We start from the raw sequence: 144,179 nt of genomic DNA on the forward strand, positions 1-144,179 counted from the left end.
CAAGATACGGATGCTGAAGAAAGCGCTTCACCGAACCTTCTCAATGAAGGACCTGGGTCCGGCGAGACAAATACTAGGGATGCACATCATCCGGGACCGGAGCAAGAAGCAATTGTGGCTTCACCGGTTCAACATGTCGGAAGCAAGACCGGTCGGGTCAACCCTCCCGGCAAACTGCAAGTTGTCTAGCAAGCAAAGCCCCAAGACAAAGGCTGAGAAGGAGGACATGATGAAAGTACCATATGCCTCTGCCGTCGGAAGCTTGATGTACGCAATGGTGTGTACAAGACCAGACATAGGATATGCAGTCGGAGTGGTGAGCCGGTAGATGAGCAATCCTGACAAAGAGCACTAGAACGCGGCCAAGTGGATACTCCGATACCTGAAGGGCACGGCAAACGTGTGCCTCCGATTCAGCTCCGGTAAGCCCGAACTCGACGGCTTTACCGATTCGGATATGTCGGCTGATGCAGATACCAGCCGGTCCACATCAGGGTATGTGATGACGTATGCAGGGGGAGCTGTTTCGTGGCAGTCGAGGCTGCAAAAGACGGTTGCGTTGTCAACCACGGAGGCGGAGTATATGGCGGCTGTTGAAGCCGGCAAGGAAATAATATGGATGAAGGACTTCATTAGAGAGCTCGGTATCCGGCAGGAGGAGTACCGACTCTACTGCGACAGTCAGAGTGCAATCCACCTTGCGAAGAACGCGGCCTATCACTCACGGACGAAGCACATCCAGCAAAGATATCACTGGATCCAGGAAAGGATAGAAGACCAGGAGTTCGTGCTGACGAAGATCCACACGGACGAGAACGGGTCAAATATGCTGACCAAAGTGCTCACACCCGACAAGCTGGAAGCGTGCCGGAAGAGGGTCGGACTGGAATGACATCCCATGCCGAAGTGAAGGGGGAGTTTGTTGGGATTACGGTCCCTTCGAATGGGATGGTCAGATGTCCGGGAATCGGGAATGAAGACCCGAACGAGGAGTACCCGGTATTGGTTCCGGATGATGAAGACCCCGGCTACGGAGCCGGATGACGAAGACCCGGTTTCGGATCCGGATGATGAAGACCCCGGCTACGGAGCCGGATGACGAATGTACCCGGAGAGAGATCCGGATGCGGGGACATATCTGTGAATATGTTTACCAAGGGCCCTCGAGGCTATATTTGTAAATAGCCCCAAAGTCATATGTATATAAATATGACTTAGGGCAAACAGTTTTTTGTTGTTGCTCATTTTTCTGTTTTCCACTTAGAGGGAGCGAAGTGAGAGCAGCCGAGAGAGAGAGAAAGGAAGAGGTCGACGCCTCTGTGTAATACCGCCGCCTGTGGCGAGGACAACGAGGTCAAGGTCGTCGCCTTGCAGCTCGCCATTGTACATTCTCTGCGTATAGTGATAGTTGGAGCCTTGCACTCCCGTGGTTTTTCCCGTCCAGGGTTTTCCACGCTAAACCCTGTGCATTCGAGTCTCTCTCTGTGTTTTGATTTACTTCTGCATTGATTCGTGTTTCCTCGATTGTGGCCGAGAGGTGAAGGGTTTGTTTTAGAAGCGTCCATTCCCTAACACTTCCCATTCGCCTCCGGATTGTACGCAGTGGTAAGCGAGAGCTTGACTCCTAGCCGGCCGAACAACTCCTCGGCCTCTTCAGCGTCCAACTCCCCGCGATCAGCCACGATCTTCCCGACGCACCCGTACCGGCATATCACGTCCTCGATCAGGAACCGACATACGGCCGTGGTCGTTTTGCCCTGAAGGGCTCGGCCTTCCACCTGGTTCGTCAGATCTTCCCGAGCCAGGACCAAATACCGCATCTATCCTACTCCCATCGGCATTGTCACCAGATCTACCATCCATTTGAAGTGGATGGTCGAAGGGTACGTAGGGTGAAGCTCGTCCCGATGTCGGACTATGGAGTGCATCTGACAACTCTCGCAAGTTGTCACGAACCGATGCACGTCCCGGTACAGTCCCGGCCACCAGTACTTCCCCTTTATCTCCTCGAACGTGGCCCACGTTCCACGGTGTCCAGCCCAGGGGCTGTCGTGGTAGGCCGTCAGCAGCTCCTCCTGTTCTTCCTTCATCGCCACCACCCGGAGCGGGACACCCTGTTGGGATTACGGTCCCTTCGGATGGGATGGTCGGATGTCGGAGATGAATGACGACAAGCCCGGTTGCGGTTTCGGAACCGGATGATGAAGATCCCGGTTACGGAGCCGGATGACGAATGTACCCGGAGAGAGATCCGGATGCGGGGACATATTTGTGAATATGTTTTCCAAGGGCCCTTGAGGCTATAGTTGTAAATAGCCCGAAAGTCATATGTGTATAAATATGACTTAGGGCAAACAGTTTTACTGTTGCTACTCATTTTTCTGTTTTTCCACTCAAGAGGAGTGAAGAGAGAGCAGCCGTGAGAGAGATAGAGCGTGAGAGAGGAAGAGGTCGACGCCTCTGTGTATTTCCGCCGCCTGTGGCGAGGACAGCGAGCTCAAGGTCGTCGCCTTGCAGCTCGCCATTGTATATTTCTCTGTGCATAGTTTTGGTTCGGAGTCTTGTACTCCCGTGGTTTTTCCTGAACAGGGTTTTCCACGTTAAATCGTGTGTCCACTTATTTACTACTGCATTTCCCATTTTCTGCAACAACGATTCGTGTGTTTCCTTGGTTGTGGCCGAGAGGTGAAGTTTGGAAAGTGTCGATTAATTTCCATCAATTTGGTATCAGAGCGAGTTGCTGGAGAAAATGGAAGGCGGCGGAAGCGGGCAGCCGGGGATGATGGTGCTGAATGCGCAGAATTACGCCGACTGGAAGATCAAGATGGAGGATCTTCTGATTGTTCGGGACCTGTACGAACCGATTGACAGGTCGGAAATACCGAAGGGGGTACTTGAGTCGGAATGGAGGCTTCTGAACCGCAAAGCCGTTGCAACCATTCGGCAATACGTAGACGTGAGCGTTCTACAACATGTGGCGAACGACACCAACGCATATGAGATGTGGCGGAAGCTGTCGGGCCTCTATGAGAGGAAGAATACGTTGAACTGGACCTCCCTGATGAGGAAGATAGTGAACCTCAAGTACCGGGACGGCGAGAGTATGGTGGAACACGTAAGCACGTTCATGGGACTCGTGAACCAGCTTGCGGCGATCAAGTTCCCGCTGGAGGATGCAATGCAAGCCATCATTCTGATGTGTACATTGCCGGAAAGCTGGGAGAACTTGGTGGTGACTCTCAGCACCCCCTGCACCGAAGATAACTTGTCCCTACAAACGGTAAAGACAAGTATTTTGAACGAAGAAGCACGTCGGAGAGATAAAGAACCGGCCTCCGACTCGAAGGCGCTGCTTACCGAATAGGAACGGGGAAGACAATGGAACCGGAGTCCGCAAAGACGGGAGAAGTCGGGGACCCGGTCGCAGTCAAGAGGAAGACCCACATGCTTCCACTGTGGGAAGCCGGGGCACTTCCGAAAGAATTGTCGGCATTACCGAAAAGACAACGGAGCCGACGACACCGATTCGAAGAAGTCTTCGGAACGGAACGGTGCTTACCGGGGAGCCACGGACCGGAATGGTTTGGATCGGCGAGGGCAGGACCGGAAAGGAACGACGGCACTCGCGGCAAGTGAAGAGGAGATCATGCTCATCACTGAAGAAGGTGAACTAAACATTGCCGGCGATGAGACTACCTGGGTGGTCGATTCCGGAGCGTCGTTCCACCTGACCCCGGAAAGAAGATACTTCTCATCCTACACAGCTGGTGAGCATGGCTGTGTTCGGATGGGAAATGAAGGTACGTGCCGGATTGCCAGCATAGGAGACGTGTGGTTGACAACCCCGACCGGATGCAAAATGCTGCTGAAGGATGTCCGACACGTTCCGGAGGTTCGATTGAACCTGATTTCGGCCGGGAGGCTAGACGATGAAGGCTACACAGGTAGCATCCGGAACGGCGTAATGAAATTCAGCAAGGGGAGCCTGATAGTGGCTCGGGCCCGGAAAGTCAACACACTGTACCTTATGAATGCCTGGTTGTGTCCGGAAGAGTTGAACGTGGCAGCCGACACTGCCGGTGAGCTGTGGCACAAGAGACTGTGCCACATGAGTGAGAAGGGGATGAAGAGGCTTGCAGAAGACAACCTTATTCCAGTCAAGCACGTGCACCTAGAGAAGTGCACCGATTGCCTGGCCGGTAAGCAGAACCGAACCTCCTTCCATTCAAGGCCACCGACGAGACGTAGCGCACCATTGGAGTTGGTGCACACTGATGTGTGTCAGGTAGAAACGAAGTCACATGGCGGAGCCCAGTACTTCGTAACATTCATTGATGATCACAGCCGGAAGCTGTGGACGGCACCGTTGAAGACAAAGGGCCAAGTGTTGTGCGTCTTCAAAGAACTCCACGCGAGAGTGGAAAGGGAATCCGGCAAGAAGCTGAAAGCGATACGAGCGGATAACGGAGGGGAATACCGGGTGCAGTTCGCGGAGTACTGTCGCTCGAAGGGAATCCGGCTCGAGTTTACTGTGCCGAAGACGCCGGAACTGAACGGGCTGGCCGAGAGGATGAACCGGACCATAATGGAGAGGGTCCGGAGTATGCTGGCGCATGCGAAATTACCCAAGGGGTTTTGGGCTGAGGCAATGTCGACGGCGACATACGTGATAAACAGATCACCCTCAATACCTTTGGACGGAGACACGCCGCAGAGAGTGTGGACCGGTAGGGAAGTATCCTACCGGCATCTGAAGGTGTTCGGGTGTCTCGCATATGTGCATGTGGCTAAGGACCGGAGAGGAAAGCTAGATCCAAAGACCCAGCCATGCATATTCCTCGGTTACGGCGATGACGAGTTCGGCTACCGAGTATGGGACCCGGTCGACAAGAAGATATTCCGGAGTCGTGATATCATCTTCATGGAGAACAAGACACTCGCCGACTGGGAGTCGGAGAAGAAGATGAAGAGCTCCAAGTCGACCGGTGAGGATCAACTCTACGAGGAGCAGTCCCGACCGGCAAGGGACCGATTAGCACTCGAGGAGAAACAGAACCGGCCGAAGAAGATGAAAATGATACCGGAACCGGCCCCGACCCCGAAATGGATTCGGATGAAGAAGAATCGGAAGAACCGGTTACCGAAGCTCCGGAACGGAGATATCCTCTAAGAGAGAGAAGGGCCCCCCGGAGATTTCCGGAACCAGAGCACGTGCTGCTAACCGACGAGGGGGAGCCGGAGAGCTTTGAAGAAGCAAAGCATGACACCCAGAGCCGCAGGTGGTTGAGTGCCATGCAGGACGAGATGGATTCCCTGCATGAGAACCACACATATGAACTTGTGGAGTTGCCGAAAGGAAAGCGGGCACTTCGAAACAAGTGGGTGTTCAAGCTGAAACCGGGAGATGCCGGAAACCCCCCGAGATACAAAGCCAGGATCGTGGTGAAGGGGTTTCAGCAGAAGAAGGGCGTCGACTTCGACGAGATATTTGCCCCGGTAGTGAAGATGACCTCCATCCGGACGGTGCTGAGCATAGCGGCAAGCATGGACCTCGAGGTAGAACAGATGGACGTGAAGACGGCATTCCTTCACGGCGACCTCGAAGAAGAGATCTACATGTAGCAACTGGAAGGATTCGAGAAGAAAGGGAAGGAGCACCTGGTATGCCGGTTGAAGAAGAGCCTTTACGGACTGAAGCAGGCACCCCGGCAATGGGACCGGAAGTTCGACTCTTTCATGACCGACGAAGGGTACCTCAAAACGCAGTCCGACCACTGCGTGTTTGTGAAGAAGTTCGAAGGAGGAGACTTTCTAATACTCCTCCTGTACGTGGACGACATGTTGATCGTCGGACGGGACCAGGTCAAGATACGGATGCTGAAGAAGGCTCTTCACCGAACCTTCTCAATGAAGGACTTGGGTCCGGCGAGACAAATACTAGGGATGCACATCATCCGGGACCGGAGCAAGAAGCAGTTGTGGCTGTCACAGGAGAAGTACGTGACAAAGGTGCTTAAACGGTTCAACATGTCGGAAGCAAGACTGGTCGGATCGACCCTTCCGGCAAACTGCAAGCTGTCCAGCAAGCAAAGCCCCAAGACAAAGGCTGAGAAGGAGGACATGATGAAAGTGCCATATGCCTCTGCCGTCGGAAGCTTGATGTACGCAATGGTGTGTACAAGACCGGACATTGGATACGCAGTCGGAGTGGTTAGCCGGTACATGAGCAATCCCGGCAAAAAGCACTAGAACGCGGCCAAGTGGATACTCCGATACCTGAAGGGCACGGCAAACATGTGCCTCTGATTCGGCTCCGGTAAGCCCGAACTCGACGGCTTTACCGATTCGGATATGTCGGCTGATGCAGATACCAGCCGGTCCACATCAGGGTATGTGATGACGTATGCAGGGGGAGCTGTTTCATGGCAGTCGAGACTGCAGAAGACGGTTGCGTTGTCAACCACGGAGGCGGAGTACATGGCGGCTGTTGAAGCCGGCAAGGAAATAATATGGATGAAGGACTTCATTAGAGAGCTTGGTATCCGGCAGGAGGAGTACCGACTCTACTGCGACAGTCAGAGTGCAATCCACCTTGCGAAGAACGCGGCCTATCACTCCCGGACGAAGCACATCCAGCGAAGATATCACTGGATCCGGGAAAGGATAGAAGACAAGGAGTTCGTGCTGACGAAGGTCCACACGGACGAGAACGGGTCGGATATGCTGACCAAGGTGCTCACACCCGACAAGCTGGAAGCATGCCGGAAGAGGATCGGATTGGAGAGACATCCCATGCCGAAGTGAAGGGGGAGTTTGTTGGGATTACGGTCCCTTCGGATGGGATGGTCGGATGTCGGAGATGAATGACGACAAGCCCGGTTGCGGTTTCGGAACCGGATGATGAAGATCCCGGTTACGGAGCCGGATGACGAATGTACCCGGAGAGAGATCCGGATGCGGGGACATATTTGTGAATATGTTTGCCAAGGGCCCTTGAGGCTATAGTTGTAAATAGCCCGAAAGTCATATGTGTATAAATATAACTTAGGGCAAACAATTTTACTGTTGCTACTCATTTTTCTGTTTTTCCACTCAAGAGGAGTGAAGAGAGAGCAGCCGTGAGAGAGATAGAGCGTGAGAGAGGAAGAGGTCGACGCCTCTGTGTATTTCCGCCGCCTGTGGCGAGGACAGCGAGCTCAAGGTCGTCGCCTTGCAGCTCGCCATTGTATATTTCTCTGTGCATAGTTTTGGTTCGGAGTCTTGTACTCCCGTGGTTTTTCCCGAACAGGGTTTTCCACGTTAAATCGTGTGTCCACTTATTTACTACTGCATTTCCCATTTTCTGCAACAACGATTCGTGTGTTTCCTTGGTTGTGGCCGAGAGGTGAAGTTTGGAAAGTGTCGATTAATTTCCATCACACCCTTCCTCTTCTTCGGGTGCTTCCATAAGTATCCGTCCCGGAGAAAGAATCGGTATGCTTTCTTCCGGATCCGGTTGGCCTCGTCCCTCGTCCATGACGTATCCGGCGTCATTGTCCTCAAAAACCCACCGATCTATAGCCACTCGCCGTCGTACTTGCTCTCGTCAAAGTCGTTAAGTGTCGGAGTGCTCGTCCCATCGGTCGTCACGTACGCTGCTCCGAAGAAGACCACGCCGACTTCTTCGTCCTCCAAAACCATGCCGCCCTCGTCATGAAACCTCGCCCTCGAAAGCATGTCGGCCATGGCGTTGTCTTTTCCGGAAATGTGTCGTATTTCCGGGTCCAGGGACTTGATGTACGCTATCCACCTGAGCATCGCCAGGTCCGGTGTCGCGCATCCGGAAACCATGCCGAGAATTGGCAGGCAATCCGTCTCGATAATCACTTCTGTCCCGATCAGGTAGTCTTTGTCGGACTTTACTGCCGAAACAATACCCCAGAGTTCGCGTTTAACCTGGGCGTACCCTCGCTGTCGCTCACTGAGGACCTTTGCGCCGAATCGGATCGGGAACCGGGTGCCGTCCTCGTCTTCTTGGTTGACGACCCATCCGATCCCGGTCGGGCTCGTATCCACCGTTATGTATACCGGGGTACTCTTCTCGTAGACAGCCTTCCGGAGCGCTGGTGCTACCGCAAGAGCTTCCTTTAGCTTCCGGACCGACTCCGTGTGCTCGTCTCGCCACTCGAATTTTTCAGCAACTCGTATAGCGGCTCCGCAACGTGGGCGTAATGCGGGATCCATATGTGGTAGAAAGCGCATGCCCCCAGGAACCTCCGAACTTCCGTAACCGAGCTACAGTCGGTCTTCATCGCGGAGATGGCTTCTACCTTTGCCGGAGACGGCTTCCGGCCATATGGTCCACATAGGTGTCCGACCACCAGGATTTCTGATTGCCCGAAGGCCGATTTCTCCCCGGAGAAGGTGAGCCTCGCGTCCTCTAGCCTTTGTAGCACCTTCTCGCAGTCATGGATGTCTGTTGCCACGAATCGCCGGCATCCGTCCGGCCCGAGTGTCTCGTCCTTCTCTTCCACCGGGCACCCTTTGATCGGGATGTCGTCTAGAAATGGCATGGTGATGTCCGGGATGCAATCCCTCAGTACCTTGTTCATTGCATTCACCATGTGGGCCACCGAGTTGGTCCCTCCTTGTGGCAGGGTACACATTCGCACTAGGCCGAGGGGAGTTCGCATCGTCGTAATGTCTCTGCTCTCCACGGCTAGCTGGAACTGGTCGTACCCCGAGTACAGATCACCGACCGAGTAAATCGACCTTCCGGCGAAGGCCTCCGCGAACTCGTCTATGGTCGGTCCGATTCATGCGTTCCGAATGGTCACTTTGTTGACCGGCTGCAGGTCTTGAATGAAGCGCAATGTTCTGTTTTTCTTTGGTACGGTAAACCATCGGTTCGAGTATGGGGCACTTGACGGTTCGAGAATGCCCATATCGACTTTCTGCCTCAATAGCTCCATCAATTTCGGATGTGAGCTCTCGGTACCGGAATTGGCTTGAGATTCCACGGCACATGCGGTACCGTGAATATCACCATCGGCTCCACGATTGTCGGGTCTACGCACCCGATCTCTTCCGGCGAGAATGCGAAGGCTTTCCCGTGCCTTCCGAGCATTCTCCGAAACCGGTCTTCCTCCGCCGGCAGTAGGAACCCGCCCCCACCGATTTTGAGCTCCCGGAGCGTCCCGTCGGTGAAGGTGTGTTCTATGAAGACCGGATCTCGCAAACTGGGGTCCGACGCAACCCCTCTGATTCGGGACTCGCTGCCCTCCGGCAAGGGTGCCGCGACGGGCCTTACCTTCTGGTCCACAGTCTTGTACTTCGTGCTAACTCGGGCCGTCCGGTCCGACCTGAGCCCTTGACTGAAGCTCGCGATGACTTCGTACATCTCTTCGGAACATACTGGTATCGTCCGGTCTTCGTTAAGGTCTTCTCCGGCTACCTTCCTCAGCATCCCCAAGGTGTCGTCGAAGGAGACCGCCTCCACGGCTCCGCTAATTTCCTCGTCCGGGCCGAGAACTCCGCACGCTCGAAGTCGCTCCTCCGCCCTTGCCTTTTCTCGGCCAACGATGCCGACTATCATACACCCTCTGTTGTTGGAGAAGCAAAATTTTCTTCCCACTGTACAGGGTTTCTTCGGTTTCGGTTCTATCGTACAGCTGTGGGGTCTTTCCCGAGTGTCCGGACTGTCTCGGCCCCACGCCTTGGCAGCCCTCTCTAAAAATCCTCCTGGTTCTCGCCACCGAGGGATTTGCGGTTTTGCTCGTGGTTCGGCCGCACCGTCAGAAATTGGACCGAATGGTGCCCATCCTGGCTTTTGACCCTCGCGTAGGCCGAACTGTTGTCCAGCACTTTGGTCTCCATTCTCGCCGCCATTATGTATGGTTCCCCTAAAATGACCGGATGCGAGGACGTCTCCTGTACGAAGAAGTATTGGTCAATCTCGATGTCGCCGATCTTGACTCGCACATTCGGGCAGGCCCCGTGCAGTTCCTCGGTGGCGCGCGTCGCCGCCCGTATCTTCCACCCGTGCTTGGTGTTGATCGGCCATTTTCCCTTCTTATAGAAGTCCATGGACATCAGGTTTATTTCCGAACCGTGGTCCACCAGTGCTACCACCGGTTCCTGAACATCTCTGATCTTTACCGGGGTCTCCGTGGTCGCTCGGGCCCAGTGTGGCCTCGAATAGTGGCTCTCCGCCCACCCATCTTCCAGTGCTAAGTCGTCGATGTGCGTCGTCCGCACCTCCACCGGTCTTTCCGGTTCCGTCTCCGTCGACAGCCTCTTCCATTTCACCAAGTCTACAATGGAGTCATGGAACTCCTTCTTGGCGATCCCTAGCACCTCCCGCGATGACAACTCCACTTTGCTGTCGAGGATCCGTTCTTCTAGGACCTTTCATAGGTCCGTGGTCCTTTCTATTTCCGTCCCCAGTCGGTATCCGCCCTTCCTGGGGTTATCTTGCGAGCTGGACCCACCGGCATTGTTCCGTCGTTGCCCTAATCGGGTCTCGTATCGTTGTGAGGGCCCGGCCGCTCCGGCTTTCCCCACTCGTTTGTCTTCTACCAGAGCCTCGTAGTTCCAGCAGGCGGCTTCTACGAAGCCCGTCTTCTCCTCGACCGGATCGCTCCACCCGGTTATTTCCCGGACCCGTCTCTCAGCGCGGTCCATTTCATCTTTCCTCAGCCGTGCACCGGCGAGGCCTTCCAGCATTGCTGACCAGAATCCGTCTTTGCTCTCCTTTCGGGCCTCGCTGCCCCCGACCCGAATACCGGCCGACGCCGAGTCCGGGCCTTCCCACATGTACACCACCTGGTTCCTCAACGCCTCTACGAAATCGCCGCAGTCCTTCCGAATGTGGCCGACCTCGTCGCACCACATGCACTTGTTCCCTGCTGCCGGCCGTCGGTCACGAGCCGGTTCGCCGCCTTCCCTTCGAGTCTGGGTGATCTGGAGATCCTTTATCGCCGGTGTCAACTCCTCCAGCGCTGCTCCTCCGGACGAGCCACTGACCATGTCGGTCGAAGCCGGACCGGTTTTTGAGCCATTCCCGGGTTTCTTCCCTTCGCCCTTGCGGTGCCGGTTCAAGCCTCCTTGCTGTGACAGAGCCCGCACCAGCCGCCCCGTTGTCAGCCCATTCTCGCCGTTTGTTGAAACGGCCACAGACTCTCTTAACCGCAGCCCAGTCGGTCGTCAGCCCGTCTTCGGTTTCCAGCAAGGAGCCGACTTGATCCCGGTCCCGCTCGTCCACCGACTTGACGAACAGTAGGACCCGGCTCATATCCAGAACGGTTCGGTCAAGCGCCGAAATGCGCGCAAAGCGTTCTTCGAACTCCCGGAGGAGTGCCGACGCGTTTCTTCCCTTGCCGGGGGACTCCACCCATTCCATGAAGTCTCGTTTCGAAAGCCGGAGCGCGTCGTCCAGCCCGTATTTTTCTAGGAGTCGGCCTTCGAACTCCTCCCAGGTACGGCTCTCTGCCCGCACCTCGAGCACCTCCGCATGGATGCTCGGCATCGCCACTCGAGGAAACCCGACAAGACGCCTCTCTTCCGGAATGTCCCACTGTCGTGCCTTTCGGCTCCGGATCGTTGCGTGAGTCGGGTGGGAACCACAGAGGTCTTGGACTAGGAGAAAGAAGTTCGTGAGATAGAGATTAATTATGAGTAAATAGCAAAGAGAAAGATAAGAAACTCGTGAATCACACGAGTATACTATATTAATTGGTACTTAGGGTGTTAAGAGAGACGTAGATGTATAAATCGTGAATCCCACGAATAAATTTCGTATTGATTAATACTTAATCCAAATAATCAACAACCCTTTACATATTTCTCTCCTCCTTATATAAGGAAGGAAGAGCTAAGCATGGCTTCATGTTTTTTTTTTACAAAAAGTGTTCATGTCCACTAAATGTGCATGTGATGCTTTTTTTATTTCCTAAGTATAGGGCTCATGCACGCTAGATGTGCATGAGTTATTTTTTAGTGTCTCGTCTTTTTCATATATTAAAAAATACACGATTTACCTTTTAATAAAGGTATGCATAAATAAAGGTCTTATACATATTAAATCTATATTTAAAGCACTTAAGATAAGTTAATGTAATGGTAAGGTTGGGGTTTGTCAACGTGGAGGTGCAGAGTTCAAATCACGCCCTGCGCAGTAGTGAGTATTTCCTTTCTTTTTACTTTTATGTCTCTTTATCCGGCTCTTCCTTGCCGGTATGCCGTTTTCTTCCTTGCCGGTATGCCGTTTTTCCTCCTTGCCGGTATGCCGTTTTCTTCCTTGCCGGTATGCCGTTTTCTTCCGGTTCTCACCGAGCACTCCATTCTCTATCCGGAGGGACAAAAATATAATTTCCACATAGTGTGCAACCTACACTACGACACTCGCCCCCTCCAAACCCGCACATCCTCCGGTATGTGCCGAAGTTCTTGATTCTTCGTATCCGTCTTCATCCGAAGCTTCCTCCGATTCTCCCCTTATGTCGACTATGAGTTGTAATCCACTTTCTTTGCTTCCCGCATCATTGTGGTCTTCGTCCGATTGCTCCTCGTTGTCGGCCTCGACTTGGATCACATAAGGTTTGTCGTCGGTCCGCTTCTTGAAAATCTTCACCCGCTTCCCGGCTATAGGCACTCGTAGTATTGTTCCATCCAACTCGGACAGTCGGTACGTCCCGTTGTCGAAGACCTTCCGAACCTCGTACGGCCCGAACCACCTTTTCGCGAATTTCCGCATCGTTGTATGTTGATGGTCCAAGCTACTATCATAGACGATCACCCAATCTCCTTCTTCAATCCTCCTCGGTCGTAGTCGGTGCTTTGTGTCGAACCGGCTTTTGTTCCGGAACCGTGCTTCTTGTTGTCGGCGTGACGCTTCCGCTACATCTTTCGGTCTTCCCTCCAGTTGTCGTATCCGGACTGCTAGTAGTTCTTCCCGGCTCATCTCTTCCTTCCACGGTAGTATTGTCCATGTCGCGATTGCGGTTTCCGTTGGCATTACCGGTGCTTGTCCGGTCATGAGTTCTGCCGGCATGTAACCGGTCACGGAGCTATGCGTCGTCCGATCCGCCCATAGTGCATACGGAAGCATTTGTGGCCAATCCTTCACCCTTCCGTCGCATGCCTTCGCAAGTGCTTTCACGATCGGACTATGTCCTCGTTCGATCTTCCCGTTGGCCTCCGGATTGTAGGCCGTTGTCAACGTTAACCGAACTCCATGTTTGGCGAAGAATCCCCTTTGTCCGAGTCGAGTTCTCCCCGGTCCGCAATCACTTGTCCTACGCAGCCGTACCTACAAAACACTTCTTCCAAAAGAAATTGGCACACCGCGGCACACGTTTTCCTCCGAAGCGCTCGACCTTCAACTTGGTTTGTGAGATCTTCTCGAGCTAACACCAAGTATTTCTTTTGTCCAATCCCGGTCGGCATAGCTACAATGTCGACCATCCACTTAAAGTTGATTGTCGGTGAGAATGTCGGATGCAGCTCATCTCGGTGTCGGACCCCGGAGTAGACTTGACATTTCTCGCAGCTTTCTGTGAACTCCGCGACATCTTTATACATGTTCTTCCACCAATATCTTTGCTTGATTTTCACAAAAGTTGCCCATGTTCCTCGATGTCCAGCCCAATCGGATTCGTGGAACTCGGACATTATCCGGTTTCGTTGCTCTTTCGTCCCGACTACTCGAAGTGGTATCCCATCCGGTCTTTTCGGCGTCCTCCATATTAAACCGTTTTCCAAGAAGAACTTTTGGACTTGCCTCTTCTTCCTTCGGATCTCGGCTCTCCTTTCTTTATTATTGGTTGAATCCTCGACCTCTTGTAGCATCTTCCCGATCATCAAGGTTTCCCCTTCGTATTCTTCTTCCCGGAATTCTCGGATCACGTTCACTCGGCATATGTGTTCTGACGTGAAGTAGTCTTCGGAAACTTCTTCATTATCTGATTCGGTTATGTCGTCTTCAAACCGCGCCCTCGATAACATGTCCGCTACCGCGTTGTCCTTCCCCGAGATGTGTCGAACCTCCGGATTAAGTGACTTGACATATGCAATCCACCTTAGCATAGCCACATCCGGTATCGTACAACACCGCATCATCCCGAGTATCGGAAGACAATCCGTCTCGATCACCACTTCAGCTCCGATCAAATAATCCCGATCCGATTTTATCGCCGACATGACTCCCCACAATTCTCTTTTGACTTGTGCATATCCGCGTTGCCTTTCATTGAGGACCTTTGCTCCAAATCGGATCGGATACCGCGAACCATCCGAGTCGGCTTGATTGATGACCCACCCGATACCGGTTGGACTTGTATCAACCGTTACTATGATTGGCCGCTCATAGCTTGGCTTCTTAAGTGATTCTGCCCTCCATAGTGTCTTCTTGAGCTTCCTCATGGCTTTAGTGTGTTCCGATTTCCACTCGAATTTCTTACCTTTCCGCAACAAGTGATAGAGCGGGTCCGCTATATGTGCATAGTGCGGAATCCATATGTGATAGAATGCACACGCACCCAGAAACCTTCGGACTTCCGATGTTGACTCACATACTTCCTTCATAGCTTGAATCGCATCGATCTTTGTTGGTGACGGTCTTCGGCCGTAGGGTCCACATAGATGTCCGACCACCAATATTTCTTCTTGCCCGAATGCCGATTTCTCCCCGGAAAGTGTTAGGTGCACATCTTCTAGCTTTCGCAACACTTTCTCGCAATCATGAATATGGTCGACCACGAACTTTCGGCATCCCTGATCATCCATAGTCTCATCTTTTTCTTCCACCGCGCATCCTTTCATCGGAATGTCATCTAGAAACGGCATCGTTATCTCCGGAATGCAATCTCGAAGCACCTTGTTCATCGCGTTCATCATATGTGCAACCGAGTTTGTCGCTCCTTGTGGTAGTGTGCACATTCGAACTAGTCCTATCGGTGTCCGCATGGTAGTGATGTCTCGGCTCTCCACGGCTAGTTGGAATTGATCATACCCCGAGTATAGGTCCCCGATGGAGTATATCGCACGTCTGGCAAAAGCTTCCGCGAATTCGTCCACTATCGGACCGACTCCCGAGTTCCGGATCGTGACCTTGTTCACCGGTTGCAAGTCTTGGATGAATCGGAGTGACCCATTCTTCTTCGGAACCGTAAACCATCGATTTGAGTACGGAGCACTTGATGGCTCTAGAATCCCCATCGCCACCTTCTCCTTGAGCAAGTCGATGACTTTCGGAATATGCGCCCGTGGCACCGGAATCGGCTTCAGGTTCCACGGTACATGATCAATCGTGAAGATCACCATCGGCTCCACTATCTTTGGATCAATGCATCCGATCTCCCTCGATGTGAACGCGAATGCTTTGCCGTGTTGCTCCAACATCTCTCGAAACCGTTTTTCTTCTTCTTGTAAGAGGAACCCACCTCCACCGATCCGAAGTTTCTTCCGGGTCTCATCTGTGAAGGCATGTCCGATATGCACGGTCTTCCGAAGTGTCGGATCTCCCGAGACTTCTTTCCTCTTTTGTTCGCTATCGGCGGGTAGTGGTCCCGCGGCCGGTTTCACCTTCTTCTCCACGGTCTTGTATTTCGTACTTACCATTGCTTCTTCTTTGCGGAGCGCATCCGGCCCCATTTTCGCAACGATCTCGTACATCTCGACCGATTCCACCGGGACTACCCGGTTCCCTTGGCTTTTATCTTCCGCAAGCTCTTCAAGCCGTTGTAGTGTATTCCCATAGAACACTTCCTCGATCACTCCCACGATTTCTTCGTCTTCTTTTATTATTGATGCCGACCGTAACTTATCCTCCACTTGTCGGTATTGTTTTTTCATTCCTTCGGTTACGGCCGTGTACGTAGATGCCCCATCCGGGCCGATTCGTACTTGTTTTGCTCCGAGAGTTTTCTTCCTGTGTGGGGTATCAGGGTTTCTCGGACTATCACTTCCCCACTCCGCAATAGTCCGCTTTAAAAATCCATTCTCACTTGGGACAAGAGTTCCTTTCGTGATTTGCCGGCACCGTTAGGAATTGGACGGATTTCCCTCCGTTTTGGCTCCGAATTCGCGCAAAAGCCGCACCACTATCGAGCACCTTCGTCTCCATCCGTCTTTCCGGAAGTTCGGTCGGAGTGGCTTCCGAGAGTCCATCGAATGAATCCGGTTTCCCTCGTAGTAGATGAGATCCCGTCGTAGCGCCTCCTTATGGTCGTCGCAATCCCTCCGATCGTGTTCGGCGCTACGCACCATATGCACCGTCGATCCGTATATTTGGAGCTTGTGGGGCGGTCATCCGACTTCTTCACCATCGCGATCTTTAGATTCTCCATCTCCTTCAGCAGCTGCTCCACCGTAGACGCGTCGACTCCCTTCTCGGCCGTAATCTCCCGAGCCCTCGGTTGATGGTCTTCCAATCCCGTTCTCGGTTTCGGAATCGGTTCCGAAACCCTCTTTTCTTCGTTGGCAAGCCATTGCCCCCTCTTCGTGTACCGCGCGACGATATCCCGCACGCTTTCCCATGTTTCGGTGAGGCCGCTTTCGGTGGTCGTGTCCTCAAGAAGCACTCCGAGATCTTTCCGGTCCCGGACGTCCACAGCTCGCAAAAACATGATGACTTTGTCCGGTGCAAGAATAGTTTGATCTCTCGCGGACAACCTCCCGAACCGACTTTCGAATGTCGAAAACACTTCGAGGACCTTCAACCCCTTACCTGACGTTTCCACCCAATCCTCGAATCCCCTCCGCGTTGCCTTGGAGGAGTCCTCGATGGCAAACGTGGTCTTTAACGCCTCTTCGAATGCTTCCCACGTCGGATTTTGTTGTTGCAACCCGTGGATACTCCCTTGAAGCGCGTCGGTCGCCACCCGGTTAAAGGATGTCACTTGCAGTCCTTCCGAAGCCCGGCACCGGAGCATCTCCGCCTTGTAGTCCTGCAAATATCGCGACACATCCTTACCATTAAATTGCCCGTTGCGTTGCACGAGCCGCTCTACTGATGCCGAAATCTCCGACATCGTGCGTTGTTCTTGAAGCATCCGTTCGAACATCGCCATCATATTGTTAGCTTGTTGAGCCTCCATCTCCTTGCCACCCGTTTTCACGTCGGGTTCACCAACTGTGTCGTGCCTTTCGGCTCCGGATCGTTGCGTGAGTCGGGTGGGAACCACAGAGGTCTTGGACTAGGAGAAAGAAGTTCGTGAGATAGAGATTAATTATGAGTAAATAGCAAAGAGAAAGATAAGAAACTCGTGAATCACACGAGTATACTATATTAATTGGTACTTAGGGTGTTAAGAGAGACGTAGATGTATAAATCGTGAATCCCACGAATAAATTTCGTATTGATTAATACTTAATCCAAATAATCAACAACCCTTTACATATTTCTCTCCTCCTTATATAAGGAAGGAAGAGCTAAGCATGGCTTCATGTTTTTTTTTTACAAAAAGTGTTCATGTCCACTAAATGTGCATGTGATGCTTTTTTTATTTCCTAAGTATAGGGCTCATGCACGCTAGATGTGCATGAGTTATTTTTTAGTGTCTCGTCTTTTTCATATATTAAAAAATACACGATTTACCTTGTAATAAAGGTATGCATAAATAAAGGTCTTATACATATTAAATCTATATTTAAAGCACTTAAGATAAGTTAATGTAATGGTAAGGTTGGGGTTTGTCAACGTGGAGGTGCAGAGTTCAAATCACGCCCTGCGCAGTAGTGAGTATTTCCTTTCTTTTTACTTTTATGTCTCTTTATCCGGCTCTTCCTTGCCGGTATGCCGTTTTCTTCCTTGCCGGTATGCCGTTTTTCCTCCTTGCCGGTATGCCGTTTTCTTCCGGTTCTCACCGAGCACTCCATTCTCTATCCGGAGGGACAAAAATATAATTTCCACATAGTGTGCAACCTACACTACGACACCGCATCAGCATTTCTGCCCCGTAGGACGCCAAATACTTCGTGGCATCCTTTCCGCTGAACCGGCCGATCGTACCGACGACCACCTCAATGGCTCTGTCGAGGGCGTCGGTGCCCTCGCGTGCGCTCAATATCCGATCCACGGCCGAAGCCATGGGCTCCGCAAGATCCGACCCCTTCATCTTCTGCTCTTCTGCCGCCTCCTTCACGTCGGGTTCACCAAGATGTCGAGGTATTCCTCGCGGATGCGTGGAATGAGGCGGGACCTCGGGGTCTTGTACCGAAGAGCAAGAGAGAAAGGAGAAGGGAAGAGACCCACTAGGTGCGAGCGTAGATCCACAGGGACACGGCCCTTCGACACGAAGACGCGAGCGGGAAACCAACACAGAGAGACACGAAGGTATGTATGTATATATTAACAGAGACAAACAACAAGAAGCACGAAGTTGGTTACAACCGAATAGGCCGGCGAACAGATGCTGATGCCTGTTCGTAAACGCACAGAAAGGAAAGAGTAGGTTGGAGGTGCTGCCGGAAGCACTCGGGCATTCCTCAGAGCAGCGCGAGCCGCCCGAAACCTGCACAGCAAGAAGCTACGGAGTTTGCGAGCGAGAGAGAGAGAGAAGCCTCCGACCCACAAACCGACAGCACTTCGTCCTCGACTCTCCGCGATCCCCTTCCTCCTCCTCGTCTCCCTCCTTTTATAGGCAAGAAGGGAGCCGTTTCCTATTAACTTCCTACCTACCGAATCTACCTACCTAGGATCTTCCATGTCCCTAATTCTCTCTTATGTATATCACAAGGCGTACGTGCATGAAGAGCCGGTTCCTATGCTCCGGCGCACCGATTCTGCTCGTGGACGGTTTTCTTCACGACATCGTGTGAGAGCCAAGTATTCTAACGAAATAGACGAAAATGGCTCACATCTTGTGCACTATTTTTTTTTGCAATCATTGATTAGAAAAATATAATATTTATCTTTTGTGCAAGCAACAACGAAAAACTGAAGATTATTCTAACACACTCTCGTTTTTAAGATTTAATAATTTCAAGGGTTTTTATCTATGCCACATTAACTCATGATATATCATATATCTACTTGATTACAATGGAATTCATTTAGTAAATGAATTAGTTTGTTACAAATAAAAAAACATGGTGCAATGCTCATAGACTGTTAACCATTATTCTGAAATTTATGCGTATTGTTTAAAATTGTATCGAGTTATCCAAACTATAATTGTTGGTGTACCAATTTGTCGTACCAATGTTGACGAAAAACCACAACTAAATATACTGCTTCTTCTTGGCCCAAACAACGTAATGTTTTGTGAAATTTCATTTCAAAACTTGTACTATTAATTGAATAATGGGATTAAATTTAGAAATTGATGTTAGGAGAAAAAAATCAAAGAAAAGTTCTTTATCAATCCTCCATACATAATATTGATTATTTTATTAATTGTACATTATTGTAACAACTACTTTAGGTCTTGAGTTTTTGAGTTATCGAATAGTTAAGAAATGACATGCGTCACAAAATTTGATATATGATATTGTCTTTTCCATTGGTGGGAGTTGAACCCAGGTCTCTCGGGTGAGAGCCGAGTATCCTAACCAACTAGACTACAATGGATCACATCTTGTGTGCTTTTTAATATTGCAATCATTGGTTATTAATAAATAATATTTATATATTGCGTAAGCATTAACGAAAAACTGAGGATTATTGTAACACATTGTCATTTTTAAGATTTAATAATTTCAAGGGTTTTTATCTGACCCACATGAACTTATGATCTATGATGTATCTAGTGTTGTCATTGCCTGTAGTTGTACCCGGGCGTGTCGGGTAAAAAAGCAATGATCCGAACCAACTAGACTACAATGGAATTCATTTAGTAAATAAATTAGTTAATGTAATATTCTAGTCGTCTCCTTAGGACACACCAACTGTGTACTTGTGTTTCCAGTTTTGAAAATTAGAATTGCGTTCTATTTACATAATTGTATTATTAGTCCATCTACAGTTGCTTGTCCAATTGATAATAGGTGTTTAGCTAGTCCTAGTACATAATAGACATTTGGGACTGTAATCACGTGATTGTCTGACAATCTGAGTTCAATAGTTCCTTTTCCAATTGTTGTTTTTCGTTTGTTGTCTCCAAAAGTAACTGATAGTGGATTGGAAAGAATCTTATAGCAATTCAACTAGTCCTTTCGATATGTGAGGTGATGTGTAGTACTAGTGTCTAGGTACCATGTATCATGTTCGGTTTTTGTCTCTTCTGTAGTGACATGGTATGCTTGCAAAATATTGTCATCTTCTGGTATTTCATCCAAATTCTATTTATTCTTTTGACTTCAAGTTTGATTTGTCTTCTAATGTTGCATTATTTTCTTGTGATCGTCTTTTGTTCTCTGCAACTTGCTTCAATCGACATGCCCTTTCTGTATGCCCTTCTTTCTTACAATATCTGCAAATCAGTTTGAAACCACCATTGGATTGTTTTGTTGAAGCTTTCCAAGCATCATTTACCTTGTTGGTACTTGATATTTCTGCATTTCTGTAAGCATCCAATTTAGCTCTATATCTATTATTATAAGATGATTTTTGTGTTCTGCTAAATGTTACAGTCATTGCCAAAGATGGAGTGGATTCTTTTAATTGCCGCCGAAGTTTTTCATGGCGGATCTTGGTAATCAAATCAGACAAAGAATTACCTTGGCTATTCATTGTGACAAACGTGCTCCAGGATTCTAGAAGTTTACTCAATAGGAGCTCAATCTTCATTTCTTTTGAGATTTCATTTCCCGCAATGATAGCTTCTTCGAGATATATCTCCCAGGTATCCAAGAAGGTAAGAACATTTTCTTCTTCCTGCAAAACCCACATGTGAAACAAGGTAGGAAGAGTATGGATTCTAGTAGTACCATCTTGTGGTTCAAACATCTATTTTACTTTGGACCACATTTCTGTTGTAGTTGTGAGTTTTCGAATGCCATCAGCTTGCTTGTCTTCTACATGTAGCAGTGTTTCAAGCTTTGCCCTTTTGTCTTTGTTTTTCCAATCTTTCCATGCTTTTGATTGTGTATTTTTTTGTGCTTGACAAGTTTCGGTGATGACTTCAAGTAGCTCCTCCAAATCAAGTAGTAGCTCCATCCTTGGTTTCCAAATTCTGTAGTTTTTTGCGGTAAGTCTATCTACCGAGTATTTTCTTGTTTAAGTGGAGCTTGCCATAATGTTGAGGCTATTATCTTTTTTTTATTATATGTTTATATTGATCAACAAAAGTAGAGTATGGTGCGGGTAATATATTTTCAGGCTTCATACTATTGATTCTCTGATACCATGTTTTTTTACTATTAATAACTTGTGGTGTGGGGTTATATTTAGTAATTAACGAAGTAGTTGCTCACTATCAGCTAATTAGTTATTTATAACTTCTAACAATTGTGACCAAACAAGTAACTTATAATTACAATGCTCAATTATATATGTGTTTATAAGAATGGGACAAGTGCACTCACTCACTCACTAAATGCATAGCGTTTCAAGCTAATGTTAAGGCATATTGTGCATGGGATAGCTTGACGAAAGCCAAAGCCAAAGACAAAGCCAAAACGCGAAGGATCCTCATCTCATCTACGTCATCCATCAACTGGAGAGCTAACTCCACATAACACACTATGCATGCATGCATGCATGTACGTATGTATGTATGTATACCAAGATAGAGGGTTTGGAGGTCGGTGGGTACCTGCCTAGAAGAGTGAGCGATATAATTTAATTAATTAGGAGAAAGCAACAAGGAGAGAAGCCAAGAGAATCCGGAGTGAAAATATCCGAAGATGAAGCAAATCACCAAATGCCCGTGACATTGTGGAGGAAGAAAACAATTACACAACCAACAAGTGATGATGAACCAAGAAAGTCAGAAAAGATCTAGAGCTAACTAACCAGATAGATAGGTAGATAGATAGATGCAGAGCAAAAGGCCCAGATCGATCGATCTCACCAAATGCCCCCCCAATAGAGATTATACATCTATTTACCATCCATGCATATACGTGAATACTGGGTTAAACATTTCTATATATATAATATCCATGCTTTTAGGAGGGCCATACTTTTAAATGGCACAATTGAAATGTAGTTGGTAGTGGAATGTAATTAAATTGCATAGAGATTGAATATAAAGGAAATGGAGCCAACAATTTGGAACATGTAATATTATTATGCTTCATGGCTTTGAGGATGACAAGGGGGATGAATAACATCATAACCATTGCACGGTTATCCCACTATTTGATGCGTATTTAAGCCTGTGGACGAAATGAAAAATATCTCAAGAATAGGCATAATGGTTACAATGCCCATTTCTTTCTAATTTGGCATTCATTCATGTTCTTATTTAGTTATGGGTTTTGAAAACTACACAGCATTAAGATTCAAACTACTATGCCGTTCCACACCTTCCATTAAGTGTCCAATGCTTTCACGACTACTAGCATTCATACATATACAAGAAGCTTATACAGCAACTACAAACTAAGCTATCACATGCCTGAACTGAGACAAAAGAATCCTAACATAGCAATAAGAGTTGTGCAAGTCCACTAAATAGTGAAAAGATAAAGAGTGGCAAGGATAATAAAACATACTGAATTCCTCTATGAGTGTCTCCACAGCTTGGCTTCTACAAGCAGTAGCTTTTTCACAATTCAAACTAGGCAACAGAAATTGTGATATTCACCCTTGAAAAAGTCCTGAATTTTCAACACAATTCATAACTTGCTACGCAAATGCTCACACAGAATATAATGGCTGAACATATAGGTATTAATCTTCTAAGCACAGGGAAGTCACACAAACCAGGAGCACACAAATTTATACTGAGTGGCACTTAATCTATATATGTTTTTGGCGTATGAACTTAGTCACAAAAGTCCAACAAAACCCAATCAGTCGATGTATACTTTGCAGGTGGATAATGAATAATAAATAAAGGTGAAATGCAAGAGTATTACAAAAAGAAATTTCAGACTTCGAAATACTACAAAACTTGGCAATTGTTACTCATGTGCGAGCTTCACCACTACCAAATGTTATGGTTAATATCTCCCAATGAAAATTGCTCAGCTTTCTGTCACCAGCAAAATTGTTAACTTACACAAATTTGTATTACTTGCTATGAAAATTCAATACTCAGAATACAAGTGACCCCTTAGAATTTTGGTGAAAACTAATTTGGAAAATGTTTTTTTTCTAATTAGAACGAAACTGTTGAGGACGTATATCTCGACTCAGATGTCATGTTCAAAAAAGAAAAAGAAACACTTTTCCAGCTTAATCCCATGCACTGACAGCACTTGCACCATAATTCTTGGACCCACCTTCATGGCTACCTCCATAACCACCACCAAGCCCATAGCTAGCACCTCCATATCCACTGCCACTTCCACCTCTGTTACCTTCTCTTCGGTAGTCTCTTCCGCCAAACTTAGAACCCCCAGATCCGCGACCTCTACCACCACCCCCTCCATAGCTGGCTCTAGTAGCAAAGTTCATTAACCAATCTGGAACTGTTTGGTTGGCTTCCTGCATCAATTCTGCCAAAGGCTTTGCAAGCGAAATATTGTTGTCAGTAAAGAAAGTAGTTGCCAATCCTGATTTTCCAGCACGCCATGTCCGTCCGATTCGATGAACATAATCATCGATATCATTTGGAAGATCAAAGTTGATGACATGTGCAACATGAGGAATATCTAGTCCACGAGCAGCTACATCCGTTGCAACAAGAACTGGGGTGACACCAGTCCGGAAAGACCGTAAAGCATGCTCACGTTCCTACATCCAATGCATAAAACATGGTTATAATATGGAATTCCCTTCTAATCCATTACTGCAAACTTACAGTTCCTTAAGGTCACAATTAAAATTTGTACAGATCCTACATCTTCATTTATGGATGTCGTGTCTCTGCAAACCAATTATTGACTATAGGACCAAAAAATGTGTGCAAGATTCCTCAACAACCTTTAGCAAATGTGAACATTAAAAGAGAGCATATATCCAATGTTTGATTCAAAAACTATTATTTTCAAATCAATCTACAACAACATACATGTTGTGTACGATCACCATGTATTGTCGTAGCCGGAAATCCCATACGACACAACCAATCCTCCAAAGCATCTGTCCCCTGCTTTGTTTCCACAAACACAAGGGTCAATGGTAGTTGTTTCAAATCCACGTAAATTAAGAACAAGAGTAAAAACATTAAATAAAGAATGAAGATAATAAAAACATCAATAAGAAATGAGAATCTCTAGTATAAGAGAAAGAGAGAATATCAAAATGTTCAGACTACAAATATTTATGTATCAGCAATCCATAACTCACATTCACGCATGTTACCTTTCCTTGCCCTTGACTCCCATTTGCCTTCTGAGAATGAATGAGATCCATCAACATGCTTCGTTTCTCTTGATCCAGAACATATTCAACCCTTTGGGCAAATAGATCAGTGCTCGAACCCACTCTTCCAACAGCCAAGAAGATATAATTAGACAAGAAATCTGCAGCCAGCCTCTGCCAAAACAAATCACTTAATCTCTCACTCCATGATGTTGGTGATTTTTTATTGCAAACATGTAAAGATTAGTGTGCGGAAGTTAAATAGACACAACCGGCTCAGCCGGACAGTAACAGAGAACGGTAAACACTGAGAACAACGGAGAGAGAGAGAGTACACAGGAGAGACAGAGAGAGTAGAACAATAAAACTCAAATTCAAATAACACTCTATACATACAAATGTGCTCCGAGAGCACTTTTATACAAGTCCTCAAAAGGACTGACAGAAGTACTAACATGTACTTCAATGCTCATAACTGAGCGACAGACACTAACTCCCAAAAAATATGCCTATCTACTAGGCTAGGATTGTAGGCCTCTAATGGCTTACTAGCTCTCATGGATCCGACTCACCGATCCGATCTAGGCCTAGCCGATTCAGTCTTCGCCCAATCTAGCTCTCGGCTTGTTCAGCCGATTCGGCCCATCGGCCCATGTTGAGCTTGCTTCTCAACACTCCCCCTCAAGCTCAAACTGAGATTCCATCTGATCTGCCAGTTCCTTGCCTCGGCTTCTCCTAGCGTCTTTTCGCCTTGCTCGCACCCCTCATCCGGTTCGGTCCTGCGTTCCACAACCCCTCCAGTCCAACGCTTCTTGACCCATCCAGCTCCATGCATCTTGACCCATCCAACCGCCGCATCTCGACCCCTACAGTCGGCTTGTCTACTCATTAAGCCCATCTCAGCTCCATCGTTGTCGCGGTATTGGCGCTTCTCGACCCGTCGAATCCTTCGTTTCGGTGTCGGCTTCGGCTGCCTTCCTGTCCGCTTGGCTTTCACTTTATTCGGCTCCTCCGAATCGAACCACTCGACTGACGCAGCTGTCTCCAATTTGTCATCCGTCTGCAAGCCCTTGACCACATCCGAACATTTTCTGGTCCCAGCCTCTTTCCTTTGGTCGGCTCTGTCCTTCTTGACTCTACCGCCTTTGCTGCTTGTTCCAACTCTATCGGATGTGTTGACTTCTTCAATCGATTCGGCATCTTGTTCAGTTTCAACTTTCTCTCGTTGCTCTCTCCATTTTTCTCTACCTGTGCGGCACATTGAGATGTTATAGCCCAAGCATCTCCAAGAAGTGTTGCAACTTGTCCGATCCGAGCGCTTTGGTGAAGATGTCGGCAACCTGCCGATCGGTTCGAACATATCGGAGTTAAAATTCACCGCTCAAGACCCGCTCGCGCACAAAGTGATCATGAACTTCTATGTGCTTTGTGCGAGCATGGAACACGGGGTTCTTGGCTAGCTGTATGTTGCTAATGTTGTCGCAGTAGATTGGGATTGAAGTGGGAACTTCGATCCGTAAGTCCTGCAACAACCGCCGAAGCCATATAGCTTCACAAGTCGCGACGGTGGCTCCTCAATATTTAGCTTCGGTGCTTCCGGCCCAGTCGGCATCCATATAGCCGACTAACTATTCGGCTATACCGTGTCGATACAATATTCCCCGATCCTCTGTGCCACTAATATATTGCTCGGTTGTCAGTCGCTGCATCAACTAACTCATCACTCCGACCAAATAGCGAAGGTCAAGTCGGGTGATAGTTAAATATATAAGGCTTCCAACAATTTGTCAGAACCATTGATCATTGTAGGCTGCTCCTAACTCGGGACGTAGCTTCCGGTTTTTGTTGAAGGGAGCAGAGACGCATCGACAATCCGTCATACCGAATTTCTACAGCATATTCAATACATAATGTCGTTGAGACAATAATATGTCATCGGGGGTGTGGATCACTTCGATCCCGAGAAAGTAGTGAAGGTCCCCCAAGTCCTTCATCTCGAATGCGTCTGACAGCTGGGACTTTACTTGGCCGATTTCAGCAAAGTCGGGTCCGGTGACGACCAAGTCGTCGACGTACAGTAGAATGCATACCGGACCTTTCAGAATTTTCTGAAATGAACAATGAAGAGTCAGACTTGGAGGCTGCAAACCCCATCTTACGCAATCAATGCGTGATCTTCGAGTTCCAAGCACAGGGGGCTTGCTTACGGCTGTAAAGCGACTTCTTCAGTCTACATACTGCCGACTTGTTCTTTAAGATCACCTTGAAGAAACATGTTCATGTCCATCTAGTGGAGATGCCACCCCCTTGCCGTTGCGATTGCCAGCACCACATGAACCGATGACATCGTCATCTTCGCTGCCGGTGCGAAGGTCTCATCGTAGTCAATTCTGTCGGTCTGTGCATATCCCTTGGCCACCAGTTGGGCCTTGTACTGGTTGACTGAACCGTCGACATTGTATTTCACCTTATACACCCACTTACATCCAATCGGTTTGCAGTTTCGAGGAGGGTCAACTAAGTCCCATGTCTCGTTGGAATCAAGTGCCCGCATTTCTTCCTCCATGGGCAAACGCCATTTAGCATCCTGTGATGCCTCCGCTTAGCTCTCTGACTCGCGTACTTCCACCACCTTCGTCATGTACGCATAATGGTGCACCATGTCCTCGTTATAACCATACTAGATCAACTACTTCTTGTGGCGAGTCGATCGGCGGAGCTTCTCATTTGCCGATTATAGGGCCCTCTTGGCTGCATCCGACCTCAACTCTTGAGGTCGGTCTTCGCTGTAGTTGGTGTCAGATTCTCCCATATCGATCCGATTCTAGATGTAGACCGTTGTTCAAACCGCTTCGGCCCAGTAAAACTTGGGCATGGTCTTCTCCTCAAGCATTGCCCGTGTTGCTTCGACAATCGACCAATTTTTTCGTTTAGCTACGTCATTCTGCTCCGGCGTTTATGTCTACAGCTGAATTCTCGCCGAATTCCCATTTGTTGTAGATAACAATTGAACTGGCGGAAAAGTATTCTTTTGCATCGTCTGACCGTAGGCACTTGATCTTTCTTTCTATTTCCTTTTCTACCAGACTTTTTAGGTTCTAGAAACAGTTGAAGTCTTCACTCTTCTTTTCGATCAAGTAGATCCAAGTGTGCCGGCTATATAGTCGTCGATGAAAGAGACGAAGTATTGACTCCCGCCTAGGCTCACATTATTTGTCGGTCCCCATATTTCCCAATGTATTAAGTCGAGCTTATTCCGGCTCCGATTTCACTCGTTGGGGAAGCCTTCTGACCACTAAATTTCAGCAATCCGAAAATTGCTTGATCGTTTGCAGCTCTTGAAGCCTTTGATAGTTGACATGGCCGATCCGCTTATGCCGTAAGTCAACGTCCGACTCGACTCTTTGTCTTTTGGCGAACAGTGCAGTGCCTGCGCCATTTGGGTCGAGGATGAACATCCTCCCTTCCCGGCACCCTTGCGCGATGATTTGGCCTTCCTCTTCGATGAAGCACCCTAGGTGGGTGAACCGGATTTACATCCCTTGATCAACGATCTGCCCGACCGACAACAAGTTTTTCGTTATTGTCAGAACGTGCAGTAAGTTCATAAGTCTCCGCTTCTGTCAGACATGTTCGATCGGATGCAAGGTGTCATCTCTGATTTCGACGACTCCCGGTTGTTCTATTTCTCCAGGTAGGAGAACCACTGTGTGGCTCGTCATATGATTTGACACTCCAGAGTCGACATACCACACCTCATTCAGTTTCAAGGTGCTCTTCTTCATCAAACTTGCCTTGTGCTTCATCAAAAAAGTTGGGCCCTTTTTAGTTTTGGCTCCTTCCGACACTTCGGCATATTGTGGACGCTGTCAATTTCCATGTTCGGCTTTGCCGGATCCGGATTTGTCCAACTCGGCGCACTTCTTCCACCACTCACTCTCGCTATGGCCCTTCCAACAACAATACTAGCATTCCGTTTCGGCCTTTGCTTGCCGGTTCTGACGCCCCTTTGACCCCCCCCTGCTTGTGGACAGTCCATAACTGTTGTCGGAACCACCTATATGCCTTCTTTCCTGCTCTTGTTGGCCGCCACCATTGCGTGCAAATCCACCTCGTCCTCCACGTCCACCGGGCCTATCTACCTAATGACATTACATAATGATCTATGATGTATCTAGTTTTTCCAATGCCTATTGTTGTACCCCGGAGTCTCGTGTAAAAAACAAGGATCCGAACCAACTAGACTACAATAGAATTGATTTAGTGCATGAATTAGTTAATATAATATTCTAGTGCTTTGCTTCAAATAAAGAACTATGACGCAATGTTGATCGAGAGTTCACCATTATTCTACAATCTATGCGTATTTCGGGAAACTCTATGAAGTTATCCAAACTATAATTGTCGGTGTACTAATTTGTAGCAACCATGTTGACAAATAACCACGACTAAATATATTGTTTCTTCTTGTCCCGAACAACCTAATGTTTTGTCAAATTTCATTTGAAACCTCTCCTATTAATTGAATAATGGGATTAAGTTTGCAAGCATCCACAAAAAAACTGAGGATTATTCTAACGCACTTTCATTTTTAACATTTAATAATGTCAAGGGCTTTTATAGATGCCACATTAACTCATGATATATGATAGACCTGCTTGTACCCGGGCGTCTCAGGTAAAAAGCAAGGATCCGGGGCAACTTGATTACAATGGAATTCATTTAGTAAATGAAATAGTGGATGTACCACTCTAGCCTTTGTTACAAATAAAGAAACATGGTGCAATGCTCATCGTACCAATGTCCATTATTCTGCAATCTATGCGTATTTTTTGAAATTGTATCCAGTTATCCAAACTATAATTGTTGGTGTACCAATTTGTCGTACCAATGTTGACGAATAACCACAGCCAAAGATGGTGCTTCTTGTTGTCCCGAACGACATAATGTTTTGTCCAATTTCATTTGAAACCTCTACCATGAATCGAATAATGGGATTAAGTTTAGAAATTGATGTTAGGAGAGAAAAATCAAAGTAATGTTCGTCATCAATCCTTCAAACATAATATTGATTATTTTGTTAATTGCACATTATCGTAACATCTACTTTAGGTCTTGAGTTTTTGAGTTGTCAAACAGTTAACACATGATATGCGTCCGAAATTTAATATATGATATTGTCGTTTCCATTGCCGGGAGTTGAACCCGGGTCTCTCGGGTGAGAGCCGAGTATCCTAACCAACTAGACTACAATGGATCACATGTTGGGTGCTTTTTATCGTAACGATCATTGATTCGTAATAAATAATATTTATATATTGCGCAAACAAGGATCCGAACCAGCTAGACTACAATGGAATTCATTTAGTAAATGATTTAGTTAATGCAATATTCCAGTGGTTCACTTAAAATATAGAAACATGGTGCAATGCTCATCGACAGTTGACCAATAGTCTGCGATCTATGCGTATTGCTTGAAATTGTATTGTGATATCCAAACTATAATTGTTGGTGTACTAATTTGTCGTACCAATGTTGACGACTAACCAAAACCAAATATACTGCTTCTTGTTGTCCCGAACAACATAATGTTGTCCCTAACCAACTAGATTACAATGGCTCCTATCTTGTGTATAGATATATTGCAATCATAGATTAGTAACAAATAATATTTACATATTGCGCAAGCATCAACAAGAAACTGAGGATTACTCTCACACGCTCTCGTTTTTAACATTTAATCATTTCAAGGGGTTTTATCGATGCGACATTACATAATGATCTATGATGTATCTAGTTTTCCCAATGCCTATTGTTGTACCCCGGAGTCTCGTGTAGAAAACAAGGATCCGAACCAACTAGACTACAATAGAATTGATTTAGTGCATGAATTAGTTAATATAATATTCTAGTGCTTTGCTTCAAATAAAGAACTATGACGCAATGTTGATCGAGAGTTCACCATTATTCTACAATCTATGCGTAGTTCGGGAAACTCTATGAGGTTATCCAAACTATAATTGTCGGTGTACTAATTTGTCGCAACCATGTTGACAAATAACCACGACTAAATATATTGCTTCTTCTTGTCCCGAACAACCTAATGTTTTGTCAAATTTCATTTGAAACCTCTCCTATTAATTGAATAATGGGATTAAGTTTGCAAGCATCCACAAAAAAACTGAGGATTATTCTAACGCACTTTCATTTTTAACATTTAATAATGTCAAGGGCTTTTATCGATGCCACATTAACTCATGATATATGATAGACCTGCTTGTACCCGGGCGTCTCAGGTAAAAAGCAAGGATCCGGGGCAACTTGATTACAATGGAATTCATTTAGTAAATGAAATAGTTGATGTACCACTCTAGCCCTTTGTTACAAATAAAGAAACATGGTGCAATGCTCATCGTACCAATGTCCATTATTCTGCAATCTATGCGTATTTTTTGAAATTGTATCCAGTTATCCAAACTATAATTGTTGGTGTACCAATTTGTCGTACCAATGTTGACGAATAACCACAGCCAAAGATGCTGCTTCTTGTTGTCCCGAACGACATAATGTTTTGTCCAATTTCATTTGAAACCTCTACCATGAATCGAATAATGGGATTAAGTTTAGAAATTGATGTTAGGAGAGAAAAATCAAAGTAATGTTCGTCATCAATCCTTCAAACATAATATTGATTATTTTGTTAATTGCACATTATCGTAACATCTACTTTAGGTCTTGAGTTTTTGAGTTGTCAAACAGTTAACACATGATATGCGTCCGAAATTTAATATATGATATTGTCGTTTCCATTGCCGGGAGTTGAACCCGGGTCTCTCGGGTGAGAGCCGAGTATCCTAACCAACTAGACTACAATGGATCACATGTTGGGTGCTTTTTATCGTAACGATCATTGATTCGTAATAAATAATATTTATATATTGCGCAAACAAGGATCCGAACCAGCTAGACTACAATGGAATTCATTTAGTAAATGATTTAGTTAATGCAATATTCCAGTGGTTCACTTAAAATATAGAAACATGGTGCAATGCTCATCGACAGTTGACCAATAGTCTGCGATCTATGCGTATTGCTTGAAATTGTATTGTGATATCCAAACTATAATTGTTGGTGTACTAATTTGTCGTACCAATGTTGACGACTAACCAAAACCAAATATACTGCTTCTTGTTGTCCCGAACAACATAATGTTGTCCCTAACCAACTAGATTACAATGGCTCCTATCTTGTGTATAGATATATTGCAATCATAGATTAGTAACAAATAATATTTACATATTGCGCAAGCATCAACAAGAAACTGAGGATTACTCTCACACGCTCTCGTTTTTAACATTTAATCATTTCAAGGGGTTTTATCGATGCGACATTACATAATGATCTATGATGTATCTAGTTTTCCCAATGCCTATTGTTGTACCCCGGAGTCTCGTGTACAAAACAAGGATCCGAACCAACTAGACTACAATAGAATTGATTTAGTGCATGAATTAGTTAATATAATATTCTAGTGCTTTGCTTCAAATAAAGAACCATGACGCAATGTTGATCGAGAGTTCACCATTATTCTACAATCTATGCGTAGTTCGGGAAACTCTATGAGGTTATCCAAACTATAATTGTCGGTGTACTAATTTGTCGCAACCATGTTGACAAATAACCACGACTAAATATATTGTTTCTTCTTGTCCCGAACAACCTAATGTTTTGTCAAATTTCATTTGAAACCTCTCCTATTAATTGAATAATGGGATTAAGTTTGCAAGCATCCACAAAAAAACTGAGGATTATTCTAACGCACTTTCATTTTTAACATTTAATAATGTCAAGGGCTTTTATCGATGCCACATTAACTCATGATATATGATAGACCTGCTTGTACCCGGGCGTCTCAGGTAAAAAGCAAGGATCCGGGGCAACTTGATTACAATGGAATTCATTTAGTAAATGAAATAGTGGATGTACCACTCTAGCCCTTTGTTACAAATAAAGAAACATGGTGCAATGCTCATCGTACCAATGTCCATTATTCTGCAATCTATGCGTATTTTTTGAAATTGTATCCAGTTATCCAAACTATAATTGTTGGTGTACCAATTTGTCGTACCAATGTTGACGAATAACCACAGCCAAAGATGCTGCTTCTTGTTGTCCCGAACGACATAATGTTTTGTCCAATTTCATTTGAAACCTCTACCATGAATCGAATAATGGGATTAAGTTTAGAAATTGATGTTAGGAGAGAAAAATCAAACTAATGTTCGTCATCAATCCTTCAAACATAATATTGATTATTTTGTTAATTGCACATTATCGTAACATCTACTTTAGGTCTTGAGTTTTTGAGTTGTCAAACAGTTAACACATGATATGCGTCCGAAATTTAATATATGATATTGTCGTTTCCATTGCCGGGAGTTGAACCCGGGTCTCTCGGGTGAGAGCCGAGTATCCTAACCAACTAGACTACAATGGATCACATGTTGGGTGCTTTTTATCGTAACGATCGTTGATTCGTAATAAATAATATTTATATATTGCGCAAACAAGGATCCGAACCAGCTAGACTACAATGGAATTCATTTAGTAAATGATTTAGTTAATGTAATATTCCAGTGGTTCACTTCAAATATAGAAACATGGTGCAATGCTCATCGACAGTTGACCAATAGTCTGCGATCTATGCGTATTGCTTGAAATTGTATTGTGATATCCAAACTATAATTGTTGGTGTACTAATTTGTCGTACCAATGTTGACGACTAACCAAAACCAAATATACTGCTTCTTGTTGTCCCGAACAACATAATGTTGTCCCTAACCAACTAGATTACAATGGCTCCTATCTTGTGTATAGATATATTGCAATCATAGATTAGTAACAAATAATATTTACATATTGCGCAAGCATCAACAAGAAACTGAGGATTACTCTCACACGCTCTCGTTTTTAACATTTAATCATTTCAAGGGGTTTTATCGATGCGACATTACATAATGATCTATGATGTATCTAGTTTTCCCAATGCCTATTGTTGTACCCCGGAGTCTCGTGTACAAAACAAGGATCCGAACCAACTAGACTACAATAGAATTGATTTAGTGCATGAATTAGTTAATATAATATTCTAGTGCTTTGCTTCAAATAAAGAACCATGACGCAATGTTGATCGAGAGTTCACCATTATTCTACAATCTATGCGTAGTTCGGGAAACTCTATGAGGTTATCCAAACTATAATTGTCGGTGTACTAATTTGTCGCAACCATGTTGACAAATAACCACGACTAAATATATTGTTTCTTCTTGTCCCGAACAACCTAATGTTTTGTCAAATTTCATTTGAAACCTCTCCTATTAATTGAATAATGGGATTAAGTTTGCAAGCATCCACAAAAAAACTGAGGATTATTCTAACGCACTTTCATTTTTAACATTTAATAATGTCAAGGGCTTTTATCGATGCCACATTAACTCATGATATATGATAGACCTGCTTGTACCCGGGCGTCTCAGGTAAAAAGCAAGGATCCGGGGCAACTTGATTACAATGGAATTCATTTAGTAAATGAAATAGTGGATGTACCACTCTAGCCCTTTGTTACAAATAAAGAAACATGGTGCAATGCTCATCGTACCAATGTCCATTATTCTGCAATCTATGCGTATTTTTTGAAATTGTATCCAGTTATCCAAACTATAATTGTTGGTGTACCAATTTGTCGTACCAATGTTGACGAATAACCACAGCCAAAGATGCTGCTTCTTGTTGTCCCGAACGACATAATGTTTTGTCCAATTTCATTTGAAACCTCTACCATGAATCGAATAATGGGATTAAGTTTAGAAATTGATGTTAGGAGAGAAAAATCAAACTAATGTTCGTCATCAATCCTTCAAACATAATATTGATTATTTTGTTAATTGCACATTATCGTAACATCTACTTTAGGTCTTGAGTTTTTGAGTTGTCAAACAGTTAACACATGATATGCGTCCGAAATTTAATATATGATATTGTCGTTTCCATTGCCGGGAGTTGAACCCGGGTCTCTCGGGTGAGAGCCGAGTATCCTAACCAACTAGACTACAATGGATCACATGTTGGGTGCTTTTTATCGTAACGATCATTGATTCGTAATAAATAATATTTATATATTGCGCAAACAAGGATCCGAACCAGCTAGACTACAATGGAATTCATTTAGTAAATGATTTAGTTAATGTAATATTCCAGTGGTTCACTTCAAATATAGAAACATGGTGCAATGCTCATCGACAGTTGACCAATAGTCTGCGATCTATGCGTATTGCTTGAAATTGTATTGTGATATCCAAACTATAATTGTTGGTGTACTAATTTGTCGTACCAATGTTGACGACTAACCAAAACCAAATATACTGCTTCTTGTTGTCCCGAACAACATAATGTTGTCCCTAACCAACTAGATTACAATGGCTCCTATCTTGTGTATAGATATATTGCAATCATAGATTAGTAACAAATAATATTTACATATTGCGCAAGCATCAACAAGAAACTGAGGATTACTCTCACACGCTCTCGTTTTTAACATTTAATCATTTCAAGGGGTTTTATCGATGCGACATTACATAATGATCTATGATGTATCTAGTTTTCCCAATGCCTATTGTTGTACCCCGGAGTCTCGTGTACAAAACAAGGATCCGAACCAACTAGACTACAATAGAATTGATTTAGTGCATGAATTAGTTAATATAATATTCTAGTGCTTTGCTTCAAATAAAGAACCATGACGCAATGTTGATCGAGAGTTCACCATTATTCTACAATCTATGCGTAGTTCGGGAAACTCTATGAGGTTATCCAAACTATAATTGTCGGTGTACTAATTTGTCGCAACCATGTTGACAAATAACCACGACTAAATATATTGTTTCTTCTTGTCCCGAACAACCTAATGTTTTGTCAAATTTCATTTGAAACCTCTCCTATTAATTGAATAATGGGATTAAGTTTGCAAGCATCCACAAAAAAACTGAGGATTATTCTAACGCACTTTCATTTTTAACATTTAATAATGTCAAGGGCTTTTATCGATGCCACATTAACTCATGATATATGATAGACCTGCTTGTACCCGGGCGTCTCAGGTAAAAAGCAAGGATCCGGGGCAACTTGATTACAATGGAATTCATTTAGTAAATGAAATAGTGGATGTACCACTCTAGCCCTTTGTTACAAATAAAGAAACATGGTGCAATGCTCATCGTACCAATGTCCATTATTCTGCAATCTATGCGTATTTTTTGAAATTGTATCCAGTTATCCAAACTATAATTGTTGGTGTACCAATTTGTCGTACCAATGTTGACGAATAACCACAGCCAAAGATGCTGCTTCTTGTTGTCCCGAACGACATAATGTTTTGTCCAATTTCATTTGAAACCTCTACCATGAATCGAATAATGGGATTAAGTTTAGAAATTGATGTTAGGAGAGAAAAATCAAACTAATGTTCGTCATCAATCCTTCAAACATAATATTGATTATTTTGTTAATTGCACATTATCGTAACATCTACTTTAGGTCTTGAGTTTTTGAGTTGTCAAACAGTTAACACATGATATGCGTCCGAAATTTAATATATGATATTGTCGTTTCCATTGCCGGGAGTTGAACCCGGGTCTCTCGGGTGAGAGCCGAGTATCCTAACCAACTAGACTACAATGGATCACATGTTGGGTGCTTTTTATCGTAACGATCATTGATTCGTAATAAATAATATTTATATATTGCGCAAACAAGGATCCGAACCAGCTAGACTACAATGGAATTCATTTAGTAAATGATTTAGTTAATGTAATATTCCAGTGGTTCACTTCAAATATAGAAACATGGTGCAATGCTCATCGACAGTTGACCAATAGTCTGCGATCTATGCGTATTGCTTGAAATTGTATTGTGATATCCAAACTATAATTGTTGGTGTACTAATTTGTCGTACCAATGTTGACGACTAACCAAAACCAAATATACTGCTTCTTGTTGTCCCGAACAACATAATGTTGTCCCTAACCAACTAGATTACAATGGCTCCTATCTTGTGTATAGATATATTGCAATCATAGATTAGTAACAAATAATATTTACATATTGCGCAAGCATCAACAAGAAACTGAGGATTACTCTCACACGCTCTCGTTTTTAACATTTAATCATTTCAAGGGGTTTTATCGATGCGACATTACATAATGATCTATGATGTATCTAGTTTTCCCAATGCCTATTGTTGTACCCCGGAGTCTCGTGTACAAAACAAGGATCCGAACCAACTAGACTACAATAGAATTGATTTAGTGCATGAATTAGTTAATATAATATTCTAGTGCTTTGCTTCAAATAAAGAACCATGACGCAATGTTGATCGAGAGTTCACCATTATTCTACAATCTATGCGTAGTTCGGGAAACTCTATGAGGTTATCCAAACTATAATTGTCGGTGTACTAATTTGTCGCAACCATGTTGACAAATAACCACGACTAAATATATTGTTTCTTCTTGTCCCGAACAACCTAATGTTTTGTCAAATTTCATTTGAAACCTCTCCTATTAATTGAATAATGGGATTAAGTTTGCAAGCATCCACAAAAAAACTGAGGATTATTCTAACGCACTTTCATTTTTAACATTTAATAATGTCAAGGGCTTTTATCGATGCCACATTAACTCATGATATATGATAGACCTGCTTGTACCCGGGCGTCTCAGGTAAAAAGCAAGGATCCGGGGCAACTTGATTACAATGGAATTCATTTAGTAAATGAAATAGTGGATGTACCACTCTAGCCCTTTGTTACAAATAAAGAAACATGGTGCAATGCTCATCGTACCAATGTCCATTATTCTGCAATCTATGCGTATTTTTTGAAATTGTATCCAGTTATCCAAACTATAATTGTTGGTGTACCAATTTGTCGTACCAATGTTGACGAATAACCACAGCCAAAGATGCTGCTTCTTGTTGTCCCGAACGACATAATGTTTTGTCCAATTTCATTTGAAACCTCTACCATGAATCGAATAATGGGATTAAGTTTAGAAATTGATGTTAGGAGAGAAAAATCAAACTAATGTTCGTCATCAATCCTTCAAACATAATATTGATTATTTTGTTAATTGCACATTATCGTAACATCTACTTTAGGTCTTGAGTTTTTGAGTTGTCAAACAGTTAACACATGATATGCGTCCGAAATTTAATATATGATATTGTCGTTTCCATTGCCGGGAGTTGAACCCGGGTCTCTCGGGTGAGAGCCGAGTATCCTAACCAACTAGACTACAATGGATCACATGTTGGGTGCTTTTTATCGTAACGATCATTGATTCGTAATAAATAATATTTATATATTGCGCAAACAAGGATCCGAACCAGCTAGACTACAATGGAATTCATTTAGTAAATGATTTAGTTAATGTAATATTCCAGTGGTTCACTTCAAATATAGAAACATGGTGCAATGCTCATCGACAGTTGACCAATAGTCTGCGATCTATGCGTATTGCTTGAAATTGTATTGTGATATCCAAACTATAATTGTTGGTGTACTAATTTGTCGTACCAATGTTGACGACTAACCAAAACCAAATATACTGCTTCTTGTTGTCCCGAACAACATAATGTTGTCCCTAACCAACTAGATTACAATGGCTCCTATCTTGTGTATAGATATATTGCAATCATAGATTAGTAACAAATAATATTTACATATTGCGCAAGCATCAACAAGAAACTGAGGATTACTCTCACACGCTCTCGTTTTTAACATTTAATCATTTCAAGGGGTTTTATCGATGCGACATTACATAATGATCTATGATGTATCTAGTTTTCCCAATGCCTATTGTTGTACCCCGGAGTCTCGTGTACAAAACAAGGATCCGAACCAACTAGACTACAATAGAATTGATTTAGTGCATGAATTAGTTAATATAATATTCTAGTGCTTTGCTTCAAATAAAGAACCATGACGCAATGTTGATCGAGAGTTCACCATTATTCTACAATCTATGCGTAGTTCGGGAAACTCTATGAGGTTATCCAAACTATAATTGTCGGTGTACTAATTTGTCGCAACCATGTTGACAAATAACCACGACTAAATATATTGTTTCTTCTTGTCCCGAACAACCTAATGTTTTGTCAAATTTCATTTGAAACCTCTCCTATTAATTGAATAATGGGATTAAGTTTGCAAGCATCCACAAAAAAACTGAGGATTATTCTAACGCACTTTCATTTTTAACATTTAATAATGTCAAGGGCTTTTATCGATGCCACATTAACTCATGATATATGATAGACCTGCTTGTACCCGGGCGTCTCAGGTAAAAAGCAAGGATCCGGGGCAACTTGATTACAATGGAATTCATTTAGTAAATGAAATAGTGGATGTACCACTCTAGCCCTTTGTTACAAATAAAGAAACATGGTGCAATGCTCATCGTACCAATGTCCATTATTCTGCAATCTATGCGTATTTTTTGAAATTGTATCCAGTTATCCAAACTATAATTGTTGGTGTACCAATTTGTCGTACCAATGTTGACGAATAACCACAGCCAAAGATGCTGCTTCTTGTTGTCCCGAACGACATAATGTTTTGTCCAATTTCATTTGAAACCTCTACCATGAATCGAATAATGGGATTAAGTTTAGAAATTGATGTTAGGAGAGAAAAATCAAACTAATGTTCGTCATCAATCCTTCAAACATAATATTGATTATTTTGTTAATTGCACATTATCGTAACATCTACTTTAGGTCTTGAGTTTTTGAGTTGTCAAACAGTTAACACATGATATGCGTCCGAAATTTAATATATGATATTGTCGTTTCCATTGCCGGGAGTTGAACCCGGGTCTCTCGGGTGAGAGCCGAGTATCCTAACCAACTAGACTACAATGGATCACATGTTGGGTGCTTTTTATCGTAACGATCATTGATTCGTAATAAATAATATTTATATATTGCGCAAACAAGGATCCGAACCAGCTAGACTACAATGGAATTCATTTAGTAAATGATTTAGTTAATGTAATATTCCAGTGGTTCACTTCAAATATAGAAACATGGTGCAATGCTCATCGACAGTTGACCAATAGTCTGCGATCTATGCGTATTGCTTGAAATTGTATTGTGATATCCAAACTATAATTGTTGGTGTACTAATTTGTCGTACCAATGTTGACGACTAACCAAAACCAAATATACTGCTTCTTGTTGTCCCGAACAACATAATGTTGTCCCTAACCAACTAGATTACAATGGCTCCTATCTTGTGTATAGATATATTGCAATCATAGATTAGTAACAAATAATATTTACATATTGCGCAAGCATCAACAAGAAACTGAGGATTACTCTCACACGCTCTCGTTTTTAACATTTAATCATTTCAAGGGGTTTTATCGATGCGACATTACATAATGATCTATGATGTATCTAGTTTTCCCAATGCCTATTGTTGTACCCCGGAGTCTCGTGTACAAAACAAGGATCCGAACCAACTAGACTACAATAGAATTGATTTAGTGCATGAATTAGTTAATATAATATTCTAGTGCTTTGCTTCAAATAAAGAACCATGACGCAATGTTGATCGAGAGTTCACCATTATTCTACAATCTATGCGTAGTTCGGGAAACTCTATGAGGTTATCCAAACTATAATTGTCGGTGTACTAATTTGTCGCAACCATGTTGACAAATAACCACGACTAAATATATTGTTTCTTCTTGTCCCGAACAACCTAATGTTTTGTCAAATTTCATTTGAAACCTCTCCTATTAATTGAATAATGGGATTAAGTTTGCAAGCATCCACAAAAAAACTGAGGATTATTCTAACGCACTTTCATTTTTAACATTTAATAATGTCAAGGGCTTTTATCGATGCCACATTAACTCATGATATATGATAGACCTGCTTGTACCCGGGCGTCTCAGGTAAAAAGCAAGGATCCGGGGCAACTTGATTACAATGGAATTCATTTAGTAAATGAAATAGTGGATGTACCACTCTAGCCCTTTGTTACAAATAAAGAAACATGGTGCAATGCTCATCGTACCAATGTCCATTATTCTGCAATCTATGCGTATTTTTTGAAATTGTATCCAGTTATCCAAACTATAATTGTTGGTGTACCAATTTGTCGTACCAATGTTGACGAATAACCACAGCCAAAGATGCTGCTTCTTGTTGTCCCGAACGACATAATGTTTTGTCCAATTTCATTTGAAACCTCTACCATGAATCGAATAATGGGATTAAGTTTAGAAATTGATGTTAGGAGAGAAAAATCAAACTAATGTTCGTCATCAATCCTTCAAACATAATATTGATTATTTTGTTAATTGCACATTATCGTAACATCTACTTTAGGTCTTGAGTTTTTGAGTTGTCAAACAGTTAACACATGATATGCGTCCGAAATTTAATATATGATATTGTCGTTTCCATTGCCGGGAGTTGAACCCGGGTCTCTCGGGTGAGAGCCGAGTATCCTAACCAACTAGACTACAATGGATCACATGTTGGGTGCTTTTTATCGTAACGATCATTGATTCGTAATAAATAATATTTATATATTGCGCAAACAAGGATCCGAACCAGCTAGACTACAATGGAATTCATTTAGTAAATGATTTAGTTAATGTAATATTCCAGTGGTTCACTTCAAATATAGAAACATGGTGCAATGCTCATCGACAGTTGACCAATAGTCTGCGATCTATGCGTATTGCTTGAAATTGTATTGTGATATCCAAACTATAATTGTTGGTGTACTAATTTGTCGTACCAATGTTGACGACTAACCAAAACCAAATATACTGCTTCTTGTTGTCCCGAACAACATAATGTTGTCCCTAACCAACTAGATTACAATGGCTCCTATCTTGTGTATAGATATATTGCAATCATAGATTAGTAACAAATAATATTTACATATTGCGCAAGCATCAACAAGAAACTGAGGATTACTCTCACACGCTCTCGTTTTTAACATTTAATCATTTCAAGGGGTTTTATCGATGCGACATTACATAATGATCTATGATGTATCTAGTTTTCCCAATGCCTATTGTTGTACCCCGGAGTCTCGTGTACAAAACAAGGATCCGAACCAACTAGACTACAATAGAATTGATTTAGTGCATGAATTAGTTAATATAATATTCTAGTGCTTTGCTTCAAATAAAGAACCATGACGCAATGTTGATCGAGAGTTCACCATTATTCTACAATCTATGCGTAGTTCGGGAAACTCTATGAGGTTATCCAAACTATAATTGTCGGTGTACTAATTTGTCGCAACCATGTTGACAAATAACCACGACTAAATATATTGTTTCTTCTTGTCCCGAACAACCTAATGTTTTGTCAAATTTCATTTGAAACCTCTCCTATTAATTGAATAATGGGATTAAGTTTGCAAGCATCCACAAAAAAACTGAGGATTATTCTAACGCACTTTCATTTTTAACATTTAATAATGTCAAGGGCTTTTATCGATGCCACATTAACTCATGATATATGATAGACCTGCTTGTACCCGGGCGTCTCAGGTAAAAAGCAAGGATCCGGGGCAACTTGATTACAATGGAATTCATTTAGTAAATGAAATAGTGGATGTACCACTCTAGCCCTTTGTTACAAATAAAGAAACATGGTGCAATGCTCATCGTACCAATGTCCATTATTCTGCAATCTATGCGTATTTTTTGAAATTGTATCCAGTTATCCAAACTATAATTGTTGGTGTACCAATTTGTCGTACCAATGTTGACGAATAACCACAGCCAAAGATGCTGCTTCTTGTTGTCCCGAACGACATAATGTTTTGTCCAATTTCATTTGAAACCTCTACCATGAATCGAATAATGGGATTAAGTTTAGAAATTGATGTTAGGAGAGAAAAATCAAACTAATGTTCGTCATCAATCCTTCAAACATAATATTGATTATTTTGTTAATTGCACATTATCGTAACATCTACTTTAGGTCTTGAGTTTTTGAGTTGTCAAACAGTTAACACATGATATGCGTCCGAAATTTAATATATGATATTGTCGTTTCCATTGCCGGGAGTTGAACCCGGGTCTCTCGGGTGAGAGCCGAGTATCCTAACCAACTAGACTACAATGGATCACATGTTGGGTGCTTTTTATCGTAACGATCATTGATTCGTAATAAATAATATTTATATATTGCGCAAACAAGGATCCGAACCAGCTAGACTACAATGGAATTCATTTAGTAAATGATTTAGTTAATGTAATATTCCAGTGGTTCACTTCAAATATAGAAACATGGTGCAATGCTCATCGACAGTTGACCAATAGTCTGCGATCTATGCGTATTGCTTGAAATTGTATTGTGATATCCAAACTATAATTGTTGGTGTACTAATTTGTCGTACCAATGTTGACGACTAACCAAAACCAAATATACTGCTTCTTGTTGTCCCGAACAACATAATGTTGTCCCTAACCAACTAGATTACAATGGCTCCTATCTTGTGTATAGATATATTGCAATCATAGATTAGTAACAAATAATATTTACATATTGCGCAAGCATCAACAAGAAACTGAGGATTACTCTCACACGCTCTCGTTTTTAACATTTAATCATTTCAAGGGGTTTTATCGATGCGACATTACATAATGATCTATGATGTATCTAGTTTTCCCAATGCCTATTGTTGTACCCCGGAGTCTCGTGTACAAAACAAGGATCCGAACCAACTAGACTACAATAGAATTGATTTAGTGCATGAATTAGTTAATATAATATTCTAGTGCTTTGCTTCAAATAAAGAACCATGACGCAATGTTGATCGAGAGTTCACCATTATTCTACAATCTATGCGTAGTTCGGGAAACTCTATGAGGTTATCCAAACTATAATTGTCGGTGTACTAATTTGTCGCAACCATGTTGACAAATAACCACGACTAAATATATTGTTTCTTCTTGTCCCGAACAACCTAATGTTTTGTCAAATTTCATTTGAAACCTCTCCTATTAATTGAATAATGGGATTAAGTTTGCAAGCATCCACAAAAAAACTGAGGATTATTCTAACGCACTTTCATTTTTAACATTTAATAATGTCAAGGGCTTTTATCGATGCCACATTAACTCATGATATATGATAGACCTGCTTGTACCCGGGCGTCTCAGGTAAAAAGCAAGGATCCGGGGCAACTTGATTACAATGGAATTCATTTAGTAAATGAAATAGTGGATGTACCACTCTAGCCCTTTGTTACAAATAAAGAAACATGGTGCAATGCTCATCGTACCAATGTCCATTATTCTGCAATCTATGCGTATTTTTTGAAATTGTATCCAGTTATCCAAACTATAATTGTTGGTGTACCAATTTGTCGTACCAATGTTGACGAATAACCACAGCCAAAGATGCTGCTTCTTGTTGTCCCGAACGACATAATGTTTTGTCCAATTTCATTTGAAACCTCTACCATGAATCGAATAATGGGATTAAGTTTAGAAATTGATGTTAGGAGAGAAAAATCAAACTAATGTTCGTCATCAATCCTTCAAACATAATATTGATTATTTTGTTAATTGCACATTATCGTAACATCTACTTTAGGTCTTGAGTTTTTGAGTTGTCAAACAGTTAACACATGATATGCGTCCGAAATTTAATATATGATATTGTCGTTTCCATTGCCGGGAGTTGAACCCGGGTCTCTCGGGTGAGAGCCGAGTATCCTAACCAACTAGACTACAATGGATCACATGTTGGGTGCTTTTTATCGTAACGATCATTGATTCGTAATAAATAATATTTATATATTGCGCAAACAAGGATCCGAACCAGCTAGACTACAATGGAATTCATTTAGTAAATGATTTAGTTAATGTAATATTCCAGTGGTTCACTTCAAATATAGAAACATGGTGCAATGCTCATCGACAGTTGACCAATAGTCTGCGATCTATGCGTATTGCTTGAAATTGTATTGTGATATCCAAACTATAATTGTTGGTGTACTAATTTGTCGTACCAATGTTGACGACTAACCAAAACCAAATATACTGCTTCTTGTTGTCCCGAACAACATAATGTTGTCCCTAACCAACTAGATTACAATGGCTCCTATCTTGTGTATAGATATATTGCAATCATAGATTAGTAACAAATAATATTTACATATTGCGCAAGCATCAACAAGAAACTGAGGATTACTCTCACACGCTCTCGTTTTTAACATTTAATCATTTCAAGGGGTTTTATCGATGCGACATTACATAATGATCTATGATGTATCTAGTTTTCCCAATGCCTATTGTTGTACCCCGGAGTCTCGTGTACAAAACAAGGATCCGAACCAACTAGACTACAATAGAATTGATTTAGTGCATGAATTAGTTAATATAATATTCTAGTGCTTTGCTTCAAATAAAGAACCATGACGCAATGTTGATCGAGAGTTCACCATTATTCTACAATCTATGCGTAGTTCGGGAAACTCTATGAGGTTATCCAAACTATAATTGTCGGTGTACTAATTTGTCGCAACCATGTTGACAAATAACCACGACTAAATATATTGTTTCTTCTTGTCCCGAACAACCTAATGTTTTGTCAAATTTCATTTGAAACCTCTCCTATTAATTGAATAATGGGATTAAGTTTGCAAGCATCCACAAAAAAACTGAGGATTATTCTAACGCACTTTCATTTTTAACATTTAATAATGTCAAGGGCTTTTATCGATGCCACATTAACTCATGATATATGATAGACCTGCTTGTACCCGGGCGTCTCAGGTAAAAAGCAAGGATCCGGGGCAACTTGATTACAATGGAATTCATTTAGTAAATGAAATAGTGGATGTACCACTCTAGCCCTTTGTTACAAATAAAGAAACATGGTGCAATGCTCATCGTACCAATGTCCATTATTCTGCAATCTATGCGTATTTTTTGAAATTGTATCCAGTTATCCAAACTATAATTGTTGGTGTACCAATTTGTCGTACCAATGTTGACGAATAACCACAGCCAAAGATGCTGCTTCTTGTTGTCCCGAACGACATAATGTTTTGTCCAATTTCATTTGAAACCTCTACCATGAATCGAATAATGGGATTAAGTTTAGAAATTGATGTTAGGAGAGAAAAATCAAACTAATGTTCGTCATCAATCCTTCAAACATAATATTGATTATTTTGTTAATTGCACATTATCGTAACATCTACTTTAGGTCTTGAGTTTTTGAGTTGTCAAACAGTTAACACATGATATGCGTCCGAAATTTAATATATGATATTGTCGTTTCCATTGCCGGGAGTTGAACCCGGGTCTCTCGGGTGAGAGCCGAGTATCCTAACCAACTAGACTACAATGGATCACATGTTGGGTGCTTTTTATCGTAACGATCATTGATTCGTAATAAATAATATTTATATATTGCGCAAACAAGGATCCGAACCAGCTAGACTACAATGGAATTCATTTAGTAAATGATTTAGTTAATGCAATATTCCAGTGGTTCACTTCAAATATAGAAACATGGTGCAATGCTCATCGACAGTTGACCAATAGTCTGCGATCTATGCGTATTGCTTGAAATTGTATTGTGATATCCAAACTATAATTGTTGGTGTACTAATTTGTCGTACCAATGTTGACGACTAACCAAAACCAAATATACTGCTTCTTGTTGTCCCGAACAACATAATGTTGTCCCTAACCAACTAGATTACAATGGCTCCTATCTTGTGTATAGATATATTGCAATCATAGATTAGTAACAAATAATATTTACATATTGCGCAAGCATCAACAAGAAACTGAGGATTACTCTCACACGCTCTCGTTTTTAACATTTAATCATTTCAAGGGGTTTTATCGATGCGACATTACATAATGATCTATGATGTATCTAGTTTTCCCAATGCCTATTGTTGTACCCCGGAGTCTCGTGTACAAAACAAGGATCCGAACCAACTAGACTACAATAGAATTGATTTAGTGCATGAATTAGTTAATATAATATTCTAGTGCTTTGCTTCAAATAAAGAACTATGACGCAATGTTGATCGAGAGTTCACCATTATTCTACAATCTATGCGTAGTTCGGGAAACTCTATGAGGTTATCCAAACTATAATTGTCGGTGTACTAATTTGTCGCAACCATGTTGACAAATAACCACGACTAAATATATTGTTTCTTCTTGTCCCGAACAACCTAATGTTTTGTCAAATTTCATTTGAAACCTCTCCTATTAATTGAATAATGGGATTAAGTTTGCAAGCATCCACAAAAAAACTGAGGATTATTCTAACGCACTTTCATTTTTAACATTTAATAATGTCAAGGGCTTTTATCGATGCCACATTAACTCATGATATATGATAGACCTGCTTGTACCCGGGCGTCTCAGGTAAAAAGCAAGGATCCGGGGCAACTTGATTACAATGGAATTCATTTAGTAAATGAAATAGTGGATGTACCACTCTAGCCCTTTGTTACAAATAAAGAAACATGGTGCAATGCTCATCGTACCACTGTCCATTATTCTGCAATCTATGCGTATTTTTTGAAATTGTATCCAGTTATCCAAACTATAATTGTTGGTGTACCAATTTGTCGTACCAATGTTGACGAATAACCACAGCCAAAGATGCTGCTTCTTGTTGTCCCGAACGACATAATGTTTTGTCCAATTTCATTTGAAACCTCTACCATGAATCGAATAATGGGATTAAGTTTAGAAATTGATGTTAGGAGAGAAAAATCAAACTAATGTTCGTCATCAATCCTTCAAACATAATATTGATTATTTTGTTAATTGCACATTATCGTAACATCTACTTTAGGTCTTGAGTTTTTGAGTTGTCAAACAGTTAACACATGATATGCGTCCGAAATTTAATATATGATATTGTCGTTTCCATTGCCGGGAGTTGAACCCGGGTCTCTCGGGTGAGAGCCGAGTATCCTAACCAACTAGACTACAATGGATCACATGTTGGGTGCTTTTTATCGTAACGATCATTGATTCGTAATAAATAATATTTATATATTGCGCAAACAAGGATCCGAACCAGCTAGACTACAATGGAATTCATTTAGTAAATGATTTAGTTAATGCAATATTCCAGTGGTTCACTTCAAATATAGAAACATGGTGCAATGCTCATCGACAGTTGACCAATAGTCTGCGATCTATGCGTATTGCTTGAAATTGTATTGTGATATCCAAACTATAATTGTTGGTGTACTAATTTGTCGTACCAATGTTGACGACTAACCAAAACCAAATATACTGCTTCTTGTTGTCCCGAACAACATAATGTTGTCCCTAACCAACTAGATTACAATGGCTCCTATCTTGTGTATAGATATATTGCAATCATAGATTAGTAACAAATAATATTTACATATTGCGCAAGCATCAACAAGAAACTGAGGATTACTCTCACACGCTCTCGTTTTTAACATTTAATCATTTCAAGCGGTTTTATCGATGCGACATTACATAATGATCTATGATGTATCTAGTTTTCCCAATGCCTATTGTTGTACCCCGGAGTCTCGTGTACAAAACAAGGATCCGAACCAACTAGACTACAATAGAATTGATTTAGTGCATGAATTAGTTAATATAATATTCTAGTGCTTTGCTTCAAATAAAGAACTATGACGCAATGTTGATCGAGAGTTCACCATTATTCTACAATCTATGCGTAGTTCGGGAAACTCTATGAGGTTATCCAAACTATAATTGTCGGTGTACTAATTTGTCGCAACCATGTTGACAAATAACCACGACTAAATATATTGTTTCTTCTTGTCCCGAACAACCTAATGTTTTGTCAAATTTCATTTGAAACCTCTCCTATTAATTGAATAATGGGATTAAGTTTGCAAGCATCCACAAAAAAACTGAGGATTATTCTAACGCACTTTCATTTTTAACATTTAATAATGTCAAGGGCTTTTATCGATGCCACATTAACTCATGATATATGATAGACCTGCTTGTACCCGGGCGTCTCAGGTAAAAAGCAAGGATCCGGGGCAACTTGATTACAATGGAATTCATTTAGTAAATGAAATAGTGGATGTACCACTCTAGCCCTTTGTTACAAATAAAGAAACATGGTGCAATGCTCATCGTACCAATGTCCATTATTCTGCAATCTATGCGTATTTTTTGAAATTGTATCCAGTTATCCAAACTATAATTGTTGGTGTACCAATTTGTCGTACCAATGTTGACGAATAACCACAGCCAAAGATGCTGCTTCTTGTTGTCCCGAACGACATAATGTTTTGTCCAATTTCATTTGAAACCTCTACCATGAATCGAATAATGGGATTAAGTTTAGAAATTGATGTTAGGAGAGAAAAATCAAACTAATGTTCGTCATCAATCCTTCAAACATAATATTGATTATTTTGTTAATTGCACATTATCGTAACATCTACTTTAGGTCTTGAGTTTTTGAGTTGTCAAACAGTTAACACATGATATGCGTCCGAAATTTAATATATGATATTGTCGTTTCCATTGCCGGGAGTTGAACCCGGGTCTCTCGGGTGAGAGCCGAGTATCCTAACCAACTAGACTACAATGGATCACATGTTGGGTGCTTTTTATCGTAACGATCATTGATTCGTAATAAATAATATTTATATATTGCGCAAACAAGGATCCGAACCAGCTAGACTACAATGGAATTCATTTAGTAAATGATTTAGTTAATGCAATATTCCAGTGGTTCACTTCAAATATAGAAACATGGTGCAATGCTCATCGACAGTTGACCAATAGTCTGCGATCTATGCGTATTGCTTGAAATTGTATTGTGATATCCAAACTATAATTGTTGGTGTACTAATTTGTCGTACCAATGTTGACGACTAACCAAAACCAAATATACTGCTTCTTGTTGTCCCGAACAACATAATGTTGTCCCTAACCAACTAGATTACAATGGCTCCTATCTTGTGTATAGATATATTGCAATCATAGATTAGTAACAAATAATATTTACATATTGCGCAAGCATCAACAAGAAACTGAGGATTACTCTCACACGCTCTCGTTTTTAACATTTAATCATTTCAAGGGGTTTTATCGATGCGACATTACATAATGATCTATGATGTATCTAGTTTTCCCAATGCCTATTGTTGTACCCCGGAGTCTCGTGTACAAAACAAGGATCCGAACCAACTAGACTACAATAGAATTGATTTAGTGCATGAATTAGTTAATATAATATTCTAGTGCTTTGCTTCAAATAAAGAACTATGACGCAATGTTGATCGAGAGTTCACCATTATTCTACAATCTATGCGTAGTTCGGGAAACTCTATGAGGTTATCCAAACTATAATTGTCGGTGTACTAATTTGTCGCAACCATGTTGACAAATAACCACGACTAAATATATTGTTTCTTCTTGTCCCGAACAACCTAATGTTTTGTCAAATTTCATTTGAAACCTCTCCTATTAATTGAATAATGGGATTAAGTTTGCAAGCATCCACAAAAAAACTGAGGATTATTCTAACGCACTTTCATTTTTAACATTTAATAATGTCAAGGGCTTTTATCGATGCCACATTAACTCATGATATATGATAGACCTGCTTGTACCCGGGCGTCTCAGGTAAAAAGCAAGGATCCGGGGCAACTTGATTACAATGGAATTCATTTAGTAAATGAAATAGTGGATGTACCACTCTAGCCCTTTGTTACAAATAAAGAAACATGGTGCAATGCTCATCGTACCAATGTCCATTATTCTGCAATCTATGCGTATTTTTTGAAATTGTATCCAGTTATCCAAACTATAATTGTTGGTGTACCAATTTGTCGTACCAATGTTGACGAATAACCACAGCCAAAGATGCTGCTTCTTGTTGTCCCGAACGACATAATGTTTTGTCCAATTTCATTTGAAACCTCTACCATGAATCGAATAATGGGATTAAGTTTAGAAATTGATGTTAGGAGAGAAAAATCAAACTAATGTTCGTCATCAATCCTTCAAACATAATATTGATTATTTTGTTAATTGCACATTATCGTAACATCTACTTTAGGTCTTGAGTTTTTGAGTTGTCAAACAGTTAACACATGATATGCGTCCGAAATTTAATATATGATATTGTCGTTTCCATTGCCGGGAGTTGAACCCGGGTCTCTCGGGTGAGAGCCGAGTATCCTAACCAACTAGACTACAATGGATCACATGTTGGGTGCTTTTTATCGTAACGATCATTGATTCGTAATAAATAATATTTATATATTGCGCAAACAAGGATCCGAACCAGCTAGACTACAATGGAATTCATTTAGTAAATGATTTAGTTAATGTAATATTCCAGTGGTTCACTTCAAATATAGAAACATGGTGCAATGCTCATCGACAGTTGACCAATAGTCTGCGATCTATGCGTATTGCTTGAAATTGTATTGTGATATCCAAACTATAATTGTTGGTGTACTAATTTGTCGTACCAATGTTGACGACTAACCAAAACCAAATATACTGCTTCTTGTTGTCCCGAACAACATAATGTTGTCCCTAACCAACTAGATTACAATGGCTCCTATCTTGTGTATAGATATATTGCAATCATAGATTAGTAACAAATAATATTTACATATTGCGCAAGCATCAACAAGAAACTGAGGATTACTCTCACACGCTCTCGTTTTTAACATTTAATCATTTCAAGGGGTTTTATCGATGCGACATTACATAATGATCTATGATGTATCTAGTTTTCCCAATGCCTATTGTTGTACCCCGGAGTCTCGTGTACAAAACAAGGATCCGAACCAACTAGACTACAATAGAATTGATTTAGTGCATGAATTAGTTAATATAATATTCTAGTGCTTTGCTTCAAATAAAGAACCATGACGCAATGTTGATCGAGAGTTCACCATTATTCTACAATCTATGCGTAGTTCGGGAAACTCTATGAGGTTATCCAAACTATAATTGTCGGTGTACTAATTTGTCGCAACCATGTTGACAAATAACCACGACTAAATATATTGTTTCTTCTTGTCCCGAACAACCTAATGTTTTGTCAAATTTCATTTGAAACCTCTCCTATTAATTGAATAATGGGATTAAGTTTGCAAGCATCCACAAAAAAACTGAGGATTATTCTAACGCACTTTCATTTTTAACATTTAATAATGTCAAGGGCTTTTATCGATGCCACATTAACTCATGATATATGATAGACCTGCTTGTACCCGGGCGTCTCAGGTAAAAAGCAAGGATCCGGGGCAACTTGATTACAATGGAATTCATTTAGTAAATGAAATAGTGGATGTACCACTCTAGCCCTTTGTTACAAATAAAGAAACATGGTGCAATGCTCATCGTACCAATGTCCATTATTCTGCAATCTATGCGTATTTTTTGAAATTGTATCCAGTTATCCAAACTATAATTGTTGGTGTACCAATTTGTCGTACCAATGTTGACGAATAACCACAGCCAAAGATGCTGCTTCTTGTTGTCCCGAACGACATAATGTTTTGTCCAATTTCATTTGAAACCTCTACCATGAATCGAATAATGGGATTAAGTTTAGAAATTGATGTTAGGAGAGAAAAATCAAACTAATGTTCGTCATCAATCCTTCAAACATAATATTGATTATTTTGTTAATTGCACATTATCGTAACATCTACTTTAGGTCTTGAGTTTTTGAGTTGTCAAACAGTTAACACATGATATGCGTCCGAAATTTAATATATGATATTGTCGTTTCCATTGCCGGGAGTTGAACCCGGGTCTCTCGGGTGAGAGCCGAGTATCCTAACCAACTAGACTACAATGGATCACATGTTGGGTGCTTTTTATCGTAACGATCATTGATTCGTAATAAATAATATTTATATATTGCGCAAACAAGGATCCGAACCAGCTAGACTACAATGGAATTCATTTAGTAAATGATTTAGTTAATGCAATATTCCAGTGGTTCACTTCAAATATAGAAACATGGTGCAATGCTCATCGACAGTTGACCAATAGTCTGCGATCTATGCGTATTGCTTGAAATTGTATTGTGATATCCAAACTATAATTGTTGGTGTACTAATTTGTCGTACCAATGTTGACGACTAACCAAAACCAAATATACTGCTTCTTGTTGTCCCGAACAACATAATGTTGTCCCTAACCAACTAGATTACAATGGCTCCTATCTTGTGTATAGATATATTGCAATCATAGATTAGTAACAAATAATATTTACATATTGCGCAAGCATCAACAAGAAACTGAGGATTACTCTCACACGCTCTCGTTTTTAACATTTAATCATTTCAAGGGGTTTTATCGATGCGACATTACATAATGATCTATGATGTATCTAGTTTTCCCAATGCCTATTGTTGTACCCCGGAGTCTCGTGTACAAAACAAGGATCCGAACCAACTAGACTACAATAGAATTGATTTAGTGCATGAATTAGTTAATATAATATTCTAGTGCTTTGCTTCAAATAAAGAACTATGACGCAATGTTGATCGAGAGTTCACCATTATTCTACAATCTATGCGTAGTTCGGGAAACTCTATGAGGTTATCCAAACTATAATTGTCGGTGTACTAATTTGTCGCAACCATGTTGACAAATAACCACGACTAAATATATTGTTTCTTCTTGTCCCGAACAACCTAATGTTTTGTCAAATTTCATTTGAAACCTCTCCTATTAATTGAATAATGGGATTAAGTTTGCAAGCATCCACAAAAAAACTGAGGATTATTCTAACGCACTTTCATTTTTAACATTTAATAATGTCAAGGGCTTTTATCGATGCCACATTAACTCATGATATATGATAGACCTGCTTGTACCCGGGCGTCTCAGGTAAAAAGCAAGGATCCGGGGCAACTTGATTACAATGGAATTCATTTAGTAAATGAAATAGTGGATGTACCACTCTAGCCCTTTGTTACAAATAAAGAAACATGGTGCAATGCTCATCGTACCAATGTCCATTATTCTGCAATCTATGCGTATTTTTTGAAATTGTATCCAGTTATCCAAACTATAATTGTTGGTGTACCAATTTGTCGTACCAATGTTGACGAATAACCACAGCCAAAGATGCTGCTTCTTGTTGTCCCGAACGACATAATGTTTTGTCCAATTTCATTTGAAACCTCTACCATGAATCGAATAATGGGATTAAGTTTAGAAATTGATGTTAGGAGAGAAAAATCAAACTAATGTTCGTCATCAATCCTTCAAACATAATATTGATTATTTTGTTAATTGCACATTATCGTAACATCTACTTTAGGTCTTGAGTTTTTGAGTTGTCAAACAGTTAACACATGATATGCGTCCGAAATTTAATATATGATATTGTCGTTTCCATTGCCGGGAGTTGAACCCGGGTCTCTCGGGTGAGAGCCGAGTATCCTAACCAACTAGACTACAATGGATCACATGTTGGGTGCTTTTTATCGTAACGATCATTGATTCGTAATAAATAATATTTATATATTGCGCAAACAAGGATCCGAACCAGCTAGACTACAATGGAATTCATTTAGTAAATGATTTAGTTAATGCAATATTCCAGTGGTTCACTTCAAATATAGAAACATGGTGCAATGCTCATCGACAGTTGACCAATAGTCTGCGATCTATGCGTATTGCTTGAAATTGTATTGTGATATCCAAACTATAATTGTTGGTGTACTAATTTGTCGTACCAATGTTGACGACTAACCAAAACCAAATATACTGCTTCTTGTTGTCCCGAACAACATAATGTTGTCCCTAACCAACTAGATTACAATGGCTCCTATCTTGTGTATAGATATATTGCAATCATAGATTAGTAACAAATAATATTTACATATTGCGCAAGCATCAACAAGAAACTGAGGATTACTCTCACACGCTCTCGTTTTTAACATTTAATCATTTCAAGGGGTTTTATCGATGCGACATTACATAATGATCTATGATGTATCTAGTTTTCCCAATGCCTATTGTTGTACCCCGGAGTCTCGTGTACAAAACAAGGATCCGAACCAACTAGACTACAATAGAATTGATTTAGTGCATGAATTAGTTAATATAATATTCTAGTGCTTTGCTTCAAATAAAGAACTATGACGCAATGTTGATCGAGAGTTCACCATTATTCTACAATCTATGCGTAGTTCGGGAAACTCTATGAGGTTATCCAAACTATAATTGTCGGTGTACTAATTTGTCGCAACCATGTTGACAAATAACCACGACTAAATATATTGTTTCTTCTTGTCCCGAACAACCTAATGTTTTGTCAAATTTCATTTGAAACCTCTCCTATTAATTGAATAATGGGATTAAGTTTGCAAGCATCCACAAAAAAACTGAGGATTATTCTAACGCACTTTCATTTTTAACATTTAATAATGTCAAGGGCTTTTATCGATGCCACATTAACTCATGATATATGATAGACCTGCTTGTACCCGGGCGTCTCAGGTAAAAAGCAAGGATCCGGGGCAACTTGATTACAATGGAATTCATTTAGTAAATGAAATAGTGGATGTACCACTCTAGCCCTTTGTTACAAATAAAGAAACATGGTGCAATGCTCATCGTACCAATGTCCATTATTCTGCAATCTATGCGTATTTTTTGAAATTGTATCCAGTTATCCAAACTATAATTGTTGGTGTACCAATTTGTCGTACCAATGTTGACGAATAACCACAGCCAAAGATGCTGCTTCTTGTTGTCCCGAACGACATAATGTTTTGTCCAATTTCATTTGAAACCTCTACCATGAATCGAATAATGGGATTAAGTTTAGAAATTGATGTTAGGAGAGAAAAATCAAACTAATGTTCGTCATCAATCCTTCAAACATAATATTGATTATTTTGTTAATTGCACATTATCGTAACATCTACTTTAGGTCTTGAGTTTTTGAGTTGTCAAACAGTTAACACATGATATGCGTCCGAAATTTAATATATGATATTGTCGTTTCCATTGCCGGGAGTTGAACCCGGGTCTCTCAGGTGAGAGCCGAGTATCCTAACCAACTAGACTACAATGGATCACATGTTGGGTGCTTTTTATCGTAACGATCATTGATTCGTAATAAATAATATTTATATATTGCGCAAACAAGGATCCGAACCAGCTAGACTACAATGGAATTCATTTAGTAAATGATTTAGTTAATGCAATATTCCAGTGGTTCACTTCAAATATAGAAACATGGTGCAATGCTCATCGACAGTTGACCAATAGTCTGCGATCTATGCGTATTGCTTGAAATTGTATTGTGATATCCAAACTATAATTGTTGGTGTACTAATTTGTCGTACCAATGTTGACGACTAACCAAAACCAAATATACTGCTTCTTGTTGTCCCGAACAACATAATGTTGTCCCTAACCAACTAGATTACAATGGCTCCTATCTTGTGTATAGATATATTGCAATCATAGATTAGTAACAAATAATATTTACATATTGCGCAAGCATCAACAAGAAACTGAGGATTACTCTCACACGCTCTCGTTTTTAACATTTAATCATTTCAAGGGGTTTTATCGATGCGACATTACATAATGATCTATGATGTATCTAGTTTTCCCAATGCCTATTGTTGTACCCCGGAGTCTCGTGTACAAAACAAGGATCCGAACCAACTAGACTACAATAGAATTGATTTAGTGCATGAATTAGTTAATATAATATTCTAGTGCTTTGCTTCAAATAAAGAACTATGACGCAATGTTGATCGAGAGTTCACCATTATTCTACAATCTATGCGTAGTTCGGGAAACTCTATGAGGTTATCCAAACTATAATTGTCGGTGTACTAATTTGTCGCAACCATGTTGACAAATAACCACGACTAAATATATTGTTTCTTCTTGTCCCGAACAACCTAATGTTTTGTCAAATTTCATTTGAAACCTCTCCTATTAATTGAATAATGGGATTAAGTTTGCAAGCATCCACAAAAAAACTGAGGATTATTCTAACGCACTTTCATTTTTAACATTTAATAATGTCAAGGGCTTTTATCGATGCCACATTAACTCATGATATATGATAGACCTGCTTGTACCCGGGCGTCTCAGGTAAAAAGCAAGGATCCGGGGCAACTTGATTACAATGGAATTCATTTAGTAAATGAAATAGTGGATGTACCACTCTAGCCCTTTGTTACAAATAAAGAAACATGGTGCAATGCTCATCGTACCAATGTCCATTATTCTGCAATCTATGCGTATTTTTTGAAATTGTATCCAGTTATCCAAACTATAATTGTTGGTGTACCAATTTGTCGTACCAATGTTGACGAATAACCACAGCCAAAGATGCTGCTTCTTGTTGTCCCGAACGACATAATGTTTTGTCCAATTTCATTTGAAACCTCTACCATGAATCGAATAATGGGATTAAGTTTAGAAATTGATGTTAGGAGAGAAAAATCAAACTAATGTTCGTCATCAATCCTTCAAACATAATATTGATTATTTTGTTAATTGCACATTATCGTAACATCTACTTTAGGTCTTGAGTTTTTGAGTTGTCAAACAGTTAACACATGATATGCGTCCGAAATTTAATATATGATATTGTCGTTTCCATTGCCGGGAGTTGAACCCGGGTCTCTCGGGTGAGAGCCGAGTATCCTAACCAACTAGACTACAATGGATCACATGTTGGGTGCTTTTTATCGTAACGATCATTGATTCGTAATAAATAATATTTATATATTGCGCAAACAAGGATCCGAACCAGCTAGACTACAATGGAATTCATTTAGTAAATGATTTAGTTAATGTAATATTCCAGTGGTTCACTTCAAATATAGAAACATGGTGCAATGCTCATCGACAGTTGACCAATAGTCTGCGATCTATGCGTATTGCTTGAAATTGTATTGTGATATCCAAACTATAATTGTTGGTGTACTAATTTGTCGTACCAATGTTGACGACTAACCAAAACCAAATATACTGCTTCTTGTTGTCCCGAACAACATAATGTTGTCCCTAACCAACTAGATTACAATGGCTCCTATCTTGTGTATAGATATATTGCAATCATAGATTAGTAACAAATAATATTTACATATTGCGCAAGCATCAACAAGAAACTGAGGATTACTCTCACACGCTCTCGTTTTTAACATTTAATCATTTCAAGGGGTTTTATCGATGCGACATTACATAATGATCTATGATGTATCTAGTTTTCCCAATGCCTATTGTTGTACCCCGGAGTCTCGTGTACAAAACAAGGATCCGAACCAACTAGACTACAATAGAATTGATTTAGTGCATGAATTAGTTAATATAATATTCTAGTGCTTTGCTTCAAATAAAGAACCATGACGCAATGTTGATCGAGAGTTCACCATTATTCTACAATCTATGCGTAGTTCGGGAAACTCTATGAGGTTATCCAAACTATAATTGTCGGTGTACTAATTTGTCGCAACCATGTTGACAAATAACCACGACTAAATATATTGTTTCTTCTTGTCCCGAACAACCTAATGTTTTGTCAAATTTCATTTGAAACCTCTCCTATTAATTGAATAATGGGATTAAGTTTGCAAGCATCCACAAAAAAACTGAGGATTATTCTAACGCACTTTCATTTTTAACATTTAATAATGTCAAGGGCTTTTATCGATGCCACATTAACTCATGATATATGATAGACCTGCTTGTACCCGGGCGTCTCAGGTAAAAAGCAAGGATCCGGGGCAACTTGATTACAATGGAATTCATTTAGTAAATGAAATAGTGGATGTACCACTCTAGCCCTTTGTTACAAATAAAGAAACATGGTGCAATGCTCATCGTACCAATGTCCATTATTCTGCAATCTATGCGTATTTTTTGAAATTGTATCCAGTTATCCAAACTATAATTGTTGGTGTACCAATTTGTCGTACCAATGTTGACGAATAACCACAGCCAAAGATGCTGCTTCTTGTTGTCCCGAACGACATAATGTTTTGTCCAATTTCATTTGAAACCTCTACCATGAATCGAATAATGGGATTAAGTTTAGAAATTGATGTTAGGAGAGAAAAATCAAACTAATGTTCGTCATCAATCCTTCAAACATAATATTGATTATTTTGTTAATTGCACATTATCGTAACATCTACTTTAGGTCTTGAGTTTTTGAGTTGTCAAACAGTTAACACATGATATGCGTCCGAAATTTAATATATGATATTGTCGTTTCCATTGCCGGGAGTTGAACCCGGGTCTCTCGGGTGAGAGCCGAGTATCCTAACCAACTAGACTACAATGGATCACATGTTGGGTGCTTTTTATCGTAACGATCATTGATTCGTAATAAATAATATTTATATATTGCGCAAACAAGGATCCGAACCAGCTAGACTACAATGGAATTCATTTAGTAAATGATTTAGTTAATGTAATATTCCAGTGGTTCACTTCAAATATAGAAACATGGTGCAATGCTCATCGACAGTTGACCAATAGTCTGCGATCTATGCGTATTGCTTGAAATTGTATTGTGATATCCAAACTATAATTGTTGGTGTACTAATTTGTCGTACCAATGTTGACGACTAACCAAAACCAAATATACTGCTTCTTGTTGTCCCGAACAACATAATGTTGTCCCTAACCAACTAGATTACAATGGCTCCTATCTTGTGTATAGATATATTGCAATCATAGATTAGTAACAAATAATATTTACATATTGCGCAAGCATCAACAAGAAACTGAGGATTACTCTCACACGCTCTCGTTTTTAACATTTAATCATTTCAAGGGGTTTTATCGATGCGACATTACATAATGATCTATGATGTATCTAGTTTTCCCAATGCCTATTGTTGTACCCCGGAGTCTCGTGTACAAAACAAGGATCCGAACCAACTAGACTACAATAGAATTGATTTAGTGCATGAATTAGTTAATATAATATTCTAGTGCTTTGCTTCAAATAAAGAACCATGACGCAATGTTGATCGAGAGTTCACCATTATTCTACAATCTATGCGTAGTTCGGGAAACTCTATGAGGTTATCCAAACTATAATTGTCGGTGTACTAATTTGTCGCAACCATGTTGACAAATAACCACGACTAAATATATTGTTTCTTCTTGTCCCGAACAACCTAATGTTTTGTCAAATTTCATTTGAAACCTCTCCTATTAATTGAATAATGGGATTAAGTTTGCAAGCATCCACAAAAAAACTGAGGATTATTCTAACGCACTTTCATTTTTAACATTTAATAATGTCAAGGGCTTTTATCGATGCCACATTAACTCATGATATATGATAGACCTGCTTGTACCCGGGCGTCTCAGGTAAAAAGCAAGGATCCGGGGCAACTTGATTACAATGGAATTCATTTAGTAAATGAAATAGTGGATGTACCACTCTAGCCCTTTGTTACAAATAAAGAAACATGGTGCAATGCTCATCGTACCAATGTCCATTATTCTGCAATCTATGCGTATTTTTTGAAATTGTATCCAGTTATCCAAACTATAATTGTTGGTGTACCAATTTGTCGTACCAATGTTGACGAATAACCACAGCCAAAGATGCTGCTTCTTGTTGTCCCGAACGACATAATGTTTTGTCCAATTTCATTTGAAACCTCTACCATGAATCGAATAATGGGATTAAGTTTAGAAATTGATGTTAGGAGAGAAAAATCAAACTAATGTTCGTCATCAATCCTTCAAACATAATATTGATTATTTTGTTAATTGCACATTATCGTAACATCTACTTTAGGTCTTGAGTTTTTGAGTTGTCAAACAGTTAACACATGATATGCGTCCGAAATTTAATATATGATATTGTCGTTTCCATTGCCGGGAGTTGAACCCGGGTCTCTCGGGTGAGAGCCGAGTATCCTAACCAACTAGACTACAATGGATCACATGTTGGGTGCTTTTTATCGTAACGATCATTGATTCGTAATAAATAATATTTATATATTGCGCAAACAAGGATCCGAACCAGCTAGACTACAATGGAATTCATTTAGTAAATGATTTAGTTAATGTAATATTCCAGTGGTTCACTTCAAATATAGAAACATGGTGCAATGCTCATCGACAGTTGACCAATAGTCTGCGATCTATGCGTATTGCTTGAAATTGTATTGTGATATCCAAACTATAATTGTTGGAGTACTCTGCGTTGATTACACTGCTTACGACTAACCAAAACCAAATATACTGCTTCTTGTTGTCCCGAACAACATAATGTTGTCCCTAACCAACTAGATTACAATGGCTCCTATCTTGTGTATAGATATATTGCAATCATAGATTAGTAACAAATAATATTTACATATTGCGCAAGCATCAACAAGAAACTGAGGATTACTCTCACACGCTCTCGTTTTTAACATTTAATCATTTCAAGGGGTTTTATCGATGCGACATTACATAATGATCTATGATGTATCTAGTTTTCCCAATGCCTATTGTTGTACCCCGGAGTCTCGTGTACAAAACAAGGATCCGAACCAACTAGACTACAATAGAATTGATTTAGTGCATGAATTAGTTAATATAATATTCTAGTGCTTTGCTTCAAATAAAGAACCATGACGCAATGTTGATCGAGAGTTCACCATTATTCTACAATCTATGCGTAGTTCGGGAAACTCTATGAGGTTATCCAAACTATAATTGTCGGTGTACTAATTTGTCGCAACCATGTTGACAAATAACCACGACTAAATATATTGTTTCTTCTTGTCCCGAACAACCTAATGTTTTGTCAAATTTCATTTGAAACCTCTCCTATTAATTGAATAATGGGATTAAGTTTGCAAGCATCCACAAAAAAACTGAGGATTATTCTAACGCACTTTCATTTTTAACATTTAATAATGTCAAGGGCTTTTATCGATGCCACATTAACTCATGATATATGATAGACCTGCTTGTACCCGGGCGTCTCAGGTAAAAAGCAAGGATCCGGGGCAACTTGATTACAATGGAATTCATTTAGTAAATGAAATAGTGGATGTACCACTCTAGCCCTTTGTTACAAATAAAGAAACATGGTGCAATGCTCATCGTACCAATGTCCATTATTCTGCAATCTATGCGTATTTTTTGAAATTGTATCCAGTTATCCAAACTATAATTGTTGGTGTACCAATTTGTCGTACCAATGTTGACGAATAACCACAGCCAAAGATGCTGCTTCTTGTTGTCCCGAACGACATAATGTTTTGTCCAATTTCATTTGAAACCTCTACCATGAATCGAATAATGGGATTAAGTTTAGAAATTGATGTTAGGAGAGAAAAATCAAACTAATGTTCGTCATCAATCCTTCAAACATAATATTGATTATTTTGTTAATTGCACATTATCGTAACATCTACTTTAGGTCTTGAGTTTTTGAGTTGTCAAACAGTTAACACATGATATGCGTCCGAAATTTAATATATGATATTGTCGTTTCCATTGCCGGGAGTTGAACCCGGGTCTCTCGGGTGAGAGCCGAGTATCCTAACCAACTAGACTACAATGGATCACATGTTGGGTGCTTTTTATCGTAACGATCATTGATTCGTAATAAATAATATTTATATATTGCGCAAACAAGGATCCGAACCAGCTAGACTACAATGGAATTCATTTAGTAAATGATTTAGTTAATGTAATATTCCAGTGGTTCACTTCAAATATAGAAACATGGTGCAATGCTCATCGACAGTTGACCAATAGTCTGCGATCTATGCGTATTGCTTGAAATTGTATTGTGATATCCAAACTATAATTGTTGGTGTACTAATTTGTCGTACCAATGTTGACGACTAACCAAAACCAAATATACTGCTTCTTGTTGTCCCGAACAACATAATGTTGTCCCTAACCAACTAGATTACAATGGCTCCTATCTTGTGTATAGATATATTGCAATCATAGATTAGTAACAAATAATATTTACATATTGCGCAAGCATCAACAAGAAACTGAGGATTACTCTCACACGCTCTCGTTTTTAACATTTAATCATTTCAAGGGGTTTTATCGATGCGACATTACATAATGATCTATGATGTATCTAGTTTTCCCAATGCCTATTGTTGTACCCCGGAGTCTCGTGTACAAAACAAGGATCCGAACCAACTAGACTACAATAGAATTGATTTAGTGCATGAATTAGTTAATATAATATTCTAGTGCTTTGCTTCAAATAAAGAACCATGACGCAATGTTGATCGAGAGTTCACCATTATTCTACAATCTATGCGTAGTTCGGGAAACTCTATGAGGTTATCCAAACTATAATTGTCGGTGTACTAATTTGTCGCAACCATGTTGACAAATAACCACGACTAAATATATTGTTTCTTCTTGTCCCGAACAACCTAATGTTTTGTCAAATTTCATTTGAAACCTCTCCTATTAATTGAATAATGGGATTAAGTTTGCAAGCATCCACAAAAAAACTGAGGATTATTCTAACGCACTTTCATTTTTAACATTTAATAATGTCAAGGGCTTTTATCGATGCCACATTAACTCATGATATATGATAGACCTGCTTGTACCCGGGCGTCTCAGGTAAAAAGCAAGGATCCGGGGCAACTTGATTACAATGGAATTCATTTAGTAAATGAAATAGTGGATGTACCACTCTAGCCCTTTGTTACAAATAAAGAAACATGGTGCAATGCTCATCGTACCAATGTCCATTATTCTGCAATCTATGCGTATTTTTTGAAATTGTATCCAGTTATCCAAACTATAATTGTTGGTGTACCAATTTGTCGTACCAATGTTGACGAATAACCACAGCCAAAGATGCTGCTTCTTGTTGTCCCGAACGACATAATGTTTTGTCCAATTTCATTTGAAACCTCTACCATGAATCGAATAATGGGATTAAGTTTAGAAATTGATGTTAGGAGAGAAAAATCAAACTAATGTTCGTCATCAATCCTTCAAACATAATATTGATTATTTTGTTAATTGCACATTATCGTAACATCTACTTTAGGTCTTGAGTTTTTGAGTTGTCAAACAGTTAACACATGATATGCGTCCGAAATTTAATATATGATATTGTCGTTTCCATTGCCGGGAGTTGAACCCGGGTCTCTCGGGTGAGAGCCGAGTATCCTAACCAACTAGACTACAATGGATCACATGTTGGGTGCTTTTTATCGTAACGATCATTGATTCGTAATAAATAATATTTATATATTGCGCAAACAAGGATCCGAACCAGCTAGACTACAATGGAATTCATTTAGTAAATGATTTAGTTAATGTAATATTCCAGTGGTTCACTTCAAATATAGAAACATGGTGCAATGCTCATCGACAGTTGACCAATAGTCTGCGATCTATGCGTATTGCTTGAAATTGTATTGTGATATCCAAACTATAATTGTTGGTGTACTAATTTGTCGTACCAATGTTGACGACTAACCAAAACCAAATATACTGCTTCTTGTTGTCCCGAACAACATAATGTTGTCCCTAACCAACTAGATTACAATGGCTCCTATCTTGTGTATAGATATATTGCAATCATAGATTAGTAATAAATAATATTTACATATTGCGCAAGCATCAACAAGAAACTGAGGATTACTCTCACACGCTCTCGTTTTTAACATTTAATCATTTCAAGGGGTTTTATCGATGCGACATTACATAATGATCTATGATGTATCTAGTTTTCCCAATGCCTATTGTTGTACCCCGGAGTCTCGTGTAGAAAACAAGGATCCGAACCAACTAGACTACAATAGAATTGATTTAGTGCATGAATTAGTTAATATAATATTCTAGTGCTTTGCTTCAAATAAAGAACTATGACGCAATGTTGATCGAGAGTTCACCATTATTCTACAATCTATGCGTATTTCGGGAAACTCTATGAAGTTATCCAAACTATAATTGCCGGTGTACTAATTTGTCGTAACCATGTTGACAAATAACCACGACTAAATATATTGTTTCTTCTTGTCCCGAACAACCTAATGTTTTGTCAAATTTCATTTGAAACCTCTCCTATTAATTGAATAATGGGATTAAGTTTGCAAGCATCCACAAAAAAACTGAGGATTATTCTAACGCACTTTCATTTTTAACATTTAATAATGTCAAGGGCTTTTATCGATGCCACATTAACTCATGATATATGATAGACCTGCTTGTACCCGGGCGTCTCAGGTAAAAAGCAAGGATCCGGGGCAACTTGATTACAATGGAATTCATTTAGTAAATGAAATAGTGGATGTACCACTCTAGCCCTTTGTTACAAATAAAGAAACATGGTGCAATGCTCATCGTACCAATGTCCATTATTCTGCAATCTATGCGTATTTTTTGAAATTGTATCCAGTTATCCAAACTATAATTGTTGGTGTACCAATTTGTCGTACCAATGTTGACGAATAACCACAGCCAAAGATGCTGCTTCTTGTTGTCCCGAACGACATAATGTTTTGTCCAATTTCATTTGAAACCTCTACCATGAATCGAATAATGGGATTAAGTTTAGAAATTGATGTTAGGAGAGAAAAATCAAACTAATGTTCGTCATCAATCCTTCAAACATAATATTGATTATTTTGTTAATTGCACATTATCGTAACATCTACTTTAGGTCTTGAGTTTTTGAGTTGTCAAACAGTTAACACATGATATGCGTCCGAAATTTAATATATGATATTGTCGTTTCCATTGCCGGGAGTTGAACCCGGGTCTCTCGGGTGAGAGCCGAGTATCCTAACCAACTAGACTACAATGGATCACATGTTGGGTGCTTTTTATCGTAACGATCATTGATTCGTAATAAATAATATTTATATATTGCGCAAACAAGGATCCGAACCAGCTAGACTACAATGGAATTCATTTAGTAAATGATTTAGTTAATGTAATATTCCAGTGGTTCACTTCAAATATAGAAACATGGTGCAATGCTCATCGACAGTTGACCAATAGTCTGCGATCTATGCGTATTGCTTGAAATTGTATTGTGATATCCAAACTATAATTGTTGGTGTACTAATTTGTCGTACCAATGTTGACGACTAACCAAAACCAAATATACTGCTTCTTGTTGTCCCGAACAACATAATGTTGTCCCTAACCAACTAGATTACAATGGCTCCTATCTTGTGTATAGATATATTGCAATCATAGATTAGTAATAAATAATATTTACATATTGCGCAAGCATCAACAAGAAACTGAGGATTACTCTCACACGCTCTCGTTTTTAACATTTAATCATTTCAAGGGGTTTTATCGATGCGACATTACATAATGATCTATGATGTATCTAGTTTTCCCAATGCCTATTGTTGTACCCCGGAGTCTCGTGTAGAAAACAAGGATCCGAACCAACTAGACTACAATAGAATTGATTTAGTGCATGAATTAGTTAATATAATATTCTAGTGCTTTGCTTCAAATAAAGAACTATGACGCAATGTTGATCGAGAGTTCACCATTATTCTACAATCTATGCGTATTTCGGGAAACTCTATGAAGTTATCCAAACTATAATTGCCGGTGTACTAATTTGTCGTAACCATGTTGACAAATAACCACGACTAAATATATTGTTTCTTCTTGTCCCGAACAACCTAATGTTTTGTCAAATTTCATTTGAAACCTCTCCTATTAATTGAATAATGGGATTAAGTTTGCAAGCATCCACAAAAAAACTGAGGATTATTCTAACGCACTTTCATTTTTAACATTTAATAATGTCAAGGGCTTTTATCGATGCCACATTAACTCATGATATATGATAGACCTGCTTGTACCCGGGCGTCTCAGGTAAAAAGCAAGGATCCGGGGCAACTTGATTACAATGGAATTCATTTAGTAAATGAAATAGTGGATGTACCACTCTAGCCCTTTGTTACAAATAAAGAAACATGGTGCAATGCTCATCGTACCAATGTCCATTATTCTGCAATCTATGCGTATTTTTTGAAATTGTATCCAGTTATCCAAACTATAATTGTTGGTGTACCAATTTGTCGTACCAATGTTGACGAATAACCACAGCCAAAGATGCTGCTTCTTGTTGTCCCGAACGACATAATGTTTTGTCCAATTTCATTTGAAACCTCTACCATGAATCGAATAATGGGATTAAGTTTAGAAATTGATGTTAGGAGAGAAAAATCAAACTAATGTTCGTCATCAATCCTTCAAACATAATATTGATTATTTTGTTAATTGCACATTATCGTAACATCTACTTTAGGTCTTGAGTTTTTGAGTTGTCAAACAGTTAACACATGATATGCGTCCGAAATTTAATATATGATATTGTCGTTTCCATTGCCGGGAGTTGAACCCGGGTCTCTCGGGTGAGAGCCGAGTATCCTAACCAACTAGACTACAATGGATCACATGTTGGGTGCTTTTTATCGTAACGATCATTGATTCGTAATAAATAATATTTATATATTGCGCAAACAAGGATCCGAACCAGCTAGACTACAATGGAATTCATTTAGTAAATGATTTAGTTAATGTAATATTCCAGTGGTTCACTTCAAATATAGAAACATGGTGCAATGCTCATCGACAGTTGACCAATAGTCTGCGATCTATGCGTATTGCTTGAAATTGTATTGTGATATCCAAACTATAATTGTTGGTGTACTAATTTGTCGTACCAATGTTGACGACTAACCAAAACCAAATATACTGCTTCTTGTTGTCCCGAACAACATAATGTTGTCCCTAACCAACTAGATTACAATGGCTCCTATCTTGTGTATAGATATATTGCAATCATAGATTAGTAATAAATAATATTTACATATTGCGCAAGCATCAACAAGAAACTGAGGATTACTCTCACACGCTCTCGTTTTTAACATTTAATCATTTCAAGGGGTTTTATCGATGCGACATTACATAATGATCTATGATGTATCTAGTTTTCCCAATGCCTATTGTTGTACCCCGGAGTCTCGTGTAGAAAACAAGGATCCGAACCAACTAGACTACAATAGAATTGATTTAGTGCATGAATTAGTTAATATAATATTCTAGTGCTTTGCTTCAAATAAAGAACTATGACGCAATGTTGATCGAGAGTTCACCATTATTCTACAATCTATGCGTATTTCGGGAAACTCTATGAAGTTATCCAAACTATAATTGCCGGTGTACTAATTTGTCGTAACCATGTTGACAAATAACCACGACTAAATATATTGTTTCTTCTTGTCCCGAACAACCTAATGTTTTGTCAAATTTCATTTGAAACCTCTCCTATTAATTGAATAATGGGATTAAGTTTGCAAGCATCCACAAAAAAACTGAGGATTATTCTAACGCACTTTCATTTTTAACATTTAATAATGTCAAGGGCTTTTATCGATGCCACATTAACTCATGATATATGATAGACCTGCTTGTACCCGGGCGTCTCAGGTAAAAAGCAAGGATCCGGGGCAACTTGATTACAATGGAATTCATTTAGTAAATGAAATAGTGGATGTACCACTCTAGCCCTTTGTTACAAATAAAGAAACATGGTGCAATGCTCATCGTACCAATGTCCATTATTCTGCAATCTATGCGTATTTTTTGAAATTGTATCCAGTTATCCAAACTATAATTGTTGGTGTACCAATTTGTCGTACCAATGTTGACGAATAACCACAGCCAAAGATGCTGCTTCTTGTTGTCCCGAACGACATAATGTTTTGTCCAATTTCATTTGAAACCTCTACCATGAATCGAATAATGGGATTAAGTTTAGAAATTGATGTTAGGAGAGAAAAATCAAACTAATGTTCGTCATCAATCCTTCAAACATAATATTGATTATTTTGTTAATTGCACATTATCGTAACATCTACTTTAGGTCTTGAGTTTTTGAGTTGTCAAACAGTTAACACATGATATGCGTCCGAAATTTAATATATGATATTGTCGTTTCCATTGCCGGGAGTTGAACCCGGGTCTCTCGGGTGAGAGCCGAGTATCCTAACCAACTAGACTACAATGGATCACATGTTGGGTGCTTTTTATCGTAACGATCATTGATTCGTAATAAATAATATTTATATATTGCGCAAACAAGGATCCGAACCAGCTAGACTACAATGGAATTCATTTAGTAAATGATTTAGTTAATGTAATATTCCAGTGGTTCACTTCAAATATAGAAACATGGTGCAATGCTCATCGACAGTTGACCAATAGTCTGCGATCTATGCGTATTGCTTGAAATTGTATTGTGATATCCAAACTATAATTGTTGGTGTACTAATTTGTCGTACCAATGTTGACGACTAACCAAAACCAAATATACTGCTTCTTGTTGTCCCGAACAACATAATGTTGTCCCTAACCAACTAGATTACAATGGCTCCTATCTTGTGTATAGATATATTGCAATCATAGATTAGTAATAAATAATATTTACATATTGCGCAAGCATCAACAAGAAACTGAGGATTACTCTCACACGCTCTCGTTTTTAACATTTAATCATTTCAAGGGGTTTTATCGATGCGACATTACATAATGATCTATGATGTATCTAGTTTTCCCAATGCCTATTGTTGTACCCCGGAGTCTCGTGTAGAAAACAAGGATCCGAACCAACTAGACTACAATAGAATTGATTTAGTGCATGAATTAGTTAATATAATATTCTAGTGCTTTGCTTCAAATAAAGAACTATGACGCAATGTTGATCGAGAGTTCACCATTATTCTACAATCTATGCGTATTTCGGGAAACTCTATGAAGTTATCCAAACTATAATTGCCGGTGTACTAATTTGTCGTAACCATGTTGACAAATAACCACGACTAAATATATTGTTTCTTCTTGTCCCGAACAACCTAATGTTTTGTCAAATTTCATTTGAAACCTCTCCTATTAATTGAATAATGGGATTAAGTTTGCAAGCATCCACAAAAAAACTGAGGATTATTCTAACGCACTTTCATTTTTAACATTTAATAATGTCAAGGGCTTTTATCGATGCCACATTAACTCATGATATATGATAGACCTGCTTGTACCCGGGCGTCTCAGGTAAAAAGCAAGGATCCGGGGCAACTTGATTACAATGGAATTCATTTAGTAAATGAAATAGTGGATGTACCACTCTAGCCCTTTGTTACAAATAAAGAAACATGGTGCAATGCTCATCGTACCAATGTCCATTATTCTGCAATCTATGCGTATTTTTTGAAATTGTATCCAGTTATCCAAACTATAATTGTTGGTGTACCAATTTGTCGTACCAATGTTGACGAATAACCACAGCCAAAGATGCTGCTTCTTGTTGTCCCGAACGACATAATGTTTTGTCCAATTTCATTTGAAACCTCTACCATGAATCGAATAATGGGATTAAGTTTAGAAATTGATGTTAGGAGAGAAAAATCAAACTAATGTTCGTCATCAATCCTTCAAACATAATATTGATTATTTTGTTAATTGCACATTATCGTAACATCTACTTTAGGTCTTGAGTTTTTGAGTTGTCAAACAGTTAACACATGATATGCGTCCGAAATTTAATATATGATATTGTCGTTTCCATTGCCGGGAGTTGAACCCGGGTCTCTCGGGTGAGAGCCGAGTATCCTAACCAACTAGACTACAATGGATCACATGTTGGGTGCTTTTTATCGTAACGATCATTGATTCGTAATAAATAATATTTATATATTGCGCAAACAAGGATCCGAACCAGCTAGACTACAATGGAATTCATTTAGTAAATGATTTAGTTAATGTAATATTCCAGTGGTTCACTTCAAATATAGAAACATGGTGCAATGCTCATCGACAGTTGACCAATAGTCTGCGATCTATGCGTATTGCTTGAAATTGTATTGTGATATCCAAACTATAATTGTTGGTGTACTAATTTGTCGTACCAATGTTGACGACTAACCAAAACCAAATATACTGCTTCTTGTTGTCCCGAACAACATAATGTTGTCCCTAACCAACTAGATTACAATGGCTCCTATCTTGTGTATAGATATATTGCAATCATAGATTAGTAATAAATAATATTTACATATTGCGCAAGCATCAACAAGAAACTGAGGATTACTCTCACACGCTCTCGTTTTTAACATTTAATCATTTCAAGGGGTTTTATCGATGCGACATTACATAATGATCTATGATGTATCTAGTTTTCCCAATGCCTATTGTTGTACCCCGGAGTCTCGTGTAGAAAACAAGGATCCGAACCAACTAGACTACAATAGAATTGATTTAGTGCATGAATTAGTTAATATAATATTCTAGTGCTTTGCTTCAAATAAAGAACTATGACGCAATGTTGATCGAGAGTTCACCATTATTCTACAATCTATGCGTATTTCGGGAAACTCTATGAAGTTATCCAAACTATAATTGCCGGTGTACTAATTTGTCGTAACCATGTTGACAAATAACCACGACTAAATATATTGTTTCTTCTTGTCCCGAACAACCTAATGTTTTGTCAAATTTCATTTGAAACCTCTCCTATTAATTGAATAATGGGATTAAGTTTGCAAGCATCCACAAAAAAACTGAGGATTATTCTAACGCACTTTCATTTTTAACATTTAATAATGTCAAGGGCTTTTATCGATGCCACATTAACTCATGATATATGATAGACCTGCTTGTACCCGGGCGTCTCAGGTAAAAAGCAAGGATCCGGGGCAACTTGATTACAATGGAATTCATTTAGTAAATGAAATAGTGGATGTACCACTCTAGCCCTTTGTTACAAATAAAGAAACATGGTGCAATGCTCATCGTACCAATGTCCATTATTCTGCAATCTATGCGTATTTTTTGAAATTGTATCCAGTTATCCAAACTATAATTGTTGGTGTACCAATTTGTCGTACCAATGTTGACGAATAACCACAGCCAAAGATGCTGCTTCTTGTTGTCCCGAACGACATAATGTTTTGTCCAATTTCATTTGAAACCTCTACCATGAATCGAATAATGGGATTAAGTTTAGAAATTGATGTTAGGAGAGAAAAATCAAACTAATGTTCGTCATCAATCCTTCAAACATAATATTGATTATTTTGTTAATTGCACATTATCGTAACATCTACTTTAGGTCTTGAGTTTTTGAGTTGTCAAACAGTTAACACATGATATGCGTCCGAAATTTAATATATGATATTGTCGTTTCCATTGCCGGGAGTTGAACCCGGGTCTCTCGGGTGAGAGCCGAGTATCCTAACCAACTAGACTACAATGGATCACATGTTGGGTGCTTTTTATCGTAACGATCATTGATTCGTAATAAATAATATTTATATATTGCGCAAACAAGGATCCGAACCAGCTAGACTACAATGGAATTCATTTAGTAAATGATTTAGTTAATGTAATATTCCAGTGGTTCACTTCAAATATAGAAACATGGTGCAATGCTCATCGACAGTTGACCAATAGTCTGCGATCTATGCGTATTGCTTGAAATTGTATTGTGATATCCAAACTATAATTGTTGGTGTACTAATTTGTCGTACCAATGTTGACGACTAACCAAAACCAAATATACTGCTTCTTGTTGTCCCGAACAACATAATGTTGTCCCTAACCAACTAGATTACAATGGCTCCTATCTTGTGTATAGATATATTGCAATCATAGATTAGTAATAAATAATATTTACATATTGCGCAAGCATCAACAAGAAACTGAGGATTACTCTCACACGCTCTCGTTTTTAACATTTAATCATTTCAAGGGGTTTTATCGATGCGACATTACATAATGATCTATGATGTATCTAGTTTTCCCAATGCCTATTGTTGTACCCCGGAGTCTCGTGTAGAAAACAAGGATCCGAACCAACTAGACTACAATAGAATTGATTTAGTGCATGAATTAGTTAATATAATATTCTAGTGCTTTGCTTCAAATAAAGAACTATGACGCAATGTTGATCGAGAGTTCACCATTATTCTACAATCTATGCGTATTTCGGGAAACTCTATGAAGTTATCCAAACTATAATTGCCGGTGTACTAATTTGTCGTAACCATGTTGACAAATAACCACGACTAAATATATTGTTTCTTCTTGTCCCGAACAACCTAATGTTTTGTCAAATTTCATTTGAAACCTCTCCTATTAATTGAATAATGGGATTAAGTTTGCAAGCATCCACAAAAAAACTGAGGATTATTCTAACGCACTTTCATTTTTAACATTTAATAATGTCAAGGGCTTTTATCGATGCCACATTAACTCATGATATATGATAGACCTGCTTGTACCCGGGCGTCTCAGGTAAAAAGCAAGGATCCGGGGCAACTTGATTACAATGGAATTCATTTAGTAAATGAAATAGTGGATGTACCACTCTAGCCCTTTGTTACAAATAAAGAAACATGGTGCAATGCTCATCGTACCAATGTCCATTATTCTGCAATCTATGCGTATTTTTTGAAATTGTATCCAGTTATCCAAACTATAATTGTTGGTGTACCAATTTGTCGTACCAATGTTGACGAATAACCACAGCCAAAGATGCTGCTTCTTGTTGTCCCGAACGACATAATGTTTTGTCCAATTTCATTTGAAACCTCTACCATGAATCGAATAATGGGATTAAGTTTAGAAATTGATGTTAGGAGAGAAAAATCAAACTAATGTTCGTCATCAATCCTTCAAACATAATATTGATTATTTTGTTAATTGCACATTATCGTAACATCTACTTTAGGTCTTGAGTTTTTGAGTTGTCAAACAGTTAACACATGATATGCGTCCGAAATTTAATATATGATATTGTCGTTTCCATTGCCGGGAGTTGAACCCGGGTCTCTCGGGTGAGAGCCGAGTATCCTAACCAACTAGACTACAATGGATCACATGTTGGGTGCTTTTTATCGTAACGATCATTGATTCGTAATAAATAATATTTATATATTGCGCAAACAAGGATCCGAACCAGCTAGACTACAATGGAATTCATTTAGTAAATGATTTAGTTAATGTAATATTCCAGTGGTTCACTTCAAATATAGAAACATGGTGCAATGCTCATCGACAGTTGACCAATAGTCTGCGATCTATGCGTATTGCTTGAAATTGTATTGTGATATCCAAACTATAATTGTTGGTGTACTAATTTGTCGTACCAATGTTGACGACTAACCAAAACCAAATATACTGCTTCTTGTTGTCCCGAACAACATAATGTTGTCCCTAACCAACTAGATTACAATGGCTCCTATCTTGTGTATAGATATATTGCAATCATAGATTAGTAATAAATAATATTTACATATTGCGCAAGCATCAACAAGAAACTGAGGATTACTCTCACACGCTCTCGTTTTTAACATTTAATCATTTCAAGGGGTTTTATCGATGCGACATTACATAATGATCTATGATGTATCTAGTTTTCCCAATGCCTATTGTTGTACCCCGGAGTCTCGTGTAGAAAACAAGGATCCGAACCAACTAGACTACAATAGAATTGATTTAGTGCATGAATTAGTTAATATAATATTCTAGTGCTTTGCTTCAAATAAAGAACTATGACGCAATGTTGATCGAGAGTTCACCATTATTCTACAATCTATGCGTATTTCGGGAAACTCTATGAAGTTATCCAAACTATAATTGCCGGTGTACTAATTTGTCGTAACCATGTTGACAAATAACCACGACTAAATATATTGTTTCTTCTTGTCCCGAACAACCTAATGTTTTGTCAAATTTCATTTGAAACCTCTCCTATTAATTGAATAATGGGATTAAGTTTGCAAGCATCCACAAAAAAACTGAGGATTATTCTAACGCACTTTCATTTTTAACATTTAATAATGTCAAGGGCTTTTATCGATGCCACATTAACTCATGATATATGATAGACCTGCTTGTACCCGGGCGTCTCAGGTAAAAAGCAAGGATCCGGGGCAACTTGATTACAATGGAATTCATTTAGTAAATGAAATAGTGGATGTACCACTCTAGCCCTTTGTTACAAATAAAGAAACATGGTGCAATGCTCATCGTACCAATGTCCATTATTCTGCAATCTATGCGTATTTTTTGAAATTGTATCCAGTTATCCAAACTATAATTGTTGGTGTACCAATTTGTCGTACCAATGTTGACGAATAACCACAGCCAAAGATGCTGCTTCTTGTTGTCCCGAACGACATAATGTTTTGTCCAATTTCATTTGAAACCTCTACCATGAATCGAATAATGGGATTAAGTTTAGAAATTGATGTTAGGAGAGAAAAATCAAACTAATGTTCGTCATCAATCCTTCAAACATAATATTGATTATTTTGTTAATTGCACATTATCGTAACATCTACTTTAGGTCTTGAGTTTTTGAGTTGTCAAACAGTTAACACATGATATGCGTCCGAAATTTAATATATGATATTGTCGTTTCCATTGCCGGGAGTTGAACCCGGGTCTCTCGGGTGAGAGCCGAGTATCCTAACCAACTAGACTACAATGGATCACATGTTGGGTGCTTTTTATCGTAACGATCATTGATTCGTAATAAATAATATTTATATATTGCGCAAACAAGGATCCGAACCAGCTAGACTACAATGGAATTCATTTAGTAAATGATTTAGTTAATGTAATATTCCAGTGGTTCACTTCAAATATAGAAACATGGTGCAATGCTCATCGACAGTTGACCAATAGTCTGCGATCTATGCGTATTGCTTGAAATTGTATTGTGATATCCAAACTATAATTGTTGGTGTACTAATTTGTCGTACCAATGTTGACGACTAACCAAAACCAAATATACTGCTTCTTGTTGTCCCGAACAACATAATGTTGTCCCTAACCAACTAGATTACAATGGCTCCTATCTTGTGTATAGATATATTGCAATCATAGATTAGTAATAAATAATATTTACATATTGCGCAAGCATCAACAAGAAACTGAGGATTACTCTCACACGCTCTCGTTTTTAACATTTAATCATTTCAAGGGGTTTTATCGATGCGACATTACATAATGATCTATGATGTATCTAGTTTTCCCAATGCCTATTGTTGTACCCCGGAGTCTCGTGTAAAAAACAAGGATCCGAACCAACTAGACTACAATAGAATTGATTTAGTGCATGAATTAGTTAATATAATATTCTAGTGCTTTGCTTCAAATAAAGAACTATGACGCAATGTTGATCGAGAGTTCACCATTATTCTACAATCTATGCGTATTTCGGGAAACTCTATGAAGAAAAATTGATGTTAGGAGAGAAAAATCAAACTAATGTTCGTCATTAATCCTTCAAACATAATATTGATTATTTTGTTAATTGCACATTATCGTAACATCTACTTTAGGTCTTGAGTTTTTGAGTTGTCAAACAGTTAACACATGATATGCGTCCGAAATTTAATATATGATATTGTCGTTTCCATTGCCGGGTCTCTCAGGTGAGAGCCGAGTATCCTAACCAACTAGACTACAATGGATCACATGTTGTGTGCTTTTTATCGTAACAATCATTGATTCGTAATAAATAATATTTATATATTGCGCAAGCATTAACGAAAAACTGAGGATTATTGTAACACATTCTCATTTTTAAGATTTAATAATTTCAAGGGTTTTTATCGGACCCACATGAACTTATGATCTATGATGTATCTAGTGTTGTCATTGCCTATAGTTGTACCCGGGCGTCTCAGGTAAAAAAGCAATGATCCGAACCAACTAGACTACAATGGAATTCATTTAGTAAATAAATTAGTTAATGTAATATTCTAGTTGTCTCCTTAGGACACACCAACTGTGAGGAAAGAATTTTATAGCAATTCAACCAGTCCTTTCGATATGTGAGGTGATGTGTAGCACTAGTGTCTAGGTACCATTTATCATGTTCGGTTTTTGTCTCTTCTGTAGTGACATGGTATGCTTGCAAAATATTGTCATCTTCTGGTATTTCATCCAAATTCTATATATTCTTTTGACTTCAAGTTTGATTTGTCTTCTAATGTTGCATTATTTTCTTGTGATCATCTTTTGTTCTCTGCAACTTGCTTCAATCGACATGCCCTTTCTGTATGCCCTTTTTTCTTACAATATCTGCAAATCAGTTTGAAACCACCATTGGATTGTCTTGTTGAAGCTTTCCAAGCATCATTTACCTTGTTGGTACTTGATATTTCTGCATTTCTGTAAGCATCCAATTTAGCTCTATATCTATTATTATAAGATGATTTTTGTGTTTTGCTAAATGTTACAGTCATTGCCAAAGATGGAGTGGATTCTTTTAATTTCCGCCGAAGTTTTTCATGGCGGATCTTGGTAATCAAATCAGACAAAGAATTACCTTGGCTATTCATGGTGACAAACGTGCTCCAGGATTCTAGAAGTTTACTCAATAGGAGCTCAATCTTCATTTCTTTTGAGATTTCATTTCCCGCAATGATAGCTTCTTCGAGATATATCTCCCAGGTATCAAAGAAGGTAAGAACATTTTCTTCTTCCTGCAAAACCCACATGTGAAACAAGGTAGGAAGAGTATGGATTCTAGTAGTACCATCTTGTGGTTCAAACATCTATTTTACTTTGGACCACATTTCTGTTGTAGTTGTGAGTTTTCGAATGCCATCAGCTTGCTTGTCTTCTACATGTAGCAGTGTTTCAAGCTTTGCCCTTTTGTCTTTGTTTTTCCAATCTTTCCATGCTTTTGATTGTGTATTTTTTTGTGCTTGACAGGTTTCGGTGATGACTTCAAGTAGCTCCTCCAAATCAAGTAGTAGCTCCATCCTTGGTTTCCAAATTCTGTAGTTTTTTGCGGTAAGTCTATCTACCGAGTATTTTCTTGTTTAAGTGGAGCTTGCCATAATGTTGAGGCTATTATCTTTTTTTTATTATTATATATATATTGATCAACAAAAGTAGAGTATGGTGCGGGTAATATATTTTCAGGCTTCATACTATTGATTCTCTGATACCATGTTTTTTTACTATTAATAACTTGTGGTGTGGGGTTATATTTAGTAATTAACGAAGTAGTTGCTCACTGTCAGCTAATTAGTTATTTATAACTTCTAACAATTGTGACCAAACAAGTAACTTATAATTACAATGCTCAATTATATATGTGTTTATAAGAATGGGACAAGTGCACTCACTCACTCACTAAATGCGTAGCGTTTCAAGCTAATGTTAAGGCATATTGTGCATGGGATAGCTTGACGAAAGCCAAAGCCAAAGCCAAAGCCAAAGCCAAAACGCGAAGGATCCTCATCTCATCTACGTCATCCATCAACTGGAGAGATAACTCCACATAACACACTATGCATGCATGCATGCATGTACGTATGTATGTATGTATACCAAGATAGAGGGTTTGGAGGTCGGTAGGTACCTGCCTAGAAGAGTGAGCGATATAATTTAATTAATTAGGAGAAAGCAACAAGGAGAGAAGCCAAGAGAATCCGGAGTGAAAATATCCGAAGATGAAGCAAATCACCAAATGCCCGTGACATTGTGGAGGAAGAAAACAATTACACAACCAACAAGTGATGATGAACCAAGAAAGTCGGAAAAGATCTAGAGCTAACTAACCAGATAGATAGGTAGATAGATAGATACAAAGCAAAAGGCCCAGATCGATCGATCTCACCAAATGCCCCCCCACTAGAGATTATACATCTATTTACCATCCATGCATATACGTGAATACTGGGTTAAACATTTCTATATATATAATATCCATGCTTTTAGGAGGGCCATACTTTTAAATGGCACAATTGAAATGTAGTTGGTAGTGGAATGTAATTAAATTGCATAGAGATTGAATATAAAGGAAATGGAGCCAACAATTTGGAACATGTAATATTATTATGCTTCATGGTTTTGAGGATGACAAGGGGGATGAATAACGTCATAACCATTTGATGCCACTATTTGATGCATATTTAAGCCTGTGGACGAAATGAAAAATATCTCAAGAATAGGCATAATGGTTACAACACCCATTTCTTTCTAATTTGGCTTTCATTCATGTTCTTATTTAGTTATGGGTTTTGAAAACTACACAGCATTAAGATTCAAACTACTATGCCGTTCCACACCTTCCATTAAGTGTCCAATGCTTTCACGACTACTAGCATTCATACATATACAAGAAGCTTATACAGCAGCTACAAACTAAGCTATCACATGCCTGAACTGAGACAAAAGAATCCTAACATAGCAATAAGAGTTGTGCAAGTCCACTAAATAGTGAAAAGATAAAGAGTGGCAAGGATAATAAAACATACCGAATTCCTCTATGAGTGTCTCCACAGCTTGGCTTCTACAAGCAGCAGCTTTTTCACAGTTCAAACTAGGCAACAGAAATTGTGATATTCACCCTTGAAAAAGTCCTGAATTTTCAACACAATTCATAACTTGCTACGCAAATGCTCACACAGAATATAATGGCTGAACATATAGGTATTAATCTTCTAAGCACAGGGAAGTCACACAAACCAGGAGCACACAAATTTATACTGAGTGACACTTAATCTATATATTTTTTTGGCGTATGAACTTAGTCACAAAAGTCCAACAAAACCCAGTCAGTCGATGTATACTTTGCAGGTGGATAATGAATAATAAATAAAGGTGAAATGCAAGAGTATTACAAAAAGAAATTTCAGACTTCGAAATACTACAAAACTTGGCAATTGTTACTCATGTGCGAGCTTCACCACTACCAAATGTTATGGTTAATATCTCCCAATGAAAATTGCTCAGCTTTCTGTCACCAGCAAAATTGTTAACTTACACAAATTTGTATTACTTGCTATGAAAATTCAATACTCAGAATACAAGTGACCCCTTAGAATTTTGGTGAAAACTAATTTGGAAAATGTTTTTTTTCTAATTAGAACGAAACTGCTGAGGACGTATATCTCGACTCAGATGTCATGTTCAAAAAAGAACAAGAAACACTTTTCCAGCTTAATCCCATGCACTGACAGCACTTGCACCATAATTCTTGGACCCACCTCCATGGCTACCTCCATAACCACCACCAAGCCCATAGCTAGCACCTCCATATCCACTGCCACTTCCACCTCTGTTACCTTCTCTTCGGTAGTCTCTTCCGCCAAACTTAGAACCCCCAGATCGGCGACCTCTACCACCACCCCCTCCATAGCTGGCTCTAGCAGCAAAGTTCATTAACCAATCTGGAACTGTTTGGTTGGCTTCCTGCATCAATTCTGCCAAAGGCTTTGCAAGCGAAATATTGTTGTCAGTAAAGAAAGCAGTTGCCAATCCTGATTTTCCAGCACGCCCTGTCCGTCCGATTCGATGAACATAATCATCGATATCATTTGGAAGATCAAAGTTGATGACATGTGCAACATGAGGAATATCTAGTCCACGGGCAGCTACATCCGTTGCAACAAGAACTGGGGTGACACCAGTCCGGAAAGACCGTAAAGCATGCTCACGTTCCTACATCCAATGCATAAAACATGGTTATAATATGGAATTACCTTCTAATCCATTACTGCAAACTTACAGTTCCTTAAGGTCACAATTAAAATTTGTACAGATCCTACATCTTCATTTATGGATGCCATGTCTCTGCAAACCAATTATTGACTGTAGGACCAAAAAATGTGTGCAAGATTCCTCAACAACCTTTAGCAAATGTGAACATTAAAAGAGAGCATATATCCAATGCCTGATTCAAAAACATATTATGAAAGTGTAGATAATTACTATCTTCTACTCAAGGCTTTACCACAATATAGATAACTATTATTTTCAAATCAATCTACAACAGCATACATGTTGTGTACGATCCCCATGTATTGTCGTAGCCGGAAATCCCATACGACACAACCAATCCTCCAAAGCATCTGCCCCCCGCTTTGTTTCCACGAACACAAGGGTCAATGGTAGCTGTTTCAAATCCACGTAAATTAAGAACAAGAGTAAAAACATTAAATAAAGAATGACGATAGTAAAAACATCAATAAGAAATGAGAATCTCTAGTATAAGAGAAAGAGAGAATATCAAAATGTTCAGACTACAAATATTTATGTATCAGCAATCCATAACTCAAATTCACGCATGTTACCTTTCCTTGCCCTTGACTCCCATTTGCCTTCTGAGAATGAATGAGATCCATCAACATGCTTCGTTTCTCTTGATCCGGAACATATTCAACCCTTTGGGCAATGAGATCAGTGCTCGAACCCACTCTTCCAACAGCCAAGAAGATATAATTAGACAAGAAATCTGCAGCCAGCCTCTGCCAAAACAAATCACTAAATCTCTCACTCCATGATGTTGGTGGTTTTTTATTGCAAACATGTAAAGATTAGTGTGCAGAAGTTAAATAGACACAACCAGCTCAGCCGGACAGTAACAGAGAACAGTAAACACTGAGAACAATGGAGAGAGAGAGAGTACACAGGAGAGACAGAGAGAGCAGAACAATAAAACTCAAATTCAAATAACACTCTATACATACAAATGTGCTCCGAGAGCACTTTTATACAAGTCCTCAAAAGGACTGACAGAAGTACTAACATGTACTTCAATGCTCATAACTAAGCGACAGACACTAACTCCCAAAAAATATGCCTATCTACTAGGCTAGGATTGTAGGCCTCTAACGGCCTACCGGCTCTCATGGATCCGACTCACCGATCCAATCTAGGCCTAGCCGATTCGATCTTCACCCAATCTAGCTCTCGGCTTGTTCAGCCGATTCGGCCCATCGGCCCATGTTGAGCTTGCTTCTCAACACTCCCCCTCAATCTCAAACTGAGATTCCATCTGATCTGCCAGTTCCTTGCCTCGGCTTCTCCTAGCGTCTTTTCGCCTTGCTCACACCCCTCATCCGGTTCGGTCCTGCGTTCCACAACCCCTCCAGTCCAACGCTTCTTGACCCATCCAACTCCATGCATCTTGACCCATCCAACCCCCGCATCTCGACCCCTACAGTCGGCTTGTCTGCTCATCAGGCCCATCTCAGCTCCATCGTTGTCGCGGTATTGGCGCTTCTCGACCCGTCGAATCCTTCGTTTCGGTGTCGGCTTCGGCTGCCTTCCTGTCCGCTTGGCTTTCACTTGATTCGGCTCGTCCGAATCAAACCACTCGACCGACTCAGCTGTCTCCAATTCGTCATCCGTCTGCAAGCCCTTGACCACATCCGACCATTTTCTGGTCCCAGCCTCTTTCTTCTGGTCGGCTCTGTCCTTGACTCTGCCGCCTTTGCCGCTTGTTCCAACTCTATCGGATATGTCGACTTCTTCAATCGATTCGGCATCTTGTTCAGTTTCAACTTTCTTCGTTGCTCTCTCCATTTTTCTCTACCTGTGCGGCACATTGAGATGTTATAGCCCAAGCATCTCCAAGAAGTGTTGCAACTTGTCCGATCCGAGCGCTTTGGTGAAGATGTCGGCAACCTACCGATCGGTTCGAACATATCGGAGTTAAACTTCACCGCTCAAGACCCGCTCGCGCACAAAGTGATCATGCACTTCTATGTGCTTTGTGCGAGCATGGAACACGGGGTTCTTGGCTAGCTGTATGTTGCTAATGTTGTCGCAGTAGATCGGGATTGAAGTGGGAACTTCGATCCGTAAGTCCTGCAACAACCGCCGAAGCCATATAGCTTCACAAGTCGCGACGGTGGCTCCTCAATATTTAGCTTCGGTGCTTCTGGCCCAGTCGGCATCCATATAGCCGACTAACTATTCGGCTATACCGTGTCGATACAATATTCCCCGATCCTCCGTGCCGCTAACATATTGCTCGGTTGTCGGTCGCTGCATCAACTGACTCATCACTCCGACCAAATAGCGAAGGTCAGGTCGGGTGATAGTTAAATATATAAGGCTTCCAACAATTTGTCAGAACCATTGATCATTGTAGGCCGCTCCTGACTCGGGATGTAGCTTCAGGTTTTTGTTGAAGGGAGTAGAGACGTATCGACAATCCGTCATACCGAACTTCTACAGCATATTCAATACATAATGTCGTTGAGACAATAATATGTCATCGGGGGTGTGGATCACTTCGATCCCGAGAAAGTAGTGAAGGTCCCCCAAGTCCTTCATCTCGAATGCGTCTGACAGCTGGGACTTTACTTGGCCAATTTCAGCAAAGTCGGGTCCGGTGACGACCAAGTCGTCGACGTACATTAGAATGCATACCGGACCTTTCGGACTTTTCTGAAATGAACAATGAAGAGTCAGACTTGGAGGCTGCAAACCCCATCTTATGCAATCAATGCGTGATCTTCGAGTTCCAAGCACAGGGGGCTTGCTTACGGCCATAAAGCAATTTCTTCAGTCTACATACTGCCGACTTGTTCTTCAAGATCACCTTGAAGAAACATGTTCATGTCCATCTAGTGGAGATGCCACCCCCTTGCCGTTGCGATTGCCAGCACCACATGAACCGATGACATCGTCATCTTCGCTGCCGGTGCGAAGGTCTCATCGTAGTCAATTCCGTGGGTCTGTGCATATCCCTTGGCCACCAATTGGGCCTTGTACTGGTTGACCGAACCGTCGGCATTGTATTTCACCTTATACACCCACTTACATCCAATCAGTTTGCAGTTTCGAGGAGGGTCAACTAAGTCCCATGTCTCGTTGGAATCAAGTGCCCGCATTTCTTCCTCCATGGGCAAACGCCATTTAGCATCCTGTGATGCCTCCGCTTAGCTCTCCGACTTGCGGACTTCCACCACCTTCGTCATGTACGCAAAATGGTGTGCCATGTACTCGTTATAACCATACTGGATCAACTACTTCTTGTGGCGAGTCGATCGGCGGAGCTTCTCATTTGCCGATTTTAGGGCCCTCTTGGCTGCATCCGACCTCAACTCTTGAGGTCGGTCTTCGCTCCAGTTGGTGTCGAATTCTCCCATATCAATCCGATTCTAGATGTAGACCGTTGTTCAAACCGCTTCGGCCCAGTAAAACTTGGGCATGGTCTTCTCCTCAAGCATTGCCCGTGTTGCTTCGACAATCGACCGATTTTTTCGTTCAGCTACGTCATTCTGCTCCGGCGTTTATGTCTACAGCTGAATTCTCGCCGAATTCCCATCTGTTGTAGATAACAATTGAACTGGCGGAAAAGTATTCTTTTGCGTCGTCTGACCGCAGGCACTTGATCTTTCTTTCTATTTCCTTTTCTACTAGACTTTTTAGGTTCTAGAAACAGTCGAAATCTTCACTCTTCTTTTCGATCAAGTAGATCCAAGTGTGTCGGCTATATAGTCGTCGATGAAAGAGACGAAGTATTGACTCCCGCCTAGGATCACATTATTTATCGGTCCCCATATTTCCCAATGTATTAAGTCGAGCTTATTCCGGCTCCGATTTCACTCGTTGGGGAAGCCTTCTGACCACTAAATTTCAGCAATCCGAAAACTACTTGATCGTTTGCAGCTCTTGAAGCCTTTGATAGTTGACGTGGCCGATCCACTTATGCCATAAGTCAACGTCCGACTTGACTCTTTGTCCTTTGGCGAACAGTGCAGTGCCTACGCCATTTGGGTCGAGGATGAACATCCTCCCTTCCCGGCACCCTTGCGCGATGATTTGGCCTTCCTCTTTGATGAAGCACCCTAGGTGGGTGAACCGGATTTACATCCCTTGATCAACGATCTGCTCGACCGACAACAAGTTTTTCGTTATTGTCAGAACGTGCAGTAAGTTCATAAGTCTCCGATTCTATCCGACATGTTCGATCGGATGCAAGGTGTCGTCTCTGATTTCGACGACTCCCGGTTGTTCTGTTTCTCCAGGTAGGAGAACCACTATGTGGCTCGTCATATGATTTGACGCTCCAGAGTTGACATACCACACCTCATTCGGTTTCAAGGTGCTCTTCTTCATCGAACTTGCCTTGTGCTTCATCACAAAGGTTGGGCCCTTTTTAGTTTTGGCTCCTTCCGACCCTTCGGCATATTGTGAACGCTGTCAATTTCCATGTTCGGCTCTGCCGGATCCGGATTTGTCCAAATCGGCGCACTTCTTCCAGCACTCACTCTCTCTATGGCCCTTCCAGCAACAATACTAGCATTCCGTTTCGGCCTTTGCTTGCCGGTTCTGGCGCCCCTTTGACCCCCCCCTGCTTGTGGAGGGTCCATAACTGTTGTCGGCACCACCTATGTGCCTTCTTTCCTGCTCTTGTTGGCCGCCACCATTGCGTGCAAATCCACCTCGTCCTCCACGTCCACCGGGCCTATCTACCTCTGTGTACAACACCAGTTGTCGGATTGTGTGCTCCTTGACGCACCCGCGTGGTTTTCTTCGACCAAAAGCATTGATTGTAGGTCAAAAAACGACAGTGGCTTCTCCAAATCATCGTCCGGATCAGCCCGTACCTTTGCGCTAGGCCACCAAGGCAGATCTGCACCATTTCATCTTCGTCCACCGTCATGTTGATGGACCCCAAGGCGTCACAAATCTCCTTGATCTTTGTGGTGTAGTCGGTCACTGTCATATCCCTTTGTCGAATATTGTTGAGCTCTTGCCGGAGCTGCAACTTCCGGGCCGTTGTACTTGCGGCAAAAATCTTTTTTAGATTTTCCTGAGCCTCCTTTGGCGTCCTCGCATCCCGAATGTAGCCGAGCATCTGCGTGTGCACACAGGATGCAAGGCAGTACAAGACTCGGCTTGCTGCTTGCTCCCACACTGGAAAATCCTTGTGTGTTGAACCCGGCACTACTTCGTTCACTCCTTCCACATAACTCCAGTAGTCGTGCCTTAGCAAGTATTGGTGCATCTTGTAGGACCAAGACGCGTAGTTGCTCCTGTCAAGCTTTTCCGTCGAAGTGAGCTTGCCATGCTTCTGTCCATTTTCTTCTTCTTGTCTGTTCTCAACCGGGTGTTAGGGTTTGTCTGTGTTTGAGCGTTTGTCGGCAACAAAGGATTCTCAACCCTCGCGCTCTGATACCATGTAAAGATTAGTGTGCGGAAGTTAAACAGACACAACCGGCTCAGCCGGACAGTAACAGAGAACGGTAAACACTAAGAACAATGGAGAGAGAGATAGAGAGTACACAAGCGAGACAGAGAGAGCAGAACAGTAAAACTCAAATTCAAAATAACACCCTGTACATACAAATGTGCTCAAAGATCACTTTTATACAAGTCCTTAAAAGGACCGACATGTACTTCAATGCTCATAACTGAGCGACAGACATTAACTCCCAAACTATCTACTAGGCTAGGATTGTAGGCCTCTAACGGCCTACCAGCTCACCGATCCGATCCCGGCCTAGCCGATTCGGTCTTCACCCGATCCGGCCCATGTTGAGCTTGCTTCTCAACAAAACATGACCTAATTAATGCTTCAATCTCTGACTGCTTTTTTCAGATCAAAACTGTTGATACACTAAAAATATCTAGACTTCTCCAAGCTGGTGGATAGTTCCATGTCGAGGGCAGAAATTTTACCACATGAAAATTAAAAAAGTGCACATTCAAGATTCGTAAAATAAATTCTAAACATAATTAAACTCAATGAGATAAGCCTAGGTATTCACAATTTGGATACATTACTCAAAGACAAGCAGATGTTCTTATATCTTGCACAATGGGATTACCTTTCTGGACCTAGAATGTCATTGTCATTCTATGTAAAGAAGAACGGTATCAGTTTCCTGACATTTTTCTTTCTCACAAACATTTATGCTAATAAAAATAAATTAACTTCATTAGATCACATAAATATTCATAATTCAGATCCACACACAAAGAAACAGATATCTTTCTAATCCTGTATCATATGAGTAGCTTTTCTGATAGAATCTAGATGAAAGATAGCAAAAAACTGTGAAAGATTCATGAGGCAGAATGTTCTAGGGTACAGCAAAACACCCACATCACGACGCTAAATATCAAGGACACTAATGCTATAGACATGATGACTCGTGAATCAAGAGCCCTAGAGTAATTAATGTAATAGACAGTCTAGCTAATGTGAGCCACGAGTTCCCATACTACAATTGAGGATCTGTTAGCAAAATGCCTATAATCAAGAGATGGAACTTCCATAAGATCAGATTTCATAAATTTGTTTTGTGGATTTAGAAAGAAACAGAGTTTCTTTTATCCTAGCTGGCATTCTGTATTTTTCAGCCGGTTGATGCTAGTTTACTTCCTCATAAACAGAAAAAGGACCTCATTCCTCACTCTTATTGTTCAAGTCTTGTCAAACGTCAGACCCTTTTCTCTATCCAGCACCCACAAAAGAAGCCCTCAACTCCATAGAGATTCTCACAGCAAATGGTAAATCCTGTGTAATGTAAACTCTAAGATCTTCTTGAAAATAGATACAATTGACATGAGAACAAATTGATACACTGTACAATCATGGTGTTTTACCCTACCTACAACGAATGAGATACTCTAGTAAACACAAATACTTTACTGCATTTATGTTGACTCAAGACCTCTGCAAAGCATTGACACCACCTCATTTTAATTACTTTCAAGAAAACCCAAGAAAAAGATTATTACCTTAACAGCACATGCATGTTGTATTACCTGAATTTCTCTTGGAAAGGTTGCACTAAATAGCATAGTTTGCCTCTCCCCTGCTCGTGGCATATCCATCTGCTCCACAATCCTGCGGATCTGTGGCTCAAATCCCATGTCAAGCATCCGATCAGCTTCATCCAAGGCCAAGTAGCGTACTTGAGATAGAGATACTCTAGCCCTCTCCAACAGGTCAGATAAGCGTCCGGGTGTTGCAACCAAAATATCAACTCCCCTCTCAAGATCTCGTAGCTGAAATAATACCATGAGCCATAGGATATATAAATGAAGAGTGTGTCTCTCTGAGAAAATTTAACTCCACAGTAAAAAAATATTGTAATGTTTAATGAAAATAAAACGGTAAAAAGAAATATTTCGCCAACAGAAATGCAAACTACGCATCAGGAATTTTAAGGTTGTCAATAAATTAAAATCAAATAATAAATATCTTTAATAAGTACACGCATTTATGATTAATGAAAGAAGTACTTTGCAAATATTCAAATATAAAATCTTCATAGTCAATCACATCCCCAACTCATGCAAAAACACAAGAAATTTTCCAATGATGAATACTGGTACAAAGTAAAGAAATAAATATGAATCAGAACACAAATTTAGAAAACCCAGAATATACACAAGATCAAATACAAATATGGGAATATATATTAAATGCCCTTCATGGTTATCATTCTCTTCTATTTCTCATTTGTGTTTTCGCCAGTGATTTCTTTTGAAAGATCAAATATTATTGTAAGACTTGCATGTTGTAGAGTGTCAACGAATATAGCTATTTTGGTACAACGAAGATTTTCATAAAAATACATGATCTTGATATCAATGCCTGTATGACTGGAATTTTGCACTCTGAATAGCACTGGAAAACCTAATATACATATCTATATCTCCAAAATATATTTAAGATTTATAAGTGATTATTGAACAATGTTGACAGCCTATAAATTAGTAATTAGTTAAAACAAAAAGAACAAAGAAAGATATAGGCTCTCACAACATAAGCTTATAACTACTCAGAAAATATATATATGTCAGTTAAGTCCTGTGCACATTTGTCTCAGTTCCAAATATGGATATAAATGAGAACATGCCATGAATAAACTGGGAAACCCATTAGTGAGCAACGAATGCATATATCCTGTTATTCACCAGTCTGCACCAAGCAAAAACCACATCTATAGGAAGTTTTTGGCTAAACATAGAGACACAATAAATGTCCATGGAAAGTTGAAAACCTTACTTGCTTCTCATAATCAGTGTTGGAAACAATAACTACATTATGTCTTATATTCGGCTCTTTATATGTCAGGGTGAGTGTAGCCCAGATTATAACAACCAATTTACTATTTCATGTGATGCTAGAGATATAAGAATATACAAAGAGTATACACAGTCAGAGTTAAAAATAAAGCATTAAAATATATGTTAACAGTTCAGAATTCTTTTCCTGTTTAAAAAAAGAAAAAACAGAAAAGAGTTCCAAAAATGATGCCAAGTATTATGCAAGCTTTAAAATATTCCAGCTAAAGGTATAAAATAATGAAAGAGACGATTCCAAACAAAAAATCAAATTAGTATTTCTTTACTGGAAATGCATTGTCTTTTACTTTGTTCAAATATCCATCGAAATCTTGGCTGTTGTCACTTGTGTATTTTTGTCTTCTGTTCATCCATGCCCAACTAAACTTAACGTCGTAACACTCAAAGGTACGTATAAAGAAGTAATATGGCTTTTTCATTAGTTTCGTCTACGGTCGTTTGCTAGATTTCCAAGTTTGATGGACATGGATGATAAATATCACCATTTGACGACTTATATATAGATTGATGCTTCTTGTTCTTCATTATGCCTACACTGGTTCACAGTCCTTGCCATTTACATCTGCGGTCTCACCAAAATTGCCTATTTCTATTTAAGTTTCTGCTTCTGCTTCTGGTTTCCATTTCATACTTCCAACTCCAAAAGGATGAATCTAGCAGGATGTATAAAACTAACTTTTGCTTGACATGGGGCAAAATGGAACCCCATAGACCCGTTGTTATCTTTAGAGTAAGACGCAACAGAGACTGTGTGTGACTATATACTTAACCCTAAGGATTTACATAATCGATGTGACCACATGACTGATGGTCTTGATCTTGGTTGGGCAGTTGGGTAGTCTTCATATAAAATAATTAGAACTTGATTAGATCCATGACAATAAACTACGATTAGGTGTTGACCACGATTACGGATCTTACTATTGAGAATATCTTATACGAATAATATGTATATGTACTATCAATATAGGGCTTAGGGGCTTTTGGAGTTATAAAGATGAGAAAGCTCTAGAAATAATTGTAGAATTGTTTGCACGATTGGTAACTCATCACAGTCATGGGTGTGAAACTTCAAAAGATCTTTGGAAACATCTGGAGAGGAACGCAAGGTAGTGCACAAAAACAATATCCTCAAAAGATCTCATACCATGTATAGTTGTTTGGTTTAGAAATAAAACGCATATCACAAATGGTCACACTGCTTAATCACATGAAAAATCACCTAAAGCAACTTGCAGGAATCCAAATGTTCCCATAAGAAATGTGGACAAAGGCAGAGAGGTCTTCACCTCTTTTGGGGAGAGAATAAAGTGGAGATATGCTCCACCAAGGTGGCTTTTTCCAACCCCCATTATGGAAGGATCCCGATTTTAGATGTGTAAATACAGTTTCTAAGGTAGCTGCGTGGGGGCTTTTGCTATTCGACATGTTGGTTTATGTGGGTATGGTGGTTGGGTTTTCATGTAAGAGTTCTTTGTGGCCTTTGGCCATCTTTCCATTAATACCAAGGTGAATCTTAAAAATAAAAATAAAAAATGTTAACATAAGAAATATTCTCGACAGTTATTGTGGAACTTTTCCGAAGGCATCCATCAACCTTCATTCGCCAAAGCTGGAACATGCACATAGCATACACATTGCACACACACATTAACAAACAGAGGATCTAATTTTTTAAAATGTAAGCCATACATAGCTAGAAAAAATGTATTCATCAAGAATTACGGATTTCATTGCTATGCAATAACTCGTCACCATGTTGATAAATCAAGAGATGAGCTCATATCCTTTCAAGCAATCAAACACTAGCCAGAAAAAACATGCAGGTGCCTAAGTAACGCATAAAACCAATTTAATTATGCTTTTAGAGTTTGTAACAAAGCGTTCCTTTCAAAATAAATATGTATTTGAAAAAATCAGAGAAGTTAATAAAAGACCTGTTGATTGATGGGTGCACCACCGTATGCAACAACCACCCTCACACCAGTTTTATAAGCAAATTTTTTTGCCTCATCATGAATCTGGTACCATTTCAAAATTAGCAAAATAACCTTCTTACGCAAAAAACGTACAATATCAGCTCTTGAGATGGTAGCTTACTTGCATTGATAACTCTCTTGTTGGTGAAAGAATAAGCGCAAGAGGGAACACTGTGCGACTCCCTCTCGGAGGCCTTGCATTTGGAGGACCACTTAAAATGCCAGCGATGATAGGAAAACAGAATGCTGCTGTTTTTCCAGAGCCTGTCTGTGCACAAGCCATTAAGTCCCTTCCAGCCATTGATATGGGTATAGCATGCCTTTGCACAGGAGTTGGCTTTACATACTTGCATCTCTTAATGTTCTCATTTACAGCCGAACCCAGATCTATTTCGGCAAAGGTTGCCACTGGAGGGGGGACATTTCCACCACTAGTTTCAACAGGTATGTCTTCATATGCATCGAAGTTGATGCCAGTATTCTCTTGATCGAAGAGTTGCTCCTCAGTTACATCATCATTCACAAAGGGGTTAACCTCCTTGTTGCGAGAGGAGGCACCATTCCAGCTTGCTCGACCTCCTTCTGATCCTGGCCACGTGGTTTGACCTCCACTAACAGGTGCCCAACCGCCAATTCCTTGGCGCCCCACATGGTAACCAACTCTGCCACCGCCCCTCCCACCACTGCCATCACTACCAGGCCGTGGACCAAAGGTGGTAGGTGCATAGCCAGCCTCAGGGGCAGGGAGGATGGGTCTGCGATCTGGGGGGTAGGGCTGTGCACCTCCATGAGGCATTCTCAGATGTGGTGGAACATATGATGATCTATAATTAGACCGAGACTCCAGTGAATAGTTGCTGCTTTTGTTGGGAGAATAATTATAGTTGTGGTTGTGGTGATGGTGATGGTGATGGTGATTGTTGTGGTTGTTGTGGGCAGAGAGATGGTCAGCTCCCACATCATCAGACCACACTGCTGCCATGCCTTGGAGAAACCAAAAGCGCCTTACTCCCCCAGTGGGTGGCGAGCCTAGAAGAACAATTCTGTGGGAAAAGAATGAATTGTAGTAGGATGAGGATGACACATGAAAAAAAAAAAAAAAAAAAAAAAAGGGAGAAAGTAAACAACAACCAAAAACACACATAAATGGGAGGGAGCCAAGTGCGGAAAAATGCAGGAAAAAGGAATCTAGTGTTGATTGGCACTCAAACGGGTAAAGTAATAAATAAAGCAAGAAGAGAAGAGAAACCACACCGTCATGATATCCATTCCAACTCAACATTCACTCTTGTGTTTGTAATATGTATACAGAAAACCTAGAAATTTGTTGTGCAGGAAAGGAAGAAGAAGAAGGATACCTGTTTGCCGGTGTTTAAATTGTTCCGTTCTTTTCTGTGTCTTTGTCGCGATCGACTTCCAACCAAATCAAAACGAGTGAAAACAAAAAACCCTTCCCCTCTCACAGTTTCTCTCGCTCGGTGAGAGAGAGTATATGTATGTATAGAAAATTGAAATAGACGAAAACAGAAGAAGACAGAAGAAGAAGAAAATGCCTGCCTAAAATATATGTAACTACTATTCACTACTCCACTGTCCACACACACAAACCCAAACTTATGTTACATGTGTATCAAAATGTATGTACATATACTCATACTGTATGTATATGTATACATATTGTGTCTATGAAACACTTTCAACATACTCTCTCTTTTTCGGTAAAACCACACAATTATGTACGTATGTATATTAATTGCATTCAAAACCCACTTGTTACACCTTCTTAGTCAATTCTCTACCTACCTACCTATGTAAGTAGGGAGAGGGATGTCCTTGAAAGCCATTAGGAAACCTGAGTATCATGCATACTCTTGAGGAAATGATTAGGAAGTGGCAATGGTTTGGTCTCGGCTTAACCGGTTTCACCTTGTCCAAACCAAACTTGCTAAGCCTTAACCGGTTTGCGAGTTTCCAAAATCGAACCGAATCGGTTCCTAAACCAGTTGAGGCTTAGCCGCTTTGGGAACCAATTTAGACCAAATCGGTTCGATTTGGCTTGAGCTATCCCAAACCGAGATGTCAAACTGGTTAAGGAATTCTCAAGCCGTAACCGACCCGAACTGAACCGAACCACCAAACCGTTTTTAAATAGCTTAACGGTTCGGGTCAAGCTTGAGTCGAGCCATTGCCAAATCTTAGAAATGATCCCCACCTACTCTAATGTATAAAATTTCCACATGAAAGTGCCTTTCAACTTCTTCATATAGACTTTCACCCAATGTCTTCGACATGAAAGCAATTGCATTTGCAATCCACAGTATCATAAAAATTGAAAAAACATCGCCAACGTCATTTGGACCATTTTGAACATATTGAACAAAAAACATATTATTGAGGCTTCAAATAGCAACGAGTTAAAACTTGCCAATCTCATATAAGTACTTCCAAATAACTCTTTCCAATCTCATATAGGTACTTCCAAATTGTATGCACCTATGTGTATTGTCCTCCAATGCAATGGTGCAAAAGAAGCACGTACTTGACCCTAGTCATCATGTTTAAGGGTGAACCTTATGGGAGCCTACCAATCATCAATCCCTCGCCATAGTGGTAAGTTGAACACTAACACAAGGCATTAGGTTTAAGGCTAGACTTTCAACCTCTCTATATCACACCATACATACTCTCTCTTTCTCAATAAACATAATCTCTCTCTCTCTATAATATATATAGATCTATCTATCTAACCCATTGTTACAACTTCCTAGTCTTCTCTAAGCCTTCTTTACTATGTACATATGTTACAAGCACACAATAAATTTAATTGCATGTAAAACCCATTGTTACAACTTCCTAGTCTTCTCTAAACCTTCTTTAATATGTACATATGTTACAAGCACACAATTATATTAATTGCATGTAAAACCCATTGTTAGATTCATATGACTTCTTAATCTTCTCTTCTATGTATACATGTAAGTTGTGTGACCTCATGTAAAGCCATTAGAAAACTTGAATATGCATGTTAGTAATGACCCCCACATGCGCCGACATCCAAAAAATACTCATGAGAATGCATTTCAACTTCTTAACATATACTTTCACCCCATGTCCTTTCTCTCTCTCTCTCTCCCACTCACTCTCCATTGCAACATTTGTTGGTAATGTTCTTGAACATCGAGAGTCGTTGTCACGAACAAATAGAGCAGAGCAAAACAGAGCTAGGCAAAAGGTAGGATATTGAGAGATAGGGCGAGAAGTAAGAGATAGATGAATCAGAATATAGGATTATGTAACCCCTGTATTTACATATGTTTTTGGGCTCCGTGTCTAGTTCTTGATTTCCATGCATAGACCCATTTTCATGTAGAATCTTCTGGAATATTCTTGCTTCCAGGGCTTTTTGGAAGCTTCTAAAAACTCTTAGAGCATGGAATAGATAATCTACTAAGATATATATAACATGACCATGTATTGGATGTGTTGGTTACAACATAACACTTGATTATAATACAAGAGGTCAAGAGTTTGAATCTTGAGATGATTATTGTCATGTCCATGACATTATCCTCCCCGCTAAGCATGCCTCGTAAGATGTCATCCTTGATTCTTGTGGATATTTGTGATGAAATGCATGAACAACATTCAGTGCATTCACCAAATGTTGGATCGGTTCCCAAGTTACCTCTAAAATGGGGTACCCTTTCCATAAGACAAGGTATTGAAGTTGTCATTGATGCCAACGAGAGTCCAAAATCTTGTCAACCTCATACTCCTTACATGTGGAGGTGGAGAGTGTCTTCCCGGAAGAGTGGATGGATGATGAGGTTCAAGGAGAAAGGCATGGAAGACATCATGAATCCGGAAATGCGGAGTAACTTCTAGCTAGAAAGTGATTGGGTTGATACACTAAATGATGTGGAAAGGCCCCAACTTTTGTAGTCAAACTTTTCGCAAAGTCGAGTTGTGTCAACATGGTGATGTAAGAGCCAGACTTGATCACCAACTACAAAGGTGGGTGTGGTTGAGCGATGATGATCATCTTGCGCTTTGTACTGGTCCCCAACAAGGATGAGCTTGAGGGAGAGGTCTTTGATGAATGTCCGCTAAAGTACAGGCACGCTCTTCCGCGGAAGGGTTCATAGAGTTACCAGGGTTGGAGATATTGAAGTGAGGATGGAAACCATAGTTGGCGAAAAATGGGGTGATCCCGGTTGAACCATGTAACGTATTATTATATGTGAACTCTACCAATGGTAGGAGGTCGATCTAATCATCTTGTTGGTAGCTAAGTGAGCACCTAAGGTATTGCTCTAGAATTTGGTTCACCTACTTAGTTTGGTCATCAGTTTGAGGATGATAGGACGAGGAAAAATTCCCTATTGTGTCAAGTGTCTGAAGGAGCCATCGCAAAAAACAAGAGACAAATTGGGGTCCGTGATCCGAGGTGACATTGTCCGACACCCCATGAAGCCACACCACATTCTTTTAAACTTGATCAGTGTTACTCCTGGGCTGGACTTAGCCACTAACACAGGGTATTCCCTTTTAGAATACACATCAAAAGGGGTGGTCGGAGATATGGATGATGATTGAACACTCATACACTTACATTATCCGGTTACTTTTCGGAACACATACAACGTATCCGGCACTTAATTACACGTGTAAGATCACTAGTTATTGCACAAATGGCAAGTATACAAGATAACATACGGATAGACAATGGAGTAGCCAAATTTAATCCTTAACTTATATTACTTCCGTAAAGATACATTGATCCGGATCCTTTATATAGGCATCCGGTAGAACAATACAAAACGGTGCCTATCCGACTACTGGCTACAAAATGGCGTGGATCCTAATCAGTAAAACTATCCAGATTTGTCATTTCCTTAATAATAATTATCTATATTTGTAAAGAATCGGTGATGATTCTATGTAGCGGAAGAACTCTGTGTGTGTGTGTGTGTGGAGAGAGAGAAAGAGCTCAAGGTTACAGAAAAATAGAAAATTACAAAGAGAAGGAGAAGGTGCTTATATAGTCACCTTCTCTCTAGGTTCTCTCACTAGAGTCGCCTCTTGGGAAAGAGGTCGAGTCGTAACTACTTAAAGAATATCTGTCATAGGATATTAACTTCTATGACACACTAGTTACTATAGAAGGAGGTGGGGGTGGTCACACACTTGAGTATCCTAGAGTGTGTTCCCACACACACGGGAAATTGAGTTTGATTCGCAACATGCCCCTTCAAACACAACTTCCGTTCGCCAAAACGTTGGTTTGGTCTCTTCGATTCGGTTGAACCGGCTTCGGCTTCGGATGGTCGGTACTACTTCGATTCGGCTACTCCTTCATGTCGGCGTTTGTCGGGCACTTTCTAATTCGTCATGTAAGGCATTTCCTTAATACTCCCCCTCAAGCTTGGCTAGTCAATGGTCGAGAGACCGAGGTTCGTTGTGAACTACCATAGCTTGTTGACTCCTAGTGCCTTCGTGAATATGTCAGTCGTCTGCAGGGTTGTGCTTATGTGTTGTAGGTCGATATCTCCGGCCAGGACATGTTCTCAGATGAAATGATAGTGCACCTCAATGTGCTTAGTCCGAGCGTGGAAGACTGGGTTGCGGGCTAGGTGGATGCTCATGTTGTTGCAATACAGGACAATCAAATCCTTGATGGGAACGCCCAGATCCTTCTATAGTCTTTTGAGCCAAACGGCTTCACACGCAGCGACGACCGCGCCCTTGTATTCGGCTTCGGTGCTTGACAACTGTCGGCTGCTTTTTGCTGCTCCATGATATGGCTTTGCTGCTGAGGGAGAAGACGAATCTGGATGTCGATCGTCTGTCAGCTTTGTAGCCGGCCCAATCGGTATCGGTGTACCCTTTGAGTCGAATCGTTGTGGCCGATTTATAGAGGATGCTGAAGTCCATTGTCCCACTCACATAACGTAATACTCGCTTAGCATAGTCCAGATGAATGTTTCACGGTGTCTGCATAAACTGGCTAAGGAGGCCGACCAAGTAGCCTAGGTCAAGTCGAATGATGGTGAGATAGATCAGGCTTTCGACAAGTCAATGATAAAACATCAGCTCACACTCTTCTGTGCTAGAATTGGCATCTAGCCTTAGGTTTCGATTGAGAGGGGTAGTGACGGGCTTACACTCTGTCATCCCAAACTTGTAGAGAAGATTGAGGATATAGTGTTGTTGGGAGATCATGATGTCGTCATGAGTCTGAATTACTTCTATTCCCAGAAAGTAATGAAGCTCCTTCATGTCTTTCATTTCGAATCGGCTGGAGAGGAGCTTATTGATGTTCTCAATATCTGCTAAATGCTCTCCTCCTATAACCAAGTCATCCACATAAATGATGATAAATACTTGTCCTCTAGAGTCACTCTGGATGAACAGAGAGTTGTCGGACTTGGACACATTGAAGCCGATTTGATGAAGATATTGGGTTATCTTCGAGTGCCACGCTCTAAGTCCTTGCTTGAGGCCCTAGAGAGGCGGAGAGGCTTTTTGAGTCAACATACCACTTGTGGGCTTATCCTAACATATTTACAAATATGTCCTTAGATCCGATTCACACCGTATCCAAACAGAATCATTGGTTCCAGTTTCCGGATCTTGTCCGGAACCCTTCCGAATCCGGCTTCTTAATCCGGCTCATTCGGTTCTCATCCGGATCCCGTCCAGAGGGACCGAATTCCCAACAAACTCCCCCTTCACTCTAGCATGGGATTTCTCGTTAATCTGATCCGTCTTCGACACGTGTCCAACTTGTCAGTTGGACGCACCTTGGTCATCATATCCGATCCGTTCTCCTTCGTGTGGATCTTCGTCAGCACGAGGTCTTGATCTTCTACCTTCTCCCGAAGCTAATCATATCTCCTCTGGATGTGCTTGGTCCGGGAATGGTAGGCCGTGTTCTTCACAAGGTGGATGACACTTTGACTATCGCAGTAGTGCCGGTATTCCTCCTATCAGATCCCTAGCTCTCTGATGAAGTCCTTCATCCATATTACTTCCTTGCCAACTTCCACATCTGCCATGTACTCCGCTTCCGTTGTTGATAGTGCAACAGACTTTTGCAGCCTCGACTGCCATGATACGACTCCCCCTGCATAAGTCATGACATATCCAGATGTCGACCATCTGGTATCTGCATCAGCCGACATATCTGAATCCGTGAATCCGTCAAGTTGGGGTTTACCGGAGCCAAACCAGAGGCATATACTCGAGGTGCCTTTAAGATACCGGAGTATCCACTTGACTACGTTCCAGTGCTCTCTTCTCGGGTTGCTCATGAACCGGATGACTACTCCGACAACATATGCAATATCCGGCTGGGTGCACACCATTGCGTACATTAAGCTTTCGACGGTAGAGGCATATGGTATCTTTGTCATATCCGACTTCTCTGCATTTGTCTTCGAGCTCTGCTTTCCAGACAACTTGCAGTTTGCTGGAAGTGTCGATCCGACCGGTTTCACCTCTGACATGTTGAACCTTTGAAGCACCTTTGTCACGTACTTCTCCTGTGACAACCACAATAGCTTCTCCAACCGGTCCCGGATTATGTGCATCCCTAATATCTATCTTGTTGGACCCAGGTCTTTCATTGAGAAGGTTCGGTTCAAAGCCTTCTTCAACATCCGTATCTTGGCTTGGTCTCGTCCGACGATCATCATATCATCCACATAAAGGAGGAGTATCAGGAAATCTCATCCGTTGAATTTCTTCACCAACATGCAGTGATCGGATTGCGTCTTGTGGTACCCTTGATCCAGGAGTCGAACCTCTGGTACCATTGATCCGTATAGGTTCTTCCTCAACTGGCACACCAGGTGCTCCTTCCCTTTCTTCACAAATCCTTCTAGTTGCTGCATGTAGATCTCTTCTTTGAGGTCCCCATGTAGGAATGTCGTCTTGACATCCAATTGCTCTACCTCAAGGTCCATGCTTGCTACTATGCTCAATACCATCTGGATTGATGTCATCTTTACAACCGGGCAAAGATCTCGTCGAAATCCACTCCTTTCTTCTGCTGGAACCCCTTCACCACAATTCGGGCTTTGTATCTCGGTGGGTTTCCGGCATCTCCCGATTTCATCTTGTACACCCACTTGCTCCGGAGTGCTCTCTTCCCTTTTGACAACTCTGTCAGTTCATATGTGTGGTTCTCATGCAGGGAGGGAGTCCATCTCATCCTACATGTAGCTCAACCACTTGCGGTTGTGGGTGTCTTTCTTTGCTTCTTCGAAGCTTTCCGGCTCCCCCTCATCGGTTAGCAACACATGCTCTGCATCTGGAAATCTTCGGGGGGTTCTTCTCTCTCTAAGAGGGTATATTCGTCCTTGGTCTTCGGCAACCGGTTCCTCCGTCTATTCCTCATCCTCATCCGATTCGGGATCTTGTCCGGTTCTAGTTTCAGCTTCCTCTTCTTCTTCTTCTTCTTCTTCTTCTTCAGTCGGTTCGGTTTCTGCTCCGAATCTAGCCGGTTCTTCGAGTGTCATCCGGCTTCCGGCCGGATGGGTCCTCAGCTCCTTCAACTGATCTTTGCTTGTCAATCTGGAATTCATTATCTTTTTCTCCGACTCCCAGTCGGCAATGGTCTTATCCTCCATGAAGATAATGTCCCGACTCTGGAAAAACTTCTTGTCGACTAGGTCCCACACTCGGTAGCCAAACTCGTCATCGCCATATCCAAGGAATATGCATGGCCTGGACTTCGGAACCAACTTTGCTCTCTTGCTCTTTGCAACATGCACATATGCGAGACACCTAAACACCTTCAGATGCCGGTAAGACACGTCTTTACCGGTCCATACTCTTTGTGGCGTGTCTCCTTACAAGGGTGTTGAGGGTGACCTGTTAATCACATATGTTGCCGTCATCAGCGCCTTAGCCCAAAACGTCTTGGGTAACTTTGCATGTGCTAGCATGCTTCAAAATTTCTCCATTATGGTCTGGTTCATCCGTTCAGCCAACCCATTCAACTCCGGCGTTTGTGGCATGGTGAATTCGAGCCTGATTCCCTTCGACCGACAGTACTCCTCAAACTGCCCCTGGTATTCTCCTTCGTTATCTACTTGAACCGCCTTCAACTTCTGGTCGGTTTCTCTTTTCACTCTCGCGTGGAGCTCCTTGAAGACAAACAACACATGATCCTTAGTCTTCAACGGTGAGACCCACAGTTTCCGGTTGTGGTCGTCTATGAACGTCATGAAGTACTGCGATCCGCCATGTGACTTCGTGTCCACTTGACACACATTGGTATGCACCAGCTCCAGTGATGCATTCCGTCTCATCGGTGGTCTTGACCGGAAGGAGGTTCGGTTTTGCTTGCCGGCCAAGCAATCGGTGCACTTCTCAAGTTGCACGTCCTTCACCGGAACGAGATTGTCTTTGGCGAGTCTCTTCATCCCCTTATGGCTCATATGACACAATCTCTTGTGCCACAGCTCACCGGCAGTGTCGGATGCTATGTTCACTTCTTCCCGACATATCCGGGAATGCATCAAATACAACGTGTTGATCTTCCGGGCTCGAGCCATGATTAGGCTTCCTTTGCTGAATTTCATGACTCCGTTCCGAATGCTACCCGTGTAGCCTTCATCATCTAGCCGATTGGCTGATATCAGGTTCAACCGAACCTCTGGAACATGTCGGTCTTCTTTCAGCAACAATTTGCATCCGATTGATGTCGTCAACAACACATCTCCTATGCCGACAATTCGGCATGTACCTTCATTCCCCATCCGGACACAACCGTGATCTCCGGCTATGTAGGATGAGAAGCATTTCCGGTCAGGTATCAAATGGAACGATGCTCCGGAATCGACAACCCATGTTGTCTCATCGCCTACAAGGTTTAACTCATTCTCCCCAGCAATGAGCATCAATTCTTCTTCACTTGTTGTGATCGCCAACGTTCCTTTTCCATCCGAGCCTCTCTGGACCAAACTCTTCTTTGGATTGGTGGTGTCAGCCCCTTTCTCTTTCTGGAAATGCCGACAGTTCTTATGGAAGTGCCCCAACTTCCCACAGTAGTAGCAAGTAGGCCTTCCCCTTGACTTCAACCTCGTCCTCGATTTGTCCCGGTTTTGGGGACTCCAATACCGGCCTCTTCCCCGGTTTTGGTCATCTTCCGTGACCAAGGCCTTCGGATCGGTTCCGGACTCCCGGTCCTTCCGGCGAGCTTCTTAATCTAGCAAACTTAATTTTACCCTTGATAAGGACATCTGCTTTCCTTCCGGCCCGGTGTTGGCCAACGTGACAACTAACGTCTCCCAACTATCTGGGGGGGAACCGAGTAGGAGTAATGCGAGAACCTCATCTGCGAGAGGTACTTCTAACGAGGTGGCTTGGTGTATTAGCCCCTGGAAGGGATTCATGTGCTCTGTCATACTGGAGCCGTCTTGGTACCGGAGGCCCACTAACTTCCGGAATACCGAAACCCGATTAACAACATTTTTGTTTTGGAACATGATGCCGATCTTCTCCTAGAGTTCATGAGCCTTACTTTCTTCATTGAAGTTGTTGTACAAGCTCATGTCGATGAAGCACCAAATGTACGTCGTCGTCTTCATGTGCATCACCTCCCATGTCGCGAAATAGATCTTATCCAGTTTCTTGTCCCCGAACTGTACCGGCAACCAAAGATCTTTAACCACCAGCATGTCCCTCATCTTCGACTTCCACATTGAGTAATTGGGGTTGGTGAGCTTGAACATGTTGTTGAACGACTCTTCCATTTCTTGTGAACAGGCTCTAATACCAGTTTGTGTGGAAAATAGCACTCGGCCACAACCGAGTCTTAAACAATGAATGGAAGAAAACAACCTAAAACAAAGAGGACACAGAGATGTTAACGTGGAAAACCCTAAATGGGAAAAACCACGGGAGCCCCTGGACTCCAAACTATCACTATATGAGAAAGGTACAATCAGAGACTCGGAGGCAACGACCTCGAGCTCTGTATCTTCGCCAATCGGAGGTTACAACAAAGTATCGCTCTGTGTCTCACACACACACTCTCTCTGTACAACAAATAATAGTAACCAACAACCACATAATGTGATTGTCCTAAGTCATATTTATACTTATATGACTTTTGGGCTATTTACAAATATAGCCTCAATGGGCTTATCTTAACATATTTACAAATATGTCCTTAGATCCGGTTCGCACCGTATCCAAATGGAATCACTGGTTCTGGTTTCCGAATCTCGTCCGGAACCCTTCTTCATCCGGCTTCTTCATTCGGCTTGTCCGATTCTCATCCAGATCCCATCCGTAGGGATTAAATTCCCAACATAAGGTAATCGGGTCAAGGGGTCGTGGTACGTAGTGGTGGACAAGAAACCCGGAATTACATCGCTAGTTGATTACGAAAACAGTCGGGCACAACTGGCCTTGTAAATTTTACTTGAAATTAAGATAACAAATCCAAATAACAGTTTGAACAGATTAGACCCACAAAGATAGATGTATTAATAGATTTAGATGCAAAAATTACATGGTTCACGGTCACAGTTCTATTCTCATACAGTCAGATAGATAACCATAATCCTCTCTAGACTAGGGTATAAATCTCCCTCTATTCCTCTTCTCCCCCCTTTCTATTGATTCTACTCCTCATTTTATAGCTTCCCTCTTGGCGCGCTTCAGTCAATCCTTTCTTCTCGGCCTTCGTTCTCGGTTGCACGTATTCCGTTACCTTCCTCATTCTCGGTTGCCATTTTTCACCTACTTTACCTACTCATATCCTTAGATTCGTTTCACATTGTATCCCTTTTGTCCCACAAATAACACTTGGCACGCCTGTGGGACAGTGCCTTCGCACGTCGAACCCAAAACTCGCAAAAATCGAAAGCAAAACAGACTATGTTACAATCATTCTTCTTCCAAAATGACAAGGATTCCCTCGGGGTGTGGCTGTGTCGGTGTTGGAGGTGGCTCTTCTTTTGTAAGCTTGTTGGTGTGTAACTCGGCTAATATATCCATCGGTTGGTCTTGAGGCTCCGTCGTGGACTCTGGAATTGTTGCCTCCGGAAGTGATTCGGTGATCGGTACATCCACTTGCTCGGTTTCCACTCTTGGTTGTGGTTTCTCGTCTTCTTTTGGTGTCGGTGTGGCTTTCTTTATTACATTGGCCGTGGATGCCTGTGCTGTGGCTTCTTCTTCCTTTTCAGTGAGGAGGCGCACACTCGTTCATAGGCTTCCACATCGAGTCTAAGCAGCATTAGATTGTCGTTGAATTCCTCAAGGAGGTTCCCGATTGTCATGGTGTGCATGCTTGCCAGGGCTTGGTATTCATCTGTGAGGTCTTCCCGGAGGATTTGGATGATATCAAATCCGCGCCCTTCTTTTTTCCGGTTTTGGGTGTCGGCTCGAAAAATCAGTAATTCGGATGTCTGTGCCGACCATTCTTGCCACCCTCGGGTTAGAGCCTCCTCGACCTTTTGATTAAGTTGTATTATGTGTTTGGCCACTATGGCTTTGATTCGGTCTTCACCCATTTCATACTTAGCTTAGAGGGTGTTCTAGTCGTTTTGTGCTTTTGCAGCGTCTTGTTCAAACTTGGCCTTGAGGATCGCACACGATGTTGTGACGTTAGCGAGTTGGGCCTCCAGATTTTGCGTATGCATATCGTAGGGTTGGAGAAGTCGATCCGAATTATCGGCTAAATCATGCCGATAATGGTTTTGTTGCCTTTCGAGTTCGAGGGTTGTGGAGATTTTGAGTTGGTGGAGGGATTCCGCTAACGCCGCTCACTACGCCTTGGTTTCTTCTAACTTCTGAAGGAATCGACTTGAGCGGAGTTGGAGTTGCGAAAGTTCACTTCGCAAGGACTCCCTTGCTTTGGAGTGTTGGCAAGATGCCCATTGTTGCGCTTCCTCTACTTCCGCTAATTTTGTTGCTGCAAGGTCCTACACGACTTTGAGAGTCGTGACGACATTCTGTTCTGTTGTTCCGAGCTGGGCCGTTCAGTCGTCAAGCAAGTGTTGGAGGTCGACTTCACGTTTTGTTGCTTGTTCTTTCAAGTGATCGACTCGGTTTTAGTTGTCTCGTAATGTTCCTTGGCCTTATCATCAATGATAGTTTGGACTGCGAGCTCCTCTTCGTATTTGCGGTTTGGGCCTTCTGTCGTAACCGAGTCGGTGGGCTCGTCGGTTTGTTTGGACGCATCCACAGGTTGGGGGGATTGGTCATATCCGTTTGGATGAAAGTATTGACGGGGTTGGACTAGGGGTGGTCTGGTGAGGAGGTTGGGTTCGCCTCTTTCGTGGAGCCATTGTTGAAGCTCAGTCAAGCGGCTTTCCAAGGCTTGGGGCCTGTGACCTGCCATAACTTTGTGGCCGTTTTCACTTGTTTGCTGCTAACTGTGATATCTTTGGCCGCGCGGGTTGCCTTCTCTAATCTCGATAGACCTTGACTAACGCCGTGTTGAGATCGGGTAGCTCGATGCGCACTCGACGTTTCTTGGTGACACGCCTTCGTCTAACTTTTTGTAATTTCAGCTCATCATTAGTTTCACCCGCTCGACCATTTGTTGTTCAGCGTGTTCCTGAGCCATGCGGGACGCAACTGTAATCTAGAGGCGAGCCAAGAAATCTATGAGCTCATATGCTGTGCCGTGTTGCAAAATGGTGCCGAGCTCGTAAGATTCTGCAGGTAATTCTTTGAAGGTCATAACTTCCTTCTCTGAGAATCGAGAATTATGCTCTTGCTTGATATGTCCGGTTAGGGCTAATGTCTTATCGGTAACAACCATGATTACCTTATCCGACAATATGACTAGCTACTGGTTTTCGGCCGAGGAGTCCTCGGTAGTCTGTTCTTCACTGAGGCGATGGAGTCGGCAACGCTTCTTGGTGGGGCTCATCTTTGGTGCTACGAGTACTAAGTGATGTGCGAAGGCAGGCAATAATCGTTTACTTGTTTGAAAAGCCAATATTGCGGCGCGAATTCCTTCCTCGGTTATGATGCCCCAATTGATGGCACCGCCTTGGTATGTCATGATGATGAGGCTAGCCTTCTTCTTGGGCATGTTGTATGTGTTTGCATGTACACAGACGAATTATAGGATGAAATGGGCCAGCTTACCGAAAAACTCATTGGGTCCCCCATGTGTGCAATGGGCTTTCGCGGACGCCCAATACTCCCCGAAATGTTGTTCCAAGATATGTTGAGGCGAAGCCTCGATTTCATGTTCTCCCCCTCGTTGTAGTCCCAACACTGATCGGATCTGGTTGTTGGTGATGATGTCGGGATGCACCCTTTGTGTTATTGCCTGTGCCTCATGGTGGGGAGCGGTGTCGAATACGAGGAGGTAACCCCCTAAGCCATGTCTAGTTAATGAAGCGTGGAGCTCCTCGGATACTTTGATTAACATGGTTGTTCCAACAGAAAGAGAGGAAGAGTGGTCATGGAAGTAAGGAGACAGAGAGCGAGAGAGAGCTTCTGTGCAAGGGGTTTGGGAGTGAGAGGGCGTCTGAGCAGAAGACGTGAGAGCTTGAATACTTTGAGTGTTTCTGCAAAAGTGAGGACTTCGCATGTGGTGCCTCTCTTTTTGTATGTGCCTCGGTTCTCGAGACGTAGGCTTGTGCCCTAGATTTAGAATCTGCCTTGCATTGCTGGGAGTTAAGGACCACACGTCCTAGGAACCGTTTGTAATTTCTTTTTCTCGTGTGGCATGCCTGTTCTTTAAATACTTAGTGGGTTTGTTTTTCATTTCATAATAATAGTATACAATTTCGGGTAGTAGGTAGAGTAATTATTGTGATTGGGGCGAGGTGCCCCCGAGATCTGGTGTTCTACCTACCACAGGTTGGTCCTGACTGTGCTAGTGATTGGCGAAGGGATTGGTTGATGTCGGGCCTAGGTATGGGTTTAGTCGAAATCCATTAACCCAAGTTTGCAAAACTTCCCCTGCTAAAGTGTCGAGTTGGAACATTTCGTTGAATTCGTTGATAATCCAGAAGGGTCCCGTCCACTGGAAACAAAGTTTCCCCATCATCGAACTGAGCCGGGTTTGGAACACGAGGACTGGTTTCCCGATCTTGAATTATTTTTCGGATCCTCGCCGATGTCGATCCACAAAAGTTTTCCTTTGGCGCTGCCCATGCTCCAATTGTGCGAGACTGGTAATACGATCTTCCCCGAGCTCGAGTAACTGTTTCGGGCCATTTTTGTTTAGACTCGAACTCGGAAAGTCATTTGATTACTTGAACACGTAAACTTGGCACTTGAAACTCGATGGGCATAACTGCTTCCAACTTGAAAGCCATTCGAAAGGGAGTAGATCAAATACTTGTTTTGAACATTGTGCGATATGCCCATAGTGCACTGTGCAGATTATCATCTCAATCGGTTTGATTCTCGTTCACGATTTTCTTGAGGATGTTTTATAAGGTCTTGTTCGTTGACTCAGCCAACCTGTTTTCTTGAGGGTAGTAGGGTGTGCTTTTCTTATGTACGACCGCGTAATGGGTGGTAAGATTGCAGACCAAATGATTGAGAAAGTGACCTCCTTGGTCGCTTACGAGCTCAATTGGATAGCCAAATCGACTCCATAGATATTCATACATGAACTTGGTGGTAGACATGGCCGTGTTGCCGTGTAGCGCCTTTGCTTCGACCCATTTCGTGCAATAGTCGGTGGCCACGATGATGTACTTATTATTACTAGTTTGGGCCGTGGCTGGTTTAAATGGACCAATGAAATCCAATCCCCACTTCTGGAAAGGTTCTAATGGAAGGAACGGTTGGTGAGGCATAAGGGCTTGTTCGGTGGGTTGGCCCATTCGCTGAAATAAGTCACATTGTTTGCAATATTCGTGAGCATCCTTCTTTGTTGTGGGCCACCACAACCCACTTTGCTAAATTTTCCGAGCCGTGGCATCGCCGGCATAGTGACTGCTAGCTATCCTTTGATGTGCTTCCTATAGGATCGCATCCTTTTCGAAGTGACGTACTGCATGATGCTAGATGCCATCCAAGCCTTTGTGGTACAGGGTGTGTGTGACAAGGCAAAAATTTCGACTGCGAACTACCAATCGTTTCTTGGCATCTAGGGTCAAATTTTCAGGTGGAAGGCCGGTGCTTAGGAAGTGTGACATCTCGTTTATCCAGTCGTCCTCACTATTGGCTGATGGTGTGGCTGTGTCTACCCCGAAAAGGTTGGCGTTGGGTAATTCATCGTATTCCATTGTGGCTGGTTGCCTCGATTTGAGCCGGCTCAAGTAATCTGCGACCGCATGTTGTACTCCTAGTCAATGTTGTATGTCGAATTCAAATTCTTGGAGAAGCAACATCCATCGTGCTAGAGTGCCTGCTTATTGACGAAATAGAGTAGTGTCGAGTGATCCACGTGGAACGTAAATTTTCAGTCGAGCAAATAGTGCCGAAATTTCGTAATGTTATAGATAATGCCGAGTGCCTCCTGTTCTATTGTGGAGTAGTTCCTTTCGGTTGTTGAGAGCCGATAGCTAGCATAGTAGACTGGGCGATACCAGTTTGGAGGTGTCTTTTGCATGAGGGCACTCCCAATTGCCACGTCCAATGCGTCGATGAAAACGTGGAAGGGTTGTGACCAATTCGGTGGTTGCACTATCGGTGCATGCGAGAGCGTTACCTTAAGGGAGCAATATGCGTCATCTTTTGTTGCCGTCCAACGAAACGGAACCCGACGTACAACCGGGTGTAACGTTGTCGTGAACTCGGCCAAGTAACGCAACATTCTGCAATGCCACCTAATTTGACCCAAAAACCGACTGAGGGCTTTTGTTGTGGTCAGGGCTGGAGCATTCAGGATGGCTTGCACTTTATCAGGATCCATTGCTATTCCATCGCGGCTGACAATGTGGCCGAGTAAGGCTCCGCTACACACACAAAATGCACACTTGGCTGGGTTTAGGCTTAGCCGAGCTTGCCGGCATCGCTCTAGAAAAACGCATAAGTGCCCAAGGTGCTCGTTCTTCCAGCCACACAAGGCAAAGTCATCGAGAAAGACTTGCATAAAGGCCGGAATGTAATTGTTGAAAATCTTGGCGAAAATTCGTTGGAAAGTGGCCGGAGTTGTCTTTAGGGTGAGCATCATCACAACTGCCACGAACACGCCCCATTCAGTGACAAATGTTGTTTCCTCTTGGTCATTGGTGTCGCGAAAATACGACAAGGATACGTGAACTTGAGGCAGGACCCCGGGGCCTCCGGCCAGAGGATATTAGATTCGTGCGTTTATCTTTTTAACAATTAACGGAAATGAGAAATTTAATAATTTTTCATTAGTAAAGGAAAAGAAATTACAATATGTCTCAAGATTGGGATTCAGAATCTTAGGTTTATTGAGATTAATAGAAAAGAAAAATTAGGGGTTTTGAGAGATGTTCCTTTGCATCCCCCACTTTTAGTTGCATGGCCTCTACTTTCAGTTGCATGGCTTTTAGTTGCATGCGTTCATTTTTAGTTGCATGGCCTCTACTTTTAGTTGCATGTTTCCATTTTTATATTCGGCCATATGATCAATCATCCATAAAGTTTGGCCCGTGCATAATCTGTACGTGCGTCGCTACCGAACACGCACGCGTGCGCGCGCCCACCGAACCGTGTGCGTGTGTCCTTGGCCGAAATTTTTATATTCTACAATATGATCAATCATATCCATAAAGTTTGGCCTGTGCGTAATCTGTGGATGCCTAAACCCTAAACCCTGACCCAGAGAAGGCGTGGTGTTGCCTTTCCCCCTGAAAAGCTAGGCTTGGTATCCCTTCCGCCGTACCTCACGTTCATGGTATCTACATTCAACTGTGCTTTAGAGACATGGTCAAAGTACGCCCAAGGATTGGTTAGGCCCCTAACCGAGCCGTGGACGCCTCCGTGCACGCGCGCGTCCTTAATTGAGTCGTGGCGAGCCGTGGATGCTTCCGCGTGCGCACACGTTGCGACTGAGCCGTGCAATGTGGTCGATCAAGCCGCGACCCAAAATCGGTTGCAAGGAAACCATCCACACAATTCAACCATGCTCACCTTGGTTATTCAGTGCTCCAAACACAAAGATATGAAGTAATGTGTTGTGGCTCTCGTTATATAATGTGGGATCCTTATGTTGTCCTATATATGTGGGATATCTCACAGTTATGTTTTCCTCTTCTTCTCAAACTTCACACTCACATAACTTGATACTTGTTTATCCGTTTCATGTGTAGTAAAATGTTTTATGAAGCTCTTGAAGATATCTATCTTCCCATATCATTCCATTAAGCTAATCTTAAATAATTATTTTACTAGTTTTCATATCGTGTGTGAAAAACCACACGACATCGAGATGCATTCAAATTTGATTATAACCGTTGAACCCGTCTAAAAAGCTATAACATTCATGGCTAGCCACTGCGTCGAGGATGCCATCTGTGAACGGAAAAGGAAAGGCATCCATAACAGTTTTCGCATTGAGCTTGCGATAGTCGATGCAAACTCGGATTTGCCCGTTCTTTTTCGGAACTACGATGATAGGGCTTAACCATGTGGCCCGTTTTACCGGCCGAATGAACCCTACTCGACGAGTTTGTCAATTTCCTCTACTTTAGCTGTGTAATTGGGATTCATCTGGTAGCGACATTGTTGCATGGGTCGTGCATCGCGCTGGAGCTGAATCTGGTGCTGGTAGTATTGGGGATTGAGCCCCTTCATGTCGTTGTACGACCATGCGAACAGATCTTGGTAATCATTCAACAGCCCAACCAGGGTTGATCGTTCCTCGAGGGCCAATTCTTTCGTGATTTTAAGAGTGCGTGGTTCGGTGGGGGAACCAAGATTAATTTACTCTAGTGTGGAGGCCTTCACTCTCTAAGAGATAGCCAATTCCCAAGCAAGCACGTCGTGGGCATGCCGTAATTCTTCCATGGACTACGGGTCAGGTTCGTGTGCTACCTCGTTCTCCTCAGGTGCCGGCTCGGATACGTACGGTTAGACAGCCTTGAGAACATCGATTTCAAACAAAGGAATGATCATGGGGTGTTCCTCGAGGTAGTTGTCCATTTCTTCATCCGTGAGGCCGTCGAGCATGTGGACTCCGTCAGCATATAGCGGGCTGGTATCAGGAGGTGTCACGATCCGTTCATCTGTGATGACATAGATCTTGGTTTTTCCACGGTAGAAGGAGATCATATTCCGCTGTTAGTGTTGCTTAATGTTGGCCGTACGCAACCATGGACGACCGAGAAACATTGGGTATGCCCCGAGAGCATTGAGGCGTAACTCCATCGCGGAGATGGTGAAAGTGTGGCCTCCAAGGATGAAGTCCAGGTGGCGGATTAACCCCATAGGTCAAATGGAATGGGTGTCCTCCATTCGGAGCCAAAATAGACATGGCTCCCATTGGGTGATGCCGAGGTCGTGACATGTTGCCTCATTGATGACATTAACACCTGAACCACCATCGATAATGCAACTGTGAACCTCGTGGCCTTTGATGACTAGCTTAACCATGGGGTTCTGGAAGTCCATTAATGGTGGACCGATGTCCGGTTCTGCCAGACGTACATGCCAAGTGGTTGGTGCTTTGCCGGTGGTGAGAGATGCCATAGTGTCCTTGAATCGGGGAAGCAAATGTAGTAGTTTATTTAAGGGCATGGAGATTTGGCAGCTTGTGAGAGCTTGCCACACAAGGTCGTCGTCATGCGCCCCGGTAGGTTGAGAGGAAACTGGGGGACCGATAGTGATATCGTTCATCTCGGTCTGCATTCTCTCGGTATTAGCTTGATTAGCCATGTCGACCCATTTTTTGGTGGCCTGCCGGACTTCATTTTGAATTTCCCATTGTGTTTTATCTGCTTTGCTTCAGGTCATGACCTGTTGAACATTTGTCATAATGATGTTTACGACAGGTGCTTTACCTCAATCGTTGGCTGGGCACTGAGTGGCGTAATGCCCTGGTTGGTTGCAATTAAAACACGTTACTAGTCCTGAGTGGCTAGATTCCCCTTGCTGGAATTGGGATATTTGATTTTGTGGGGGATAATCTTCTCGGGCTACGAGGCGTAGGTCTAGGCACGAGGAGCGTTTTCCCGAGACTCGGGCCGGGGGTGCCGTCGATTATCGGTGCGTGGAGGGTCTCGGCGACGGTTTTCGAAGGGTTGTCGATTATTGCTCGAGGGTTGGGGACCACGATTATTATAAGGAGGCCGTCGGTCATGCCATGGATACCTTAGTTTGTAGTAGTCCTCTCGGTCGTAATCATAACGGTAATAGTCATCATCCGGATGACACGACTCCTGTAGTCGGTATTGGTTATCTCAATGATAACGATCCGGTTTGGGTCGGTAGTTGTTGTCCTAGGGATGCCGATCGCCGTACCAAGGCCTCTCCGCATCCCGGGACGATACTCTTGTTGAGGGCGATCGTGACGTGGCTCGATATGTAGTACAATAGTAGAGGTTGTTTGATTAACATATTGTACTCACATTGTTCGACTGTATGGATCCGAGAATGGCAGATTGGGCGAAGAGGGCAATCCACGGCTAAGTGGCCGGATTGCGTGCATGTTGTACATCGGAGGGCCTGCTGAAACTAGGTTTCTTCATGGGTCGAAAAGGCGTGTTAGAGTGGGCCCATCGAAAAAGAAGTGCTATGTTGGGCTCTATTTATTGCGAGGACGCGAGTGACCACTTGCTCGATGGTTTGTTGGGAAAAATTTGTCAAGGCGAGAGTTGTGCAAAGGGGTTCCCAAAGGTCGACAAGGAACGTGTCTTTTGAATGATTTGTGGAGACATCTTGAGCAAGTTGCAGATATAGATCCTGGAATCGGATTTGTGAACTAAGAAACTGTCTCATGCGGTTCCTGTAATATAGTGTAGATCTGTCGGAGCAATTCCCACTTAGGTATTTCACGGTGGAAGAGTTTGAGGAATTGAGTGCAAACGTCTTGAAACGTTGCAATTTCCTCAAGATCACAACGGGAATACCACCGGGTCGTGGGCTCGTCGAGGGACATTGTGAATTTGGCGATTTTGGAGGCATCGACCTCCGCAATGGTGAGATGCATCATCGAATGGTTGGCTTACTAAGTAGACACAAAAGAGCGGATGTGAGACTCCGCATTAGGGCCATCTGTATAACGGGGATACGGGTAAGGCATGTTGTCGAAGTGCGGTCTTTTGGTAACGCCAGAAAGGGGTTGAACTTCGCTTAGGTAACTTCGGGAGGACTCGGAGGTGCGGCGAGGTCAGAGCCTATGTGCGACTATGTGTCAGGGCCCGCTACTGGCAAGTGGTGCTACTCTGGGGGCTCCGGTGATGATTGCTGTGTGAGCGCGGAGTCGACAGTTTCCTTGGCTGGCTCGACGCGGCGGGAGGGTAGTCGAGAACGCGTGGTGCGTTAGGTGTCGTAATGGTGGCTAGGGTTACCACCTATGTTGTTCGCTTTATTGCACAATGTGAACCGGGCGTGCCAAATTGTGTTGTCTCTACTCCGAGATAACACCTTCGATTACTTCTAAGGTAATCGGGTCAAGGGGTCGTCGTACATAGTGGTGGACAAGAAACCCGGGATTGCACCACTAGTGGATTATGAAAACAATCGGCCACAACCGGCCTTGTAAATTTTACTTGAAATTAAGATAACAAATCCAAATAACATAGATAAATGTTTGAACAAATTAGACCCACAAAGATATATGATGTATTAATAGATTCAAATGTAAAAGTTACACGGCTCACGACCGGAGTTCTATTCTCATAAAGTTAGATGGATAACCGTAATCTTCTCTAGACTAGGGTATAACTCTCCCTCTATTCCTCTTCTCCCCCCTTTCTACTGATTCTGCTCCTCATTTTATAGCTTCCCTCTTGGCGCGCTTCAGTCAATCCTTTCTTCTCGGCCTTCATTCTCGGCTGCACGTATTCCGTTACCTTCCTCATTCTCGGTTGTCATTTTTCACCTACTTTACCTACTCATATTCTTAGATTCATTTCACATTGTATCCCTTTTGTCCCATGGATAACACAAAACGTTCTTGATGTAGGTTTGGTTGCCGTCTTCCCCAAATGTGACATTGCCGACATTCTGAATGGGGTGAATTGTGTCATCCCTAGTTTCCAATAGCCGGATCATTCGGGCTTTTGTAGCTCTTTCAACCAATTCTCGTGGGATGTCATGTGGTTGGATGTACCCGAATCGACAAACCATATAGTTTCTGGTTTGGAGGTGTTGGTCGGATTGGAGGTTGTCATCAAGTTCACTATGTGCCTCATTACAAACATTCCGCCACGATTGTCATAGTCAGAGTTTGTGGTGTAGTTGGTGAGTTGTCGGCTTGTGGAGTCCAACTCACTCTTCTTCTTCATACACTCTGCCTCATAGTGGCCAAATTTACCACAATATCCGCAATGGGCAGAATGTTTTTGTTGGCTAGGTACGTCATGATTGCTCCCCCTTCTTCCGGACGCTTCGTCTTGCACGTTCGACACGTTTTGTCGGTATTAGAAGTTATGTTCTCTAGGTTGCTCTTGGTTGTGTTGGCCTGGCCGAATCGGCCTCTTTTTCCATGACCTTGTCCTCTTCCTCCATCGAAGTATGAATAGAGCATATGTCCTTCTTGTGCATTGCTTCTTGTTCGAACATGATTCTCCTCGACCAACAACATCGATTAGATATCGAATGAGGGAAGATTCTCCCTCGTGAGGACTGCCGACTGAATGGCTCCGAATCGAGGTGCTAAGCCTCTGAGGCAAATCTACACCATTTCATCATCGTCAATGCTAACATTGATCGACTCGAGGGCATCACACAACTCCTTGATCTTCAAGGTGTAGCGGCCGATTGTCATGTCCCTCTGTTGTATACCATTCAACTCTTGACGGAGTTGAAGCTTTCTTGCGGTCGTGTTGGCCGCGAAGATCTTCTTGAGGTTCCCCCACGCCTCCTTCGGCGTTTTTGCCTCTCGGATGTACCCGAGCATGTGATCATGGACGCATGATGCAAGGCGGTGGGGTGGTCACACACTTGAGTATCCTAGAGTGTGTTCCCACCAGCGTTGTTTACGTACGTGTATTTAACGTATTAATACGTATAATACCTCATACTTTGTATAGTACATACTATACGTCATTGTTGTTCAGTCAAATATCATGTAAATTTTTCTAATACGGTATTTAACGTACTTTTAAAACAATAGGTATAATACGTATTTATAAAACCCTAAAAAAAAGAAAAGAAAAAAACGATTTTAGTGAAGAAGGAAGAAAGAAGAAGAAGAAAACGAAGGAAGACGAACAAGAAGAGGAAGAAGAGGAAGAAGAAGAACAAGAAAAGGAAGAGGAAGAGGAAGAGGAAGAGGAAGAGGAAGAGGAAGAGGAAGAGGAGGAGGAGGAAGAAGAAGAAGAAGAAGAAGAAGAAGAAGAAGAAGAAGAAGAAGAAGAAGAAGAAGAAAGAGGACGAGGAATCAATCGAAACCTTGGTTTGAAGACAATTAATCGTCTTCATATAGAGGCAACAAACAAAGATCTACGCTATATAGAAGACAATTTTTTATTGGGCCCAATTCTTGTGAGTGTGAGGTATGTTTAACCTTAATATGCATATGCTTGGATAGTAGTTTTCTAGCTTTAATATGCAATGAAGCCACATTTTCTTTTTGGTTTTCATTCACTAGCATAGAGAAAGATGGAGCTACTAGCCTAAAAACAATAGTGTAGTCTTGCTTATTGATTTCATGTTTGATTAGAATGCTTGGTTAGTTTATTAGTAATTGATTACCCAAAGAGCAACCGTTGAAAGGGGAGGCTAATTCAATTATGCTTCAATTAGTTTCAGTTAGAGTTTTCACATGGCATTAATAGCTTGTGCAGCTCAATCATGTATTTCGCTTAATTGGTTTTAAATTATGTTTTCACTTGCCATGAACATGAAGGTTAATATGAAAGTGCAGCCCAAGGATATGAGTAGCTATGGTAGGCAAGAATACACACAAAAAAATGTATCTACAAACATCTATTCTTTTGAAAATGTTGTAGTCTTCTCTTTTCAATATTCTCTTTTTAGCCCTAGTCTTAGTATGAATTTAAGTTCTAGTCTTGGTTAGTTTATTAGTAATTGAGTACCCAAAGAGTAGCCATTGGAAGGGGAGGCTAATTCAATTAAGCTTCAATTAGTTTCAGTTAGAGTATTTCACATGGCATTCATAGCTTGTGCAGCTCAATCATGTATTTCGTTTAATTGGTTTTAAATTATGTTTTCACTAGCCATGAACATGAAGGTTAATATGAAAGTGCAGCCCAAGGATATGAGTAGCTATGGTAGGCAAGAATACACACAGAAAAATGTATCTACAAACATCTATTCTTTTGAAAATCTATTGAAAATTGTATAAGATGTAGTGTGTATCACATATTAATAGACCCACTAATTTAGTAATTTCTAAATATCTAAATTCTATTGATTTGTAGAACATAAAGACTTAGGAAAATGCCCCCCATTAAGAACAAATATTGGGATATCTGTTGTCTCAATGTCACAAGAAGTCAAATAGGAAATAGAAGTTGGAATTGTAAATTTTGCAACAAACATATGCACGGGTCAGCAACACGAATGATTGCTCATTTAATCGGAAAACCCAACCATGGAGTAACGAAATGTATCAATGTCCCCAAGGAATTTTTGATTGACCTCACATCTTTATATGGTAATTGTGGAACTCAAACAATTGGTGAAGAAGAAGATATAGTTGCAAAGATTGACTCATTCAACGTGCCTGAACAAGGTATAGACAAGAGCCTACATTAGGTGTCTTCATTACTAATGGCCAAATAATTGCAAATGATTTATCTTGAAATGTTTTCTCTTTTAGGTGTTTCTACCTCAGGCTCATGTACCTTTGTTGGTGAAAGTCAAAGCATGTCATGTATGGATGGTGGTAGTCACCAACCATATCCACCAACAATGATAACTGTTTATCAGTGGGGGGTGGAGCCAATCACGGCTCCACCCCCCTCCGAAGGGGTTTCGAATGTAAGAGGAGAGAGGGAGAGATGAGATGCACAGAGAGAACGAATGAGAGAGAGAGAGAGAGAGAATCAAGACAGACAGTTTGTGGGTAACTTCAATATTCCATATTTTCATGCCCCATGAGTGAGGATTTATATAAGATCTTTACAAAAAGCCGAATGGACGTAGGTACACCTACTTACCTCACCTAACACTCACACACTCACACACTCACATTTCATATTCCACATTACACCTTTCACATTACACTTAACCCTCCCGTATACCTATACGGGTAACACTTGGTACGCCTGTGGGACAGTGCTTTGCACGTCGATCCCACAAAGCCCATGCCAAAAACTTATTGATCGGAAACTTCAACGATCTTCTCTCGACGGTCGAAAATCCCTCGACCGGAACACTTCTCGACGATCGATAACTTCAATCGGAGCTGGCTTGACACGAACCTTCTTGTTCTGTCAGCATAATGCACGATTGGATCATACACCAATCGGCTCGTCCATTGTGATAAAGTCATTAAGGGTTTAAAAAGATTGTGGGTGTATATATATATGTATTTCTACATTATTGGGAGTGGTAGTGAGTTTTGAGCCATTCGGTTTCCGAACTTCTATGTCGTAGCCTCAAAATTTAATAGCTACCCTTTATGTTTTTTTGTTTTTAACTTTCTTCACTTTGGTTTTTGAAAATTTCCATTGTGCCCTCAAACTTCTGAAATTCTCGGTGATGCCCTTCCCTTGCTCTTCTTCTTTTTAGTTTTCGGTTTCTTCATTCTTTTTTCCTCTTTGCTCTTCTTTCTTCTCCTTCTCTTCCATCTCTGTTGCGACAGAAACAATGCTTTGTCTTCTTCTTCTTCTTCCTATCTTCCTTAGTTTTCTTGGTTCAGTCATCTCCTGCTCCATCCGGGCTGTCTCAAACGAATGTTTGTTTGTCTCTCTATGTAGGTCCTTTCTTCTTCTTCATCGTCTTGTTCTTGATTCTTTACTTCTTTTTGGTTGTTGTCAGCCTGATTTTCTGTTCATCAGCCAGCTTGCCGGTTGTCCGTGGCCTGTTTGTCGACTTTCTTTGTTTGATGGCCCCCATCGTCTGTTTGGCCGTCGCCTTTCTCGGTAATAGTCGTCCACGCTCGTCGCTTGGCTCTCGGCTATCTTGGCAGCCGTGCTAGTGCTTGGCCGACTGTCCCTCGTCCCTCGTCCGCTCTTGTTGGGCCGTCTCTCGGCCTATTCTCGGTGCTCGGCTGTCGCTCTAGGCCATATATTGGCTGACACTCGGCCGTTGCTCGGCTTCTTGGCCGCTTTCTCCGCCATGCTTGGGCCGACTCTCTACTTCTCGGCCATGGCTTCTTGGCCCTCTCGCAGCCGTGTCTTGGCCATATCTCGGCCATTTATTTTCCGTGCTGTACTCTCGGTTTGTCTCGGCCGTCACGCAGGGTCTCTCGCTTGGCCATCACTCGGTCGGTTCGGTTCGGCCGCTACTAGCTACTATTCGACGGGCTCGGCCGGTTCTCTGTTTGACCGTGACTTTTCCGGCCACTTACGGGACTTCGGCCGTACTCTCAGCCGCTGTCCGGCCTTCTCGCGATCATGGTTCGGCTTCGGCTTCTCAGCCGCTTTCTCGGCTACGTCTCAGCCGTCAGTCGACCATATCTTGCAACGATGCGCAGATGGCTCTCGGTCGTTTCTTGGCAGCTGCTTGGCCACGTCTGAACTGACGTTCGGCTCCACCCTCTCTTTTAGTTGGTCTGGGTTTATTTGTGTCCGGTTGACTGTTGGACGCCGATCATCTTCGTCCGTCGAACCATCTGTAGGGCCAGCCCTATCTGGTCAGCTATCTCGGCCAAATTCTCTGGTTGTCTCAGTTGGCTTGAACTCTTCTCAGCTGCTTTCCAGGCCATCTCTCAGCCAACACTTCCTCAGTCGGCTCTTGGATTACGTTTCTGTTTTGTTCCCTTTCTCTTTTGCTTCCTCATATTCTTCCAACATGCTCCTAAGTCCATTTTTCATGAGTTGGAAAAGAACATAATACTTCCTCTTCACGACCTTCACTTCTCCATTGCGATTCACTCCCATGACTGTGTCTAGCTTCCTTTTGAAAGCCTCCATGTTTAACTTGGAGATCCACAGTACGGAGAGAAGGCCGAAGATGCACACATACAACATAGACAAACACCTAGAGACGTAGAGAGCTAAACACATAGAGACGAACTCTGGGGTAGCTAGGGTTTTTTGCAGAGAGAGTAACAAAATGGGGAAATGGGGATTGAAAGGCCCTGTCCATCAGGCCTTAGATACATTAGAAATAAAAGCAAGAGAAATCTCCATTGCCATCGCAGATTGGCTCTCAACAGAGAGTCCATACACACCACTTTTTAACACAAAGACACAAACACGCAGTGAAGGAGACAGAGAGATTAGTGATGGAGAGGGAAAAGGAGAGATAGACTTCTTCTCAAGAGGGGTAGGCCGTAGGGCGTGCCATGTGTTTATCGGTGGGGGGTGGAGCCAATCATGGCTCCACCCCCCTCCGAAGGGGTTTCGAATGTAAGAGGAGAGAGGGAGAGATGAGATGCACAGAGAGAACGAATGAGAGAGAGAGAGAGAGAATCAAGACAGACACAGTTTGTGGGTAACTTCAATATTCCATATTTTCATGCCCCATGAGTGAGGATTTATATAAGATCTTTACAAAAAGCCGAATGGACGTAGGTACACCTACTTACCTCACCTAACACTCACACACTCACATTTCATATTCCACATTACACCTTTCACATTACACTTAACCCTCCCGAAACAACAATCATTACGTAAAGGACACGTGTTACAAATGCAAAGGAAACAACATGCGAACGTTATGGAGGTGAGATGTATCATTGAAGCAAATTTGTCATTTAATCTACTAAAAATACCATGTTGGCGGAACATGTTAGAAGCTTTCTCTACAATTGGAGAGAAACATAGTGGAGTCACATATAATTACATGAGGACGAAAGGCTTGAAAAATGAGGTTATATCCTTGCAAGCAAAGTTAGAAAGGGTAAGAGGATTATGGCCCAAGTATGGTTGTTCTATACAAACAGATGGATGGGTTGATGTTTCTCATAGGCAACTTGTAAATGTCCTCGTATCATCTTGTTATGGGACAATGTTCCTCAAGTCCATTGATTGCAGCCATGCTAATACAACACCAATAGTTGATAGCTCTTGGTTAGCTGAAAGAATTTCAGAGGCAATTAGAGAGGTTGGTAAGGAAAATGTGGTCCAAGTCATTTCAGACAATGCATCTAGTTGTGTCCGCATGGGGTCTTTACTAGAATCAGAGTTCCCTAATATTGTTTGGACTCCATGTGCAACACATTCTTTGGATTTGCTTTTGGAGGACATTGGTCAATTGCCTTGGATGAAAAGTATTATGATGAAAGCAAATACTATTGTATGTTTTTTTTGCAAGAAGAATGCTAGGAAATTTTTTTCTGCTCACAATAACCTCGCCATCTTGAGACCTTCCAAGACAAGGTTTGGTGTGATGTATCTTGTCATACAATGTTTGCTCAAAGTTTGGCATCCTCTTGAGCAAACAATGGTGAGTGACATGTGGTGTCAAGACTGAGAGAGAGAAAGAGAGAGAAAAAGAGATAGAGAGATAATTGAAAGAGAATTATTATATTGAAGCGTAAAATGGATTACAAAGAGTAGGCTACAAAATGGCGTTGAACCAATTTAGGTTTGGGATGGGTGGTAGATCCCTATTTATAAGTAATAGAGAACACTCTAGAATATTCTAGGTTATCCTAGAATGTAGAGTAATCTAGAAGATCTCTAGAGTATTCTAGAAGGTTCTAGTGGTATAGAACACTCTAGAATATTCTAGGTCATTCTAGAATGTAGAGTAATATAGAATATTCCTATGATATTAGATTTCATATTCTAGAGACTATACATATAAGAATATTAATACAATGGTTAAGGATTTGACATGTGTACAACAAGGTCGTGGGTTCAAATCCTTTCGAGTCATAATGTGAGTGTCATGATCCTTTCGATGCATGATGTGACTGTTATCCCCTTCTTCGACGACACGTCTCACGGGTCGTAAGGTTTGTATTAGGACCTGGTTTACAAGGATATTGACGAGTTCTACAGCATTGGAAAGATTTGTGGCAGGTTCCCAAGTTCGATCATTGGGGGTATAGCCTAGCCAATCGACTAAGTAATACAACTTGTTGCGCACGATTTTAGAATCGAGAACGACAACAACTTCAAATTCAGGCCCGTCCAAGAACTCGACAGGTGGTGGGGGTGTCGTAAGACGGCCCGGAATTGAACTTGTAGTATAAGGTTCCAAAAGGGATACATGAAACACCGGATGAAGATGCATGTGTGGAGGGAGGTCAAGACGAAATGCAACATCACTTATCTTACCAGTGATCATGTAAGGGCCAAAACGTTGGTAATCCAATTTACTGCAAGGTCGAGTGGTCTTGATGTTGTGTTGGAGAAGCCATACATGATCCCCAATGCGGAACTTTTTTGAGGAGTCTAGACGATGACGATCGGCAAGCCTCGTGTGTGTAAATTGAGCATCGTGCAAATTGTGGAGAATGTTAGCTTGAATTTCTTGGAGGCGACTAAGACGATCCTCAACAGCAGGGTTGGTAGGAACTTCTGGATGCACATTCATCGTCCACAGAGGATGACAACCCGTATTTGCAAAAAATGGGGAATATCCTGTAGAAGAATGGGCTGAGTTGTTGTAAGTGAATTCCGCCAAGTGCAAAAAAGCAACCCAATCATCTTGTTGATAGTTGATGAAACAACGAAGATATTGTTCCAATGTCTAGTTGGTACGCTCTGTTTGGCCATTTGTTTCAGGATGATAGCTCGAAGAAAGCTTAACTGAAATGTGGAGAAGTTTGAACAGGTGCTTCCAAAACTTTGAGATGAATTGTGGACCACGATCACTAATAATATCATCCGGCAGACCATGATGCTTAAATACCTCCCGCATAACGAGATCAGCTGTCTCTTGACTAGTAATCGACTTTGTACATGGCAAGAAATGTGCCATTTTGGTAAATCGATCAACTACTGTGAGAATTGCATCAAAAACTTCTGAAACTGGGAGATTAGTAATGAAGTCCAAGGATATAGACTTCCAAGGTGTTTCCGGAATGGGAAGTGGTTGTAGTAAGCCATAGGGTTGGTGACGAGGATTCTTTGATCGACAACATATATCACAACTCCATACATACTCCTCAACAAAATGACGAAGGCGAGGCCACCAATAGCGTCGAGAAATTAATTCTAGAGTCTTGTGAACTCCAAAATGACCAGCCATTGGTGAGTCATGGCAATGTTGCAAAACTTGTAGCCGTGGGGGACCATCAGGAACATACAATAAATTTTGTCGAAATAGAAAACCATCATGCCAATAGATATGACAATAGTCATTACGAGGATTTTTCGACTGTGAGCAAGAAGCACGATCCAGGACGATATGATCCAAAACATCCTTGGCGAAATCATCAGTGGCCATATGATCTCGAATGGAATCAAGAAGAGTGGAATTTTCAAGAGTTGTTATGGCGTTAACTACCATTAATCGTAATCGATTAGGACCCAAAAGGATTTGTTTTTGATGCTCAAATGCAGGTTCCCCTGGACGAAGTTCCATATAAGAGCGCCGAGAAAGAGCATCTACTTTGCCTTGCTACATCCCAGGGCGATATATGATGATAAAGTCGAAGTGAGTCAAAAATTGCGCCCACCGGGCTTGTCGCTGACTCAAGACTCGAGCATTTTGGAAATAAGTCAGGTTCTTATGATCATTGTAGACAATGATCTGCTGAGAAGAACCTTCTAGGAAATGTCGCCATTGTTGAAATAAATCCACGATTGCAAGAAGCTCTTTGTCATGGATCTCGTAGTTGATCTCTGCAGCTTCAAACTTTCGTGAATGAAAGGCGCCAGGGTGTAGTTGTCCATCATCTCCAGTTTGCGAGAGGACACTCCCTAGTGCAAAATCGGATGCATCGGCTTCGAGGATGAAGCGTTTTGTTGGGTGGACATGTGCTAAGATAGGTGCCGTTGTAAATGCTCGTTTTAAGCTTTCGAATGCCTTGGCTGCATCTGAACTCCATATAAATGGTTGATCTTTATGTGTGAGCTGAGTAAGCGGAAGCACAACCTTGGAATAATCTTTAATAAATTTTCGATAAAAATTTGCAAACCCGAGAAAACATTGCACATCACGCACTGAAAGGGGCGTTTGCCACTCTAAAATTGCTTGTACCTTCATGGGGTCCATAGCAATACCATTTGACGATACAACATACCCCAAAAATTCCACTTGATTCAGGCCGAAACTACCCTTTTCTAATTTTGCGTAGAGACCATATTCTCGGAGTCGGCGCAATACTTGACGAACATGTTCATCATGCTCCTCTTGGGTCTTTGAGTAGATTAAAATATCATATAGGTAAACTATAGTGAAGATATCAAGAAAATCTCGAAAAATATCATTCGCCATATGTTGGAAAACAACAGGTGCATTCGTGAGACCAAATGGCATCACTGTATACTCAAAATGTCCATAGCGAGTGCGGAAAGCTGTCTTCCATTCATCCCCCGGGCGAATCCGAACTAGATTATATGCTCCACGAAGGTCCAACTTTGTGAAATATTTTGCACCACTGAGACGTTCCAAAAGATTCGGGATTAATGGTAGAGCATATCTATTTCGGATAGTCACTTTGTTTAGCCCTCGATAATCCACGACCAACAGAAGCGTCCCATTCTTCTTCTTAACGAAGAAGATAGGTGCACCAACAGGGGATCTAGAATGCCGAATGAATCCGTTTGCCAGATTCTCATCAATATATTCCCGCAAAGTCTGTAGCTCTATAGGGGAGAGATTATAAATTGGGCCCCATGGAGGTTCTTTCCCTGGTTGTAAGTCAATAGGGCAGTCATATGGCCGATGCTTCGGCAATGTATTGGCCTTCACCTTATCAAAGACATCTGAAAACTCCTTGTATTTCTCTGGTAGTTTAATATCCGCTTCACGTGAAGTGGATGATGGAGTTGCTATTATTGCGAAGACGAACATGGCCTCGTTCCCCCCTTCCTCTCACATCTATCGTAAAGAGATGGGCGATAACTCCGGGGATCTATTAGCACATGTAGGAGAGAGGGATGCGGGATTTGTGCTTTTTTCCCGGGTCTCCTCAATTGTTCTTTTCATCCAATCAATCTTCGGGTTATGGAGTTCAAACCAGGGGAGACCTAGAACTATTGGGTGGTCCGGACTACGAATAATATTGAAAGAGATTATGCTTGCCAAATTGCCAAGAACTATCCTAATTGGCTCGGACTCCTCGACTATATCTCCTGATGTTATGGGACGTCCATCAATGACTCCTATGGCTACTAGGCTGGGAAGCTTATTCAAGAGGATGTTTTGAGACAAGGCAAATTCACGATCCATGAAACAAGAGTTGGCTCCAGAATCTAGAAGGGCAGAGGCTAGGACTCGATGACATGTAGATGTGGTAAGCTTGACTTGTGCTGAAAAAACTCGATTCACTTGATTTGATGAAATGGAACCACGACTACGAACTAACTCTACATAGCTAGGATGGTCCAGCCAAATGGCTCCTATTTTGGCCGGACTTACTCGTTTAACACATCCTCTAATTGACTCAAGACATCAAATCTATTCTCATGACATGGACTATGAGGCTTATTCATGTTATTAGAAGTAACAATAGAACTCGATGTAGGGTTTTCATGGGCACTTACTTGGTATACTTGACGCCTAGGTTTATCCTGGACCGCCACAATACAGGCAGAGGCGATGCGCTCGACGTCGTTGCTTCTCAGCATCTGATAACGGCCCACGACGTTGTGTTGACTCTATTTCCATCGGAGTTTGGCCATCCCTTGTAATGGGTCTAGAAACTTGTGGAGGCATTGCGACTACGGAAGCGTAAGTCTGCTCAGGTTGGCGGCATAACATTTGTTGGCGCTCAGAACGTCGCTCAAATAGGCGATTATCATATCGCACAGCTCGACTAATGGCTTCTGTAAGTGACTTTGGATCTTCAGGGAAAGTAAGAAGAAGATCTTTGACATCATTTCTCAAACCTTGACGGAATTGATCCATTAAAGTTGCCTCATCCCAAGGGATATCGCATGCCAAGAGACGGAAATCGGCTGCATAAGACGACGCGGGACGATCTCCTTGTCGAAGCCTTCGAATCTTGTTTATCGCTGTCCTAGTGCTGTCGGTGTCTCCGAAACTAGCTTGAAACTCTTTAACAAATGCCTCGAAATCCTCCAACAATGGCGATTTCTTCTCGAGAAGTGGTGCGAACCATGCTAACGTTGTACTGCATAGCAAAGTTCCTACTAATCCCACACGAGCAACGTCAGTTGGATACCGATTGGGATGTAGCTGAATAACTAGACGAACTTGATTCAAAAAGCCTCGAAATAAAGACCTCGTACCATCAAACTTGGCAGGGAGGCTGATCTTTGGCTCTCTAGGGGAGTTTTGAGCCCCCGACGCTTGCTCTCGTAATGACAATATAGTCGCCTCAAGTTGATGAACCCGCTGTGATAACTCTTCATATTGTTGAGCTTTTTCGGCGCTCACGTGTTGTAGATCTCCAAGTAGCCTTTGATTCTCATGCTCTAATGGCACAAATTTATTCGTGAGCATGTCGAGCTCAGAAAGAACACGAATGTATTCTTGTTTGCTCACAGACTCCATAGCTTATGCGGGGAGAGGAGAAGGAAGAAGAGAACTTGTTAGGGTTTGTGGAAGACGAAGAGATGAAAGGAAAAAAATTGGTTCAAACTGTCAAGACTGAGAGAGAAAGAGAGAGAAAAAGAGATAGAGAGATAATTGAAAGAGAATTATTATATTGAAGCGTAAAATGGATTACAAAGAGTAGGCTACAAAATGGCGTTGAACCAATTTAGGTTTGGGATGGGTGGTAGATCCCTATTTATAAGTAATAGAGAACACTCTAGAATATTCTAGGTTATCCTAGAATGTAGAGTAATCTAGAAGATCTCTAGAGTATTCTAGAAGGTTCTAGTGGTATAGAACACTCTAGAATATTCTAGGTCATTCTAGAATGTAGAGTAATATAGAATATTCCTATGATATTAGATTTCATATTCTAGAGACTATACATATAAGAATATTAATACAATGGTTAAGGATTTGACATATGTACAACAAGGTCGTGGGTTCAAATCCTTTCGAGTCATAATGTGAGTGTCATAATCCTTTCGATGCATGATGTGACTGTTATCATGACATGTGGAGGTCTTGGTTAGATTGCAATAAGCCAGATGCAATGAATGTAAAGAACTACATCCTTGATCATACTACTGAGTCCTCGTTTCAAGTTGTTTTGACCCTAATGGCACCATTGTATAGTGTTTTACGACTTACTGATAGGGAGGGATCCACTATTGGATTGTTATATGAGTTTATGCGAAGAAGAAAAGATGTTTTAGCAAAAGGAGTGGAAGAAAACATCCCCCACAAATCCAAGTAAGTTTCATATTTATTTTAATTTGTTATGGTTTCCTAAAATTAAACTTTCAATTGTTTGTTCATGTTTTAAGATTGATTCATTTGTAAAACCCTTTTAGGTATGAGGATGTTTTGAAGTTATTTGATATACGATGGAAATGGTTCAAGAGGCCAATCCACCTTGTAGCTCATTTGTTACATCCGATTTGGAGAGAGGAGGCTACATCTATTAACCTTGAGTTAATGGATGCGTGGATGAGTTATGTGGAAAAATTGTACTCGACACTTGAATGTGATTCTTATTTCATGAATTGCATGAATATCGGAATGGTACAGGGACATTTAGCTATGCATTAGCACGTGAGGAGAGATCTATGATGACGCTAGCCACTTGGTGGGAAAATTTTGGTGGAAGAACTCCAAAGCTCCAAGCATTAGTTGTTCGCATATTATCCCAAGTAAGTGTCAAGTGTTGAAAAAATGATCAATTTTATAGTTAAGTTCTGAAATAGCTCACTTTTGTGTACTACATTTTATTTCATATTTTACTTTTTATTAGGATTGCTCTTCTGGGGCAGCGGAAAGGAATTGGAATGCACATGGTCTCGCACATACGAAAAATAGAAACAGACTAAAGGTAGCACAACTTAAACGATTGGTATATGTGTGAGAGAACTTACGACTAGTTCGCAAGTTTGAGACTGTGAATGCATCTCCAATGCAGGTATCGTTTTATTCATTCTTTTTATAATTTATATTCCTCAATATTCTTAAGTACTAATAACTAGTTTCTGCTATCGACACACTAGTTTGTGATACTTAGAAGTTAAAGCTTTTATAAACTTGTTTGTGATACTTAGAAGTTAAAGCTTTTATAAACTTGTTTGTAGGTGAATCCAAATGAGATATATGTCTTTAAGACTCCTGATATTCTATCTATTAGCCATGAAAATGATATGGATAGAGAATTCTATGAAACTTATTTTCAAGAAACAATGAGCTTGAGAAGAAGGACAAGGAGCATGACAAGATCACATATGACAACATCAAGCGATGGAGTCCCTACTAATCGAATACGATGGCAAACGCCAAGAAGAGATGATGAGTGGTCTTCTTGTAATAGGAGAATAACACGATCAAGTACATTTGCTTCTTTACCACTAGATGATCAAGATAATGTCAATGCAATAGAAGAAGCAGTTCATACTAATTATGATGATCTTATGGACGAAGAACTAGTGTTGATGTCATCAACTAACACAGAATCTGATGATGAAGATGGTGATGAGGACCAGATCTAAAGACAAATACTTCTAATTTCTATACGTTATTATTAAGCTCAATAACCTTATGTTACTTGTCTTTGATCTAAGCTCCATTTTGATACATTGGACATAGTTAGAGTTGTATCAATATCGTATTTTATTAAAGTAAAATTTTCATCATGTGGTTCTTTTTTACCTTCATTTACTTTCATGAACCTTGAAATATTTGATGTTATGTCTTGTTAAGGTTTTTGCTCTAAATTTTGTTGTTAGAATGCATTCTATTTCTTTGACCAAATGCAATGTGAGGGTATCTCAATGAATGGAATCACATTGGTGGGTCTATTGAAAGCTTGTTCCAATGTAGGATCTCTAGCCAAGTGTAAAGAAATTCATGTCGAGGTTGCAAAGAAAGGGTTAGAAATAGAAGCTCTTGTGGTGCATTAAATGAAGCACAAGAAATGTTTGAGAGAAATTTGGTTCGAGATATAGTTTCATGGAGATCACTCATGGCGGGAATTGGGATATGCTGAACATGGACATAATAAGGACTCAAGAGGCATTGGATTGCTTTGAAAAGATGAGGAAACATTGTTGCCTCTTGCCACATGCATTTTCATTATCTTGTGGGTTGAAAGCTTGTGGAAGCTTGAGAGATAGACAAAAAGACCGAGAAATACATGCCAACATCGTCAAAATAGGCTTTGAAAAAGATGTCCTTGTTGATAGCACAATAGTCAACATGTATGTGAATTGTGGGTTATTGTCGACTGGCCACTACTTGTTTAACACTCTAGTGGTGTGAGATGTGGTTTCACTAAACTCATTGATGGTAAGAAATGCCAAACAAGGGCATAACAAGGAGCCTATTTTTTGTTTTGAGGAGATGGTTTCAAAAGGGGGGTGTATATATCCAGCGACTACAAATAGTGTGTGCTTTTTACAATATTACAAATATTTTCTTGAAATGTAAATAATTTTCAAATTCTAGAAGTATTTTACGTACTATACGTAAAATACGTAAAATACGTATTTTATAAGTATTTAACATATTACAAAACATATTTAACATATTTTTAAATTGGGATGTATTATACGCGTATTAATACGTTATATACGTATGGTATTCGTACCGTACCTAACGTACCTAACAACCATGGTTCCCACACACACGGGAAGTTGAGTTTGATTCTCAATAATATTAATATTATCCCTCCAGCCTTAACTCTTCCCGGTCCACACCTCCACCTCCAGATCATACTCTCATAGGACAACACATGGCACGCCTGTGGGACAATGCATTGCACGTCGAATCCACAGGTCAACTCCTTCATTCTTCGTCGAGTATGTCCAAGATGCATTGGTCGAGTTGTTCAAGTGCCTCTTCTTCAGTTTCCTTTTGCAGCTTCTCCGGTTTTGGCTGCTTCTCTTCTGGCTCTGGCTCAAGTCCCGTTTTCTCCAGAGCTGTCTGCTAATCCGGCTGTTGCACTTGTGTTTTTGGCTCTACTCAATGGAAGTCCCTGGTTTTGGCTGTTGCTCTCCATCAATTAAGTTTATCTGGTCTGCTTTTTTGTCCACTTCCTTCTGTCGTCGCTCCCACGCATACACTTTGTCATGATTGTTGGGAAATCGGTCCCTCCGGATGGGATCCGGTTATGAATGGAGAGGACCCGGTGAGAACTAGAAGAAAAGACATATTTGTAAATATGTTTTGAGTATGCCTATTGAGGCTATATTTGTAATTAGCCCTAAGTTCATATAAGTATAAATATGCCTTAGGGCAATCACTCTACACAGTGGTGGGTGTGTTGTAGCCATATTGTTGTATGTGCATAACTGGTGTAGATAGATAGAGAGAGAGAGAGAGAGAGAGAGAGAGAGAGAGAGATACATAACGGTTTCTTAGATCACTTCTTTTAAGGATGAATCATAGAAATGGGAATAGAGATGAATACACGTACACCCAAAAAAAATGCACAGGATGTTCACGTGGAAAACCCTGAATGGGAAAAACCACGGGAGCCCACAGACTCCAACTATCCCTATATGAGAACGGTACAATCAGAGACTTGGTGGCAACTACCTCGAGTTCTGTATCTTCGCCAGGCGATGATTACAACAGAGTATCACAATGTATATCGCTCTCACTCTCTATCAACAGTTATACGCCACACAATAATATGACAACACCACACCTATAAAGTGATTGCCCTAAGTCATATTTATACTTATGAACTTATAGCTATTTACAAATATAGCCTCAATAGACTTACTCAAAACATATTTACAAATATGTCTTCTCTTCCGGTTCTCATCGGGTTCACCGATCCAGTTTCTAGATCTCTTCCGGTTCTCACCTAGTCCACCGATCCGGTTTCCAGATCTCTTCTGGTTCTCATTAGGTCCTCTCCATTCATAACCGAATTCCATCCGAAGGGACCGATTTCCTAACAATCTCCCCCTTCACTCCGGCATGGCATGTCTCGCCAACCCGATCTGCTTTCGACACGCATCCAACTTGTCGGTTGTCAACACCTTGGTCAACATATCTGACCCATTCTCCTCCACGTGGATCTTCGTCAACAAAAACTCTTGATCTTCTACTCTCTCCCAGATCCAGTGGTACCTCCGTTGGATATGTTTCGTTCGGGAACGGTAGGCCGCATTCTTCGCAAGGTGGATGGCACTTTGACTGTCGAAGTAGAGCCGATATTCCTTTTGTTGGATCCCTAGCTCTCCGATGAAGTTCTTCATCCAGATTATCTCCTTGCCAGCTTCTACAACTACCATGTACTCCGCCTCCGTGGTTGACAACGCAACCGTCTTCTGCAGCCTCGACTGCCACGAAACAGCTTCCCCTGAATAAGTCATGACATATCCGGATGTCGACCGGCTGGTATCCGCATCAGCCAACATATCGGAATCGGTGAATCCGTCATGTTGGGGATTACCGGAGCCGAACCAGAGACACATACTCGAGGTGCCTTTCAGATATTGGAGTATCCACTTGACCGCGTTCCAGTGCACTCTCTTCTAGGATTGATCATGAACTGGCTCACCACTCCGACTACATATCCAATATTTGGCCGGGTACATACCATCGCGTACATCAAGCTTCCGACGGCAGAGGCATATGGAATCTTCATCATATCTGTCTTCTCCGCCTTTGTCCACGGGCTTTGTTTTCCAGATAGCTTGCAGTTTGCTGGAAGTGTCAATCGACCGATTTCGCCTTCGACATGTTGAACTGTTGAAGCACCTTTGTCACATACTTCTCTTGTGACAACCACAACAGCTTCTTCGACCGGTCCCAGATGATGTGCATTCCCAATATCTATCTTGTCGGACCCAAGTCTTTCATTGAGAAGGTCTGGTTCAAAGCCTTCTTCAGCATCCGAATCTTGCCTTGGTCTCATCCGACGATCAACATATCATCCATGTATAGGAGAAGTATCAGGGAATCTCCTCCGTCAAATTTCTTCACAAACACCCAGTGATCGGCCAATGTCTTGTGGTACCCTTGGTCGGTCATGAAGGAGTCGAACTTACTATCATGTCAGAATCATCTAGTAACCTTGAGCAAATTCTGGTGGTGCTGCAACAACTCCCACATGAGAATGCGAACTTATGAAACTCTATTCAAGAACTTTAGGCATCGACGACGGTTATACCTCACCCGATTATTGACCCTTCTATTGTAGAACCCAATGTTAGCTTGCCCAAAATATTTGATGGAACAAGGTCACGATTAAGAGGCTTCATCAACCAAATCCGCCTTATTATTCGTCTTTAGTCTGGACGATATTCTGATGACTTTCGACAAGTTGGGCTCGTCGGCACGTTGCTAATAGGATAAGTGCAAGCCTGGTTTGCCCCTTTGGTGGAGACCTCGTCGCCTCTTTTGAATGAAATCCAAGCATTTCTTACCGAATTTGAGGCAACTTTCGGGGAGACCGACAAATGACAAGCAGCACTCAACAAACTATATACCTTACAACAAGGAAGATGTGCGGCATCAAGCTATGCATCTGAATTTCTTCAGCTTGCGTGCGATGTGGAATGCAATGGACACGCCCTCCTCTATCAATTCCGTCAAGGATTACAATGTGAGATAAAAAATCTTTTGCTTAACTTTCCTGAGCCCACATCTTTGAATGAGGCTATTTCCCAAGCTGTGCGCTGTGATAACTGTCTTTTTGAGTTCCGGCAAGAGGAATGTCCTCACCAGATCCATCTACCTTGGCCAACCGCTTCATCTTCATCTTCAACTCCCACCATAGATACTAGTTCCCCAGTGGAGATTGATCGAATTCACTACCGACCATTGACTAACACACAACGACAACATCGACAGGCCAACAATTTATGTCTCTATTGTGGCGGCCCCAACCATATCCGCTCTTGCCCAAAAAAGGGACCCCGTCAAACACCACATCGTGTGGATGGGGTTGACATTTTCTACCAACTCCAATGTCGAGTTGCAGTAGGGGCTGTGCATCTGGACCACAAGGGTCGATAATTGTGTCAAGGGCCCAATCAACTGACTTCCTCGGCAGGAAGCTTCATGCTTCCGGTCACTCTTCAGTTTGGCTATACCACTGTAAAGACAAAAGCTTTGTTGGATTTTGGGGCTACGTCGTGCTTTATTGACATCATGTTTGCATGGACATACAACATTCCAAGCAACAAAATAACAGTCCCGATTCCAATTGAAGTGATCGACGGTCGAACGCTCTCTTCTGGTGCAATCACAAATACAACAATTCCCTTGAGTCTCCACATAGGAGCCCACCAGGAAGAAATCATTTTAAACCTCATTAGATCACCTCGAAGTCTTATCATCTTGGGGTTATCATGGATCGAGACTCACAATCCAATCGTGGATTGGCAATCTCGCTCCACAACTTCACCTCGAATTCTCGCCCACAAGAGATTACTTCCACTCTTCTTCCAACCAATGTTCCTCCATTTGTTTAGCCGCCTACTCCGGTGAGGACTGTGCCAGCAGTGGCTCCCACTCATGTTTCGGGAACAACTCCCGTTTCTGCTCCAGTGAGGACCACATCAATGGTTGCTCCGATTCCAGTCTCTGCTTCGGTGAGGACCGTGTCAACGATTGCTCCCACTCTTGTTCCGGGGGCAACTCCCATTTCTGCTCCGGTGAGGGTCACCACGTTAGCGGTCGCTCCCATTTCCTCTTCAGAGACGACCATGTCAACGGTTGCTCCAATAGAAACAACATCGATAGTTACTCCCACGTTGACCTCGGAAACAGTTCCACGCTTGCTCAGGTAAGCGATACCGTGTTGATTGCATCCATTTCTAATTTTAAAGACATGGTGGTCATGTCCACTCCAAAAAATACCTTATGTACTAGCCCTTTTCCATCAAAATACAATGATTTGTTTGATGTATTTGAGAAAAAAAATCCTAATTGCTTGCCTGAACATCGCCCATACGATTGTCCAATTGACTTGAAAGATGGTGCTTGTCCTCCATTTGGCCCTATCTATGGGTTATCTGAACCTGAACTCAAGGCCCTCAAAATATACATTGAAGAGAATCTCGCAAAGGGATTCATTCACCACTTAAAATCTCCAGCTGGCTCTCCTATTTTATTTGTCAAAAAGAAAGATGGAACATTACACTTAGGTACCGACCATCGCGAGCTCAATCAAGAAACTGTTCAAAACCGCTATCCACTACCACTAATCCCCGAGATCCTCGACCGACTTCGGGCTAGGCGTATATTCTCCAAAATCGATCTTAGAGGCACCTACAACTTGGTGCGTATCAAGACCGGAGATGAGTGGAAAACGACATTTCAAACTAGGTACGTGTATTTTGAATACGTGGAAATGCCATTTGGTCTCACAAACGCTCCTACCGTTTTCCAACATATGATGAATGACATCTTCCAAGAATATTTGGACCGATTTGTGGTCATCTATCTTGAAGACATACTTATCTTCTCACAGGACTACATAGAGCACACTAAGCATGTTCGACTTATCCTGTCTAAACTTTGGGAACATGGACTTTATGCGAAACCCAAGAAGTGTGAGTTTGATCGAACCTCAGTTGAATTCCTCGGGTATGTCATTTTATTTGATGGTCTCACTATGGACAAGAAGAAAGTCACAACGGTTCAAGAGTGGCAAGTCCCCACCAGGGTCAAGGATGTGCAATCATTTTTGGGTTTTGCCAACTTCTATCGTCGATTCATTCAAGGATTCTCTACATTGGCACAACCACTTATAGCACTCACTCGGAAGGATTCCCCTTTTTGCTGGACTCCTACAACCCAACTAGCATTCGAGACACTAAAGAAAGCTTTTACCTCGGCTCCCATACTTCTACACCTAGATCTGACCAAACCATTTATGATCGAAACGGATGCCTCTAACTTCGCCATCGCATTCTCTCTCAACCAGATAATAATGGGATTCTTTATCCTGTTGCCTTTTATTCTTGGAAGTTCATACCCCCCAAGATCAACTACCCAGTTTACGACAAAGAACTCTCTGCCATTATTGCCGCCTTTGAAGAATGGCTTCCTTACTTGGCGAGCACCCAACACTGTGTCTAGGTGGTGACCGATCACAAGAACCTCGTCTACTTCACCACTACTCGCATTTTGAACCGGAGGCAAGCGCATTGGTCGACCTTCCTAGCTGATTATGACTTTGTAATTGTTTTTCGTCCTAGTGCCCAACATGGTAGAGCCGATGCCCTATCTCGGCGTTCGGAATTCGAAATCCAACTAGGAGATGTGACCTACAATCAACAATCACGTTGTCTCCTACAACCACATCAAATTCAACTCTTTGCAGCTTATATGGGTGCGTATAAATCATTACTCAATGCAATAGACACAGATACTGCCACTGACAAGTTTGCAAAAGAAATTAAGGAGAATCAAGTCAACAACTCAACCATAAAGGAGGTATGGAATATTCATGACCAATTTATGTTTCGGGATGGTTTTCTTTTCCGGAACAACTTAATGTATGTCCCAAATGGTCCTTGTCGTATGCATATCCTGAAGGAATGCCATGATGATGTCCTAACTGGACATTTTGGCATTGCAAAAACTTTGGAATTAACCTCTAGAAGTTATTGGTGGCCACAACCTTGGAAACTTGTTAAAAATTTTGTGAAAACATGTGATACATGTGCTCGCGCCAAAGCAGTACATCATCGTCCCTACGATCTACTTCAACCTCTGCCAATTCCAAGTAGGCCATGGGCCTCCATCTCGATAGATTTTATCACCGACCTTCCCGACATTGAGGGATTCAATTCAGTATTGCTGGTGGTTGACAGATTCACAAAGATGGCACATTTTATTCCATGTTCTAAAGCAATTTCAAGGATGGAAACAACAGATCTATTGTTACCAAATATTGTGCACCTTCACGGTTTACCGGATGACATTATCTCTGATCGCGGTCCCCAATTTATGTCTCATTTCTGGAAGCGCCTCTCCCAGACTCTTGGAACTTCCACAAAATTTTCAACAGTTTTCCATCTTGAGATAGACGACCAAACGGAACGAGTAAATCAGATCCTAGAGCAATATCTCCGATGTATGATGAGTTATCAACAAGATGATTGGATCAAATTTCTTCCAATAGTTGAGTTCGCCTACAACAATATTCTTCATACATCAACTAGTGTAACACCCTTTTTCGCAAATTACGGGTTCCACCCACGCTTTAGCATAGCTATCCTTGTTGGTTTTGTGAATCCATCTACTAAAGAACGAGCTCATCTGATGAAAGAAGTGCATCATGACCTATCCCGAGAACTCTCCATTGCTCAGGAACGACACAAAGAGAAAGCTGATCGACATTAGCGGGTTGCGCCTGGTTTCAAACTCAGTGACATGATCTGGCTATTATGTCGGCATATTCCGACAACTCACCCATGCAACAAACTTGATTACAAAAAGTTGGGTCCATTCCGCATCATTGACAAAGTCAACCCTGTGGCTTTTTGTTTTGCTCTTCCATCACACTACCGAATTCACAATGTCTTCCATGCATCACTTCTTGCACTCTATCATCCATCCTCAATTCCAAGAAGAAGCATTGAGCCACCCCCTCCTGTGGCTTTGGTGACCAGGGATGAGTATGAAGTCGAGACAATTCTAGACTCGTGCAAGTGCCGACGGAAGCTCCAGTATCTGGTCTTATGGAAAGGATATCCCATCTCTGAGGCCTCATGGGAGCCCGCTAGAAATTTACGAAATGCTCCAGAAGTGGTTCATGATTTTCATCTCCGATATCCTCACAAACTTGCACCTTCTTGAAGTCGGCGCTTAAGGGGAGGCTAATGTCATGAACATCGACTCATATTTAAACCTTAGTTCATTGTATATATATATGTTTCTCCTAGACAAACTTTAGACGTTAAACCTTTGTATAAAGAGTGGTATGTAAGACCAAGTATTTAAGACTTGGCATGCAAGAATTAGTATGCTTGATATTATAGTATGTAAGACTTGGCATGACCATGCTTATCATGCATCACTACAATGTAACATGTATAAAAAGGGTTGATCTCCCTTGTTAACATCAAGGAGATCAACACCGGCCATGGAATAGATATTCTTACTCATTGTCATCAAATTCTCCATCTCTCTATCTCATCAACTTATCCATCTCTTTATCTTCTAATTGTTCATCTGTGACATACATAACCCAAACATAGATTGGAGAACAAGAGAAATCTGGTATCGACAAGCCCGAGGATCTACTCATAGGATTGCAACCATTTCGTTACATCAATTGCGTGAGGAAGGACACAAGGAAGAAATGTTCGTCTTTGCGGTATCAATAAAACCTTCAAACACCACTAAAGAGGAATCCACAGTTCAACTTCTAGAGAAGTATCATCATTATGCCGATGTATTTGATAAGGTACAAGCCAATACACTTCCTCACCACCGACCGTATGATTGCCCCCATTGATTTACAACTAGGAAAAGAGCCACCATGGGGACTGATCTACAACTTATCACCAACCGAGCTAGAAGTCCTTCGAGCCTATATAGAGGAGAATCTAGCAAATGGTTTCATTCCCATTTTCTTTGTCAAGAAAAAGGATGGATCACTTTGTCTCGTCGTGGATTACCGTGGCTTGAATAAGGTCACCATCAGGAAAAGGTATGCACTCCCCCTTATCTCAAGTCTTTTAGAACGGATCAATGGTGCAAGGTTCTTCACAAAGATCGACTCTTTTACGCAATGGAGGCATTTTCTAGAGGGATCTTCGCATCAAGTCACCGTATTCAATGATCACAAAAATCTTGCCTACTTCCAGAATGCTCATGTATTAAAGCAACGTCAAGCTCGGTGGGTTCAATTCCTCACTCGTTTTGACTTCAAAATTACATATCGTCCTGGGAAACAGAAAGGGAAGGCAGGTGCGTTATCGTGATGCTTGTATCTAGCACCGCGTTCCGGTGAGCCAACATTCGATAACCAAAAGCAAGAAATCCTGGGTCCACCACGATTACAAGCAACACAGGTTTTCGATATGCCATTGGATTCCCACATTATCGATACCGTACGTGAGGACTTGAAGACAAAGGCTTTCGCTCAAGCCATTCTAGCACAAATTGATCCCTCTTGGGCATCTTGTTCGCAGTCACAACAACCAGGTACGGACTATCGACAATTCAAATGTCATGATGGATTACTATTCTTTAAGAAACTCTTGTATGTTCCTAATGGTTCTGGTCGCCTTTGAATAGTCCAAAACTGCCATGACACATATACAGTTGGGCATTTCGGTAGTCTAAAATGTTGGATTTAGTACAACGATCATTCTGGTGGCCTCATATGCGATGATTTTTCGAAGACTATTATTAAAGATCTAGGTACTAAAGTAAGCTTAAGATAAGGATAAAGTAATGATAGATAGAAAGGAGAAAGAGAAAGAAGGGTGCCGATCCACCCGACCACCCCCGAGCGAAGGGATCGAGACGGACTCGAGCCTCGATCGACGTCCCATACCACCGCCGTGGCGTCGAGTCGTACCTGGTGCTGGCGCGCTCGCTACAAGAGTTGACCCACCACAAGAGCAGAGTCTCGATGTAGTCAAAAGATGATCAAATGAGGGTAGCTAGGCCTCTTATTTATAGCGATACCCAAGGCCCCCAGGCAAGTTCACACTTGACCTAATGGGTTGTCTCAATCCCGAGGATTAAAAGTAATCCTCCCCTTCTTTACACTCTCGTTTAACCCTCACACTTATCCACATGTATAGAATACTACGGTAAATTCTCACCACGGGATATTAAATGGTCATGCCCGTAACATACTCCCCCTCTTTAAAACATTGCACTCTTGCAATGGAAAGTTAGGGAAATTAGTTCTGATAGTATTTTCGCGTTCCCATGTGGCATCTTTTATTGATTTATCCATCCATTTTATTTTAAATTCTCGGATTTCTTTAGTACGTAATTTTTTTGTTTTAACATCAATAATTCTTTCTGGTACATGTGGTTTAGAAGATAATTCTTCAGAAGTAACCAGAGTTTTAGTTGTAACTGTATTGTCGCCAAAACCTAGAAGTTCTTTTAGACGACTCACATGGAAGACTGGATGAATTCCAACACCATCGGGAAGGGCAAGACGATAGGCTGATGACCCAATGCGTTTCAGGACTGTAAAAGGTCCACAAAACCGTGGGGCTAACATAGCGCACTTACCCGTAGACAATGTCTTAGAATTGTGAGGTACACGTAAAAATACCTTCTGTCCAGGGTTGAATACACGAGGTTGCCTATGATGATCGGCATAAAAACGCGCTCTATGTTGAGCTGTTTTTATATTATCTCGTGCAATATGCAACATATCTTGCATATCCCGAAGAAAATTTTGCGTACTTCGCAACTCATCATGATGTATATTAACATCAATCGAGGCTCGTGGCTGAAAACCATACATCAACATAAAAGGACTATATCCCGTCGACGTATGCTTGGAGCTGTTAGAAGCAAACTCCAAAATTGGGAGATAACGTTCCCATTTTGTTGGTTTTGCACCAACGTATGCTCGAAGCATGTCCTCAATAATTTGATTTACTTGTTCTGTCTGTCCATCGGATTGAGGATGATCCGTGGAGCTCATGCTCAACGTAGTTTCTAGCTTCTTAAAGACTTGCGTCCAGAAGTCACTAGTAAACTTTGGATCTCGATCACTCACGATATCCATCGGTAACCCATAAAAACGAAACAATTCGTCAACGAATTGGTAAGCCAATTTAGGAGCTGTTACCGTGGTTTTAGTAGCAATAAATCTGGCCATTTTACTAGGACCAAATGGTCGAAACAAGGAGTGCGTAGAGATAGGCACAAGACGATTAGAGGGTGCTTAAGCTAAACACGAGAAAGTAGGCAACATACACTAATGAGAGAGAGAGAGAGAGAGAGAGAGAGAGAGAGAGAGAGAGAGAGAGAGAGAGAGAGAGAGAGAGAGAGATGTTTTTAATTCAAAGAGGGAGAGATATTTTTAATTCAAAGAGGGTGGTGGTCTTAGGCAAACTAGTTTCGCTCAATAGTGGAGCTCTTCAGTGCAAAGACCATTACAACAAGAGAATGTGATTTATAAAGGGGTGGGAAGGAAGAGGGAGTGAGAGAAAAAGGAGTGGGGAGGATTTGATTTGTGTAGTAGATGAGAGAGAATAGAATGTGGTGATGAGAGAGAGAGAGAGAGAGAGAGAGAGAGAGAAATGTGTGTAGGAAAGTGATAGGGAATGAGAGAAGGGAAATTAGTATAATGATGATGGTGAGGGGGGAGTTTTTAATGTGATGAAAAAGGGGGATTTGGGTGAATTATTTGAAAACTTAGTGTTAAGTGGGGGATTTGGTTGGATTGTTTGAAACTTTAGTCTTAAGTGGGGGATTTGGGTGGATTGTTTGAAAATTTAGTCTTAAGTGGGGGATTTTGGTGGATTGTTTGAAAACTTAGTTTTAAGTGGGGGATTTTGGTGGATTTTTTGAAAACTTGGTCTTAACTAGGAGGGCATGTAAGGACTTAGATTTTGTCCAACATACGAAAGGGCGTGAGATGCTTGTAAGCTCGGGATCTAACATTAAGTCATTATAGAGATTTTTTAGAAAACTATGAATGCCTAGTTTTGGGGTATGTTTGGTGTATCTAAGTTTAAAGATTGTGGGGTTAAGGGAAGTAATAGTTTTGGGTTGATATAGGAGTGTTTTTCTAAGACTAAAAGGTATTTTCTTATAGCTTTTTAGTATAAAGGATGGAGGGTAACCACGGTTAACTAGTCTATTGAAAAAGAGTTTTTTCATTTGGTAGAAACCTAATGGGGTGCTTTCTCTAATAAGATATCTCTTCACTTCATTAGTGATAAAGTGTTGTTTCGTATGGGAAGGATGATCCGATGAAAAAGGCAAGTATTGGTATGAATTGAGAGGTTTTTGAAAACAATTGAATAAGAAAGATGAATTTTCGAGGTTGATCCATATGTCTAAAAAAGGTAGCCGAAAGGGGGAAGTTTGAATGGTAAGCTTGATGGAGTTATTTGTGTGTGAAGGGTAAAAGTCGAGATATTCTAAAAGTTGAGATTTGGTGCCTGTCCAGACCCCAAATGCATCATCAATATAGCGGGTGAAGTAGAAGAGATGGGGGGGCGATGGTTGTAAGTTTTCGAGATATACTAAAAAGAGGCATGCATATACGACTGAAAAGTTGCTACCCATGGCCGTACCTTTTATTTGTTGGTAAACTACGTCATCGAAAGTGAGATAGTGATATTCTAAAATAAGGGCACTAAGGGTATAGATGAGATTTGTTTTCGAAGGGGAAAAGTGGGGGGTGATTAGACTACGTAGGGCTTGGAGTCCTAACTTAGGGGGGATACTAGGATAGAGAGATTCAACGTCAAACGTGAATAAGAAACTATTAGATGGTGGGTGTAGGTTTTCTAGTGATTGGATTAGTGTGTGAGAGTCTTTTAGATATTGTGGTTGGAGAAGGAGGATTGGTAAAAGTTGGTGGTGTAACCACTTCGATGTTTGTTCAAATAAGGAGTTATTATATGAACAAATGGGCCGGAAACCTATAGGTGTTTTGTGTAATTTAGGGAGGAAATAGAGGTTGGATACTTGATATCCTTTTTTGGGTTTGTGGAGGATGAAATTAGCTTCAATTGGGGAAAGTGTACCTAAGTGGTTTGTTATTATGTTATTAAGGCGGTATAGTAACTCTTCCAAGGGGAAGTGGCTGACTCTCTTATAGGTGGTAGAATTCGAGAGGTGTTCTATGGCTTTGGTGTAGTATGTGTCTTTATCTAGAACACATACTCAGATGGCATCATGACCTTTTTAGGTGCGAGGAAGGCTAACAATAAAATCCATGGATATACTTTCCCACTTATTATTGGGAATGTCCAAGGGATGTAAAAGTCCTGCGACTTTAAGTCGCTCGACTTTGTTAACCTGACACTGGTGACATTTAGTCACATAGCTATGTATGTCAGGACGTATCTTAGGCCAATAAATTTGCGTGGAGATGAGAACGAGTGTACGATGTATTCCAAGGTGCCCTGCTGAGGTTGCATCATGGCATTCAAAAAGAATCCTCTTTTTGACCTCGGGTAAATCTGGAACACAAACCTTCCCATTACGGTAGAGCAAACCGTTAGCAATGTGGAAGTATTCCTTCGAGGATGTGGTGGTGTCTGTTCCAGACTCAACTCTTGCCCAGTATTTTGCAAAATAACTGTCATCAGGATACTTTCCTCGAAGGTGATCATAAAGATATGATGTTATTTTAGTGAAGCTAAGCATGTTAACTTCATGGATGCGACTTAGTGCATCAACGACAGTGTTCATGGAACCTTTACGATATCGTATGGAAAAATCAAAGTCCTGGATGAGATCAGCCCATCGTGCCTTACGACCTTTCAGGTCTTGTTGGTCACAAAAATATTTCAAGGACTCGTGGTCCGTAGTTACCACAAAGCGATTTCCATAAAGATAATGGCGCCATGTTTTGAGCGCCTGTATAACTACAAATAATTCCTTTTCTTGAACGGTATACCGACATTGAGCAGAATCAAGTTTCTTACTCTCGAATGCTATTGGTTTACCATCTTGATACAAGACAACACCTATAGCATAATCGCTTGCATCAGTTTCAACCTCAAAAGGTTTTGAAGGATCAGGTAAAAGAAGTGAAGGAGCCTTGCAAACCAGGTCCTTGAGTTCCTTAAAGGCGAGGTCTAGTGTAGCATTCCACACAATAGGTTTTGTAGACTTACGTGTTTGACCTTTTAAAAGATCAATAAACGGCGTCGTCAATTGGGAGTAATTACGAAGAGACTTTTGCAAAAACCCGACAAAACCAAGGAATGATCGAACTTCTCGAATATTCCGAAGAGTGGGCCAAAGCTTAATTTTCTCAATGCGAGAAGGATCAATTTCAACTCCTCGTTCGGTTATGAGATGTCCAAGATAAGTAATTGATTTCTTGAAGAACTCACATTTTGAGATCTTTGCATAAAACTGTTTGTCACGCAATGTTTGTAAAACAACGCGGACATGTCTAGCATGTTCTTGTAATGTACGGCTATAAACTAAAATATCATCCAAGAAAATAACGACAAATTTTCCAAGTTGTTCTCGGAAAATGTCATTCATTTCTTGTTGAAATGTAGCCGGAGCATTGGTCAAACCAAAAGGCATAACCAAAAACTCATAATGGCCATAGCATGTACGAAATGCCGTTTTAGGAACATCGTCCTCACTTATTCGTATTTGATGGTAGCCAGTACGGAGATCAAGTTTCGTAAAATACCGAGCTCCTTGGAGATGGTCAATTAGATCGTAAGCCCGGGGCAATGGGTACGAATTCTTGATCGTCACTTTATTCAAGCGTCGGTAATTAATACACATACGCCATGTGCCCTCTTTCTTTTTAACCAAGAGAACTGGTGCACCCCATGGAGATTTACTATAACGTATATAACCCATTCGTAAATAGTCCTTGAGTTGCTTAAATACCTCATCTTCTTCGGATCGACTTAAGCGATATAGAGGTATACTTATTGGTGCAACACCAGGTACAATATCTATACGATGGTCTATATTACGTTTAAGAGGTAACCCATCAGGTAGTTCATTTGGAAAAACATCATGAAAATCATTTAAGATTTCATCAAGTTGTTGTTGTTCAAAATATGTTAATTGAACCGGGACATTATCGATATTGTAAACGTGAATGTCCGGATCAAGTACACAATAAAATAACGTAGAACAAGACAACTCGGATATTGATGGACACGAGGAAACAATCGAGAGGGATTGTTTTTTTACACATTGAATAAATTGCGTACAATCGTTCAGTACAAAAGAAATGGAATGGCGAACCCAATCAATGAATAAAGAAGAGTTTTTATTATAAAACCAGGGATAACCTAGTATTACATCGGTGGTACAAAGATTCATTACATGGAAGTCTACTTCCTCTATATAAGTATCAATAGAAATTCCTAATGAATGAATCGCCCCGTTGATGTATTGTACTCTTCCATCAGCCAAGTGCACCGTGTAGGTGTGATCACTTACGGTGGGTTGGATTCCCCATATCTGAACCAGACGACCATTCATAAAATTGTGTGAGCTTCTCGAATCAAATAAAAATTGTACGGGAGATCCATTGATATACCCGTTTGCACGTAGTAAATCATTGGGACCCAATACATAGTGAGGGAAAGAACATTGGCAATTACTTAAATGATGTGTATAGACCTGAAGGACATTAGGAATCTGACCTTTATGGTCTGCAACTTTAGCTTTGTTGTCGTGCTCTTTCCGTTGGAGCTTTCAACATTGATTTTTTGTATGACCCTTCTTTTTGCAGAATACGCAAAAAGGATGTTGTCGCTTACAATCGCGATCCAGGAATTCGTTGGGTGTCTTGCGTTTCCCAACAAATTGCGACTGCTTAGTCCCGGGCGCTTCGTTGGGTTTGTTGTGGTCCTTCTTCGAAGTGCGTTGATAGCGAAGAACTATTTCAACGGCCTCTTCGAAGGATTTTGGATCCTTATCGTGCACTATCCAGTGATAGTCCGAATTGGGGATGCCATTGACAAAACAAGCTATCAACCAATTGTCCCCTTCTAGACCCGATTTTTGGATTTGGGTTCTAGCATGGTGAACATAGTCTTCTAGAGAGGAAAATTTCCTGCTAGAGAGGTTCATTAAAGCTTGTGCTGCCTTGGTTCGAGAGGGAGGTTGCAGAAATTGGCCCTTAAAAACCATGACAAAATCTGTCCAGGTATCGGGCAATTTCCCCATAGTACGGAGCCCACGCCACCAGGCGGCGGCCTTACCCCCGAGTTCTCGGTCGACATATGCAATCTTCGTACTATCTGGCGTGGGATAGAGCTCAAAATGAGACTCCCATCGTCCCAGCCATGTGCAGATTGCTTCTTCGGTTCTTTCCTTTTTGTCTCCCGTAAATGGCTTAACGACAAATGATGGTTCACCTTGTCGCTCATCAGGTCTATTAGTCTCACGTTGTAGACTAATGACACGTGCCTCAAGAGCACTCTAAGATTGCCGAAGTTCGGTCATCTGTTGAGCAGTGAAACTAAGGTATTGGGTTATTTGTGCCAAATACATCTCAGTGGACATTTGTCCAAGAGGATTCCCTTGAGTTCCTTCCGCTTGAGCGGATGACATCGGGTCGTTAATTTGAGCCATTAAAGATTATTTCTGGAAAAGAAATAGGATAAGGTCAGAGAGATAGTCATAACATCATGTCGTGATGTAAACATATCATGGGCAAACATTAATCAATATCATGATCTCACGTCAATACCCCTCTAGACGTATGAGATGAGGTTCAAGATCAAGTTACTATGGTAACACAAAGGTGTTTTAAAAACCATGGGGGCGACAAATAAATGTCTTTCCCTGATCTCTATATCGATTTTTTCATGGTGGCTCCCCGAGGCTCAACCATGTATGTTCGCGTCATGAATAGTTTATACACGAAAAAAATGTTAACAATAAACTATGTTTCGGTGCCCACATATGTGGTTTCGGCTCTTTAAGTCCTATTACGAGGACCCCGAGGTGCACTTAGAACTTAAGTCTAAACATGTGTTATAGTCATATGTATCAAGGATGTTGTATGGTCTTGGTCATATTTGAACTCGAGACCTCGAGAACAAATACATTAAACACTTGAGCCAACCAAGTTGCTCTTCTTGAATGCTTAATGTTTGATGCGTATAAGAGATATGCGAGATCATATATGTTTTTTCTAAAAGAACATATATGTCAAGGGTCCTTATTTCGCCCTCATTTACCAAAACTATGTTGGTACGTTACCTAACCTCAAGTCTCGTAATTACGATGGCATACGCCAAAGTGCAACCTAATGGTCAAGCCAAATGAGCCCTCGTTTCGTAGTAGGCTCACGTGGCCCATCACATGGTCACGTCATTACGAATGCCTCTCGTAAGAACGAGCTCATGGTGGCATCGTATCCATGTAATGAGGGAGGGATGTTGGATACGTGTGTCATTGGAGCGACCTCACTTGACATGTGTCAAGCCCTACGTACTCAACATCATTATGGCTATAGGCGTTTCTTTACGTAACGAAATCGAGGTCATCAACGGGGTTGTCAACAATAAAAAATTGGACATCCTTTTCCCGACAAGGACAACTTTCGAAATAATCACGTAATAATGAATATACACATATGTTTACTTATCACATATATACGATCAAAAACGTATATACGTGACCACATATGCCTATATTAACATATCGTTATATTAAATAGCCACAAATGATGTGATCGAGATACGTAATTGAGGTATATAGCTCTACGCACACGAAACATCCACAAATAAGAGATCATCGTAATACGCAATTGAGGTATTGACCTCTTACGCATACGAGACCAAACGCATATCCTTTACAACAAATCAAGGTATTAAACTCATACGCAAACGTAACATATGTTCGTGAACGTAATACGTAATTGAG

General features: G+C 41.4%; 2 protein-coding genes, 1 long non-coding RNA gene, 28 other non-coding genes and 1 pseudogene across 31 annotated transcripts; 2 read left to right on the plus strand and 30 right to left on the minus strand.

The window, feature by feature from the left end:
- Nucleotides 1-23,263: 23,263 nt before the first annotated feature.
- LOC147859102 (uncharacterized) lies at nucleotides 23,264-77,237 on the minus strand. Its single transcript, XM_087326284.1, has 5 exons — nucleotides 77,037-77,237; nucleotides 76,614-76,955; nucleotides 24,335-24,508; nucleotides 24,042-24,245; nucleotides 23,264-23,764 (listed from the first exon to the last, which is right to left on the minus strand). Exons 1-5 carry the CDS (start codon nucleotides 77,235-77,237, stop codon nucleotides 23,264-23,266), a joined length of 1,422 nt encoding a protein of 473 aa, XP_087182410.1.
- On the minus strand, nucleotides 29,519-29,591 carry TRNAE-CUC (transfer RNA glutamic acid (anticodon CUC)). Its single transcript has one exon. It is a non-coding gene; the product is annotated as a tRNA-Glu (tRNA).
- On the minus strand, nucleotides 31,139-31,211 carry TRNAE-CUC (transfer RNA glutamic acid (anticodon CUC)). The gene has a single exon. It is a non-coding gene; the product is annotated as a tRNA-Glu (tRNA).
- TRNAE-CUC (transfer RNA glutamic acid (anticodon CUC)) lies at nucleotides 32,759-32,831 on the minus strand. Its single transcript has one exon. It is a non-coding gene; the product is annotated as a tRNA-Glu (tRNA).
- TRNAE-CUC (transfer RNA glutamic acid (anticodon CUC)) lies at nucleotides 34,379-34,451 on the minus strand. The gene has a single exon. It is a non-coding gene; the product is annotated as a tRNA-Glu (tRNA).
- Nucleotides 35,999-36,071, minus strand: TRNAE-CUC (transfer RNA glutamic acid (anticodon CUC)). Its single transcript has one exon. It is a non-coding gene; the product is annotated as a tRNA-Glu (tRNA).
- TRNAE-CUC (transfer RNA glutamic acid (anticodon CUC)) lies at nucleotides 37,619-37,691 on the minus strand. Its single transcript has one exon. It is a non-coding gene; the product is annotated as a tRNA-Glu (tRNA).
- TRNAE-CUC (transfer RNA glutamic acid (anticodon CUC)) lies at nucleotides 39,239-39,311 on the minus strand. Its single transcript has one exon. It is a non-coding gene; the product is annotated as a tRNA-Glu (tRNA).
- On the minus strand, nucleotides 40,859-40,931 carry TRNAE-CUC (transfer RNA glutamic acid (anticodon CUC)). The gene has a single exon. It is a non-coding gene; the product is annotated as a tRNA-Glu (tRNA).
- Nucleotides 42,479-42,551, minus strand: TRNAE-CUC (transfer RNA glutamic acid (anticodon CUC)). The gene has a single exon. It is a non-coding gene; the product is annotated as a tRNA-Glu (tRNA).
- Nucleotides 44,099-44,171, minus strand: TRNAE-CUC (transfer RNA glutamic acid (anticodon CUC)). The gene has a single exon. It is a non-coding gene; the product is annotated as a tRNA-Glu (tRNA).
- Nucleotides 45,719-45,791, minus strand: TRNAE-CUC (transfer RNA glutamic acid (anticodon CUC)). The gene has a single exon. It is a non-coding gene; the product is annotated as a tRNA-Glu (tRNA).
- TRNAE-CUC (transfer RNA glutamic acid (anticodon CUC)) lies at nucleotides 47,339-47,411 on the minus strand. Its single transcript has one exon. It is a non-coding gene; the product is annotated as a tRNA-Glu (tRNA).
- Nucleotides 48,959-49,031, minus strand: TRNAE-CUC (transfer RNA glutamic acid (anticodon CUC)). The gene has a single exon. It is a non-coding gene; the product is annotated as a tRNA-Glu (tRNA).
- On the minus strand, nucleotides 50,579-50,651 carry TRNAE-CUC (transfer RNA glutamic acid (anticodon CUC)). Its single transcript has one exon. It is a non-coding gene; the product is annotated as a tRNA-Glu (tRNA).
- Nucleotides 52,199-52,271, minus strand: TRNAE-CUC (transfer RNA glutamic acid (anticodon CUC)). The gene has a single exon. It is a non-coding gene; the product is annotated as a tRNA-Glu (tRNA).
- TRNAE-CUC (transfer RNA glutamic acid (anticodon CUC)) lies at nucleotides 53,819-53,891 on the minus strand. Its single transcript has one exon. It is a non-coding gene; the product is annotated as a tRNA-Glu (tRNA).
- On the minus strand, nucleotides 57,059-57,131 carry TRNAE-CUC (transfer RNA glutamic acid (anticodon CUC)). The gene has a single exon. It is a non-coding gene; the product is annotated as a tRNA-Glu (tRNA).
- Nucleotides 58,679-58,751, minus strand: TRNAE-CUC (transfer RNA glutamic acid (anticodon CUC)). The gene has a single exon. It is a non-coding gene; the product is annotated as a tRNA-Glu (tRNA).
- Nucleotides 60,299-60,371, minus strand: TRNAE-CUC (transfer RNA glutamic acid (anticodon CUC)). Its single transcript has one exon. It is a non-coding gene; the product is annotated as a tRNA-Glu (tRNA).
- TRNAE-CUC (transfer RNA glutamic acid (anticodon CUC)) lies at nucleotides 61,919-61,991 on the minus strand. Its single transcript has one exon. It is a non-coding gene; the product is annotated as a tRNA-Glu (tRNA).
- Nucleotides 63,539-63,611, minus strand: TRNAE-CUC (transfer RNA glutamic acid (anticodon CUC)). The gene has a single exon. It is a non-coding gene; the product is annotated as a tRNA-Glu (tRNA).
- On the minus strand, nucleotides 65,159-65,231 carry TRNAE-CUC (transfer RNA glutamic acid (anticodon CUC)). The gene has a single exon. It is a non-coding gene; the product is annotated as a tRNA-Glu (tRNA).
- On the minus strand, nucleotides 66,779-66,851 carry TRNAE-CUC (transfer RNA glutamic acid (anticodon CUC)). Its single transcript has one exon. It is a non-coding gene; the product is annotated as a tRNA-Glu (tRNA).
- TRNAE-CUC (transfer RNA glutamic acid (anticodon CUC)) lies at nucleotides 68,399-68,471 on the minus strand. The gene has a single exon. It is a non-coding gene; the product is annotated as a tRNA-Glu (tRNA).
- On the minus strand, nucleotides 70,019-70,091 carry TRNAE-CUC (transfer RNA glutamic acid (anticodon CUC)). The gene has a single exon. It is a non-coding gene; the product is annotated as a tRNA-Glu (tRNA).
- On the minus strand, nucleotides 71,639-71,711 carry TRNAE-CUC (transfer RNA glutamic acid (anticodon CUC)). The gene has a single exon. It is a non-coding gene; the product is annotated as a tRNA-Glu (tRNA).
- Nucleotides 73,259-73,331, minus strand: TRNAE-CUC (transfer RNA glutamic acid (anticodon CUC)). Its single transcript has one exon. It is a non-coding gene; the product is annotated as a tRNA-Glu (tRNA).
- TRNAE-CUC (transfer RNA glutamic acid (anticodon CUC)) lies at nucleotides 74,879-74,951 on the minus strand. The gene has a single exon. It is a non-coding gene; the product is annotated as a tRNA-Glu (tRNA).
- A 1,863-nt stretch (nucleotides 77,238-79,100) lies between the features above and the next one.
- LOC147859131 (DEAD-box ATP-dependent RNA helicase 37-like) lies at nucleotides 79,101-91,002 on the minus strand. Its single transcript, XM_087325614.1, has 6 exons — nucleotides 90,427-91,002; nucleotides 90,264-90,347; nucleotides 86,998-87,240; nucleotides 80,559-80,732; nucleotides 80,266-80,379; nucleotides 79,101-79,926 (listed from the first exon to the last, which is right to left on the minus strand). Exons 1-6 carry the CDS (start codon nucleotides 90,604-90,606, stop codon nucleotides 79,426-79,428), a joined length of 1,296 nt encoding a protein of 431 aa, XP_087181740.1. The 5' UTR covers nucleotides 90,607-91,002; the 3' UTR covers nucleotides 79,101-79,425.
- LOC147859132 (uncharacterized) lies at nucleotides 86,489-87,198 on the plus strand. The gene is made up of 2 exons (XR_015530339.1): nucleotides 86,489-86,668; nucleotides 86,979-87,198. It is a non-coding gene; the product is annotated as an uncharacterized LOC147859132 (long non-coding RNA).
- A 27,181-nt stretch (nucleotides 91,003-118,183) lies between the features above and the next one.
- On the plus strand, nucleotides 118,184-126,172 carry LOC147859133 (uncharacterized; annotated as a pseudogene).
- Nucleotides 126,173-144,179: the final 18,007 nt, after the last annotated feature.

Source organism: Azolla caroliniana, unplaced genomic scaffold, assembly GCF_043228905.1.
Source record: "Azolla caroliniana isolate FFs.n. ecotype wild unplaced genomic scaffold, voAzoCaro1.0.p SCAF_10, whole genome shotgun sequence".
Taxonomy (NCBI): domain Eukaryota; kingdom Viridiplantae; phylum Streptophyta; class Polypodiopsida; order Salviniales; family Salviniaceae; genus Azolla; species Azolla caroliniana.

Bases quoted from the DNA above. Each gene is read 5' to 3' on its own strand.
- LOC147859131 (XM_087325614.1), bottom strand. From the start codon at position 90,606: ATGGCTGGAAGGGACTTAATGGCTTGTGCACAGACAGGCTCTGGAAAA. The intron at 87,241-90,263 runs GTCTTTTATTAA...GTATTATTTCAG, and splicing joins GTGCACCCATCAATCAACAG to CTACGAGATCTTGAGAGGGG. The intron at 80,380-80,558 runs GTAACATGCGTG...GATTTGAAACAG, and splicing joins GGAGTCAAGGGCAAGGAAAG to CTACCATTGACCCTTGTGTT.
- LOC147859102 (XM_087326284.1), bottom strand. From the start codon at position 77,237: ATGGAGCTACTACTTGATTTGGAGGAGCTACTTGAAGTCATCACCGAA. The intron at 24,509-76,613 runs GTAAATGATGCT...TTGTTTTGGCAG, and splicing joins AAATATCAAGTACCAACAAG to AGGCTGGCTGCAGATTTCTT. The intron at 23,765-24,041 runs GTATGTTGTTGT...CATTGGATGTAG, and splicing joins ATGGTGATCGTACACAACAT to GAACGTGAGCATGCTTTACG.